Source organism: Diadema setosum, chromosome 9 (assembly GCF_964275005.1).
Source record: "Diadema setosum chromosome 9, eeDiaSeto1, whole genome shotgun sequence".
NCBI lineage: Eukaryota > Metazoa > Echinodermata > Echinoidea > Diadematoida > Diadematidae > Diadema > Diadema setosum.
Window position 1 is genome coordinate 6,061,433 of NC_092693.1, and position 144,179 is coordinate 6,205,611.

Below are 144,179 nucleotides of genomic sequence, written 5' to 3' on the forward strand. Positions count from 1 at the left end.
AAATGATAAGCGATGCGTACACCTTCATTACACTGCAGCGTGAGGCGCGCTACAGCAGGTTACCGATGGAGTGTTTCTTGCTGACACAATTTCTTATCACTCCGATGCAAAATTCCTGGACAAGTGTAGAGAATATAGGTACACATTGTAAATTACTTCAACACTTGAAAACATTGATGGAGTTTCAGGTTGACTGGGCCTCATACCAAGGCAAACAAAACCACCGACGTATCATTCAACTTCTATACAAGTTTAAGCGAATTTTACGTAAAAGTCACTGACATTTTCTTCTCTCAAATGTGGAAGGTTTAACATTGGTATATTCATATTTCTGACAGTTGTTCTTGTTGTTGTTGTTGATGATGTTGTGTTCTTACTGATACTGATTTTCATACCACAACTTCTGTTTAAACAATGGCACTTTTGCAATGGGTGCTGTTCGTTATTCCGAAGGTTTGATATTCCGAAGGTTTGTTATTCCAAACCGTTGTTAATCCGAAACACGCAAATTCCCTTTACCTAGAGGTCCATTAATCCGAAAATGAAAAAGGGTTCGTTAATCCGAATATTTGTGGCGTTATTCCGAAGGTTCGTTATTCCGAAGATTAAAATGTTCATCCGAAAATGAAATTCGGAAAAACGAACCTTCGGAATAACGAATCTTCTGACTGAAGAGCCTTCGGAATAACGAACCTTCGGAATAACGAGCTGTAATCTTTTGCAATATATACTCGACATACCTACTATGTTGTCCGTATTAGAATAAGCATTCTTCTACGTATATACATATTACTTTCACGAAGTCTTAACGCTGATGCATTAGAGCTGGAGAGATAGTACTGATACATGTAATATGAAAGGAAATATACTCCTTTCTGAACACAATGTAAAATATGGAACGATAGGTGACTGTGTCGATATTTCCATGAAATGTTTATTACATTACAGCTTGCCATGTCTTTCGTGGTTGAAAATCTGAAACTTCCTTTATGTAAAATTCGCCCTATATTTTGGACGACTAAATCACTGCTGTAGTAGCCATGGTGGAAATCTAAGAATACACTAGTATATACAAGGTATTTTAACTTCTTGTATTTCATAGAGGAAGTTGAAAAACAAAACAAAACAAACTATATTACACTTCGACTCAGGTTGTTGCTCATATATTACATTGTAGTCAATTTTTATCATTTTCGTAAGACAGCGGAAAAAAAAAACCCGCCTTCTCCTCATTGTGTTCTCATAACTTTGGCTGGATTCGATGGCAAGCGAGAATTGAGTGCTAACACATAAATTGACAAGTTCTGTGAGGTATACGGTATGACTAAACTATTCAAAAGTTATGCGATGTCAGTGTTGAAGTTTAGCTGAGGTTTGCTGGGCTCGCACCACAGTCCATCCACATTTAAATATCATTTCGTCTGTATTCCCGTCTCTTCTCCACCTTGTTGAACGGGTTATAGGGATAAGTTAGAGTAACGGTGCGTGAGAGCGGTGCTTTGTGAGTGAATTCGGGGCAAAGTCGGTGGCAGATCGTGCGAGGTCTGAGGAAAAGAAAAACACAGAAAAAAAAACCCAGCATGATGAGCTCCTGGCCTTAAAGTGATGGTGTAGTATTGATTGAGGTGAGGATTCAGCTTTTAACTTTTTGCGAGATACTTACCAAACGACTTCATGGATTAAGAGCATAGAAAGTGATCCTATAGGTGGGACTCATCTTTTATTAGGATCGCTTTGTTTCACTTTGTTTTTGAATATCTCTGTCATTTCAAAACAAGTTTTAATCAAATAAACTTTGAATTCCTCTTAAAATGACGTGCTCTGTCATATTTCATAAAAAGCATTCTCATTATCTGAAGAAAAAAAAATCATAATCGCAAAACGTTGGAAATCTGAAGCCCAACCTCAACCGAAACTGTACCATCCCTGTAAGGCCCTGGTCCGATAATAGTCACGCCTGATGTTGATGACTCCACACACCATTCAAGTTGAATCAATCAAGCAATATAATGAGACAAACAGTATGGTTAAAGTCTCATCAAGAAGCACGTTAAGAATATGAGTTGCGGCATTTTCTTGTTTCCTATGTTTTTAAAAATCGGTGGTACTGTATAGTTGCAACCACAAACTGAAATTGGCGAAGGTAATCGATGCCATCATCTCATACGTCTCCCTTTGAACCGTACAAAGAAAATAAAGTCAATATACTAAATCTTTCATTTTTTGACATAATAATCAACAGGAATAAGATAGGTCTTTCGCATCAAATTTGTGAAGACGTATAAAACCATGAACGATGATACTCAAGGGGGAAAGGTTGCAGTTGAACATTTTGTGAATTACACTTTAATGGTTGTTTTGAAATTGATGAGAACACTCACACTTGCATAACGGTTTTATTCCTTCATTTAACTACGTCAAGATAGCCTGAAACGAACAATAGTATATGGTGGTAATGATTCAGGAAGAGAAATTAGCCCCCCCCCCCTTTTAACCCACTGGATGTCCCCGGAAAATAAACTGAAGGGGGGGGGGGGGGGGCTGCAGAGGAGGGTGGACAGAACAAATCAAAGTGAAGAGCACAAGGGACAATGTCAGCATTGGTCTTAACATGACATAATTATACAGCTTTCATGTGCAAAGATTCTTTGCTCGTTTGTTTGTGTGTTTGTTTACAGGAACTTCACGTGGCGTGAACACACGCCTCCGCGTATAATAAAGATGTAGTTATAAACGGCTTCAGGTAATGTTTTATCTCCGTGTGAGACTTTTCCCCTTTTCAGTTCATGTTTGTGTTCTTTATGATTACGTCGTTTGTGATTATACAGTGTCAACAAGATTTAAATGAATTCTATAATACAAATGCATGTTGACTTGTGTCGATTCATTATACCATTAACGTATATGTGGTCAAATGATTATTTAGATTACTGCCATCTATTTCATAATAATCCTTTGTCTATTTTTCTTCAGTCTACTTGAATGCATCTGAAAAAAAAAACAAACAACACACACACACACACACACACACACACACTCATACACTTTAAAGGGATCGTATAGTTTTGGTTGAGACCTAATTTCAGGTTTCTAACATTATTTTTTTGGTGAGATAATGAGAAATCTCTTAAGAAATATGAAAGAGCATGTAATTCCATGGGGAATTCAACATTAATATTATTTGATGAAAATTGGTTTTGAAATGGCTCAGATATCTAAAAAAGAGCGATTCTGATAAAGTGTGGGACCCACACTTTATTACGTTCGCTTTGTTTTACTTTGTTTTTGGATATTTCAGTCATTCCAAACCCGATTTTCATCAAATAAACTTTGAATTCCTCTTAAAATGGTACGCTCTGAACTATATCATAAGTGTTTTTTTGGTTTCTCGCAAAAAGTTAAAGCCCAATTCTCATCTCCACCAATACTGTACCATGTCTTTAAAACCAACATTCTGTCAGCGACATCAAAAACTTGTCAATCATTGCTCAAGTACAGATAATGATTAACAAAAGACTTTGGGATGCAACTTCCCCTGTAGACCGAGCATAACCTGCATGTTTTCCTGCAATGTCTTTCGTTAATTATATTAATAATCATAGTAACATGAAAAAAACGCAAGATATGCTCAGTCTAGGGGACGGTGCATTCCATTGTGTTTTGTTAATTGTATTAGTACTGTAGCAATGATTGGCAGATGGTGTCACTTGCAGAATTGTCTGGATTTTTTGTTGTTGGCGTATCCAATTAATCTGAAGAAAAAGAGGAGAAATATTATCGTGCAATATGGCAGATATAGATATTATTTTGGCCACATAAGTGATGATCAGGGTTATCATGAATCAATACAATCCAACATTCATTTTTGCACTGCATAGTCCCTTTACACTTCATCGATTGGGTTAAAATATTGTCCTCCCGTCCGTGCATTGCGTGCATTGCGTGCATTGCGTGCCTCACGAAACATTCTTCATACTCGGCGATATGTTCACCTTTGATCTTTTCTTTTGTATCCATGTTTCCACCACACAATGGGAAGATTTTTCCTTTTTCAAAGAAATTTTTGTGAGCTTATCCAGATCTTTCTTTGATGACAAACAAGACTAACTACCTCATGCAGAGTACAATCAAATCTATATGGCGGAGGGAATGATGCGCAGAAGTAGGTACAGGTTTGGCATTATACACTTTAAATACTGGTTACACAAGACCATAAAAAAATTGCACGGAATAGGTACTGGAGGGGTTATTTACCAAGTAATTCCTGTGGTAATTTACTCTAACTACTGTACTCTTGTGGAAATGGAAGAAATGCGCAAAGTTTGACAGAGAGAAAGGAAAGAGAAGGACATGGGTAGAAAACAGGGTAGAAAAGTGGCGTGAAAGCCAGAGGAAGAGAGAGTGGTGAGGGACGAAATCTAATGAAAAAAAAAAGTACGAAGAGTCTATACACCTGTAACGGACAGGGGACCTCACCACTGGCACAACAGTCTAATCACAAAAACAAAACTACTTCTCAGTACTCTACACACCAACAGAAAGTGAGGACATAGTGGAACAGTGGTCGAGGCTTTGGTCTCTTTCTTAAAAGGCAGTTCCTAGAAAGTTTGGACCCTTTCCGGTGTAAAATACCTGGAATAAATGGATGATATTCGCTACATTCCTTTTGAACCCGAGAATATAGGCGCCTGGTACAATGGTGAGATAGATGAGAGTAACGGGGGACTCTAGGTGAGCAATGAAAGAAGTGAGGATAATACCCTGTGTAAACATGAATATTATGAAAGAGTAGTAATATCATAATTATCATCAATGTTATAGTCATTTTCATCGTCATTTTCTTCATCATTTACCTGTAGCTTGCTTTCATAGTCGTCATCATGCGCAGGTTAGGTTCGTGTCGGTTCTCAACGGGGATTCGAAGCGGTGACCTGGGCCGGTAGCCGGAGTAACCGGGACACTGCCGAACGCTTGTGAATAAAAAGCAGAAATGATTGACGTTCGTATTTCTTTTTGCTCTTGTTATTTTGTGTGTATGTCTGTGTATGTTGGGGGTGTCAAAATGTACTCGATCCCATACGGTGTCCTCTTATTTCAAATAATGCTTGTTACGCCTTAATTGATAATAATACGTTGCAATTTAACAATGGTCGAGCAGAAGACACATTGTGTCCAATAGTATAGCAGTCATGTTCATCTCAAAAGTATTGAGGACTTCCATTGATTACTTGTGAACTAGTCGTTCCGCAACCAAGAAGATACAAACTGGGAGACATCTCCACTTTCTTGCAGATCATTCACCCTATTTGTTACCTTTGGCAACCAGCTCATATAGATTGTCAGTGGCAGTTTGAGACGGCGGTACTGAGAGGCTTAAGAAGACGAGTTCCACCCATAAACTCCTATTACGAAAACGCGGACATTCATTGGTCACTCATTCAGGCGAGATTCGTTACATGTACTGACTTTAGATACGAAAGTGAATAACGTACTAGGTAGAAGTCAGCCTCCCGTGTTTGACGAGGTCGCAGATTCTGTTGTCCACAACACTTATCGTTCGCTGTTTCCTTTCTGTCACCCTGAGACGAAGACCGAGAAGAAGGAAAAGAAAAATTCACTCTGCAGAAGAACTATATGAGACATCAATGTAACCTCTCATCTGACGCGAGTTGCTTGAACAGTCATGCCAGTAAGTCACTTTCCAGTCCTTTGATGATTGAGATGACAATGTCAATGTTGATTTATTTTTCTTTTTTGAAAGCAGATTACAAATGTAGATTATCAATTTTGGTCAATTTTCGGACCAGTGTACTTATATGGATCATTGGAACTTGATTATTAGAAAAATGTTACACAAAAATGCTCTTCCACAAAATTTACCTTCTTAAAGTACGTCCTCGGATAATCAGAGGTTGCTGGTTAGAACATAACTGCCAGCCTTTTTAATCACTTTTAATGTCTAGTAAAGCACACATACTCATTAAAACACACACACACACACACACACACAGATGCACATGATATAATAATGATAATGATGATGATAATGATAATAATAATAATAATAATAATAATAATAATAATGATAATAATAATAATAATAATAATAATAATAATAATAATAATAATAATAACAATAATAATAATAACTAGAACCGGAATTTGTCAACACTGACAAATTAGGTGATCCGATCTCTTCGAAAATCAATGATTTGAGTCCTGATCCAAATATTCATGGCCATACAGGTTTCATCTGTGTTGACGGGACATTGGCCGTGTGATGTTTGGATTCTCTTTTAGAAAAGGGAGTGAGACCTGCCATCTTTGGTACCGAATTCCGTATACACTAACGGAAATACAGAATGAAGTATATTTGACCTTTGACCTAACTTTGCACACCCAAGATGGCGTCTAAGCAAAAAGTGATGATTTTATGAAATGATTCTTGTAACATGGTCTTTGCGTGTGCAAAATATGGGAAAGATAGGACATGTATTCACCAAGATACAGGATGAAACATTTATGACCTTTGACCCTAATTTACATACCCAAGATGGTGTCCGATCAAGTAGTTGTTATTTTATGAAATAATGTACGTGACATGTACTAAACATGTGCAAAATATGGGATTGATAGCCGTTGTTGTTGTTCATCTATTGCACAGAAAGTAGTAGAAAGAAAGAAAAATAAAGAAGAACTATGTTATTTTATAGAAATTTCAAGGAGAAGCATAAAAAAATCAGGAAAAGATAAAGTAAGGAAAGGGAGATTAAGATTAACTAAAGAAAAAGAAAGGAAAAAGTGTTTAAAAAAATTTAAAAAAAATATTGGCAGGGGTGAGCCTCGAACCAGGGACCTTAGGGTTACGAGTCGGATGCGCTATGCAATGACCTATTTCATTCTCCATAGGCCCTGTGTATTAAGCAAAATGACGCTGCATCAAAGCCTCGTGCCATTTTCAACCAAGTTTTTCGACGTGATGCCGACATCGTATGAAAAAATGGAGGGCACACTTACGATAGTACGATAGCCCAAAGTCTCAGCTACAACATATTAAAATCTGGGAGAAATTAACCGAAGCGTAAGTGAGCTAGTGCTCGAAAAAGAGAGTCATGTCAATTTTCACTGCCAGGAAAACTGCTCTCCCATAGAGATAACACGTAAACTGGTCAAATTTGACAATGTTACTTTCAATCCATTTTTACGAGGTGATGCCGTCATCCAATCAAAATGTTGTAATAATATTAATGAAAGATCATTTAATAAGCTACAACATACTGAAATCTGGGTGTAAATTGGCAAAGGATAAGCGAGATACGCTCGAGTGAACTTGAAATTTGATGACGTCATTTTGAAAATTTACTTTTTTTACTTTATTAAGAAATTTGATATCTTTTAATTATTTTGCCAGCATCGCCAACCCATGAAATGATATGTACAACTCATCAGCTTTCAGAATATGTAAAGAAAATGGGGGGTCACCGTCCATCCTGACGAGTAAAATCGGATTTAAAATTGGCGTTTTTTTGGCATTGTTGCACTGTATATCGCCATTGACGCGCGCGCGGAATTTCAACTTTGATTGGCCCGTATGACGTCATATTGAGTCGGATTGACTTGAAACTTGGTAGAAATATTCATTGACATTTTAGGCATCCGATAAGTCTAAAAAAACGGGAATTTTCCATTGCATATGAGCTGTGTGTGCGAATATGTGCGCGCGCGTACGCGTCCGTCCAATTTTTTCAATTTTTCAAAAAATGCTCCAAATGGTCTGAAACGTGTGCAAAAAAAAAATATGAGCTCGATTTGAGCATACAAATATTTCAACGCGCGCGTACGCGCACGTTTTAAGAGAATATATGAATTTTGAGAATATGAGTAAAATGCGCATAACTTGAAATGTATGTGACGTAAATTTCATTGCAAAATTCTATTCCATTAATGAGATATGAATGAAAATGTGTTTTCATATAATGACGTCATAGTGACGTCACGGTCGACTGATCACTACGATTTTACTTGACCCGTCGTCTTTGGGACATGATACATATATGGTATACGTTTGACATTGATAGGAAGAGGAATTTCTGAGCTAATCGATACACAAATTTTGTCCAGAAATAAAGAAGAAGAAGAAAAACAAAGAATCAGTACAGATACAGAAGGTGATCCGAGAGGATACTCGGATCACCTAACTAGACTCGGAATTTGTCAAGACTGACAAATTAGGTGATCCGATTTTTTTTTTTAAATCAATGATTCTAGTCCTGATCGCAATAGGCATGACCATATAGGTTTCATCTGTGTGTAGAGACATTGGCCGTGTGATATTTGGATTCTCATTTAGAAAAGAGAGTCAGGTCTGCCATCTTTGGTGCCAAATTCGGTATACACTATAACGAAGATACAGAATGAAGTATATTTGACCATTGACCCAACTTTGCACAGCCAAGATGGCATCTGAGCAAAAAGTGGTTATTTTGTGAAATAATTCTTGTAACATGGTCTTTACGTGTGCAAAATATGGGAAAGATAGAACATGTATTCACCAAGATACAGGATGAAACACTTATGACCTTTGACCCTAATTTACATACCGAAGATGGTGTCCGATCAAGTAGTTATTTTATGAAATAATGTACGTGACATGAACTAAACATGTGCAAAATATGGGGGTGATAGAGGCTGTTTTTCTTGAGTTATTGCAAAGAAAGTTGCAGAAAGAAAGAAATATCTCAATACATCGAAGATAAGTTTGATTTCAACCAAGTTTTTTTGACGTGATCTCGGCGTCGTATGAAAAAATAGAGGGTACATTCACGATAGCCCAAAGTCTCAGCTACAACATATTAAAATCTGGGAGAAATTCACCGAAGAGGAAGTGAGCTAGTGCTCCATAAAGACCGTCATGTCAATTTTCATTTCCAGAAAAATTCCCTCCCATAGAGATAACACGTAAACTGGTTAAATTTGACAAGGTTACATTATATCCATTTTCACGAGGTGAAGACATCATCCGATTAAAACTTTGATTGAACAAAACTTAAAGAGTATTAAATTGGCTACAACATACGAAAATCTGGAAGAAATTCACCAAAGGGTAAGTGAGCTAGTCGTCGATAAAGACAATCATGTCAATTTTCACATCTAGACAAATTCCCTCCCACAGAGATAACACGTCATAACGAAGATACAGGAAGAAGTACATATGACCTTTGACCCCACTTTGCACAGACATGATGGCCTCTGAGCCAAAAATGCTTAGTTCATGAAATGATCCTTGTAACATGGTCTTTACGTGTGCAAAAAATGGGAAAGATAGGACATGTATTCACCAAGATACAGGTTGAAACATTTATGACCTTTGACCCTAATTTACATACCCAAGATGGTGTCTGATCAAGTAGTTGTTATTTTGTGAAATAATGTACGTAACATGAACTAAACATGTGCAAAATTTTGGGGTGATAGGGGCTGTCTTTCTTGAGTTATTGCAAAGAAAGTTGCAGAAAGGAAGAAATATTACAATACATCGAAAATAAGCTTTAATTTCAACCAAGTTTTTGGACGTGATGCCGACTCCGAATGAGAAAACAAAGGGCACACTTGCGATAGCCCAAAGTCTCAGCTACAACATACTAAAATATGGGAGAAATTCACCGAAGCATAAGTGAGCTAGTGCTCGATAAAGATAGTCATGTCAGTTTTCATTTCCAGAAAAACTGCACTCCCATAGAGATAACACGTAAACTGGTCAAATTTGACAAGATTACTTTCAATCCATTTTTACGAGATGATGCCGTCATCCAATCAAAATGTTGTTATTATATTACTGAAAGAGCATTTAATAAGCTACAACATACTGAAATCTAGGTGAAAATTGGCAAAGGATTAGTGAGATACGCTCGAATGAACTTAAAATTTGATGACGTCATTTTGAAAATTTACTTTTTTTACTTTATTAAGAAATTTGATATCTTTTAATTATTTTTTCAGCATCGTCAACCCATGAAATGACATGTACAACTCATCAGCTTTCAGAATATGTAAAGAAAATGGAGGGTCACCGTCCATCCTGACGAGTAAAATCGGATTTGAAATTGGCGGTTTTTTGGCATTGTTGGACTGTATATCGCCATTGACGCGCGCGCGGAATTTCAACTTTGACGGGTCTGTATGACGTCATATTGAGTCGGATTGACTTGAAACTTGGTAGAAATATTCCTTGACATTTCAGGCATCCGATAAGTGTGAAAAAACGGGAAATTTCTATTGCATATGAGCTGTGCGTGCGTATATATGCGCGCGCGTACGCGTCCGTCCAATTTTTTCAATTTTTCAAAAAATGCTCCAAATGGTCTGAAACGTGTGCAAAAAAAATTTTGAGCTCGATTTGAGCATACAAATATTTCGACGCGCGCGTACGCGCACGTTTTAAGAGAAAATATGAATTTTGAGAATATGAGTAGAATTCGCATAACTTGAAATATATGTGACGTAAATTTCATTGAAAAACTCCATTCCATTAATGAGATATGAATGAAAATGTGTTTTCATATAATGACGTCATAGTGACGTCACGGTCGACTGATCACTATGATTTTATTTGACCCGTCGTCTTTGGGACATGATACATATATGGTATAAGTTTGAAGTTGATAGGAAGAATACTTTCTGAGCTAATCGATACACAAAATTTGTCCAGAAATAAAGAAAGAAGAAGAACCAACTAGAACCGGAATTTGTCAACACTGACAAATTAGGTGATCCGATCTCTTCGAAAATCAATGATTTGAGTCCTGATCCAAATATTCATGACCATACAGGTTTCATCTCTGTTGACGGGACATTGGTAGTGTGATGTTTGGATTCTCATTTAGAAAAGGGAGTGAGACCTGCCATCTTTGGTACCGAATTCCGTATACACTAACGGAAATACAGAATGAAGTATATTTGACCTTTGACCTCACTTTGTAGACCCAAGATGGCGTCAAAGTAAAAAGTGATTATTTCGTGAAATGATTCTTGTAACATGGTCTTTGCGTGTGCAAAATATGGGAAAGATAGGACAGGTATTCACCAAGATACAGGATGAAACATTTATGACCTTTGACCCTAATTTACATACCCAAGATGGTGTCCGATCAAGTAGTTGTTATTTTATGAAATAATGTACGTGACATGTACTAAACATGTGCAAAATATGGGATTGATAGCCATTGTTGTTGTTCATCTATTGCACAGAAAGTAGTAGAAAGAAAGAAAAATAAAGAAAAAAATATGTTATTTTATAGAAATTTGAAGGAGAAGCATAAAAAAATCAGAAAAAGATAAAGTAAGGAAAGGGAGATTAAGATTAACTAAAGAAAAAGAAGAAAAAACGTGTTTAAAAAAATTCAAAAAAAATATTGGCAGGGGTGAGCCTCGAACCAGGGACCTTAGGATTACGAGTCGGATGCGCTACGCAATGACCTATTTCATTCTCCATAGGCCCTGTGTATTAAGCAAAATGACGCTGCATCGAAGCCTCGTGCCATTTTCAACCAAGTTTTTCGACGTGATGCCGACATTGTATGAAAAAATGGAGGGCACACTTACGATAGCCCAAAGTCTCAGCTACAACATACTAAAATCTGGGAGAAATTCACCGAAGCATTAATGAGCTAGTGCTCGAAAAAGATAGTCATGTCAATTTTCACTGCCAGAAAAACTGCACTCCCATAGAGATAACACGTAAACTGGTCAAATTTGACAATATTACTTTCAATCCATTTTTACGAGGTGATGCCGTCATCCAATCAAAATGTTGTAATTATATTAATGAAAGATCATTCAATAAGCTACAACATACTGAAATCTAGATGTAAATTGGCAAAGGATAAGTGGGATACGCACGAGTGAACTTGAAATTTGATGACGTCATTTTGAAAATTTACTTTTTTTACTTTATTGAGAAATTTGATATCTTTTAATCATTTTGCCAGCATCGCCAACCCATGAAATAACATGTCCAACTCATCAGCTTTCAGAATATGTAAAGAAAATGGGGGGTTACCGTCCATCCTGACGAGTAAAATCGGATTTAAAATTGGCGTTTTTTTGGCATCGTTGCACTGTATATCGCCATTGACGCGTGCGCGGAATTTCAACTTTGACGGGCCCATATGACGTCATATTGAGTCGGATTGACTTGAAACTTGGTAGAAATATTCCTTGACATTTCAGACATCCGATCCAAGTGAAAAAACGGGAAATTTCTATTGCATATGAGCTGTGCATGCGTATATGTGCGCGCGCGTACGCGTCCGTCCAATTTTTTCAATTTTTCAAAAAATGCTCCAATTGGTCTGAAACGTATGCAAAAAAATTTTGAGCTCGATTGGAGCATACAAATATTTCAACGCGTGCGTACGTGCGCGTCTTAAGCGTTAATATGAATTTTGAGAATATGAGTAGAATGTGCTTGACTTGAAATATATGTGACGTGAATTTCATTGAAAAATTCCATTCCATTAATGAGATATGAATGAGAATGTGTTTTCATATAATGACGTCACAGTAACGTCACGGTTGACTGATTGCTATGATTTTATTAGATCTGTCGTCTTTGGGACATGATACATATATAGTATAATTCTGACATTGATAGGATGAGGACTTTCTGAGCTAACCTCTACACAACATTTGAGGAGAAAGAACTTTTTTTTGTGACAACGGGAAGTTTAACACTAGACTTGGAATTTGTCAACACTGACAAATTAGGTGATCCGATTTTTTTTAATCGATGATTCGAGTCCTGATCGCAATAGGCATGACCATACAGGTTTCATCTGTGTTTAATGACATTGACCGTGTGATGTTTTAATTCTCATTTAGAAAAGAGAGTCAGGTCTGCCATCTTTGGTACCAAATTCAGTATACACTATAACGAAGATACAGAATGAAACATTTATGACCTTTGACCATAATTTACCTACCCAAGATGGTGATCGATCAAGTAGTTGTTATCTTATAATAATGTACGTGACATGAACTAAACATGTGCAAAATATGGGGGTAATAGGGAATGTCTTTCTTGAGTTATTGCAAAGAAAGTTGCAGAAAGAAAGTAACATGAAAATACATCGAAGCTAAGCTTTAATTTTTGCGAAGTTTTTCGACGTGATTTCGATGTCGCATGAAAAAGAGTGGGCAAAGAAACGATAGCGCAAAGTCTCAGCTACAACATATTAAAATCTGGGAGAAATTCACAGAAGAGTAAGTGAGCTAGTGTTCGATAAAGACCGTCATGTCAATTTTCATTTCCAGAAAAATTCCCTCCCATAGAGATAACACGTAAACTGGTTAAATTTGACAAGGTTACATTATATCCATTTTCACGAGGTGAAGACATCATCCGATTAAAACTTTGATGAAGAAAACTTAAAGAGTATTACATTGGCTACAACATACTAAAATCTGGAAGAAATTCACCGAAGGGTAATTGAGCTAGTCGTCGATAAAGACAATCATGTCAATTTTCACATCTAGAAAAATTCCCTCCTATAGAGATAACACGTCATAATGAAGATAAAGAAAGAAGTACATATGACCTTTGACCCTACTTTGCACAGACAAGATGGCATCTGAGCAAAAAGTGGTTATTTTGTGAAATGATTCTTGTAACATGGTCTTTACGTATGCAAAATATGGGAAAGATAAGACATGTATTCACCAAGATACAGGATGAAACATTTTTGACCTTTGACCCTAATTTACATACCCAAGAAGGTGTCCGATCAAGTAGTTGTTATTTTATGAAATAATGTACGTGACATAAACTAAACATGTGTAAAATATTGGGCTATTAGAGCTTGTTTTTCTTGAGTTATTGCAAAGAAAGTTGCAGAAAGAAAGGAATATGAAAATACATGGAAGATAAGCTTTAATTTCAACCAAGTTTTTGGGCATGATGCCGACTCCGTATGAAAAAACGAAGGGCACACTTACGATAGCCCAAAGTCTCAGCTACAACATACTAAAATATGGGAGAAATTCACCGAAGCATAAGTGAGCTAGTGCTCGATAAAGATAGTCATGTCAGTTTTCATTTCCAGAAAAACTGCACTCCCATAGAGATAACACGTAAACTGGTCAAATTTAACAATGTTACTTTTAATCCATTTTTACGAGATGATGCCGTCATCCAATCAAAATGTTGTTATTATATTACCGAAAGACCATTTAATAAGCTACAACATACTGAAATCTAGGTGAAAATTGGCAAAGGATTAGTGAGATACGCTCGAATGAACTTAAAATTTGATGACGTCATTTTGAAAATTTACTTTTTTTACTTTATTAAGGAATTTGATATCTTTTAATCATTTTTTCAGCATCGTCAACCCATGAAATGACATGTACAACTCATCAGCTTTCAGAATATGTAAAGAAAATGGGGGGTCACCGTCCATCCTGACGAGTAAAATCGGATTTGAAATTGGCGGTTTTTTGGCATTGTTGGACTGTATATCGCCATTGACGCGCGCGCGGAATTTCAACTTTGACGGGTCTGTATGACGTCATATTGAGTCGGATTGACTTGAAACTTGGTAGAAATATTCCTTGACATTTCAGGCATCCGATAAGTGTGAAAAAACGGGAAATTTCTATTGCATATGAGCTGTGCGTGCGTATATATGCGCGCGCGTACGCGTCCGTCCAATTTTTTCAATTTTTCAAAAAATGCTCCAAATGGTCTGAAACGTGTGCAAAAAAATTTTGAGCTCGATTTGAGCATACAAATATTTCTACGCGCGCGTACGCGCACGTTTTAAGAGAAAATATGAATTTTGAGAATATGAGTAGAATCCGCATAACTTGAAATATATGTGACGTAAATTTCATTGAAAAACTCCATTCCATTAATGAGATATGAATGAAAATGTGTTTTCATATAATGACGTCATAGTGACGTCACGGTCGACTGATCACTATGATTTTATTTGACCCGTCGTCTTTGGGACATGATACATATATGGTATAATTTTGACATTGATAGGAAGAACACTTTCTGAGCTAATCGATACACAAATTTTGTCCAGAAATAAAGAAAGAAGAAGACCCAACAAAGAATCCGTACAGATACAGAAGGTGATCCGAGAGGATACTCGGATCACCTAACAAAGAATCCGTACAGATACAGAAGGTGATCCGAGAGGATACTCGGATCACCTAATGAAGCTAAGCTTTGATTACTTAAGCCGAGTTTTTCGACGTGCTTTTGACGTCGTATGAAAAAACGGAGGACACATTACGATAGCGCAAAGTCTCAGCTACAACATATTAAAATCTGGGAGAAATTCATCGAAGGGTGAGTGAGCTAGTGCTCGATAAAGACAATCATGTCAATTTTCACATCTAGAAAAAATCCCTCCCATAGAGATAACACGTCATAATGACGATAAAGAAAGAAGTACATATGACCTTTGACCCCACTTTGCAAAGACAAGATGTCATCTGAGCAAAAAGTGGTTATTTTGTGATATGATCCTTGTCACATGGTCTTTACGTGTGCAAAATATGGGAAAGATAGGAGATGTATTCACCAAGATACAGGATGAAACATTTATGACCTTTGACCCTACTTTACATAACCAAGATGGCGTCTGATCAAGTAGTTGTTATTTTATGAAATAATGAACGTGACATGAACTAAGCATGTACAAAATATGGTGTTGATAGGGTATGTTTTTCTTGAGTTATTGCAAAGAAAGTTGCAGAAAGAAAGAAATATTTCAATACAACGAATATAAGCTTTAATTTCAACCACGTTTATTGACGTGATCCCGACATCGTATGAAAAAACAAAATGCACATTCACGATAGTCCAAAGTCTCAGCTACAACATATTAAAATCTGGGAGAAATTCACCGAAGCATAAGTGAGCTAGTGCTCGAAAAAGACAGTCATGTCAATTTTCATTTCCAGAAAAACTGCACTCCCATAGAGATAACACGTAAACTGGTCAAATTCGACAAGGTTACTTTCAATTAATTTTTATGAGGTCATGCTGTCATTCAATCAAAATTGTGTTATTACATAACTGATAGAGTATTAAATAAGCTACAGCATACTGAAATCTGGGTGAAAATTGACTAAGGATAAGTGAGATACGCTCGAGTAAACTTGAAATTTGATGACGTCATTTTGAAAATTTACTTGTTTTGATTTATTAAGAAATTTGATATCTTTTCATCATTTTTCCAGCATTGCCAACCCATGAAATGACATGTACAACTCATCAGCTTTCAGAATATGTAAAGAAAATGGGGGGTCACCGTCCATCCTGACGAGTAAAATCGGATTTAAAATTGGCGGTTTTTTGGCATTGTTGTACTGTATATCGCCATTGACGCGCGCGCGGAATTTCAACTTTGACGGGCCCGTATGACGTCATTTTGAGTGGGATTGACTTGAAACTTGGTAGAAATATTCCTTGACATTTCAGACATCCGATCAAAGTGAAAAAACGGGAAATTTTCATTGCATATGAGCTGTGCGTGCGTATATGTGCGCGCGCGTACGCGTCCGTCCGATTTTTTCAATTTTTCAAAAAATGCTCCAAATGGTCTGAAACGTGTGCAAAAAAATTTTGAGCTCGATTTGAGGATACAAATATTTCAACGCGCGCGTACGCGCACGTTTTAAGAGAAAATATGAATTTTGAGAATATGAGTAGAATGCGCATAACTTGAAATATATGTGACGAAAATTTCATTGAAAAACTCTATTCCATTAGTGAGATATGATTGAGAATGTGTTTTCATATAATGACGTCACAGTGACGTCACGGTCGACTGATCACTATTATACATTAGATCTGTCGTCTTTGGGACATGATACATATATGGTATAATTTTGAAATTGATAGGAAGAGGACTTTCTGAGCTAACCTCTACACAAATTTTGTCCAGAAATAAAGAAGAAGAAGAAGAAGAAGAACCAACAAAGAATCCGTACAGATACAGAAGGTGATCCGAGAGGATACTCGGATCACCTAACTAGACTCGGAATTTGTCAACACTGACAAATTAGGTGATCCGATCTATTGGGAAATCAATGATTACAGTTCTGATCCCAATAGGCATGACCATACAGGTTTCATCTGTGTTGAGGATACATTGGCCATGTGATGTTTGGAGTCTCACTTAGAAAAGAGAGTCAGACCTGCCATCTTTGGTACCGAATTCCGTATGCACTAACGAAGATACAGAATGAAGTATATTTGACCTTTGACCCCATTTTGCACACCAAAGATGGCATCTGAGCAAAAAGTAGTTATTGTGTGAAATGATTCTTGTAAGATGGTCTTTGTGTGTGCAAAATATGGGAAAGATAGGACAAGTATTCACCAAGATACAGGATGAAACATTTATGACCTTTGACCCTAATTTACATACCCAAGATGGTGTCTGATCAAGTAGTTGTTATTTTATGAAATAATGTACGTGACATGAACTAAACATGTGCAAAATATGGCGGTAATAGGGCGTGTTTTTCTTGAGTTATTGCAAAGAAAGTTGCAAAAAGAGAGGAATATCTCAATACAACGAAGATAAGCTTTAATTTCAACCAAGTTTTTGGACGTGATCCCGACATCAAATGAAAAAATGGAGGGCACATTAACGATAGCCCAAAGTCTCAGCTACAACATATTAAAATCTGGGAGAAATTCACCGAAGCATAAGGGAGCTAGTGCTCGACAAAGATGGTCATGTCAATTTTCATTTCCAGAAAAACAGCACTCCCATAGAGATAACACGTAAACTGGTCAAATTTGACAAGATTACTTTCAATCCATTTTTACGAGGTGATGCCGTCATCTAATCAAAATGTTGTTATTATGTAACTGAAAGATTATTAAATAAGCTACAACATACTGAAATCTGGGTGAAAATTGGCAAAGGATAAGTGAGATACGCTCGAGTGAACTTGAAATTTGATGACGTCATTTTGAAAATTTACTTTTTTAATTTTATTAAGAAATTTGATATCTTTTCATCATTTTTCCAGCATCGCCAACCCATGAATTGACATGTACAACTCATTAGCTTTCAGAATATGTAAAGAAAATGGGGAGTCACCGTCCATCCTGACGAGTAAAATCGGATTCAAAATTGGCGGTTTTTTGGCATTGTTGCACTGTATATCGCCATTGACGCGCGCGCGGAATTTCAACTTTGACGGGCCCGTATGACGTCATATTGAGTCGGATTGACTTGAAACTTGGTAGAAATATTTCTTGACATTTCAGGCATCCGATAAGTGTAAAAAAACAGGAAATTTCAGTCGCATATAAGCTGTGCATGGTATATGTGCGCGCGCGTACGCGTCCGTCCGATTTTTTCAATTTTTCAAAAAATGCTCCAAATGGTCTGAAACGTGTGCAAAAAAAAATTGAGCTCGATTTGAGCATACAAATATTTCAACGCGCGCGTACGCGCGCGTTTTAAGAGAAAATATGAATTTTGAGAATATGAGTAAAATGCCCATAACTTGAAATGTATGTGACGTAAATTTCATTGAAAAATTCCATTCCATTAATGAGATATGAATGAAAATGTGTTTTCATAAAATGACGTCATAGTGACGTCACGGTCGAGTAATCACAATGATACATTAGATTTGTCGTCTTTGGGACATGATACATATATGGTATGAATTTGAAGTTGATACTCTGAGTACTTTCTGAGTACGTAGATACACAACTTTTGTCCAGAAATAAAGAAAGAAGAAGAAGAAGAAGAACAAAGAATCCGTACAGATACAGAAGGTGATCCGAGAGGATACTCGGATCACCTAATTATGGACACTCAACATCTCTCTCATTCACAAGCACTTACTTCCCAGACTTTGGGCGATGAATCGGAGACACGCCCGCGCTCTTGGCCTTGGAGTGTTCTTGTTTCAGGGACTTGAAGACCCCAGCCGTCCCGCTGTCGGCAGAGGAGGGCCCACTATTCGTCGGTCTCGGAAAGGAGACGTTGGGCTTGATTCGTGCTCGCTCCTGTAGCCGATCCCATACCGGTGGCAGAACCATCTGCCACTGAGCGGAGGCGCTGTCGTAGCGATGTGGTCGGAACTTCACGACGTCCGCATCAATTTCCAGCGTGGTATCGGGAGGCCGAATCTATGACATGCAGGTGTGACCGAACAAATAAAACAATTAAACAACAACAACAACAACAACAACAACAACACAACAACAATAAAGAAATGCCAAAACATAGCAGGAAAAAACAGAACATCCCATAACAAGTAGTTGATAATTGCACTCGTATTTTTCGGCATACAAATGCTCTGAGAAAAAAGCGGAGGGGGGGGGGGGGGCGTCTATAGTGTCGTGGCGTCGACATGGAAGATGTCAATGCGATGATACACACGTACATGACTCAGACTGTATTGTTAGCAATGACGGGCATTGTAGACCCTTATGTGTTCATACATCGGTCTGCAAAAAGGCCGAAAGTGTTGAATGTCATATCATCCACGATACCTGGACCACATTGCCCATTTCTATCGTCTGTCTGAGGAAAAGGTAGCGAACGAGATGGAGCAGAATAGAGGACATGAAACAGAGAGGGCCAACCATTGATGAGCATACAATAGAAAAGTGAGAAGTTCCTCGTGATCCGTGGTCGACGTCAACGCATTTGACGTGATACTGGTGGGGGAGGGGTATTACCTTAGGCACAGGTAGGCACGCTTCTTGGGTCATCCTCATCGTTGTGGATGTCCAGAATGCTCTGATTGCAAGTCGATTTATTTCTTCTCTCGTCAGTCCAGCAAGTGGATCCTGATCATCCTCTCCTCCGGCTTCCTTCTTTTCCTCCTCCTTCTCCTCCTCCTCCTCCTTTTCCTCTCCTTGTCTTTCGCCTTCCTTCTCGACGTCGTCTGACGCTGAGTCGACCTCGATTTCGTTCGCGGCGCTCTGATCGTTCGAGCTCTCCTTGAAAAGTCTAGGATCAGACTTGCGTAATAGACGTTCGTTCCCGACGTTAATTGAATTTTCCGCGGTTTTCTCTCTCCCGTTCGGAGCTAGCGACTCGCTCTGCCTCGGTGATGTTTTAGACAGTTGTGGTGGATCGGATCGTACAATTGGCTTGTCTACAAAAAACCTGACAAAAGAAAAAAAAAGACGAGAAGGTTGAGAATGAGAAACTTAAAATCATAAACCAGTCAAATGCATTAAGGTAATTATTCCACTCAGAGTACAGCAGGTAATATTGAAACATTGTGACTACTACAAATTTCATCAATTCTGGCGATACCGAGTTCGCCATAACGAAAATTATCACTTTCACCATGATAAAAGATCAAAAACATAATAGTCAGTTTGGTAATCATAAGATTTTATCATGACAGGCAAATATTTTCACTAACGTTTACAACATTGTTAATATTTCTTCAACATGTTAACTGTGTGTTAATTGCGACGTAACGTTACTACATGTACGTGCAGAGATTGGCAGGGAAGGTTTGGGTGAGAGAATTTCTGAAATTGATCCCTGATAGTTATAGTTAGAATCGCCTCAAAGTAACCGGGACGGGATCTGTTCATTTGGTACTATGATACTTGAATGATTCAATTTACTATAGATCTAGTTTGTGCTTTGAGAAGTTTGGGATGAATTAGTCATAAGAACCCAGACAAGAGTTTTCTAAAGCATGATTCTTCTGGAGTGAGAAATAAATTTGGAAGTCATGATAGTTATATCATTGACGAAAATTGTACAATAACTACAGAATCATTATTTCAGTAGACCTTATGGTATTGCAGTGCTTTGGCTGACAGTTCATAAATACATATGTGCAAGGTTTTGAAAAGCTCTAGACCTTACAAGCACTGAAGCTCTTCCCCATTCATGTGCTATGTTTAGGAAAAACAGGAGAAAAACAGTAAATCAGACAAATTCTTTCGCACCAGATATTTGGGCGCATTCCTTGATCCCAACCCGGCTCCCACAATCTGCGTGGTCCCTGGGGCTCGATGGGGAACTGACGTGGTGACAATTTTGCTTCCTTGTTCAAGTCTATGGACGGCAACTGATGAAAGTGATATTTTGGCAGGATCTGGTCTGGAAGGTGCCGAAAGCACAGACGATGAGTTGTGGTTACAGGGTGTGAGGGGCGCGGGGGTTCCATTCTCCAATAGGTCCAGTCATGTCTCCTGTGTGTGTTTCAGATTCCTTCTTGCTCTGCATTGAACTCAGTTTGTGGAAGTGCATTTATGGTGGTGTTTACCTCATCAAAGGCTGTGGGCGTGGTCTTTATGCCGTTGCGTTGGTCACCAGCAACTTGATTGTCATTTGCGCGCTTGCTTTTTATGACGTACACTGGAACGGTGCGCATCACCGAGATTACAATGGTGCGCGTACACTAGTACAACTCGTTATGCAAATGACGCCTGATGACGTAGAAGTGCGACTTGGGATCTCCCGAACTTTCTGTATTTTCCTTGTTTTTCCATAAAACTCTCTTTCTTTCTTTTTCTTTTAATTTTTTTTTTACTGCTCTAAGGTCATTGTCCTCTCAATTTGTGCTGCTATGCATAGTGTCTCTAAAACAATGGCATTTTGGTTTTCAATGTTTTATCGACGTCTAACCACCAACTTTTAGGACGATGCCGAGTCAAAGTTTGATATAAGGAATAATAGCTCAAAGTAATTGGCACAGCAGCAGGTTGATACCCAGTCCGCTTCATGCCTTTGGTTTATACTTGATAGTCTTTCGCTTTTGGAATGCAGAACGACGTTCATGATTATCGACTTTACGTTGATAAAGTATTGCTGTAGGCTTTCTGTGAAATGTGTTCAATTTTAGAAATCATATAAACACCTAGCAGTGGTAAAAGGGTACATAGGTGTTGATCATCTTGCTTTTAAATGAAAACGTGTGATTAGGTCTCAAACCAATCGATGTGTCATTGTGGATGTTGACTATCCCATTACGCTGTCAACGGTTCCAGCGCAATGCTCATTTGGCCACGTTGAACATGTTCATTGCTGTTAATTCGTATACATGTCTATGTTAACTGCTTACCATTCTGACTGTTTTTGTGCTGTTTTAGATTTAAAGGAAATGCACGTAACTACAAACTTCTTATATATGATTATATATATATATGATATATATACATATATATATATATATATATATATATATATATATATATACGTTGTATATCCAACTGTAGCAATCTTTAAATCATGACTCAAAACACATCTCTTCATTTTAACTACAGTTGTATTATCATCAAGTACATCAAAAGCTTTTGCAGCACAGAAGAATACATGTATAATATGTCTCTATAGGTTTTGCGCTTTATTATCATTATTATCAATTTATGTATTCATATCTCCATCATCATTCTCAATCACTCAATCAGTGCAGGATCAGCAATTCAATATTGTGCTATTTTTTTTTTTCTATTTGATATTTTAAAAAGTCTACTATCGTTAGCAGGCTGTGCAACATACATCTAGTATGCTTGTGTGACTCATCAATGATCTCTTAATCTTTACAATAGAGAGTAAATTCCTGATTTTTTCATGCAGTTAGTATTTTTTTTTTATGTTTTGTAAATCAGCACTGTAAATAATTGCAATGGTATTGGTATTTGCATGCTCACTATGGAACTCTAATGAAAGGCACTAGACTATATTGGAATTATGGGTGATCTGTTTGACAGAAGAACACATTACTTGTCTGCATGATTACACAAAGGTGCAATTGCTTTAGTGCAATGATAACCATTTCACAAATTTATGCTACTAGTAGGCCGATGTGTATTTTATGAACATGTTTGTAATTAATGCTGATGTTCACCCTCATTATACTAGATCATGTTACCAGTTTCACCGATGGTCTTTTTTTAAGTAGGTCCAAATGTTCACTACGGTATACTGGACCTGTATTGTGGAATGATTTGAACGTGAACCATGTTTTTAATCTACAGTATAATAATAATAATAAAAAAAAAACAGTATAAGAATATTCTTTTGAGTTCATACTGAAGTTCTGTGTGAAAGTATTGGCTTTAGATTTTGTGTGATATACACGTATGTATTTTGACTATGCCAATTTGTTTTTTTGTTTGTTTTTTTTTTCAGTTCAAATCTGTTTCTGTGCACTACTAGGTATGTACAGTCTTACAAGCCATTTAAAGGCTTTTTCATGTGCATTCCATTTTTCATCATTACAGTTATGTACAAATGTGTACTTCGTGCTGATTTGTATAGTACATGTATCAATACCTGTGTTATCGTTATTTGATTTGCATGTTATATATGTACATTGTATGTGTTTTTTTACCCTTGTTGAATGATGGAAATAAATGAAATGAAATGAAATGTTTGATTCATTTGGAGCTTTATTTATGTGAGCAAAATTTCACATTACATCACATCCACAGTTCATCATAAGTTATATGGTTGGAGAGAATAGATAAAAATAGAAAAAGTTTTTTTTTTTCACAAAATATAGACTTTGCACATATGTAAAAAGAACATAATAATTTCATTCAACAATCCAACTCACATTGTGACGATAAATGCACAGAAGGGAAAGAATTTTCTTACACCACAAAACACACACTATGGTTTAAAAAAGAAAAAGAAAAAAAAAATAGTACATATGTACCTGTAACTAGTTTGTTGAGGTTTAGTGCACGGCATCCTGGGATTTCTGTCCCGCATATTGAGTCCCTGAGCAAAAAAAATAAAAATAAAAAATAAAAATAACAAAATAAAGGCTTCATCTATGCTAGGAGTCTCCACCAAAGTGTAACTCGGAATGGGTACCCAGTAAGAAGGTCCATATTGCTGTGTCTGGATATACAGCATGTGTGCAAAGTCAAGAGACAATCACAGGCATAATTTACCATTTGCAGAAGAAACGAAAACCAAGCATTAGTGCTTTAAAATAGTTCTAAAATGTGAGTGGGGGATTAGAAACAACCACTGTAAAAATTTGAATCTGTATAATCAATGTTAAGTATTGTTAAATACATGTACACAGATGTGAACAATGGTTATAATGATGTTTCCAGATTAAACCATCTACAAATGCTGATATCTCCCTACATTTTAGGTTTCATTGCAAAACTTTTACATGGTAAGATGTTTTGTGATACAACAGACCTACACATATGCATCAAATGTGATATCGTGAACATTTTTTAAATCACTGTTCCCAAAGGTAAACCGGACCTGTAACTTTAACACTGACTGGCGTGGAGTGAAGACATTCTATGTTGCAGGGTTGATTCCAGTGACATGGGGTTGTGTCATGTTGTAAAGTGCTTTGGACACCATACATCATACTTCAAAGAAACAAGACATAAACACAGAAAACTCCACTGGACATATTTTATCATGAATACAGTGTACTACAAACTACATCCTTTAGCAACTGAATATTCTGTACATAATGGTCTACGGTTCCCTGGAAGATACAGCAATATTACTCTCATCTAGACAACTTTCTAAATGATATAAAAAAGCTCACTGCATGTTTATTTTTGTCTATTATTAGTCATGTCTGTTTGAAAGCCCATGAAGACTTTATTAAGAGAATGGTGTGTCACAGAAGCAATTCTGACATATTCTTGTTGACCTTTGACCTCTTTCAAATTACGTAATTATATATTCAATTCAAATGATTTTATTTCCATATAACGTAATACAAAGTAATATTCATAACGCTTACATGAGTACACAACATCAAAAGGAACTTTCAATCACGTAATTTTCAACAGAACATGAATACAATAAGCCAGTTTGGGGTTAGCTCATGGGGACATCGGTACAAATTACCTTTCTTCTTTCTCAGTTGATTAGGCACTCCACGAGTTTTCAAGCGAGAGAAGGTATTTCAGCTTACCCGACGTAACAATTTATGGAATTCATCAGTCATGCTCAAACAAAGAATGAACTTGCGTAGACCAAGTGACCAGAATGATCCATCAATTAGCACTTTTGAAAGCATCCATTTCATTATTTCTCATTGAATGTATTAACAATCTTTCTCTATTGATATTGTCAAATTCCGTTTTTGCTGTCAGGTGGATGTGCTGGCAAGCACCACTCATAATGATCACTTGAATAATCATTACATCACAGATGCTTATCTCAGTGAATAAAAAACCAACATGCTCTGCCGGTACTGATGACCTTTTTCTGCTCATGCTCAAAGTGGAACCCCGAACTGGCTTATTATCATAATGACATCAACTCTGATTTGGATAAATAAACAAGTAAGCAATACAATCTTAATTTACAACTTTACATGGAAAAGAGGATTCACAAGAAAGGCATAGCTTGTAAAATTTGTGAATTACTCTAGAAGGTGAGGGCATCTCAAGATCCGTCAAGGACTCCATGTATGAAATTTGACATCCTGATGTCTGGCAAAATAATCAGAAAATTAAAAAAAAAAAGACTATGACAAGGACAAGAACAAAAGCAGGGACGGAACAGACAGAAAATAAAACTAATTCTATATGAAAACTATTCTATATGAAACCAAAAAAAAAAAAGGTAAAACATTAACACTATTCTAAAAATGGATGGGCAGTTTCGGGCATTTTAGGGAGTATATTGTAATAAGATGGGCAGCTTTGGGCGTTTCAGTGACTCATGGGTTAAAGAGCTGCTGTGCAGAATCTGGTCAATATTGTCTATATCACTGGTCAGAGTCAAAAAATGGAGTACACATTCCTAGTAAAGATACACTAACAAGCAATGTAATGACAGGCAGGTCTAGATTTATCTTTTACTGTTCACACTTCACTACATGCATTAGTAGCAGTAACAGTAGAAAAAATGACGACAATCATAATGGTTATAATAATGTCAAAGTGAGAAATATATGAGTATAAAAAAAAATAACATGAATAATCATCTTTAAAAATATATATATATATCATTATTAACAATATTACAGTTGTATTTTTGTTGATGTTATGACATACCCTCAATGTTTTTAATTCCATTCATAAGATGTTGACCTGTAAAATTCATTAAATCACAATGAACCAAAAATCGCTGAGCCATTGCACTGTCAGACATATATCTAGCATGTTTTTGCCTCAAAATAGTTGCACCTATAAAAGTTGAATTAAAAACAAAAATTGTGCAATAAACATCACTGCAAAGCAACATTATTCTCGGCATCACAAACAAATACAACTGACTATGATATGGAAAGTCCCATAAGCTGTATCAAAGTATTGTGCGCTTTCAAGTTTGGGTAGTTTATCATCATACATACATGACACGTTTGTCAGCATATTGCATATCATACAGTCATACATATCATAGTACATACACAACCTGCAATGGGCTCTTAAAATATTGCATATCAGAGTGTTCTCAACACATGCACCATTCGCCCAGGGAGGTGTCATAGATGGAGTGGCAAATTTTCATAATACATGCAAACACATGTTTGTGTTCTACAGCATTAAAACGGGATATCTTACATTCCTCTGCTTTGAAGGCATGTTTGCCATGACTCCAGCTCAAAAAAAAAAAAAAGAGATGTGGAAAAAGGAAAAATTTCACATTTTCATTACATTACAAAATGTATTACAATTTCGAACAAAATATCATAATTTCTTCGAAACAGTTCAGGTATGAATTCAGAGTTATACACATGTATTTCTGTTCTCCTATAATGTTCTCCTATAATGTGCAAAGTGAAATTAAAATTAGGTTCTCTTCAAAATCTTATATTTTTCCATGATGCAAACATTTGCATAATTTAGTTTTCTATCTTTAAATCTGGTATATTTGCTCTTCCATATAAAGCACTCTGCTAAGTGTGTTCCAGCATGTAATTTTCACTTTTTGCTGTTAAAAGTGCAATGTATATTTTTTACACTGCACTGTGATTCTCCACTCCACTGCCAACACACACACACTCATTGTTACCATGACATCAAAAGAGAGATCATGAGATCGAACTACAGTGGAGGAAGCCTTGCTTGCTGCGAGAGCGCTAGTCCTAATTACTGATGCTCTCTTTTGTCAAAGCACCTGGTTAACACTTATAATGTCTCGGCAGTGCATTGCCAGACTTCAGCGAGCAACAGTTCCTTCTCCCATCTATAACACCTTCCTGATTCTAGCTGAAGTTTCCTATTCTACCACAGATCATATTGTGGAGCCAGCAATTTTCTTTCGTTAAAATGAAATTTCGCTCTAACCACACAAATAAAGTATAAACATGCAAGCCATTGGTCTATTGTTTGTTGTTTATTGAATACCTGTCATATGGTGAAAAGCTATGTTAAATAGGATTTATATCTCATTAATTTCATTTAAATGTTACATTTAAGAGAGAGCATTAGGTGGTAGCACTTTCAAGCTCACTTTGAAAACACATGTATAAGAAGTGATGGTTTAGGATTCAATTACAGTTACCTTATTCCAAAGCTTTCTTATGTACACTAAAATTTGTTATTCCAAAAGCTCCTTATTCTGAAGACTCCTTATTCTGAAGGTTCGCCATTCCCAGGATTCATTATCCCGAAGGTTCATTGATGCCAAAATGAAATAAGATTTGATATTCTGAAGCTTAGTTCTTCCAAATATTTGTTAGTCTGAAAGTTTGTAATTCCGGAAGTGAGGTAAGGTTCTTTGTTCCACAGGTGGGTTGATCCGAAATTTAAATAGGGTTCGTTATTAAAAAATGTTTTTGTTAGTGTACTCATCTCTTGTATTTTTTAACCTTTGGATTAACAAACCTATTTCATATTTTGATCAACGAACATTTGAAATAACGAAGATTTCTATTATTTTCGGATTAACAAACCTTCGTAGTAGGAACCTTTAATATTTCATTGTTGGATTAACAAAACCTTACAAAATTGTATGAATAATGAACCTTCAGAATCAACAAACATCAAAGTACGTAAAAATTTGTTTCGTAATAATGAACCTTCAAAAAAAGCGAACCTCATTTTATTTCAGATTAAGATTATATAATAATGCATGTTCTCCTTAGACACTGTGCGTGACACAGGGAGCAAACGCAAAGTGATGTGAAGTGTCCACCCACGTAGAGATGATCTGTAAATCCTTGTTCCAAGATGTATTTTCGTAAGCGATCCCCATTTGTTATAACGGAAGGTGGATGTTTTCCTTTTCTTTGTCAATGGTTCTTGGAAAAGACTGTTCTAATGAAAATTTTGCTATAACAATGTTTGTTATAAGTGTATCTTGTACCATAGACTTTAAAGGGAAGGTAAACCCAAAAAGCAATGTGGATTGAGTGAAAGCAGCAACATTAGTAGAACACATCAGTGAAAGTTTGAGGAAAATCGGACAATCGATGCAAAAGTTATGAATTTTTAAAGTTTTGGTGTTGGAACCGCTGGAAGAGGAGACTACTAGAGGATATGACGTATTAGTGGACAACAATACAAAGAAAATATAAAGGAAATTCAACAAAAATTCACTTTTCTAGAATTATGAAAGAGCAATGGACCAACCTCTTTCAGAAAGCAGGGGGAATAATTGCTACCCTTAACATATGTCAATATCAAGCTGATGGAATTTGTCATTTTCATGAAAAATGGATTTTTGTAGAATTTCTTTATATTTTCTTGGTATTGTTGTCCACTCATACGTCATAACCTCTAGTAGTCTCCTCGTCCAGCGGTTCCAACACCACAACTTTAAAAATTCATAACTTTTGCATCGATTGTCCGATTTTCTTCAAACTTTCACTGATGTGTTCTACTAATGGTGCTGCTTTCACTCAATCCACATTGCTCTTGGGGTTTATCTTCCCTTTAATGATGATGATATTGGAACATGAATTTTTAACCATGAATAAACGTGTTCATTGTAGCGGGAGTGCACTGCATACTACAATATCACTATACAGCTTTTCATTGCATCTTTCATAAATACTTCTGCAAATAACATTTACAATGATGGTAGCAAAATTTTGTAACTATTAACCCTAAAAAGGCTGGGGGGGGGGGGAGGGGGGCGGTTGAATCAACCCCCCTCGACATTTTTTGTGACTATTCCGCCGCGCGAAATTTTTTGACTGCGCCGTTCTCTGACTTTTTACTTTTACACGTCTTGCGCATCTTTTGACACCATTTTCACGAAAATTGCGCATACCGTTACGACGCTGCACGACCTTTTATATATGCCTGTCAGACCGAAAATGGCTCAAAAACGTGATTTTGTGTGTAGAGTCTATGCAAATGGAGTTTTCTCACCTTATTCATAAAGATATATATTCATAAAGATATAATCAATTAATTTTAGTATAATTATGCTTGAAGAAGGTTCTGTCATAAATTTCATGAAAAAAGACGATAAAACAAAAGGTCGAAAAGCAAAGAAATACATAAGAAATTTATAAAAGAATAAAATACATAAGAAATTACGTTTGATACCAGATTTTTTTTTTCAGGTACATTGTTAGGAATGCTACAAAGAATGCTATCACCAAAAATTAGGATTCTAGGAGCTTTACTTTCTGATTTAGAGCAAAATGTATGAGTTTATGCATATATTAGCATAATTAATTAATGTAATGAAAATTTCCATTTGTTTTCGGTATAATGTAGTAGATTTTTTCATGGCGATTGCGCGATCGACGGGGTTGAATCAACACGGCCACAGAACACCCCAAAAAGCCCGGCCTGGTTAGGGTTAAAAGCTCTCATAACAAATATAAAAAGAGGAAACATATGAACATTAAAGGCTTGTACACACGCATATTTTGTACTATTTGGACACACTTTGCATAGAATAATTGAGACTCCAACGTTACTGACAATTCATGCTCCCAATTCATTGTGTGGTTCATGCATGTGCATTTGAGCTAGGAGCACCATAAAAAAGGGTGCCTAAGAACACTAACTGTCATTTGCAAAACATTCTGGTGGAATGTGTAGCACTGGCTCATTGCAAATTCAAATGTTTGACTCCTTTCATAAGGACCACAAGGTCACGATGCATTATCAATTCCAAGACTTGCATTTGGTACAGCTGCTGTCCACTTTAGTCCAAGTGTGGCAATTTTTCTTGAGTCGCGAGAATTTGCCGGCAGTGTGAATGGCACCATCAGTGGCTGGTGCTCTTCCCCTTTCCCCGGCTGCTCAGAGATTTCTGCAACATCTTCTCCAGGTTGCCCACCGGGAATTCCAAAAACAATACGACGATGAGGGCCACGGCGTGGGAGAGCAGCAGAAATGAGGCGAACATGTAACTCTGGAAGAAAAGACAAGAAAGATACACGTCAGACTATGACTGTGGACAAAATGGTGTGAAACATGCATCCCTGAACATCTCTTTCTTTGGGAAGATACCCGGTACACATTCTACAAAGTGTCTTATGCGTAGGTATCATACTGGCACGATCCATAATATCTAGAACAGACAACCTTTTCTGGTGAAAGTGCTTGATTGAATTCCAAATGTACTAATTCACAGACTCTGTTGTATGTTGTTATTGCATTTAAGAAGAAACTGATATTTCACTATAGTCATTTGGATAAAAGTTGTCATTTTTTCAGTGAAAAAATTAGAAATGGGCTTACCTTTGCCATCACATGTATTTAAAAATTAAATAAGAAATATTTCAATCTCAGGAAGATGTCATTACATGATCATTCAGTTTCAACAAGCAGTATTTTTCTAAGGTTTTGCTCAAATCTTTACTAATTTGCACGTTTGTATTGCCCCTTATGTTAAAAAGTGCTCTTTCTGGTAGCACCGAATTTATCAGCTTTCAGCTCAGAGTATACAAACATGACATGTCTTACAAGTGTCAAGTCTGACCAATGGAAGGGTACGGTCAGACTGAGGGCATAGAGCTGAATGACCACTGGATGAAAGAGATACACGGAGTAGGTCAGTCTGCTCAGCGGAACCCAGAATGACCAGGAGAGAAAGCTGTCGATGACACCTGCAGTGGACACAATAAACACAAGACAACACTATTTGTATTGGACCCACAGTGCTTCTCCCAAAGTCTTCATAGCCAACCATACACACAGACATGGGTGAAATACACAATTGATCCCTTGGTGGAACCGCACTACCATAATTCTTCACCAGGCAATCTTGTTATGTAATTCAATCATTAGTTTCCTTAGTCATTCTTGAAATGCTCAAACAGATGTTAATTTTTGACCAAAAAAAAAAAAATTATAATAATGAAAGCATACACAAAAATATACGTCATGCATGACATCACTGGCACTATACAAGCTCTGATGAATAGAGAGTGACTGAATGCAAAATACAACTGTATGCACTCTCCTTGCCATATTTGGATCTAAAATGAATATTTTTGTCTCACCTCCATAACCATAATGACACGCAAACACCACCCAGCTGAGGGCTACAGCCCAGGCAAAAGTAGAAAGGCTAACGTAAGCTGCACTGGTCGTGGAGCTCGGTGTAACAGTGCCTCGACTGATGCCGTAGAGTCCATAGACCACAGCAATGCCCACGCCACTGGCCATAGCCCAGCCTGCAGCTGCCAATGACTGAAATAAAACAATAAAGTTGTGTGTGTTTCATTCTTAATAAAGAATGATATCTTTATATAATCAAAGACAATAGCACTCTTCAAATCCAAAATTACTGACATCCATGGTCGGTAGATTTGTGAAGATTTTGTGGGCTCCACATGCATAAATTGTACTTCCTAAACATTCCTCCCCCCTTCTTTTTTTTTTTTTTTTTTTTTTTTTTTGGGGGGGGGGGGTCTATTCAAGCAAGGGAGAACTGCTTAATCACAATTTTGCCAACAATACCATTATATTCAGTCAGAGCTGATTCAAAGCCCTACAATGCCATCAAAAGACAAATCAAACAAAATAAAAACAACTCCAGCCTCCATTCCCTTGAATTCACATAAGAAATGTATACTCCATGTAGCAAACTCATATTTTCTCCTCCTCGTAATAATAAATTTAAATCATTAAATAATATAATAATACTCAAATAGGCAGTGCAAAGAGTATGCAGCTGAAGAGATAAAAAACTAAGAGATCTGCAGATCCATAGTAACCAGCTCAAGATGACTGCATATCAGACACTTGTTTGTGCCATTGTGAATCATGTATGCCAGTGTGGGACCCGTACACTGCCAACAACAGGGCTGCCAACCTTGAGCGAGAGTTTGGAATGAGACACTGCAAGAGAGCAAAGCAATTGGGGGGGGGGGGATAGTGTGGAAGGGGAATGCTCCCATTGCATGTGTGGGAGCTTTGGCAATTATAACATTTTACATGGTGCATTCTGGTGTGCACTTTAGTCATGATTTCAACACATACATAGATAGGATGAAACCAGTAGGGAAAAGTCGAAACTTTGGGCTTGACCATATCAAATGTTCAGCATATCAGGGCTATTGGAGACAATTGTGTGTGTGTGTGTGTGTGTGTGTGTGTGTGTGTGGGTTCACCTTGACAATTTGTCATCACAGTGCAACAGTTAGAATTTGGTAAACTGTGCGAGAGTTGGCAGCCCTGCACATGCATGATACACAAATTTCAAAAGATCCCCAGACATGGTGCCAGGCACTGCCAGATATGTACTCCACAGATACCATAACACATCGAGTGTGTCAGAAGTGCTCCAGCAACTTGGTAGGTCATCTCTACAGCAGAAATGAGAAAACTACAGGCTGGCCATATCTGACAACATGTACAATTAATTCTCTATTAGACTTTGTCCTCCACCATCACATTCAAACCAACCACCAAACTGTCTCATACTGCCTACCATTTCCTCCCACTCACTGCAAAGTGCAATAATATCCAAGATTGAAGGAAACAGAGGAACAAGAAGAAGAAAAGGAGAAAGAGGGTAAATTGGTTTCAACACTGCAAATATTAACTCAAAATGCAGTGAATCCGATACTGAATAAATTACTCAGTAATTCCTCAAGCAGTGCAGCACATCTCCCATCGCCTCAGTTTTGAAAATGAGAAAAGTTATCGTAACTGGACAAGAACTTACAGGTGACATTCTAATTTTCCTTTTCCCAATCCGATAAATGATGTATCCCATCGCCATGCCAACCAGGTAAGGTGGGATGCGACAGTACGGCTTGATGTAGATTTTGTTCTGATATGCCACGCCGTCACTTGCCGACAGTCCATTTGCAGACGGCACAAATACACTGTAACCAAGAAATTAAAGAGATTTTTGATCAGTTTGAATGATAGTGCATCAACATTCCACAAACCTTGTCTAGGTGTACAAACATAGTGATTCAAAGGTATCATTTGCTTTGGCAGCTGATCACAGTCCAGAGTGCCAATAAATGAGTCAGAGAGGTTTTCCATTATTCCAGCATCCTTATCCCCATGGCTAGCTACAATTTCATAGATTGATGTAAAATTGTAATGGTCTTGTGCAATAAAAAAAAAAGGGCTTCTATAACCTACTGCATTGGATGGTAACAATTATGATCATGATGTGTTTTCCAGGATTATAGACTGTTCAATCTATGCTTTTCTTTTAGCTATCAGATGTATGGTCGATGCAAAGCCAATATCTTACCAAAATCTATTACACTCTACTACACAACATACACACAGGTACACAGATATCAGAAACAAAAATTTGTTACTATATAGGATCATGTTGAACACTGTGATGCATTAAATAAGTTAACAAGACCTGATCTGAAATATTTACTATAAAAGCAGAAATTTTTGTAGCGTGGAAATTTTTGCACATTTTGTACAAACAGAAAGTAGCACAAAAAATAAAAGCACATGCAATATTTTGGCTTGCCAAATGTTCCAGTGATTAATGTCTTGATTCTGCAGAATTAAAAGCATGTGAAATTCATTTTACCCAGCTGAGTACCAAAAAAAAAAAAAAAAAAAAAAAAAAAAAAAGTACTTATGCAAAAATATCCTCTTTTACAGTGATCAATGACAGCTATTTCAAAACACATTAGCAACTTTTTAAAAAGTAGAATGACACTAACATACAGGGCTTTGCTCAAAGACAGACAATAATATACTAGACTTTACTCTTCATAACTCAGTGTAGCTTTACACTCAGCATTTATGTAAAATAATACAGACCATTTTTGCAGTTCAGTTGCCAGTGGCATTGATAAGAGTTTGTATGTTCGTATTTGGTCAATAGTTGCCCTACATAGTGGCGCGTATAAATTCATTCCAGCTATTTTGGTATTTTTTTATGAACAGATAGTGTGGTTGATTGGACTGGGGTACCACTGTGTGGTTGCATTACCTTGTGGTGGCAGCAAATAATCCAGGTGGCAGGTCATACTTTGACATCAAGATGGCCGTTGTGATAAAACTAGCCAGGCAAGTAGTCACTAAACCTAAAACTCCTACAGCAGTAAACCTAAAAAGAGGTAAGAATAATAATTAGCACATAGGAAATCAACAAAAAAGAATCAACCATTAGAGATCAGTCTCCCTTTTGTCCTCCATCGCTACTTTCTACATCTTTATCAATTCTATGTCTTCATAATCATTACAAAGACACTATGTAAGAATATATTCATCATAATTATCTCCAAATCTATCTCAAATTAAATTACTCAAGTATATCATTCCCATCATTGTATCGTTGTCCATGTAACATTAAACAACATCACTTACACTTTTGACCATCCAAATCAGATCATAACTACTGGCAACATCATCAAATTGTATCCTCATCATCACCATCATCACTATTACCACCATCATCACGACCATCACCATTATCACCACTTTGACCATCATCATCATCATCACCAACATCATCATCACTATCATCAGCACCATTATCATCATGATCACCACTAACACCATCATCATTACCATCAAGATCACCATCATTACAATCACCATCACCAAAATCATCGCTATCACCACCACCATCACCATCATCACCGTCAGCATCATTACCATCACCATCAACATACCGTTACATCAACGTCATCATCATTACCATCACCATCACTACTATCATCAACATTACTATCATCATCACCATCACCATCACCATTGTCCTCGTCATCATCAACATCATCACCATCATCATCACCACAACCATCATCAAATACAATATCACCAAAATCATCATCATTAACCATCATTAGACCGCCAACTCAAAATGCTCTTCTCTTTGTGTACAGCTATCGGTAGGTTACTATTGGTAAAGACAAGGTTAAACCCCATATTTAAAAGTTGGTATATCTGTATACAGTAAACCTCGGATAAGTCGACGTCGAGTGAGTCGAAAATCACTTAACTCGAAGCAAAATAAAAAGTCCCGATTTTTCCCTATGTATTTTCTCTAAGAAATATTTGGATAAGCCGAAGTACGAGAGTCGAATTTCGGCTGTGTTGAAGTAAAAACATTCAGTCCCTTTTGTACAAAATACACGTAATTTACATCACTTGAGCCGAAGAAGATTTGTCTGGCATTCTCATTACATTTTCGAGGAGAACAAAAAAATCGGCATGTCGCAGAACCCCGTCCCTGACCTGCTGCAGGTAAGCATGCACACTCACCATACCGCTCCGCAAGCATGTCGAATACATACACATGTATACATGTATACACACAGCACATCGATCCATACTTTATCCATACACACAGCACATCCATACTTTATCCATGTCAAGCCAGACCTCCTTGGTCAACCAATAGCTGCTTTAATATTTAAGTGACAGGCCAAGTGGGCGGAGCTTGTTTGTGCGTGCCCGGCTGGCTGTATAGTTTTGTTCAATGGAGGTGGGATGGGCCTAGGAGAGTGTTTGTCTCAGGGTAGGTTGACAGAGATGGCTACCTTATTGCACCATAGACATAGCACATGCACATTGCCACATTAGCGCAGACATTCTCAGAACTACGTTTAACTACGAGTATTGATACAAATTCCATGTTCAATTTAGAACAAAATAAGAACATTATCTTCAAGAACAGACAAATTTGAATGCAAACACACACACGCACGCACTCACACACACACACACACACATGCATGCAAATGTACTATAATACATGTACATAACTGTAAGTCGAAAAAAAATCGACTCTCGCGAGAGTCGAAGTTCACTTAAGTCGACGCATTTTTGTCAGTCCCGAGAGCTTCGACTCATGCGAGGTTTACTGTACTTATGGATACAACTGTGTATCAGCGGTGTTCAGTTGCACATGAAGGGATACTCAGATATTCTGCACCGTCCTAAAATCTATGTAATGATATATATATAAACAGCACTGGGGTGGAATTCATGCACCCACCACCATCACCTTACCAGAACAGAGGTAGGAGTATCAGAGGGCTGAGTACGAAGAACTGCATGTCATTGGCCAGGTACCATCCCCACTCCACACACTGAAAACAATTCAGTTTAATTCAGTTTAATCCAATACATTTGAATAAAATTTGACTACCATCACTTAAATTCACTTACGATTATTGTAATTACTTCTCATTCAATCTAATTAGATGCACTTACTCCAATGTTCAATAAGATTCTGTTCAATACTTTCCATTTCCAGTCCATCTTATTCATCTCAGTGCTAAGCATTTCTATGAAATCTTATTCAATACAATTTATTATATTTAAGTTGGACCAGTTTTCATTTTTAGTTGAATGTTTCAATCCACCTAATTTAGCACTAATTTCAAGCATGGATTTGACTCATAAACAAAGGATAATTTGAAGCCATGAGATATGTCATGCAGTTGGGAATGAAGTGCTCAAACTAAAGAACAATGAAGCACAGGACAATGAATGACTAAGACACTTTGCAAAAAATATGAACAAAATGACAGAAATAGACAATATTGCATGCAACATTTTAGCAACATCCAATGACAGTGCATAGTAAAAAACAAAAACAACCTCCCCCCCCCCCCCAAAAAAAAAAAAACAGTGTCAAACTGAACATGGATTTCTGTGGCTGTTTGAATGCGGTCAACTTTACTTTGCCAACAGGGGGCGCTGTTCTCATTTTACACACCAACCTGCATGGGAGTGAGCCCACAACACAATGGCAAGCTTGTGCATTTTGTACTCACATCCTTTGTGATCCCAGGGTGGAAGTTGTTGATGTAGAGGATGTTGGTCCACCAGTAGGAGTGGCAGTTGTTGACTGTCCGCTGAACACCGAACCAGACCGGGCCCTGACCCAGGTTGGGGAGGACATATATCAGAACCAGGATCAAAGCGCCAAGGGTGGGAGTCAACCTGGAAAAAGGGAATATTTTAAGACAAAACATTTTAAAAATGGTTGCTAATTCAATTGGTAGCCACTGCTTCACCGCATGAGTACAAATACAAGCTGTTTCATACCTGATGTATCTGTGAAAATACAGCCACGCCCACGGTATCCTGCCGTCTTTCTCTTTCATCTTCCGAAGTGTAAGCAGGGTCAGCAAGAAACCACTGTAGGAAAGCAGAGAGGGAGAGGCAGGTGACTGTAAGAATGGGTCGTAAAATCAGATTGATTTGAACTATACTCTATAAACTACTATATAGGTGGAACTGTTCAAGCAAGTCATTTTTCAATTGAGCTATATATATTCTATGAATAACTGTGAAAGTGGAAATGTTCAAGCAAATATTTTTTAGATTGAACTACACTTGTATATTCTCTGAATTAGTGTGATAGTGGAATTGTTTGCACAAGTATTTTAATTTTTTTTTTTTTTGCGCTCAATCAGGTAAGATGAATTTCATATTTCTGATTCTGCAGAATCGAAATATAGAATAGTTTTACTTATAGAGAGCAAAAAACTCCTTCTTTTACTTTCGCACTAGTTAAAAAAGAAAATTGTGCAAAAAATGCTCGACATTGGGGTGCAGAATCTCTCTCTGTGTTCACACGGTGCATCATTAATTCTCACATTTATAATTTTAATTCTTTGTCAATACTTTCTCCCATCCAAAATTCACTTATCCATCTGGCACAGTCCAAACAGAACATCAAGATTTTCATTTATAAGGTTTGTTTGATAGATACTTTATTTTCTGCAAATCAATATACATAAGTTACATGATCATGAAGATGCAGGAAGTATACAAAGTAAATTCAACGCAGAGTCGTTTGACTTGCATAAACCGCGATACATATAAGTACATAATCATGAACATGTAGGAAATATATAAAATGAATTTAACACAGTCTTTTGACTTGCATAAACAACGATATGAAAGAAATATAATATACAATATGCATGTCTATGCAGCAGTGATAAGAATAGCATTTATAGTTAAGAAACGATTATGCAGAGGGCCGCCATTATAAGCATTGCTTGAAAAGATGGCCGGCCCGAGGAAAAGATAAGGACGTACTAGATTCGTAACGATATAAATTCTGCTGCGAAAGTAGCAGGGGAAAATAAACTCTAGTGTGTGATGGTGGTGGTGGTGAATGTGTGTGCAGGTGCTTGAAGGTGGATTAAGCTTGCATGGCGGACAACAAAGAATGTACCATAATATTATCACATTCCCTTTGAAGTGTAAGTTCACGCTGACGATACAGTAAAGACAGATAGCAGTATGTCTATTGCATGCATGACTGGTGACCTGCATACGTAGCAAAGTCTTCATGGTGGATTTATCAATCAATCCATTTATCCTTTAATCTTTCAGTCTTTTCATCTATCTATATACCTATTGATCAAGCTTCCCTCCTGACCATGCTCTGGACTGACTCACAAAGAACCTCAAAAGATGTAACATACAAAATGCCTTTACATGCTTGTGAATGTAACGAGGGAACTGCTACATTTCACACAAACTAAACCTCACCTGAGAAAGAAAAAGCTGTCGACAGCAAAGTTTGCATTCGCAATGGCTTGAAAGCCAAAGTCGTCCATCCAATTGGGGAGGGCTGTAAGAAGATTTTCTGTAAACAAGAAGAAAGTTGAAGACTTGCATAAATCAAGACTACACAAGGTCTCTTTGGACTAAAGAAAACAAAACAAGAAAGAGTTGGAGCCTTAACCTTTAGTATTCTTTTTCTGTAACATGTATATCCCACAATGAAGTTTACATTATACAATGTGCTGACAACTCAGTATGAAAGTCACACGATATTTTTTGGTAGTCCAGATAATCAGGACAAACACTCAACTAAAATAAACACAACACTCGTCTAATCCCATACCCTCTTCTTCCACTAACGCAAGATTATCAATATTTTTGATGCACCTTTTCCCATTAGATTAACTGTGTGGATGACATCAAATTCTCAACCCTCTGGACAGCAAACTTCATCTAAATTTTCAATCAAAAAATAGGCAGCACACTCAAAAGAGGGGCAAGAGAAGTTTGAAGAATATGATACACAAACTACACTAAATATCTTTACATTCTGACAGTTGCCAGATACCTTATGAGCTAAGCACACATTCACTATGACTTACTATCTTTAAATATGGCAGAATTTTTGTTTAAACCATCCTTTTTGTTTTGTTTTGTTGTTGCTTTTTGGTATAACCCTTAGAAATTCTGTTATGGCTCTGTCGGCTCATCATAATTTATTTTGGCTGGCGATCGCCTCATTGATACTCACCACTGGTCCCATTCTGCACAATCATGACGAGCGTATGACCCAAGATGACCCAGGATATGCTAATGACCCTGATGCCGTTCAGACAGCTTACGCCGCCCTCGCCCTGCTTGGTGCCGAGGATCTTGGGAAGGTTGCGGGAGATGGCAAAGCAGAGGAGCAGCCTGACGAGAATGTCTGCCGGAATGTATTGATAAAACAAGATTAACAATTGGGAATGTACTTGTGCATGCGAAATAGTCGGTTGATTTGGAGACCATGATATATATATATAATAAAAATATTACATGAAGACATATTTTGGTCACATCCATTGATTGGATGGTGGTGGAAGTTACTACATGATATCTGTAAATCTACATTTATGGTTTCACCAGTCCTCCACCACCACACTTAAGTTTTGATAAACTTGATATGCTTTTGGCAGTGAGTGAGAGAGATACATTTGATAACTTCATTGTCAACTGTGTTACTTTATGTGGGAGTTCCATTACAATTCTGCTTGCCATTAAAGAGGAAATTCCCCTACCTCAGAAAAAAAAAAAATCATGCTGTTACTCTATCATTCTCAAACTCTTCACTGCAAATAAATGATTGCAAAACAGATTGCTTCAAAGTGTTTGCAGCAAAAGTTGTGCCAACAAGATCGGAACAAAACAACTATGAAAAAACTGCTGTGCACGCATGTTTTAATTGAAAAGAAATTTAACAAATTTTTGTTCTCGATAGAGCTTTGGGTATAACAGCAACTAAACAAAGTATCCTCTTTCCGGATGCCCCTTGACATCCTGCAATCATTTGAAACATTCTGTATAATGCACTTGTCAATGTAATGACTCACCCCACTACCCCCGGACATGGGTGCGTCATTTCCTCGTTTGGTCCGTCAAATTTGTGACCCAGGTGTTCGTCATTTTACCAGCTTTGTCCGTCAAAATTTTGACCGAGGGGTGCGTCAAAATCCCATTATTGTCGGTCATATTTTTGACTGAGGGGTGCGTCATGGTACGTCACTTGGCTATGGAAAATAACACGCATTATTCTGAACCGAGGGGTGCGTCACTTGGCTATGGAAAACTGCACGCATTTTTGCACGCTACCAGTACCGTATACACGTACCGCGAGTGAAATTACAGTAAGCGTTTTCCCGCGGCAAGTGAAAATCAAAGTCGGGAAGCGTTTTGGAATAAGAGGGGAAAATGCTTGCCAGAATCTGGCAAGCAAATAATTTAAAAGCCACCCTTTCTCCTCACATTTTCTATCCAACAAACCCATGAAATCACGCACACTCAGGGACTGTTTAGCGATGTAACAATTTCAACCTTACTGTCGAACACTTAGTGCCTATTGCATATTGCGATGCAACACCAACACACATTGCTATCGAAGAAAGTTCGTTTATATTCCAATACAATGTGCGTCTAAATAATGTTCTGTGGTGACAAAGGCGAATTTTTGACAGTAAAAGAAGCAGCAGCAGAAGAAACTGCCTGCCGCATGCCATTTTCTGCTCGTGGGATTAGCCCGACGAGACGCGCGACGCTGTTAGTACGCTGTGCGAATCTCTACGTACAGCGACTGGGCTGTGTATACTCACGGGAATGCCGTGGCGTGGTGTGTACCTGCGCTGCAGTATGCATCCACCGGACTAGCAATGGCCGCGCACACACAGCGCATCTGCACACACGTGATTGTCATGTATGGATTGCATGCACAGAATACATACTATAAATGTACGGAATATCGTAGCACGCAGCAGCGTGATGTACGGTGAATGACGGTACGGTGCTTACAGGGCCAGGGTAAGGGAAACTTGCCGAAACTTTTACAAATTATGTTTACGAACCAAAAGAAAATGAAATTGCTTGAATAAAACGTATGCAAAAATCGTTTCAGTATTTTCGGGGGTGCGTCAAATGTACCGAGGATGTCCGTCAAAAAAGTGACCGCGGTGTGCGTCACTTTCAACGTGTTGTCCGTTAAAAAAGTGACTTGTGGTGTTCGTCACTTGCAGCGTTTTGTCCGTCAAAAAAGTGACTGTGGTGTCCGTCAAAAACCCCGTGTGGTCAGTCAAAAAATGACCATGACGCACCCATGTCCAGGGGGAATGGGGTGTGTCATTACATTGACAAGTGCATAAGCCAGTTCGGGGTTCCACTTTGAGCATGAGCAGAAAAAGGTCATCAGTACCGGCAGAGCATGTTGGTTTTTTATTCACTGAGATAAACATCTGTCATGTAATGATTATTCAAGTGATCATTATGAGTGGTGCTTGCCAGCACATCCACCTGACAGCAAAAGCGGTATTTGACAATATCAATAAAAAAAAGATTGTTAATACAAATGCGAAATAATGAAATGGATGCTTTCCAAAGTGCTAATTGATGGATCATTCTGGTCACCTGGTCTATGCAAGTTCATTCTTTGTTTGAACATGACTGATGAATTCCATAAATTGTTATGTCGGGTAAGCTGAAATACCTTCTCTCGTTTGAAAACCTGTGGAGTGCCTAATCAACTGAGAAAGAAGAAAGGTCCTTTGTACTGATGTGCCCATGAGCTAACCCCGAACTGGCTTATTGATAAACTTCATTGTTTATCACAAGTATGTCAGCTTTATAAAGAAAAATAATTCTAAAACAGCTGTAGCAATCATACTTGGCTCTGAGTGATGAGGAATGGTAACTGTCATGACATCTGCTTCTGAAGCTGGCCTTCCTGCTGTTAGCAAAGGGCTTTGCTCTGTTGGTGCTGCCTTCTCATTGTTAAGCTGCAAAATAAAGAAATAAAACATATACATAATACACAGCAAACAAGAACATACAGACATGAATAAAATTCATTCTCTTCATGACGCACCCTATGACAAAGACTTCACATTTTTGCAGTCTCTATTAATAGACAGTCATTCATGTGAGAAAGATAAATAATTCTATGCCAAAATAGCTCCTAAGGTTTACAAATGAGAGACAAAAACATGACTTCAATTTCCCATTTGAAATTTAGAATGCCCAAATATCTTTATACACAGTCCTTTACAAAAGAGAGTCTTATACTTATTATGTTAATGTCATGATGTGATGACATTGCAGTAGTACAATGCTATTTTCACTTCATGCAAAGTATGTGAATCTCTAGCCTTTAATCAGGGCTTCATGGTTTAGGATGACATTCCACACACCATCAACCCTCATAGTCCATGGGCCACGCCAGATATTGGTACCATCTGAGGTGGCAAAACCTTTTTGGTGTCATTTTGTTTGTCGGGCATAGATATGCTTATCAAGCTATGATAGCATTTCCAAATGAGTAGCTTAGTCCTAATAAATGAATTTTTAACCCGTTTGGTTTCGCTGTTATATCCCTTTACTTCTGAATCGAAACTAACCGCTATAGAAAGAAGAGCAGTGTCTTCTGTATGTCCACAGGTGTTCTGTTGTAAACGCGGGGCGCTTAGTCTTTATTCAAGGCAGCGAAGGGAATATCCAAGGGTTATGATGTTCACAGCGCTTAGTCTTTCTTCAAGACGGCGAAGGGAATATCCAAAGCTAATGATACAGTGTATATCCCTTTTTCTAAAAAGGAAAAAAAAAAAAAAAAAACAATTCCTAGTGGCTTTTGCCGTATTTTTCAATTATTCATCATTTTCCGGTGAAAACGCTACGGTGAAAACGCTAATGCCACGCCACTGTCGCTTTATTTCCATCCAACCATGAAAGATAATGCAGAAACAATGTACCGGTACACTACAATACATTATAATACATAATATTGTACATGAGAAGAGTGATTTTTGTTTAAAACTGATGTATTTGTTGAAAGGGTAGTATAAAATCAGTATAGATAATCCCTTTTATTAGGAACTTTAGATATGATAATATCCACGAGGAATTGCTTTTTTGTTTGTTTTTTAGATAAAGGGATATACACTGTATCATAGGCTTTGGATATTCCCTTCGCCGTCATGAATAAAGACTAAACGCACCGCGTTTAGCTCTGGACAGCATCACCCTTTGGATATTCCCTTCGCCGCCTTGAATAAATACTAAGCGCACCGCGTTTACAACAGAACACCTGTGGACATACCATGAACTCCATGGACATACAGAAGACCGTGCTGTTGTTTCTATAGCGGTTAGCCTCGATTCAGAAGTATAGGGATATAAAAACGAGACCAAATTGGTTAAAATTTCATTTATTAGGACTAAGCTACTCATTTGGAAATGCTATCATAGCTTGATAAGCATATCTATGCCCAACAAACAAAATGACACCAAAAAGGTATTGCCACCTGAGATGGTACCAATAACCAATTTTTCGCCTCTTGGCCCATGGACTATCAGTACAATGGAGTAGGCGCACAGTGTTTACAAATATTTGGGCCAGGTGCGAGCATGGTTTTGCAACAGTAGTGTTCATAGATTCATGTATTTGGGCCAGGTGCAAGCATAGTTGGCAACAATATAGTCTTCACAGATATTTGGGCCAGGTGCAAGCCTCATTGGCAACAATAGTGTCCACAGATACATCTATCTGGGCCAGGTGCAAGCATTGTTAACAACAATAGTGTTCACAGATATTCTGGTCAGGTGATGAGGTTGTTTAGCACCAGTTTCCATGGCGACAAATGGCTATAACATCACACACTGGTTCTTTACAGGGCAGATTATTGACCTGAACCTAATGAGACAAGGCCTGACAACAGGCTAGTGAATCTGTTTAAGGGCCAACTTTGTGCCTTGGAAAAGGAAGCAAAACAGTATGCTCTGAACACACAATATAAAGCCAGTTTGGGGTTCCACTTTGAGCATGAGCAGAAAAAGGTTATTTGTATCAGCAGAGCATGTTGGTTTTTAATTCACTGAAGTAAGCATCTGTGATGTAATGATCATTCAAGTTGTTCTTATAAGTGGTGCTTGCCAGCACATCCACCTTACAGCAAAAGCAGTATATGGCAATATCAAAAGAAAAAGATTGTTAGTACTGTACATTCAGTGCAAAATAATTGGATGCTTTCTGAAGTGCTAACTGATGGATCCTTCTGATCACCTGGTCTACGTAATTTCATCCTTTGTTTGAACACGACTGATGAATTCCATTAATTGTTATGTCGGGCAAGCTTATGCATTCTGTTGCCTTGACAATTAGTGGAGTGCCTAATCAAATGAGAAAGAAGAAAGGTCATTTGCACCCATCTGCATATAAGCTAACCCCAATTGGCTTATTATTGCTAACCTCATTTGAATCCGCATTTTCTCCACCCAGCTCCTCATAGATGTTCTCTTGCGGCCCGTGGTTACCATGCAACAGCCCATCATTTGACTCCGCATTTTTTCCACCCAGCTCCTCATAGATGTTCTCCTGCGGCCCGTGGTTGCCATGCAACAGCCCATCAAACTTCTGCTGTGTCTCAAGTAGGGAACTGCCATTTCTAAGGTTAGGAAGGTTCCCTTCCGACACGCCTCGGTCCTGGCAGTAATCTACGATGGATCCAAGCAGCCCCAGTGCAACCAGGACGGCAAATATGGTACTTGGGGCATAAAAGATGACAAACTTGCTTTTGATAGTTGTGGCATAGACCTACATAGGTCATAATTTGTAAAACAACTAAAATCTTAAACATGACAAATGCCCATACAAGATGCACTGTTAAATGTATTTCGATCAGAATTACTGAAATGTATTGGCAGCTTACAATGACTGTAATGCACAAGATAATTCAACTGTTACCATGACATGCACAAAAATCTCTTTTCAAACAGCCTTAGTTTTTCAAAGTCATTAGTTTTTAATTTGATCATGATGTTGTGAAGGCTAAATTTCCTGTCCTGCTAGCAATATTTCAGGTACGTTACCCAAGCTCATCAGAACAAAATCTTTGTTTATGCAATATCATCTCAAAATGAACAAGTCAGATAGGTAAACAGATGTTTTAACTGATTAAAGTATTCTCTAATACACAGTATGGTAGGCCTGTGCCATCTTTTTTTAAACAGCCAACAATACCTGATGAAAATGAATTCTATGGAATTGGATTAAAAAACACATGAGTAATATGGTTTCATGACATGAACGAAAACAAAACTAGTGTTAACAGTGAAAGTGTAACAACCAAATAAAGTCTCCTTTTTCCAAAATGATTCCTTTCATCGAATCTGATGAGGGATGTTCGGAGGAAGACCTCAAAGTCATCATCCGATTGAGGAACATTTTCCTAACAGTTATCAAAGGATCAGCTGACAGAGGTCAAAGTTCATTACCATGTCACAATGAAGCCTCCAGTAATGTTTGTGTTGGGTTTATCCGTGCAAAACGCAGCCGACTGTCGAATGTTCGTTGTGGTCAGCCAAGTGACATTCAAGTAATCTGGCAGATAATCAGGAGGAAATTGGTCATGTGAATTCAACAACCTCATTACTCTGTAAAACTCTCTCTGTAAACACTGACATGTATCCCTCTGACCAACACATACCACACTTATCGCAATCCCTGGACTGATACCAAGGATGTGAAAACGAGCGGAAGTGATTCAACCTATGATACTGACCTTATCACTGTCACTGCCATGAAATCTGGTATTCTGCAGCCAAAAAAACAATGCATCAACTTAAATGGAAGACATAGTTCTCAAATGCCTGCCAAAACTGTTGATTTTTGCTCTAAAATGTACACATTTGCATTTATAATATGTGAAATGATGCTGGTATAACACAATTTCAGTTGGATGAAGATGAAAATAATGTAAAATATCACACACACACACAAAAAGATACACAGGATATTGCAAAGTCAGATGATACAAGATCCTGGTTGCTACATGATGCTTTATAATTGTGATTTAAAACATTAAATGTTTGTTGGTCCATAGCCGCAGCGGTATCCATCACGTAAGAGACAGCCGTTTCCCTGTTTCCATTTTCCAACCTGGGAAGAAGCGTCGTCTTTATAAATAGTGTCCACGTTGCAGATCTAAAGCTTGCTATTACTGCTAGGGCACAATTTCATCATGACACACCAGTATCGTCTTACCAACAGCAACCCACTGCTGAGCAGAATAAAAGTTGTGTACTATGATCAAAAGCGTCTTAAATTTTTGATCTCGAAATACTCAAAAACAACTCTCTACCCTGGCAAATCACGTCCGCCAGACAACTTGTTTCTTTGTAGAATCTTCACCCCCTGTTAGGAAATTCCAAATGGTGAGGTGAAAATGAATTCTGAGCCCTTGTGAAAACTATATATTTAGCTTTAATGTCCATTCCACTGCCTGTCACAGCTAGTAAATTTTCTGACTTGGAAAATATAAACATATGACTGTCTCCATTTGAATTGCCTTGTCATTGTAAGCATTATACCAGACTGCCATTGTCAGGCATATACATGAAAAAAAAAAAAAAAATAGAGGTTAATGGACCACATCTTCTTGTTCTTTTAAATACAGACTTTATTCTAGTTGACGCTGCACAGTCTAAAAATTCCTTTCATACTCATTTATTTGTTTTGCTACAGGCAGGTATTCTGATCGCACAATAATGTAGGCATAGTCCATGGGCCAAGAGCCGAAAAATGGGTTGTTGGTACCACCCGAGGTGGCAAAACCTTTTTGGTGTCATTTTGTTTGTCGGACATAGATACGCTTATCAAGCTATGATAACATTTCCAAATGAGTAGTTTAGTCATAATAAATGAATTTTTAACCAATTTGGTCTCGTTTTTATATCTCTATACTTCTGAATCGAAACTAACCGCTATACAAATACGAGCACTGCCTTCTGTATGTCCACAGGTGTTCTGTTGTAAACGCAGTGCGCTTAGTCTTCATTCAAGGCAGCGAAGGGAATATCCAAAGGGTTATGATGTCCACAGCTCTCACGCGGTGCGCTTACAGTGTAGTCTTTATCTAGAACAATGTACCGTTATCATATCTAAAGTTCCTAATAAAAGGGATTATCTATACTGTTTTTATACCACCCTCTCAACAAATACATCAGTTTTAAACAAAAATCACTCTGTTCATTTACAACATTATTAATTACAAGGAAAAGTAGAAATTACGCGGTGCGTAATATATGTCCCCGCCGGAAGTAGCATTTAGTAGCACAATGTACAATATAGGTAAAAAGATCAAGGTCAAAGGTCAAAGAAGTCAAAGGTCAAAATTTTGAAGCCCTCACCTAGTGCCATCACATAAGGCAAACGGAATCGAAATCGGGTTAGAAATGGGGAAGGAGTAGCATTTTGTAGCCAATGTACAATGTAGGTAAAAACTCAAGGTCAAAGGTCAAAGAAGTCAAAGGTCATAATTCTGTGTAGAAGTTTTGAAGCCCTCACCTAGTGCCATCACATAAAGCAAACGGAATCGAAATCGGGTTAGAAATGGCGAAGGAGTAGCATTTGGTAGTAATATGTACAATACAGGTCAAAAATCAAGGTCAGAGGTCAAAGAAGTCAAAGGTCAAAATTCTGTGTAGAAGTTTTGAAGCCCTCACCTAGTGCCATCACTTAAAGCAAACGGAATTGAAATCGGGTTACAAATGGCGAAGGAGTAGCATTTTGTAGCAAAATGTACAATATAGGTCAAAAATCAAGGTCAAAGGTCAAAGAAGTCAAAGGTCAAAATTCTGTGTAGAAGTTTTGAAGCCCTCACCTAGTGCCATCACATAAAGCAAACGGAATCGAAATCGGGTTAGAAATGGCGAAGGAGTAGCATTTTGTAGGCAATGTACAATATAGGTCAAAAATCAAGGTCAAAGGTCAAAGAAGTCAAAGGTCAAAATTCTGTGTAGAAGTTTTGAAGCCCTCACCTAGTGCCATCATATAAAGCAAACGGAATCAAAATCGGGTTAGAAATGGCGAAGGAGTAGCATTTTGAACATTTTGATCACACACGGACGCACGGACGGACGCACGGACGGACGCACGGACGGACACACGGACACACAGACACACACACGTACGGAGCCCGTTTCATAGTCCCCTGCTCGAACTCGTTCGGCGAGGACAATAATGTATTGTAGTGTACCAGTACATTGTTTTTGCATAATCTTTCATTGTTGGATGGAAATAAAGCGACATTGGCGTGGTATTAGCGTTTTCAACACAGCGTTTTCACCGGAAAATGATAAATAATTGAAAAAGACGCTAAAATTCACGAGAAATTGCTTTTTTGTTATTGTTTTTAGATAAAGGGATATACACTGTATCATAAGCTTTGGATATTCCCTTCGCTGTCTTGAATATTAGACTAAGCGCTGTGGACATCATAACCCTTGGATATTCCCTTCGCTGCCTTGAATAAAGACTAAGCGCACCGCGTTTACAACAGAACACCTGTGAACATACAGAAGACAGTGCTCTTCTTTGTATAGCGGTTGGTCTCGATTCAGAAGTACAGGGATATAACAACGAAACCAAATTGGTTTAAAATTCATTTACTATGACTAAGCTACTCATTTGGAAATGCTATCATAGCTTGACAAGCATATCTATGCCCGACAAACAAAATGACATCAAAAAGGTATTGCCACCTCAGATGGTATCAATATCTGGCCTGGCCCATGGACTAGCAGGGGTGGCAGACCAAGAAGAATTTTCTGCGCTTGAATGCTTCACAGTTTTTTTTTTTTTTTTTTTTTTTTTTTTGATTTTTTTTTTGATTTTTTTTTTTAATGTACTCGACAATAGAAGTCTTTGACTTAATTTCACAATTCAACCTCAAGTAAACAGCTGTGTGTGTGGGTGTATGTGTATAAGTGGGTAGTGCACAAACACACATGCATGCACTAATAGTATCTGCAATCAGACCTCTTCCTTTTTCACAGCAAAAGGAAACTACTAAACGGATTTATCCTTGAACCAGTATACACAATTTCCATCGCCCTCTCATAAAAGGATACAGGGATTTACGTTGAACTTCCTGAAGTAAGTAGATGGCCACAAGAAGACCATAAATGCAAAAAACAAATAGAATGATTCAAGAGATTTAAAAAAAAAAAAAACCCACTAATATGTTGTCTATCAACATCTTTGGTATTTCAAAACAATACAGACTTATTCAAATTCATGAACTTCTTCTGTCAAGATGTTTTAATTGCAATTGATTGACAAATTGCCCTACATCGACGTAACAAGCACTGAACTGATTGATCAGTGTTTTAGTAGTAGCCCTGTGTTTTAGTAGTAGCCATGAGAGCAGGCACCAAGAAAACAGGAAGGAGACAGTTTGATGTTCAAAAGCTCAACGATCCCAAGACCAGATCTTCTTTCATTCTTCAGCTGAGGAACAGATTTCAAGCCTTAGCAGATCTTGACGACACCGATAGGGAAATTGATGAAATGTGGGAGAAAACTAAGACGACATTTGTTCAGACAAGCGAAGAGTGCATAGGCTACAAAGGAAAGGAAAAGAAAGAATGGATTTCAGCAGACACATGGGACACCATCAAGAAACGGAAAGAGGTAAAGAAACTTGTAATTAATACAAAGTCAGAACGGTTAAAGAAAAAGTATAATTGCAAGTATCAGGAAATGAATAGGACAGTCAAGAGAAAGGCAAGAGCAGATAAAAGGAGCTACTTAGATGGTCTAGCATCTCAAGCAGAAGATGCCGCGAAGAAAGGGGAGCAAGGTAAAGTTTACAAACTTACCAAGATAATTAGTGGAAAGTGCAGAGGAAAGACAGATGCACCAGTTTTTGATAAACAGGGCCAGACACTTACCACAGAAACGGAAAAAGAAGCTCGATGGGCAGAACATTTCAGCGAAGTACTGAATAGACCACCACCATCTGTAGAGGCAGACATTCAAGAAGCAGAAAAAGACCTTGACATAAACACTGACCCCCCATCCAAAGATGAAATTATCTTTGCCATCAAGTCCTTAAGAAATGGCAAATCTCCTGGACAGGACAACCTCAATGCAGAATTGTTTAAAGTAGAACCAGAGATTGCAGCTGGATATCTTGAACCACTCTTCAGAGCTGTGTGGGAAAGAAAGCAAATTCCAGGAGACTGGTCCGAAGGTGTGATTATTAGAATTCCAAAGAAAGGAAACCTGAGGAACTGTAATAACTGGCGTGGAATTACCCTGTTATCGATACCAAGCAAGATTTTTTCAAAGATCATTGTAAAACGTCTGACGGATGCAGTTGACCAAGAGCTTAGAGAGGAACAGGCAGGATTCCGCAGAGGAAGGGGGTGCATTGACCAAATATTTGTACTGCGTAATATCATCGAACAATGCACAGAATGGCAAAGACAGATCTACATAAATTTTGTTGATTTTGAGAAGGCATTTGATAGTATCCACAGAGAGAGCTTGTGGCAAATTCTACATATGTATGGAATACCACGCGATATAGTTCTTGTCATAAAGAGCTTTTACTCACATTTTTCATGCAGTGTTGGAAGCAGTGGTATAAAGTTTGAAGTGAAGTCTGGAGTAAGACAGGGTTGTGTCATGTCCGCACTTCTCTTCATAATTGCCATTGACTGGGTAATGAAGCGAACAACTGAAGACAAATCAAGAGGTATCAGATGGTCCATTTTCTCAACTTTAGAAGACCTTGATTTTGCTGACGATCTTGCATTACTTTCTCATACACACCAGCATATGCAAGCGAAAACATCACGCCTGAGTGAGTTTGCACAGCAAATTGGTCTAAAGATAAACGAAAGTAAAACAGAAGTGATGATATTGAATAACTCAGATCCATTACCGATACAAGTGAATGAAAAAAATGTCCCAACTGCAGAAGAATGTAGATATCTTGGAAGCATTGTGAGATGCGACGGAGGTGCAGGAAATGACATCAAACAACGCCTCAATAGAGCCAGCACGGCCTTCAGAATGTTGAACAACGTATGGAGGTCAAAACAGTATAGCACAAGAACAAAGCTGAGGCTATACCAAAGCTGTGTCCTCTCCACTTTGTTGTATGGATCAGAGTGCTGGAGAATGACAGAGAGAGACGTCAGAAAACTGTCAGTCTTCCATACACGAAGCCTCAGAAGAATCCTTCAAATTTTCTGGCCCAATAAGATATCTAATGAAGAACTGCTCTCCAAATGCAACCAAGAAGACATGAGTACTATTGTTCTGAGACGACGATGGAAATGGATTGGGCATGTACTCAGGATGGATGCTCAAAATATCACTCGTGTGGCACTTCACTGGACACCCGAAGGGAAGAGAAAGCGGGGACGTCCCAAGACCACCTGGAGAAGAACAGTGGAAGGAGAATTAAAGGCCCTAAAACATACTTGGGGATCTATCCAGAAAATTGCCCAGGACCGTCAGAAGTGGAGGATGTTCGTTGCTGCCCTACATGCCAATAGAGGCATAATGGGCAGTAAGTATGATAAAAATCATGGGCAGACATACTCGAGCAGGATTCAAACCTACGACCTCCTGATCTCTGGACAGGCGTCATCTCCACTAGACCACCGAGCTTCCGCCAGACAGAAAGTGTTGGTTCTAATCCTTATAGCATGCAGCGGGTACTGCGTAATTATTCAAATTCATAAAATTCTTCCGTCAAGATGTTTTCATTGCAACTGATTGACAAGTTGCCCTACATCGACGTAATGATCATTACTGCATTATCATGGCTACTACTAAAACACTGATCAATTCAGTGCTTATTACGTCGATGGAGGGCAATTTGTCAATCAGTTGCAAATACAGATTTAATCTGCACAGTTAGAGCAGTCTGCTGGATCTAGAGTTGAAATACCTTCACAAGAAGCCAGGCTTATAAAAAATCAGTTTCAAATTAAATGCTGTTTCTGGGAGGTTGCTACATGTACAAGTCCCAAAATGAAGTTTAGGGGGCTAATACCCTCCTGTAACAACATTTCAAACTTTGAAGACATATTACTCTATATGTTCCCTCCAAGGGGAAATATACAATACATAAAGTAATATCCCAACATGTAACTGTTGACTGAAGGCTATGATACCAGGTTGGATCGTCTCTCTTTACAGACATGCAATATTCTACTACAAGTCCCTTTTCTTTTGTCACATCTTCACACTGCAGTTTATTTGTATTTTTGAATAACTGAAGGTATACCCTTGTTCTGGGAAAGCAATTGCGTTCGGACATGAATGATTTCTTACAATATTTTTTTTTTTTTTGTGGATAATCTCAACTCAAATTCTGGTCACATGCGCAGTTACACAAAAATTTTCAAGCTACAATGTAGGCTAAAAACTTCATGTGCTGTGTCATTTCCTGTTATGAAAAAACCACTTTTCTTTCGCTATCACAACAGGGAAACTTTAAATATTGTCAGTTTCAAAAAGACATACCGGTAATAACTGACAAAGTCAGTGCGAACGTTTGAGGATATGTGCCTCATTCATGCAATCAAAGAGAAAAGTATCATGTTAAAACACAAAAACATACCCTCTTCCATTCTGCAATAATGTGACATCATTACAAAATTTTTCCGTAACGGAAGTTACCGGACACATTTTCACTTGTGATGTGATAAGAAATGCAGTTTGAGAGAAAAACTTTCCACTTATTTTCTTCACTCTCATGAACTCATTCATCGATGCTTATTACAAGCCCAAGGTGCTTTCATTCACAAAACTACAACGTAGACAATTTCATGAAAATCCTTCTTCGTAACGTCAGTTACCGTGGAATTGCCCATAAGGAGACTATCTAACCTTCACCTCCCTTGCCAAACGCAGTAAATCTCCTCCTTTTCATTATTTTACTTCCACTTAGAACTAGGCTCACTTGGTTGCATACAAATGTGGGTATGACAGCTTGCAATGTAAGCTATTAACTTTGACTCCTACTGTTCAAAATATACACAGTGGGTAAACAAACATCTTTTTTGAGGATCTACAGTATGCACGTGGACATGATTCAAACCCACAATTTCTTGTTTCAGTGTCTGGTGTCTGCAATACTACATAATATCACAATGCTCCCATCATGCAAAACACATAACACAACTAGAAATGTCACTATGGCGACTGGTATGCCTTCGCCATAATGCATGGTTCTCCGAATAGGTCTATAGCACAATGTCTTGACAATGTGTGATGAGAGTTTCACATATCTGGCAAAATATTACAATGACAGGTTTGTCACAAATGCATTGAGTGTTCACTTTCCTTGAACTAGGTTTATTTGGATGAATGGCTACACTGTCAAGAGAGCAGGTATTTGGGGATTTGAGGATTTGTACCCAACTTTTGACCCTTTTATAAGTTTAAAGAAGAAGTGAAATTTAGCACTTTCACTTGACCTTTGACCTTTTGACCTTTGGGCAAGAAACTTTCAAGAGAATCTGTATTGAGTAATACATGCATACACTAAGTTTCAACAAGAAATCCTGCAGGCATTGCATCGATAAGAGAGAAATAATGACACTTTGATGAGTTGACCTTGACCTTTAACCCATGACTTTTGACCCATGACCCCTAAATTCCCTACATGATCACTGCCAGTCAATACATGCATATGATACTAAGTTCCATGAAGATACCTTGAAATACTTGTGAGATATGGAGAAAAAAGTGAAATTTTAACATTTTCACTTGAGTTGACCTTTGACCTTATGACCAAAAGCTCTCTCTGGGGAATCTTTATTTGGTAGTTCATGTATACACCAAGTTTCAAGAAAATACCTCCAGGCATTGCGTAGATATAGGGGAAATAGTGAAATTTTGAACATTTAACCTTGACCTTTGACCTTGAGCATGTGGCCCAAAAGTTGATAGGTACAACTTCGCCCACTCATACATATACATGCCAAGTTTCATTAAGATATACCTCCAACAGTTTTTTAGATACACTGTCCACAAAATTGATTACGGATGGAAGGACGGACTGAAGGAAGGAAGGAAGGACGGACGGACGGACGGACGGACGGACAACCCGAAAACATAATGCCTCCAGCGACACTTTGTGGCGGAGGCATAAAAACAACAACCAAGACATAGATATATTATCAAATGGACTCGGCGTTCAATCAATCAGAAGCCTGGCCATTTGGCTCATGCTCACTGTTTTATGTGGAAATTCAAGCTATTCTGTAAACATGCAGCTTGATCCTGGGTAATCAAGACAGGAGAAAAGGACAATTTTACAACTGATATTCCAGGCAGTTAATTGTAACTTCATTTTGTCATCTGCAATTTGTCAATAAAAAGTCTAACCAACATACATCATGTAGGCCTACAGTGGACTCCCACTATATTCAACATGGTTCTACCAAAATTCTTGTCACAACTAAATAAAAATTCAGGTCCCCTGATTACCATATATTGTATATCTTTACACACTAGGACAGAATCCCGCAAGTTCTGACGACTTCATCATAACGAGAGCACACTGTATTGAGTTTATTTTGGTGTTTTCAGCACACAACACACACAAAGTTCCTCCACATCTGTAGATTCTGAAGTTACCGGTATATTTGACATTGTGCATACTGTGTTTCATCACCAACAATGACATAACCCACCCCCATACACACACACACACAAACACACACACACACACACACACACACAAACACACACTGCAGTACAGTGATGCATGTTCTGAACTATGGGTCCAGCCATGGATACAGTTTTTCAAACAATAGAATAACAATTGCCTTTATCAGGTGAATGGATCACTTTACTTTTGAAAACTAGAGTATTTGAATTGCAGCACAGTGGACAAGGACAGCTCCATAATTCTCACAAAACTAAACCACTACATTCTATCACAAGCACTATCCTTCATGCACAACCTGTAAGATTGACTAATCCCCCATTTTCTTGAAGGAAACATTTCTCATTGTGCTTCCAGTCTTCTTATATGTATACATACACATACACCTCACATAGCATACCTTAGCCAAATGTCAAGAAAATTCCTGAAATGATCTTTAATAAATCATGTTAACAAGATCTGGGAAACATTGTCAGATGGATTATAGACAATCTACGCAAGAGGAGTTTCTTTTTTTTTTTTTGCTTCTTCTTCTTTAAGGAAGTGTTAGAGACAGTAAAAGTGGAAGCGCACCTTATGGATTTACCGGAAAAACCTCTTTGCTCGAAGGGGGTGGGACGATACCATCCTAATCCTTATTGTGTGCCAATACAGTCACATGTGCCAAAATTTGTCCCAACAAATGATAGCCATTTCCAGAAGAAGAAGAAGAAAAGGGGGGGGGGGGACTGGTCAGAATGTAAGTAAAGAATAACCCACTCATGTGTACTAAGGGGGAAAATACCAAAGAAAAACAAGACTATTGAATACAAAAGGTAAAAGGATGATCATAAAAAAGATCCTTATTCTCTGTTGGGAATAGTTCCAATAAATCTGTGCAAAGAAGCTAATGAAGCAAAGGAAGAAAAGCACAGAGAAGAAGCAAATAAATGTTGCATTACTTATCGGTGCACTGACTTCAGGTGACTCACCTAACAGCAGATCGAGGCTGTTCCTTACATCTTCCTCGCTGCAGCTCACCGGAGTACACACTCCCCACTTGAAAGGAATTAACTGCGGATTGACAAGATTACAAGAAAAGTGATTAATCTGCACAACAAGAGATTGTGGGGGGGGGGGAGTGGGGGTGGGTCTTGCACTAACCTGAGTACCACAAATTTACCTTCCACGCATTCTTGCAGACTCTTACCTCAGAACATTGCCAACTTGGGGGAGGGGTGGGGTGCAGCTTTGAGAGTGGGGGGGGGGGGGGAGGCATGGTGTCCACTTGCATATTCCAGCACACTGGTAAAAATACCTGCCAAGTACACTGTACGTAAAAAGTTTGACTATGCAGATTGAAGAAACAAAGACTTAAGCTCTATCACATCTGATTCTAGAGGGTAATATTTTTTAATATTCCTTAATTTGGGAGGTTTGGGCTCCCTGGGGCCCCCAAGGGGAGCATGGTACCCATTTGAGCAAATTGAGATCCTAAACCCCTAGGAACACTACCTGCCAGGTTTTGTGAAAATCCATCAAGAAGATGAATATGTAGAATTTAAGTACCCATTTGGACCCTCTCCCGCCCCCCCCCTCCCCCCCGACAACAAACGGGAGACACCCATGATTCAGCCATGAACAACCTTGAATCAACAGTCATGTAAGTACTAACTCATAGTATTAGCTTTAATACATGCTCTATTACTTCGGGTTCTAGAGAAGAGGGGTGGGCCCTCATGGGGCCCCCCAGGTGGGGCATGGTATCCATTTAAGTGAATTGAGATCCTATCCCCCTAGGGATGCTACCTCCAAAGTTTGGTGAAAATTCATCCCGGGGTTTTCAAGAAGAAGATGAAAATGCACAATGTAGGCCCACATTTGGACCCCTCCCCTGGGTGCTAGGGGGGGGGGGGGCACCCCTGATTCCACCATGAACAAACTTGAAACTACAGTCATCAATGTACTAGCTTATAGTATTAAAGATAATAAAAAGTTCTGGTACCTCAAAAAGTGTCCTTGAATTTCCTTGTCTTAGTTTGTGTTTCAGGTTAAAGTACCTTTCATATAACTAACACTGTGAGACTTACTCGCCCCAAAGTGCTCTCATGTCTTAGTAATCATGCAATTAACTGCAACCAGCAGCCCCATACGCATAGCGACCAGCAGTCCCATACGCATAGCGTAATCGGGCTTCGCATTGTAGCATTCAGGATCATGACAGATTTAGTATCGCAGGGTAAATGTTAACTTAAAATCCCATAAATTCTTCAATTTGAAGACTTACCAATTAAGTTGAAGTATTGAAAACAGGCTTCGGGCAACGTTTGGTTCTGCCTATAGTCCCTTTCTGTTCGAATTGATGACTGAATGTGACTCGGTCGACAGGACCTGAGGAGAGCTACATACAGTACACTGAATACCACAGCCAGTGCATGCGAACACATCACATGCAGCCCGCACACAAATTTCAAATCCATGAACGGATAAGATGTTTGTGTGCGCATGCGCTGGCCATGGTATCCTGTGTATGTAGCTCTCCCAAGGTCCTCTCGACCGAGTCACATTCAGTCATCAATTCGAACAGAAAGGGACTATTGACAGAACCAAACGTTGTTCGAAGCCTGTTTTCAATACTTCAACTTAATTGGTAAGTCTTCAAATCGAAGAAATGTTTGGATTTTAAGTTGACATTTACCCGCGATACTAATTCTGTCATGATCCTGAATGCTACAATGCGAAGCCCCATTACGCTATGCGTATGGGGCTGCTGGTCGCAGTTAGCTATGCGTACAATGGGCTGCACCGGGCTGCACGCTACTGGTCGCAGTCAGTGGTTTCGTACAATATTTATCGACGCTGTACAGCGTTGGCTCTGGTACGAAACCATTATTGCATGATTACTAAGACATGAGAGCACTTTGGGGCGAGTAATTCTCACAGACAACGTACTTTAACCTGAAACACAAACCAAGACAAGGAAATTCAGGGAAGCTTTTGAGGTACCAAAACTTTTTATTATCTTTAACATAGCTCTATCACTTCTGGTTCTAGAGAAGAATATTTTGAAAGATTCCTGGGGGGGGGGGGGGCCTGGGGGCCCCCAGGTGGGGCATGGTGCCCATTTGAATAATTTGAGATCCCATATCCCATCCCTAGGCATGCTACCTGCCAAGTTTGGTGAAAATCAGTTGTGGGGATTTCAAGAAGAAGATGACGGATGACGCACGCCAGACGCTGGACAAAGAGTGATCGCAATAGCTCAGATGAGCTGAAAATCACATTTGAATCTAATATGATAACCCCAAGCAATTATAATACACTGTATTCATACTACCAAATCTCATACATTGGGCAGTATTGCTACTGAAATAATACAAAATATTTGATCACAAACCACAGAAATACCTTCTACAAATAGCTATCTACATTGTACTTGTTTCCTGGTATTTCCATTGTCCCATAAAGAAATTAACGCCTGAAGACATTTTCACATGGAATTCCTATTCAAATCTATTTTATTACCATTACAAGTGGCAACGAGGTTGTTGAAGAATGTGGACTACAGTAGCACTCAAGACTGGTAACCTTGAACAGCTCATGCAAACAACAGGGATTGCTAATAGGTACATATTGATACACGTTTGCATGAATGCAGGTATGCACACTACAGTTATGGTGCAGTTGTGATGAGGTTCTCATAAACATCCATGATACAATCACACAATTTAAAGGGACGGTATAGCTTTGGGTTGTGATGTGGCTTCAGGTTTCCAACTTTTTGTGAGATAAATAGAAATATTTTTAGAAATATGAAACAGCTCACAATTGTAAGAGGAATTCAAAGTTTACTTGATGAAAATTGGTTTGGAAATGGCTGAGATATCCTAAAACAAAAAGGCCCTATCTAAATAAAAGGTGGCACTCATCTTTTATTTGGTTCACTATGTTTTACATTGTATTTTGGTATCTCACCAATTTCAAAGGCAATTTTCATCAAATAAACTTTGAATTCCTATAGGAATTATATGCTCTTTTTATATCTAATAAGAGGTTCGCATGTTTTTCATTAGCTCACAAAAAAGTTAAAATCTTAATCTCCCATCTTAAAATCAAAACTATACCATCTCGTTAAGCAAACATGAAATTCACAACCTCACATTGAGTACAGTTGAACAGCTTTGTCCTATATCATAGCTGAGCAACAGAGGTGTACGACAATGCATCTATGCATGCATGAAATGTCTGATGTTTGTTTAAAGCCAGGCAGAAGGTTAATATTGTAAAGCTACTTCTATCTTGTTTTCATCTACAAAAGATATAATATAGCAGGGCTGGCACTACAAAGAAATAGACAGAAACCTTGAAGTGTGAGCGCGATAAGGCCTTTGTTTTTGCGCTGAAGATCTTTTTTTTTTTTTTTTTTTTTTTGCTTGTTAGCCACTGGCACCGGCCTTGTATAGAATGCCTTAGTGTGATGTATCCCTGGATGGGAGAGAGATATGGAGCCTTACCAATGTTGAATTTACAAGGTCGGTGAGATTTGCCTGCATGCCGACAAGGCAGTGACGAAAGTCTGAGATGGCCATACATTCATCAAAGTGGCCCATCCACACCACATTGCCCACAAGTATCCCTGCCGCCGGCTTGCCAAATGAATCCAAAGCTTTAAAAAAAAAAAAAGAAGAGATATCAAGGAATAATGTCTATACACAACTACAAAAATAACAATGCATAATGAATGGCATAAACACTTTTTGTTTGTTTTTTTTTTTGTACCAGATGTATCTACACAATGTAGCAAAATAATGATACAAAAGCTGCTAAAAACAAAACAAACAGAAACAGAAGCAAAGTGACAAACATACTGTACAGGGCAAGCAGACCTGTGTTTATAGACAGGAAGGTTTTGCGAGAAGTTTGTCAGAAGTTTGCAGTCACACTAGCAAAACTTCAAGATCTTTAACATCATGTTATCTGAAACTTTGCAAGCTTTTGCCAGTATGACCACAACTTTTGCCTCTTTTTGCATTCCTGCTTTGCTTTGCTTTGCTTCCTGCTTTGCTTCCTGCTTCCTGCTTTGCTTTGGGTGGGGTGGCATCTCTGGTTCGATTTCTAACTAAAATAATATCCATTATAAGATGCCAAGAGAGTACAAAATTTGAACACCTGACATATACATTACTACTTTGTGACACAGAGGACGAAAGTGCTGCTCACTTTAAAAATATAAATTTGTGAAATAGGTATTATTGTGTTAACTGGTGACCAAAGTTCTATGCAAGTCCAAACAAATTTCCTGCAGAAGAGAGTCACATTTTTCTATCTAAACCTCCACCTTTGAGGGTTCAACAAATTCTCATGGTCATGCTGCCAAATATGGGCAATGCTAGCCAGCCCTGCAGCCCGAATGCGCGAAGCTCCATTAGTCTTCCAGTAAAGGAGACAAGTGCCATGTACTACCATGCCACACAATACAATTAACCACATATTTGGAAAACAAAACAAAACAAAACAAATAAAAAACAGAACAAAATATACATATCAATAGCTTCGTCTCAGTTCAGACTTAAAGTACAACTTGTCCAGCGACAAACAGTTCAATTTGGATATGTATACAGCATATACAATTGTATGTTTTCCATTAAGAATTTTGCTGTCTGAAATGCAAAACTACACTCTTTCTTAATCAATATCACAGACTTTATTATTATTCTCAAGTACCTACAGGCAAAGCAATGTCACCAGATATAAAAGAAAAATTCAACAAGAGTACACATCCAAGATCCTATGAGGAGACACTGACATGAGCAGGGAATAATTTTCCTTCTCCAAATTGAACAGCAATTTTTGTCAATGAACATACATTTTCAACAAAATGGTATACAAGTCTATGTAATGAAACTGCTATGCAAATTACATTTTATATAGCAGTCATACCAAAATGCATAGCAAATTGCTATGCGATACCAGGAAAATTATTCCCTGATAAGGTACCATCAATTTTCAATATTTCCTAGTCATTACATTTAGCTCACAAGTCTTTTGAATGAGAACTACTTGTATTGCATATACACATTGTAATGTTTCATGTAATATACAGTTATGGTATTATTGTAGTGCAGCTTACAGCAGATTTAGTAGAGTCATTATCAAAATGACCCTTTTTATTCATTCAAGTGATTGTAAATACAATTGTATCAAGAAGTGGTTATACTTATGCAATTGGTTGAAACAATAAATAATCATATTACCACTGCATCAGGGACAATTTAGAATTGAGCAACATTTAAATATACTTGAACAAAATATTTTGTTGAAAATCCAACCACAAATACAAATTTGTTGAAACATATGGCCATAAAATTATTAGGCTATGTGACTGGATTAGCCTAGAGAGATTTTGCTTTTATTTTCAGATGGGACCAAGAAAAAAAAATGACAATAATGAAAGTGTGGTGAAGAGTAGCTTTGGCCTGACAATAAAGTTTTAAAGTGAAAGGACATATTAAAGCTCTAACCATTTTCCTTCCTTTCCTACTACACTGTATATCTATAAACTAATTCAATAAGGAACTGTGCCAGTTATATCCCATTTTGTGTGGTACACTACACATACAAGCATTTACTTGTATTCCTGTAATAATCTTTTTGAATTTGTGTCCACGTGTACTAATCAGATTTGGGCAAGCACTGTATGCACATCACTGGGGGGTTTACTTACAGCAACTTCCGGGAAGCAACTTTTCAATGAAACATTATCTACGAGCATCAAATCAGAATCATCTTGATTTTCATACTTTTTGATCCACAGGTCTTCGACACATAGTATAATGTATTTAGTGCAATAGTTCACATTGTATGGGCTAGATTAATATTTCAAATAGGTGGTAGGGCCTATCAAGGGGCTACAGAAACCCCAAAATTTCAAAATATAATCTGCCATACTGGATGGTAAAGGTGCACATTAGTACTGAGCAAGTTCATGGGTTTTGGTTGAAAGCTGATATATAATAAAACTATACCCCATACCTGGCGCATACAACATCTTACCTGCTGTACACTTTATACAACTAACCTGGTGTGAGGACTTTGTTATTTGAGAGCAGATTATGCAGATCCTCCAGACACCTGGGGGAAACTCTGCCAGGGTCTGGTGCATCAGGCACCCAGGCCATCCGCGGCCCGTGAAATTCTTCCAGTGCGGCTGCCAGAGAGTGAGCATCCCGAGAGGCAGGAAGAAGCTGTGCTCTTCCCAAGATGCACAAAGACGAGATGAAGACCACGCCTCTCAAATTGAAGAGCGCCATCATTGATGATCGATAGCAGTAGGTGAAGAGGACAGTCAACGACAGTCAATTTCAGCTACGGGTAGAAATCAGAGAAGGAGTCTTAGCCAACATTTAGTTCGAAGAATGTACACAAAAACTTTGAAATCAATAATACACAATGTGCAATACTACAAGGTGGGTAAAATACCATAACCCTGGGCCATTTGTACCGAGTCCCTATGGGCAAAAACATTTTGTGATGTTCCCCCGGGAGAATATGTGACCCGCTACAACAAAAAGGTCCTAAAGTCGCACACGGTGGAAGCCGTGAAAATCGAGTTTGAAGTCAGAGCATCAAAATTGGTCAAAACTTACGATTTTCTGATTTTGATATATTCTTGGAGTCTAACATGTCTTCTATCATCTATCGAAATTTTGAAGCAAAATGACCAAAGGAAAGATTAAAAAATAGTGTTTTTCTTAACCATGTATTTTTGGCGTTTTAACGAAGCAGAAACTGGTTCGAAAATTTGGATTGAGCGCCACAGATAGGTTCCGCCCCTAACAATGACCAGAGTGATCTCATTGGTCAGTTTGCTGCTTGCTGCTAACCAAAGCGTGAAGCTCGCACACTGCCCAGTCGACTGGTGCGTGCGGGCGGAGTGCGCTATGCTCAGCCGCTTCTCACATCCTGGTCGCTGATTGGTTGGTGAGGAGACCGCCGACGCTGATGTGCTTGAATGAACTCTTCGGGGGTTGCTAGGGCTTACCTTCTATTGTCCAGAGGTGAAAACTGACTTGCGTGTCCCTTGATCGCGATTGAGTCGAAAGGAAGACTTTTAGGGCGCTTTTCTCGAAACAGTGATTTTCCATACGTCTCGACATGCTCCCTTTTAAACATCGATATCTCCGCAGCCGATTATTTTTATAAAATGTGTTATATATCAATTCAAAGCAGAAAGATTAGGAGATTATATCATGCAATTTTCAAATAATCGACCTCGCCCGACTTTAGGATCATTTTGTTGTAGCGGGTCACATATGTTGGTATCAAAATTAATGTAAAGTGAGGGCAATTGATTGCTAATTTGCAATGCACAATACAAGTGTGGTTCTAACAGCACCTACAATGTATATATCGGCACATAGGTGGATTAAACAATTCTTGACAAATCTGGAAGAGCCCTCGTCAAATATGCCTACTAAAGCCATGGTGGCCACATTTCAAACTGGTTGCCATTTAATGTGAGTAGCAATTGCAATTACTGCTGCAATACAATGTATGCTTGACTCACAATTCAGATACATTTTCCTGTGTTTATATCACACATCAACTTCAAGATTTTGTCCGTTAAGTTTTCACCAAATCTGGATATCTGCCTGTAGTTTATGCCACCGGTTTGAATTTTTTTCCAGACCAAATGCCAATTCTATTTTGTTTCTTATTTGTGTCTTTAAAGCAAAATTAGCCCCCCCCCCCACCCCCCATCACAGGTTTTTGGAAGGGCAAAGTAGTGGGATGAACATGCATGCAGTGCCTATGGCGAATTGTCCTCATAAGAGAAGTATGGCCCAGCATATATCTCAACATGCACAGTAATCACATTCAGGAGAATCAGGCCGGGCAATGTCCAACACCAAATAGCCCCCTACCCCTTTCATAATTCATAATTTTTCTAGGGATTGAAACTAACTATATTCCTAACCCTATTTCAGGATTGTTTGGGAAAGATTTAAGAACTACTTTTTAGAGATATTTTTGGAAAAAAAAAAAATAAGATCCCCTACTTCAATGATTTGGGGGGATTTTTCCCCCGAACCGATTCCCTAAAATATATGCCCCTTTCTTTTCCTTTCTTTGACCCCCAAAATAGGGAATCTGCATGTGGCATTTACAATTGGGAAGCCCACAGTTGACCACCTGAGTGGGGGCTGGGGAATACACAGGATGCTCAGTCTCATGTATTTCGATCAGGGTTTTAATTTCCAACTGAGATTGTGCTGCAGCTAAAACCTCCTTCAACAGAAGCATTCAAAACAACCGAGTGATGGACTGTACATTTTCTCCCATACCATAGGCAAGGATACTGTATGACCATTTACTGTATTTATCTTATAAATTAGCAATCGAACAATTTGTTGTCCATGTAGGGCCTAACAGTCTTTATGGACCAAAGTTTCATTTGCGTGTGGTGAGGAAGAAGAACATTGCTTTTTTGCATTGTTTGAGGAATAACTGTCATGGAAGCATGCACTTAGCTAATCAACTTTATATCTTTTATTTGCCTTACACATTTCACAGTGCACATTCCCAGCTCATGATTCACTCGAAGGTTTGAATACTTCATGTGACTTTTGTTTTTAAAGTGCACCAAGGTGAAATGAACATTTTAAAAACTGCAAGTATACACACTGTATGTAGTGTGTATGTCTAACATGCATTTATACATAAAAAATTGGATGTTGCCATGTATATTTTCCTGTTTCGCTAGAAAACGCTTGGCTAAAAACTGAGCATAATGACCACAGTAGGTGCCCCAGTGATGTCTATAAATGCTCTATGACTTCTTCAGTACAAGACTACCGTACATTAAGATGATGACTATTGATTGTAACAACCAGCAACATAGATCAAGACCACTTTTTACATGAAGTACAAATGTATGTTTCAAGGCAACACAAGTAGGACCTTAGACATGTTTACTGTTTAATAGGCAATATGCCACCTAGAAGAAATTTGACTGACCCCAGATGAAATTGCAGTACCATTATCACCTCAGTGTATAGTACATACACGTAAGTCTACTACTAATTGACCACCTATAAGATCGTCCACCCTCATGCCATGGTTTTCTCGCGTATAAAATCAAAAGTACGCGTTGGATGGGGCGCAATATGCTGGCACATTTGAACATGAATAAGAATCAAGAGAAATTAGGGAAATTATGCGTACAGGTAAACAACCCAAGGAAACAGGAGGAAAAGAATCAACAAAAATCCTCAGTATTTAAAATACCATGGTAGGTGCCTTATACACATAAATGGTTAACACGTCTGTGCCATTCACTGGATTTACCTATCAGTGGGAGAACAGGCAGTCGATTAAAATGAGCTTGCGCAATTGCACAGTAAAAAATGTCACTTGTGTTTGTCACCGAAAATTCCGCGCGTACAGAACAGTCAACCATTTGAGCTTCGGGATATGAATCTGTGGTATTTCATGCGTCGAGTGAAATGAAATTAAGGTAAAACTGATGAGGGATATTTTCTAAGATAATAAAGGTATTTAATCAAAAAGTGGTCAATGACTGTAGTAGGTCAGGTCCAACACTAGCTAAAAAAAGCTAGTCCAACAGTAACACACATCTCAGACATATCAAGTAGACACACGGGCATGCGGCACCAGCATTGTATCCACCGTTACCAGCATGCAGCACATACCGACACCGAATCTTTTTTTTTTTTTTTAAACCATTAATTATTACTTACCTGGCTGCGGATAATACACAATGACACATAGAGTATACTTGCACTTGTTGGGTGACCCGCACCTCATCATACTCAATCGTGCTCAATAGTTAATGTTTGTGCATATTTGAATCACATTTCGTCACTGAAATTCTATGAAATCATAAATCCTGTGGCTGTGACAGAATGTACTCTAACGTTAGGCCTACATCACATGCAGATTTCAGTAGGAATTTTGGTGGCCGCAAGTAAGAAATAAGAGTCTGCCTATCAAATCTGATTATTGCATAGCCATAGGTTCAGTCCACGGCGTCACACACAGATAGCAGCATGGAATCGTTTAACCTCCCAGTCTATGTTCTATTGTATCCATGCCCTCCTCAAAATACATAGATCATACTAATATAGCACTGCACACATGACTCCAAGCTGCATCTCGCAGATCTCGTGCTACTGTCACAACACACAAGAATACAAGACGAGCAAACTTTAATCAGCCCTTACGTCAGTCAAGGAAGCTTCTCATACTCACAAGTACAACTTACACAAGTGTCAAGTTCCTCCCGCTACTGCGCTTAGATCTAGTTCCATCTATCAAAATGAATTATACCTGATCTATAAAGCGGTATCTTGTCACTCGGCGCAAAAAATATACAAGGTATACATTTACACAGAATCGACTGTTCGACAGCGGTTCTGACAATGGCCGGTAGACCGGTCTGGTCATCGGGTGGGGGGGGGGGGGGGGGGGTTGTATGTCAGCTGGACCCTTACCCAATAAAAACGATCGCAATAATGCCGTCCACGCGCACAAACGGTATAAACAAACAAATCAGTCACTTGTGATCGAGTCGAGGATGTCAGAGCTTGTTGAGAGACCTTGTGGATGCGGGATCATCCCACCGGTGTTTTATCAACGCGTTGGGGAAGCGGAAATAATGGCCCTGATAGCCACTGAAAGGTGAGAAATATGGACTGCATGCCAAACAGGACGTTATATTCCTGCTGTACTGGTGCATGAAAACTTTTGTGGTGCCCTCCCCTATATGTTTGGTGTGACACTGTCGATCTGTTGATAGTATCACATCTATCACGCGGCCACACTCCTACTCTCGCTCCAGCACTTCACCCAGCCAGCCGGGAACCGTCTAACGTTAGTTGCTACGTCGCGTACTATGGTACTTGCTTGACTGCGGTCGTGACTCTCGACTCAAAGCAACGCTACCGCGCTAAGTTATACGCTGAGAACTGACTTCCGGAATTCCATGATCATACCTATTAAAGGGCCTAAAAACATCGTTAGAGTTATTAGGTCAACGTCGATCCAACCATCTCGTACAGCAACTCCCTCTTGCTTTGCTGATATTTTGCGGAGATTTGAGAGCTCGAGAGGGAGTAATGTTCGTGGCTTTCACATGTCTCGTTTTTTTTAGCGCGATTTGTTTGGATCGAACTTATTGAAATCTGTCTGCACACCTCAGTGATTTAATACATAATATACAGGTGTATTGATATTGAGCGAGGAAGTTCAGAACTGATTTATACCAGCAACAGAAACCCATAATACCGGCCGATTCTGTCCCGTCGCCAATTTGTTCTGGGGAAAACCCACGAAGGTAAGACAGTACGTTTAACGTTAGACCCCGCGAGGAAAAAAAAAAAGAAAAAAAAAAAAAGAGAAAAACGTTGAACTTAAATTGAAGCAGCTATACAGTGCACAGTGTATCTTTTACATTATATTTCTACTAACGTTAGAAGTCTACTTACACTATGTATGATAGCTAGATTTAAATGTTAGGCACCTAACAGTTAAACCGGAAATTTTGATAATTTGGCCAAACTTTTTTTTTTTGGGGGGGGGGGGAGGGATGGCGATAGAGCTAGAAGGATCTATACGTAAATGCACATGTTATATGTAATGAGTTTAGTGTATTTGCTGTCAAGTTACTAAAAGATAATTGCCAAGTGATCACAATCTCGGACAAGTCCTGTATGGCTGTATACCTAACGTTAAATATTATGTTAGGCTGTAGAATCTACCTAATCTAGATTTGAGCCATCTCCTAATGACTATGTGTCACTGTGAGTCAGTGTCTATACTGAAGTATAACTTAGTACTGAGTCTTATGTTTTAAGGTCTATTAAATATTCTATGCATGAAATCATACTTCCTTTCCTGCAAGGTATTTTCTATACCTAACTGTTGGGCCATCAAATTCACAAGTATATCTAATTTACCAAGATACAGAACATTTCTGAAATCCATACTACAACCTTCATGCATGTATACATTTATAATAAGTGTCTTTCTCTCCCCCCCCCCCCCCAACACTTTCAATCTATATCTACCTCTCTCACTACAGAACTTCTCCTGTTTGGCTTTTGTTTATGAAGTAAAGGAATAATGGCGAAGGTGCTGTTGATCTATCCACACATCTGGACAGTGGTGCTCACTGTGCTATGTTTCAGCCCAGCAATATTATATGCTCGGGCAAATATGAGTCCACTGACCAAATCCATTATTGAGGATTTTGCTGGGCCCCAAGTTGCCTTTTCTGCTGCAGAGCCATCCCTGGATGATGTTTCACCGAATTGTCTCCTCGATCTTATTCACCTGCTGAGTAGTCCTGATGCACTGGTTCCAGGTCAGTTCATTGGACATTGAAGCATAAATGGCAGAGGATTAGATTACCGTACACAAAATTTCTACAGCAACACTACATCATTCAGTAAAAAGATTTTTATAGTAGCCTTTCAGTTGCACAACCTTCCAACACCGCCATTATTCATGTTTTGTTTTTTGTTTTGTTTTGTTTTTTACTTTTTCACTTCTTTTTTTACTTTGTTTTATGCATTGTGCTAGCTTCAGTTTTGTCTTAAGTGATTTTTTAACCTGTTGAAAACTAGTCCTATTAATAAAGTATACTCTAATGGGCTTTATGTCAGTGGGAAATATGTGTTATACTTTAAGCAAAATCAGCTTGTCCTCAGTGGGTTAATATTCTCACACACACAAACATGCACCTGTAGACACAAATATGGTATTCTTCATTTTCTCACAGCAGATGATATGAATCTGATTCTAAGATATTGTCAAATCCCACCAAGAGATCTATCCAGCCATATGTTACCAAAGAAGAGGAGGAATTAGGAGATGATGAAAAGATAGAGAAGGAGGAGGAGGAGGAGGAGGATGGAGGCAGAGAATTGAGGGAAAGAGAAAGAAGGGAGAGGGATAATATCTCAGACTAAACCTTATACAGCAGAGTGATGCCTAACCCTGAGTTCACCTGAATGGCAAACCGTAGGATCATAAAATTGTGCAAAATCATGTATGATAAAAAAAGCTCTTTATGCTAACTTTAGCCCATGATGTATTTTATCATTGCCCAACTTCACAAAATTTGGTGGGGAGGGGGAGGGGGTAGATAACGTAAAACAGGCACACCCTTTTAACATCTTTAACCTACAGTTTCCCTGAATGTCAAATAGAGTGATCAGCATGATCCTAAAATTTTGTAAAGATCATGTGATATTCAAGCACTTTTGCAGTACTTTGACCCATGGTGTGTTTCATCATCGCCCAACCTTCTGCACGGAATTTGGCCATTACTGTCCCTGACCCCTTGTACTCTGATGTATTACATCACGACAATCTTTAAACACACATTGTGAACGAGTCCTGGTCACTTCACCCATTTGATGATGCAGTGCCATTGCTGCAAACAAAATTTATAACCGCAGGAGTCGAAAATTAGAGCCATAAACATAATCTGTCAATATTGTCCGAGAGGAAACTTAATGGTGAAATTTTGGACATTACTAGCCAAGTTTCCATAATTTTGCATCGTGATACCCACATGTCCATATGACATTGAGGTCCAGTTAAACTCTGGAGATTTCATAGAAGTCGGACACAGGCTTTGTGAACGAATCCTGGCCACTTTTCCCACTTGATGATGTCATTCCATTGCTGCAAACCAAATTTGAGAACAGCAGGAGCTCAAAATTAGAACCATTTTCAAAACATAATCTGTCAGTATTGTTCAAGGAGAAACTAGTTATGAAATAGTGGACCTTATATGCCAAGTTTCCATAATTTTGCATCATGATACCAACATGTCTTTATATGACCTTGAGATCCCATGAAAGTCAGACATTCCATTATGATTTTAGTGCTCCTTTCTATTAGATTACGAAGGATATCTCAAAACAAACACGCTGGGAGCGACACTTGACTTTGAGACTATTAGTAAGATTACGATTCATAAATTGTAGACAACTGATGACTTAATTCAATGACCTTTGTGAAATATGTACCAACATATCCAGACTAGGAAGATGAGACTGGGTGTCTGCATACTGTGACTGACAGATCATTGCCCTAGTTAGTTTAATTAGATAATTATGAACGTGATAAATCATGCATTTAGTTTTGGATCTGCAGTGAATAGTGACTGTCTTTATCATTTATTAACGTATATAAGTTAATGTATACACATAGTGTATATGTTAACATACAAATATAAATGTATATTTGCCTGATTATATATATTATGTATTTTTTTTTTTAAAGAAATCTTTCTCGAGTGTTCTCAAGAACACTTGAAAAAGAGCGAATCGCTTGAAAATTTGTGTGCTTAAGCGTATTGTTGGTACACAGCATGAACTTGGTTTTAGTGTTCTTTTTGATGATATACAATATATTACTTTAATATATATTCTTAAATTATTGTTATTATTTTCTATGTCTGCTTGCCTCTTATGGATTGCCAGTCCAGAGAATGTCTGATTGCTGTCAAATTTAAAAGAGAAATTTGCATGTTTGTATTCACTTTAAAAGTAAAATCTTTAGTGTGGAGCAAGTAATCAAATCACAATCTGACTTGTTAGATGAAAATTGGTGGATTTAACAAATAACGAAAATCTAGTGGAAGGGGGCTGGGTACATTGTGGTGCCTTGCCAAGAAATGCCTAGTCATCGCATACTTCATTTTGCAAGAGAGTGTTGTGCTGGTTGAACATTTTTTTTTTTCCTTAGTATCCGTACTGACTGCCACTCCAAGCAAGCCTGTTGATGCCCTGCATATGAAGTCGCAGTGTTTGGGGCACAATGGGTAGTTTTTGGGACGGGGACTAAACTAATGGTTGAGCCAACTCATGAGTGGGTCTCACGGGTGCATGGTTCAAAGTCCTGTTTGATGAAATCACTCTGCTATTGTGTAATATTTGATGTTGGATGTGAGGAGCGAGAGAACTGTTTTCCTTCGCAAACATTATTTTGAGTACCTTCCCAGACATACATCATGGATATATATTTACATTTGGTCCTTCATAGAGACTCATTCAATGGTTGCTGCACCTCTTGCATGTACAAAAATATTGCCATAACAGCATGCAGGTACATCAATCGTCTTTTCAAGAGTGTTATGTCCTTAATTTTGTGCTCTCACAATTATATATTGTTCATAAAGGATGCATTAACAGTAATGTACAGAACAAGCATTCTCAGAATCTGTTAAACAACATGTATTTTGTGGCAAGGTATTTTGTACAAACAAATGGATGAAAGTTTGTTCAGAAGAAATGAATCTTTTAGTTGAGTTTTATGGGCACAGGAGAGTAAGTTTATCACATGTACAACAGGTCCCTCAGGCTCTGCCAGTCATATGATAGTTTTAACTAGATTACTTCTGTCTAATAATCAAGATAGCACATACCAGCCTTCCTCGACAAAGCATGAATTTAAAATTGCAATATATCATGCATATAACAAAACACAGTTCTCAGCTATTGGCTTCAAAGTCACATGATCAAACATACCTGGGCCTCATATAAACAGTAATATTGTATCAATATTCAGGTAGCCAGTGATTATGTTATACATATTGTCTGTATTTGAACTTCTTTGGATAAACTACTGTATATGCTGTTATTTTCGCGTACAGATATTTTTGTGAATACGAAAGTCTCGGACACTTTCGCGAGATGTTTTTTTCACGAATTGACATAGAGGCCTACATAAGCGCACTACTACCTTAGCGTCAGGTGACATTTTCGCGTGTTGTTAAATTCGCGGTCCAACTGAGATTCGCGAAATTCGCAAAAATTAAACCCTTGCAAAAATAACAGCTTATACAGTATAATGTTTTGAGGGTCATGCATGTATCTACAGTTGAACCTCTATTATCCGGCCTCCCTTTATCCGGATCTCTCTATTATCCGGACGCAATCTCGCCGTGATTTTTTTATCTTTTTTTTAATAATTACGGGAGGAAACACACATGAATTACATATACTTAATAATTATTTAGGTAAATCATCCCAAGAATTTATAAAAGAAAATGATTTCCGCTTGCAAACACGAACCTCTATTTTTGGGTCTGTTACTGTGTGTAACAATGAAAAGGTCGCAGTATACACATTACTACATGTGGTACTACAATGGGCTACATCAGTACATGTGTATGTGTATGTACCATAGAGCTCTATTATACGGTAAAGTACATGTATAAAGCATTGAGTCTCCCGTATCCGGCCAAATCCCTTATCCGGATGAGCCCCGGTCCCAACTTGTCCGGATACGAGAGGTTCAACTGTATATTCTTTTTTACAATTTGTTTCAGACTGCTACTTGAAGACTTTTCTTTTTTCATTGAATATATTTATGGAATGTGAAAAAGGTTGAAATTTCATTTTGAACAATAAAGGGAGAAACTATTCTGTTTTGTCAATTCCCTCTGAACAGTTCTGGACTCCTTTGGCAAGCCTTCTGCTGGAATACTTGTGGGCAATCTTGCTTGGCTGGGTCACTTTGATGAGTGCATGGGAGTCTCCCAGCACCGATACTGCCTCGTCCGTATCTCAGCTAACCTGTCAGCAGTGGTCAACGCCACCCTGGTGAGACAAGATGATTTCTCCAAACAATTCATTATTTTGTCTAAGTGTGTTGTGTCATACCTTGTATTGATCTTGTGCAAGTGAAATTTGTATACACTTCTTTTTTCTTGTTCTGATTTTAACATGCATATCAATGTTTGGGAGATGTTCAGATGTTAGGCTGATGTTCAGATGGTAGGCAGACTTAGAATGAAAGGCAGTAATATAAGGCAAAAGACCAACAGAAACAGACACTGAAGTGGTCACGTGATGGGGTTAAATCTCTCAAAATGTACCAGACATCTATGGGTATGTTATCTCAATGACGCTGGCATTTCTCTTTATGAAGCGTTGTGGTTGCCTGATGCATGCTGAACAAAAACTGTTTTTAAAAAAAAGTAGAGACTGCTCGCAATTTGCTTTCACTTTTCAGTGAGAATTGTGGCGAGTAGAAAAGTATGCTGTTTATGTACTCAATAATCCAACGCAATCTGTGATGAGTATCTGTGATGAGTTTTTATAGGATACTGTATACGCCAAATATTTCGCGAGGTTTTTATTTTCAGTCAGGTGCTATTCGCGAAATTAAAGACATGCGAAAATATTGACTCTGATCCCGATGTGAATGTGAAGTATGCGTGTACATTTCTCCATTCAGTACAGGACTCCATGATCGCAAATTTAACCACTTGTGAAATTGTCGGGAAGTTCCGATTTGCAAAAATTTAGACTCGCAAAATATGTGATGTAAACAGGAGGTAATTGTCTTTTATTTTTACTTTCTGCTATACATACATATCAATGCCTCAGCATCATTGTCGAAGTCTCTTGATCTGTGTAATTTGTGTGGTTGCCTGTGTGTGTGCACACATGTTTGTGTGTATGTGTGTGGGTATTTGTATGAATTACAATCAGCTTTTGTGCGTTGAAAAGTGCAATTTGTGCAGAGTACTAACAGTGGAATTTGATCCAGCCACCCATTAATCCGTCAATCATATCCAATCTTGGGAGATTTGTCAGTGCTGTGGTGGCCAGGTAATGGAAGGGTGGCCGCAAATGCAGAAACCTCGCAACAGAATCTGTGGCTGATGTGGTTATATGTACATTGTATCTGTTTGTGAAAAAGTGAGAGATGAATTACCGAAATAATCCCTGAATTACTGTATCCAAAGGGTTAAATGGACTCATTTCTGCTTTGGATACTACAGAGTCTGCCAGTGCTCAGCTCTAGAGAAGAAGAAGCAGTTGTCAAAGACCCTTTGATTGTTTGTTTATGAAACACTCAATGTATATTACAAATGTGGGATACTGGTGAAATAGAGCAATGGTGAAATAGAGCAATACTTATGGCATTGATAACCAACCCAGTAAAAATTATTGTTGATGGCTGAAATGGGTTAATCACCTGGTTCAGTGACTTGGAAGTGGTTATGATGAATTATCCTTGCATACAGTATCTTGGAAGGCCCTAGCAAAGGGCTTCAACTTGCTCTACATCAGAGGGACCTTGCATCTGATTGGCTGAAAGCAAATTTGTCCTACAAATTTGTCAATGAAAATGTTTCTTGAAGTGCCCTCCTCCCTCAGTTATCAGCACTAATGACAGAAGACCTGTGAAAAAGACTAGGCAGTAATGGAGGAAAAAAAGCCAAACAGTGAATGACATTTTTTTCTGGTGCAAAAGCGGATACAGTGGAAGTGTTTCTTCAAGTTTAAATTCTAGTCATGAGCTTTATCTCTCAACCCTCTTTTTTGAATGCCAAGTTTTTAGCAATTCAGAAAAAAAGGAGACACAAAATGAAATGATTGATATACACTTTTTAAGACACGATCCCCATGAAAATTTAAAAATAAAAAGATATCACATCTGCCTTTTCATGTTCTAGTGTAATTTAATTCCCTCATATGTTCGTTTGTTGAAAATGAAAAGCACATGTCAATAAATGTTTTACAAGGAACAACCATTCATATTTCCGCTGTACTCGGTTGATAAAATGTTCTGATTTTAGTATTTGATTTCTGTTTGTTACTAAGGTATGTTCATAAATGGATTATATTGTTTTTCAATTTTTTTTTAAGGACTTGCCCATACAGTGGGGAGTATGTGTTCCTGAGAGCTGCAGTGGGGTTGATGTCGAAAATGCCTTAGAACTTTTACTTGGTAAGCGATTTGTTTGCTTGTTTGTTTGTTTTTTAGTCCCATATTGGCCACAGCCTCCTTATCACATATCAAATTCTATCTATTGGGGAGAAAGATTTTTTTTTTTTTTTTTTTTAATAAACAAAATGAGTGACTGCATGGTATGTAAACCTCTGAGTTAAATATTATTTGTATTCTACATGTGTAACTTTATATGTTTATAATGCCTGTTGTACAACTGTTCAATATGTGTGAACAAATAAACTTTTTTTTTATCACTGTTTGTGCTGTGAATGAACTGAAAAAGTATGGAAATTGAAATAATGTACACTAATGATGTGATAAGACTGACATTGAAGACTCTTGGGACGTCTGCATTGCCTCACCATTCAATAGGTGTACCAATCACTCTCTTTGCTTTGAGCTATCAATCAAACCCTTGTGCATGTTTGTTTATTTGTATGTTTGTTTTTAATGGCAGAACATTAGCCTATAGCAGAATTATAGTAACAGGTACTACCACAACTTTGTAAACAGTTTCATACCATTACAAAGAGAAAGATTAATCAGATTTGTGCCAGGCAATGCTGACAGAAAATCTTTCCAGCCTATTTCCTTTTCTGTCAGTGAACTCACATGACTTCAAGCTGACCTCATTTAGAGATGAACTCATCAGACACACATTGGTAGTGCTTAAAGGGATTGTATAGTTTCGGTTGAGACCTAACTTAAATTTCTAAACATTTCTTTTTGTGTGTGTGTGTGAGAGATAATGAGAAACCTTGTATGAAATATGAAAGAGCATATCATGTAATTCCAACAGTGATTCAACATTTATTTGATAAAAATTGGTTTTGAAATGGCTGAAATATCCCAAACAGAGCAGTCCTAATAAGAAGTAAGACCCACTTTTTATTATTATTGCTTTGTTTTACTTTATTTTTGGATGTCTTAGCCATTCCAAAATGGATTGTCATCTAATGAACTTTGAATCCATATGCTCTGTATTATTTCATATAAGTGTTTTTTTGGTAGCTCACACATATTTAAAAGCTCATTCCTCATCTTCACCAATACTAAACCATCTCTTTAAACGGTATATAATCTCAGTGCTGTTTTGTGGTGCTTGTCATGATGTGTGTGTCTTGAGGGTATTGATAAATAAAACATAATGGTGCCTCTGACATTGATTATCTAATTATTGCTAGTATCATTTGGCACTTATTTGAAAGACAATGCAGAGCAAAAGCATCTCAGCACAATCCTCAAAATTTGCAGAAAACATAATGGTAGCACAATATTCTAAATCATTGTCATGGAAGAGAAGGAGATGACATATGATTCATGTATAATTTGAATGATGTCTGAGCAAGAAAATTGCAAAGACCATAGTTCTTTCAGTCCAGTCGCTGCCTCAATATTTTACGTACATTTGGAGATTTGCACCAATTCCACTGATCCACATGTGTTTTAAGTGCCAGAGCATGCATGGTTAGTGGAAAAGTTTATTAACAGTGAAGCAGCTATGTAATCATCCAAGTCGAGCAAGATTTTAACTGTGATCTTTTCTCATAAGTGTCAAGCCTTGACACTTCAAAGTTCTTCAATTCCTTGATGTGTGTTTATGTGTATCTGTCTGTCTGTCTGTCTGTCTCTCTGAGAGGGAGGCCTTGTAACTATACAGTTCAATTGCACAGTTTGACCTGAGTAGCAGAGATGTGTAGTTGGCAGTGGGTGGCATGGACAGATTAAAACTTTTTTTTTTTTTTTTTTTTGCGTAAAATCATCTCTGCAGAAATGCATTTGCATTCGTACTTCTTTTGGCATTTCAGAAATGTGTTTCTAACCCTTAAATCGAAATAGCCTTGCATTTTATCAATGACTGAAATCTCCCTGAAAGTTTTGAAATTGTTCCTTAATCCTATGCCGCAAGTGAGTTGATAAATGCATCCTGTGTTTAATCCTTTTATGTGCCCAGGCGCTATGCTCGACTTGTTAAGCTCTTTTTTGTCAGAATGCAGGAATCCATCCAAACTCTATTGACCGTGTTGAAAAGTTTCCAAGCCCACTCAGGCATATAGCAATACTTGTACTCAAACCTTAGTCCAACAGAAGAGCCATAAGTGACTTGATAGGGATTATGAGGATTATTCAGGGTAACTGCTGTTTATTCATTGATAAATGGTTTTCAGATGTCTGTGACAATTGACAAAGAAAGCACTCCACCATGTATGCCAATCAATGCATACAGGTGTAGCCTTTTCAGTAGCCTTTTCACTCTATTACTTCTTATCATCCAAAAACTCATAATACCCCACCCACACATAGTGTGTATAGGGGTATAGATAGGAATCACTCTGAGGTCGCATGGCCAGGTGCTCAGTCAGGCCGTTGGGCAGTTGGTTGGTTAGTCGGTTGCAAAACTTGTGGCTCAAACTACGCTGTCATTTTTTGAGCAATTGACATAAAATTTGGCATGTGTGACTGCTATCATAGTTAGATGTACAAGACACTTTTTTTTTCATCAGTATGGAGTAATGCATTACCACGTTAACGGCAAATCTTTATTAAAATCATGCGAAATGTGGCTCGAACTCTTCTCTCACTGTTTGAGCAATTGACCTGAAATTTTGCATGTGGGACAGCTATCTTAGGTAGATGTTTACATCACGATTGTTATCCCACTATTTTGTACATGTGAATATGACTACAGTGCTCACCGCTTAATGGCAAGGGGTTGGGAGACAAGTTTTTCTCCCGTTTAAGCGGTGCTCCCGCTTGAGCGATAGCCAGTATTGGCCCGTGCAAACCACACAACATGAAGCCAAGTATGTGGGCATTACATTAAACCATGCACAGTCATCACACCCGACGATAACCACAGCATCAAATACCCGTGTATGCTACGACTCTCACACCCAAAATGGGGATAAAAGAAAGGACATGGCACGGCAGTCTCACAATTTTGGCAAATGCATTATTGGAACAAACCTCCATTTATTTAATCCACAAAATAACCCTCTTTTAGAGTTGAAAATACATACTGTTCCGTGTTTAGATGCACCCATAAGACGCAACCCGACATTGGGACTGAAGGAAAACAAAATGATTAGCGATCGTAATGATAATTTGATGGTATGGTGCAAAGACAACTTGGCCTGAGCAGACTTCCTTCTTTTGATATCCCTCGCCCTGGCCCGATCCCATGAATGACAGAGAAAAACAAAAACACTGTCTGCGATTAAGCAACAAACCACTTGCTAGTAGCCATGCACATGTTTCATGTGAGGTGAAAATGAGAAGAAAAAAAAATGATGGTAGATAGAGGGAAACTGACAGTCTGACACCCAACAAGCATGCCAGCCACCTGGCCAGGCTGAAAGCCTGGTAAAAAGGAATTCGTGTACGTGCTTGTAGATTTACAGGGATGGGGCCCTGGGAAAGGGGTGATTAGAAGCAGACCTGCATACAGTGGACAACTGTGTGTGTAATCTCAAAGCTGAAGTTTCACACAGTGCACTGCATGTGTTGGTGTGATAGTACACACACAGTCACACATGAGTTGGTGAGAGCATGATATGCAGCATGCAGGAGGGCTAGGCGGGAAGAGAGCTCAGTCTCTCAGCTACATGTGTAAGCTGGCTGGCTGGTGAGATCAGTGGACTCGATTACAGTGTGAGTAGAAACTGACGATGAACGATAAGATGACGCTCAATAAGACTGCCACTACTGCGCTACGTCTCATTGGCTAATGGGAAATGTTTAGACTGCAGTGGGCATAATCTATTGGGAACTAGTTAGAAAATAATCCTTTTGGTAAGGAAATTAAGTCCCTGCTATTTTTTCTGAGGATTTACTTATTGTTTTTAGACATTAATACATGGACAATGGAGTGTGTTTCAGCCAGATGTGTCCCGATAAAGCATGGTTCATGGCTCTGATTAAGCGGTGGAAATAACGCATTAAAATTTTGTTGCATCAAGTTTTGTTGCACGTAAGCGGGTTCACGCTAAAGTGGTTCCTGATTAACGGGCGAGGACTGTACTAAGTATTTGTGGAGAGATCTTTTAATGACAGGATGTTCCTGAGATCAGAAAATCCTAAATTACTGACATACAAAACAACGAAGCATTAATGCGAGTAATGTCACAGTCTTCATACTATACACGGTACTGTGTGTGCTGAATATTTTGCGAGGTTTTTGTTTTTGTGAATTTTTGTGAAATATTGACTCTGATCCCAATATGAATGTGATGTACACGTACACACTTCTCCGTTTAGAACATGACTCCACGATCTTGAATTTAGCCACTTGCGAAATCGTCGGGAAGTCCTGATTCGCGAAAATTTAGACTCACTAAATATATGCCGTATAGAGTAAGCTGTTATTTTCGTGATGAAAACATAACCTCCTTCCTTGTCAGAGGTACATAATTGGATGCACTCACATTCAATGTATATATGTACACACTCAGATGCCATGAGATGAAGCTGTAATTGTATGCTGCTACACATAATATTTTCTTAGATTATGCAAGCTTTCCACAGTTAAATAACAGGTATATCAATGTGGTACGTAGTCAAAGCTTACTGGCAAGTGCACTGTCACATTTCCAATATGCAGTGTAAGAAACCAGACTTGTAAACACTCTGCGTATTTGGACAAGGCACACTTAATCTCTGAACCATTATCAAGAGAGTTTAATAATCAAAATGTAATCATAGCCTGCAATGTATTTCCTGTATCAAAATTGATAAGATTTTCAAACACTGTCTGGTAATGTATTTACTCTGTTAACAGCAAATTTGTGCCTCTCCCTTTTACGAGTACTTAATGGTTTTGTTTACCTTTGGGAACAGTGATTTAAAAAATTTTCATGACATGAGATTTAATGTATATAGTGTATGTCTGTTGTACTACAAAACATCCTATCTTTTAAGATTTTCATGATAAAGCCTAAAATATAAGGAAATATTTGTATTTGTCTTAATAAACTGTAACTGTAGGTGGTTTTGTCTGGAACTATTTTTATTAAAATTATTGTTCACAGTTTCTATATTTGACAATACTTGAAGGCATAATTTACCATTTGCAGAAGAAACAAAATCCCAGCATTAGTGCTTTAGAATAGTTCTAAAATGTGAGTTAGGGATAGAAACAACCACTGTAAAAATTTGAATTCATACAATCGATGTTAAGTATTGCTAAATACACAAAATGTGAATAATAGTTATAATAGAAATGTTTCCAGACTAAACCGTTTACAGTTACGGTTTAATGAGAAAATTACTGATATCTCCTTATAGTTTTAATAGGCTTTATTGCAAAACCTTTATATGGTAGGATGTTTTGTCATACAACAGACCTACACATATGCATCAAATGTAATATCTTGAACATTCTTTAAATCACTGCTCCCAAAGATAAACAGGACCTTAAACATCAATTTTACCAATTCAAATTTTTACAGTGGTTGTTTCTATCCCTAACTCACATTTTAGAACTATTTTAAAGCACTAATGCTGGGTTTTTGTTTCATCTGCAAATGGTAAATTATGCCTTTAAAATTTTATTAACAAAATACCAGAGGAATGACTTCATGAAGCTTGTTCAAACTGTAAATCCAGCAATGTCAATACACGTCAGAGCAGTGACATCACACCACTCTGTGTCAAAGGTCATTCATTCAACACTCATATTGAGTAATTCTGATTTCCTCTTTTCAGTTTGATTAAATGTGATTTTTTTTTATTTTGTTTGTTTGTTTGATGTGCATTTGAATTTGAATCCTTACAAAAAATTACCATGTCATAGATCCCACTTGACCAAACTCTGTGTAAAGTGAAATGCTACTCCTTTAGCCAGCAGTCAAATGAATTAAATTTTGCTCTAACTTCACTTTAATGGAGCAAAATCATGCATATACACAGAACAGTAAAAGTTTTTAAGATCTGACATAAATGAAACATTATTGAATTTCAAAGTTCCGCATGTCAGTGATATTGTCAAAATCACATGCAAATGTATGCACAAATTAAAAGTCTCCTTTTGACTGAATACAGAAAACTTCATTAGATTTCTATTTTTGAAGGGAAATGAAAATAATGACTTGCAATATTTGCAGCAAAAAGTAGAGAAGTGATAACATGGCCTTGCAAGATTGCTTTTTAAAAGGGGGGGGGGGGTGTTCTACAGACCACATAGTTTTTATGACTTCTTTGTACAAACATATCAGAGATCAGAGACTTGTGCAACAGTGACATTGCCTCACATAATTTGCATGTGGTTGTGACCAGCAGTGCCGTTTTCCTGAAAACTTGTGAAACTTTTGAATTTCAAAACTTTCCCCATATTCTGTTTCTTTGTAGTATCAACAAGTCACCTCTACCACTCTTTTACTTTGATATCACTCTATCTACCAGGTATAATCATGGAGTGGTTTTTGTAGTACCATGTTTTCATGTACTGGTATTTGTGCATAGTAAAACTTGTTTGCTATATTTTGATGTCTCAGCGGAAATGACTTGTAAATGTAACAGCTGGTGGCAATACCATTAGAAATCTCATACCGCCTCAGATTCACTTCTGTAGCAGAGTTGTACTGCCTATACACTATGTAAACCCTGTTTATTTCCCTAAAATTTCATCTTTTGAAAAAAGTACTCATTCCCTTGACTCGTTACTGACATATGTTATGGGTAATATTATTCCCGTTGCTGTTAGAAAGAGGCAAGTCAAGTGCTCTTTTATTATGTGAAAAAAAGTGAAAATATGTTGAATTTTCTTTATATTTTCTTTATACTGTTGTACTCATATGACATCACGAGCCTTAGTAGTCTCCTCATCCAGCGGTTCTAACACAAAAATTTTACAAATTCATAACTTTTGCATTGATTGTCCAATTTTCCTCAAACTTTCACTGATGTGTTCTACTAATATTGCTGCATTCTCTCAATCCTTATGCTAATGAAGGTGAACTTGTCCTTTAAAGTGTACAAGGAAGATGAGATCCTTGAGTGAGACACATAAGTAGCTTATGCTAGTGCTAGTCATATGGTGTCAAACACATCATGTGTAGTCCATATAACACATATTTACACATGGGGATAACACACATTTACACATAACACATATTTACCAAAAGTCATGCAACCGTCACAGGAGCATTACATAATGCTTTTGCAAGGAGGTTTACTTTGCATTTAATTTCAAGTGAAATTTTTAAATCCAAATTTCATCACTTTCAGCACTCCATGATGTCTAAAAGTTCATTGTTCATGTGGGCCTATGTGGGTCAAAAATTATGTGACATATGTACATGTCAGCTGAGCATGAGGAACTTGGGCTCATAGCCAAACATGAGCCTCTGGAACACAACAGGAAGGCTATGTTACCTTGGCTTTCCATGATTCTGTGGTAGCCTTCACATGATTGTTTTTGTGTGGTTTTGCCAGGAATCAGCTTATCTGACTATTTACTCAAGGATGCAAGATAAATGACTGGCAACTGTATACACAGACATTGGATGCACCCCTCAACATAGGTGTAGAGGGTCAATAAAACTGGGTTACAGTGATAGTATGCCTTGCTACCTTACATTTACCTTGGAAACAGTTTTGTTTTTTGGTTTTTTTTTAAAACCAATGCTGATGTACATCTTTACTTGTCAATATCAACAGTTTGCCTTTTTCCCCAATGCTGTATTATCAATGTAGTTCTAGCGTTTTACTGAGGACTTTGTTTACCTTTGACATTTTAATCTTCGATATTTGATTACATATTCTAAATTCATACATTCATGTCTGCTGACATTTGTGTACCATTGGTTCTGCCTTTTTCCGTTTTCACACCATGATGGTACCTGTCTAAGTGTCAATTTAAGTTGATTTTCATCTGATGTTGACCTGAGCACCCTTAGAACAATGTAAAACTTCAGACATAATATATTTAGCTGTCTTTTGAAGAAGTCTTCACAACATTCATCATTAGATCACCTCCGCCTTCTCTTAAAAAAAAAATGAGTAAATGTAAAGTAGGATAAGAATCTAGGTTTTGTGCGAGCATATTATTCCAGCAGCATTTCATGTATTTATTAACCCTTTCCATTACACAGGATATTTAAATGTATCTTGGCTCACTCTGGAGACAGTAAGGGGGTCCTCAGTTGACTGTGTAAACAAACCGGATGCTAACTTCAATGGAGGCTTCATCTCTGTTTGGTGAGAGTTCTCTTGATGAACATTTAAATCACTTTGGAGTGTTGTGTCGGGCTTTTGTTTGCATATTTACATGTTACAGTAATACCTCAAGGTTTTAGGGGATGATCTTTGTGGGCTCTTTCACAGGGTGATCTCTGATAGTGACCAACAAGATTTTCAATGCATGATGCAATGAAATTCTCACATCTTTCTCACAATTTTTTTTTTTTTTTTTTTTTTTTTTTTAGGAATTGGCAGAAAATACTTATATGTATTCAACAATCATTCATTCATTAATTTTAGCATGCTTTGATTTCTTGCGACTTATTAATCCTTAAAATTGCTTTAAGTCTATTTGTTTTTGTTAGTATTAAAGTGGTAAATGGGTTGTATGTTTCATGGTTTACCTACAATGACATGCACTGGTGTTACCAGTGATAGTTACTGAGATACAACATACCTCAACATATTTTATGCTCCCGTTGCAACCCTCACTTCACGGACAGCATGCTAGCATTGAGAGAAATATCATCAAGAACAGAGAAGATATGGAAGCTTATCAGTTGAATTGACCATGTTTAATGTCTAATTTTGCTCCCATTTCAACCCTCACTTTGCAGACAGCATGCTAGCATTGAGAGAAATATTGAGAACAGACAGATATGAAAGCATCAGTCCAATTGACCATGTTTAACGTCTATTTTTGCCTCTGAAGCATTGTGATAGGAGTTCTCTTCTTGCTCTGCGTTGCTGGTTCCATTGTGGACCATTGTTTGCAAGCCAAAGACAGAGAGGCTAGTGATGCGCCTCTTCCTCACAGAGTGGGACTGGAGAACGGGGGTCATACTGCCCAGCAGAACTTATATGGCAGCCTAGATAATGTGAGTAATTCCTTTTTTCATTTTTTACTTTATGTGTATTCATATATAACAGGTGTAAATATACTTTTGCCTTTAAAAGAAAGACTCAAAGACTAGTCCTCTTGCTCCTAATATATCCTAATGTTGCACCAGTTTCACTGGTCCTAATGTGAAATGTTCCACATAGCAAGTATTGATCTTGAAAGCCTCTGCCATTTTTTTTTTTATTGTTTGTTTGTGAGCATTATTATACAGAAGGTTTTGATGAAATTTGCACGCTAGGGCCATTATGGTAAAAGAACAAGTGCTTAGTATTTGGTGGTGGTCTGAATCATTTTCTGAATCCAGGATTATTTAAAATGATGTGTGCACAGCTCCAGGTGCTTCATGTTGTGATGATTAACTTTGTAAATCGTGACTGTTTATGCAACATAATGCTGCAAGTGTGATTTTATCATTAAGAGTCGGTTTGTTCTCAACAACATTGTTTTGCAGCCAAAGGGGGATCATGTCCTGCCGGAAAATCAATTCTCTGAAAAATCTCCATTACTGGATCACTCAAAGTCACCACATCATTCCATGGTTACCAGGGAAACAGTCACAGTCGTAACCAGCAGGCCACTAAGTGAGTGTGATTAATGCAGACTTCGATTCTCTCAGACCAACAAAAACGACATTTGTGTCAATTTTGTGATCAAAAGTTTCATCTGAATTTGTATTGAGGAATTGAAAGATTAATTTTTCTTTAACTGTTTAGATTAAATAATGACAAGCTTCTATGTATGTAGCTGTGTGATCTGAACAGAGCATTGTCCTATTATACAGGTATTGCCATGTTTCTGTTAGAGAAACTTTGATTTATTTTATGGTGTAGTATATGCTTGTTTTGATATCTTTATGTAATATGCTGGGCAAATTATTCATGACTGGAATTCCTTTGCATAATTAACTGGATACATACATTGTACAATATGAAATAGTGTACATTGTATTTCCAATGCACCTATAATATCTCATCAAACACAGTGGCCATGAACACAGACTTTTAATTTTGTTTGCACAAATATAACTTTCTCAAATAAACTATGTATATGTAGCAGATGAAGAAGGGGGTACAAAGTATATGTCAGATTCAAGCGATAAGACAATATCTACTGGTCAGCTGCACATCATGGACAAATTCATTGAAAACTTTTTTGTATATAATTATGGAAAAGAATGCCATTTACATGACATTACTGTATGACTTTAACACTCTGTACTTTGCTTTCAATTTGTCACGCTTTTCTCAATTCAGATTAACTTGTAATAACTGGATGTTGATGTTGTGATTGTTTTTCTGTTTTTGGTTTCTAAATCAGGTGTGTGGACAAGGCTTATCTTCTGCTTTGCTTTCTCTCGCAATATTCCCAAACTTCTTGGCACCAAGCAGGGCGAGGGCGGTATCACCTGCCTGAATGGAATCAGGGTCATTAGCATGTCGTGGGTCATCCTTGGTCACACCTTGGCCCTCGTGGCCCAAGCGGGCATTGGCGGTACGACACACCTCCTGACCTCTCACCTAGACCCCGTTTACAGTGCAGGGCTGGGCCGGCCTCAATTACGGTACTCGGCCCTGCAATTCTGTCCGTTTACAGTGCCGGCCTTAGCCTGGGCTTTTAATTCAAACCTTTCAATATTTTATTGTAGTGGCGCTCTGCTTGTAAACAAAGTTTACAAAGTTTGGTATGTGATGAAGGTAAAACACATGATTATTTCTGGGAGCGCGCTGGCCACAGTTTGGTACCGCATTTGGCCCAGTTTGCGTTTACAGTGAGAAGAGGCTCTGATTCCGGGCCGAGATTATCTCCAGAGCTTGGCCAAATGCGCGGCTGTTTTTGGTACCGCATTTGGTCTTTTGCACATTTACAGTGAAAGGAAGGCCAGGCTCGGCCCAGGCAAAAGCCCGGCCTCTTCTCTCATTGTAAACAGGGTCTTTGATGTCTCAATGCAATGTTTGTCTGAGGCATCACATGTTCATTTGATCTATCCATCCCTTTAAGAAGCATTACAGTCAGAATGTTGTCAAAGTTTGGTATATGATGAAGGTAAAGCACAAAAGTCACAGCTTGTATGGACGCTAGTTTTGATTCAGGGAAGCGTCACCAAAAGTTTAGCCCATAAAGGGCTGGGGCAAAATTGTTAGATTTCCATAGAAATGCAAGAAGTAATCAGTACAGTGTCATCAAACTTGTAGCTTTGATTGTAGTGATCAGTAAGACAATAGTAGACACCTTGAAATACCTGAGGTTAATACCACTTGAATGCATTGATGAGATTAGTCCATATAATAGGGTTAACATTTTCTGAGTGTCAAAGATACTACAAATTTCTCACTAAGTGTCATTTTTTTAATTTCTTTGAGAGTTTGTGCAACTTTAATGAAGTAAACCAGTTTTATCTAATTTTCTCTAGTATGAGGTAGCCGTCAATTCGGAGTTTCCATTTCAGTGCTGACAAAATAAAAATCTCCACAACAAATATCCCCCCACAGGCTTGATGGGACAAACAATCCAAACCACATGCCCATGACTCTCATTTTTTTTAAATCCTTTTTACCTTCCTGTTACAGAAAATCTTGGCACTGCATTTCCAGCATGGCTGCAGAGCTTTTCCTACCAAGCAATCCTGAATGCTTACTTCTCTGTGGATAGCTTCTTTTTTCTGAGGTATGGCACTGGAGCAAGACTACAGTTATCCTGTGGCGTAACTTATCAATTGAACTGTACTTTCAACAGATTACAAATCACACAAGAGCTCAGTAATTGTATGCCTCCCACTACAGTGGACTCCCGTTGTAACGAAGTCCTCGGGACCGGCAGTTTTTTTGTTATGTCAAAATTTCGTTATAACCGAACAAATCGACAATAAAAAACATAGAGCTGATAATGCTACGGCCTGAATTTTTATTTCATTGTAACAGGAATTTCGTTATAGCCGTGTTCGTTATAACGGGAGTGCACTGTATTAACTTCGGGTTGTACAGTTTTACATACCTGCACTGAGTTTACAAACCAGTCGCTATTTGGGAATAAATTGCAACTCAACATTTTAGAAATTAAATTATGCTTTAGCATTGTTTCCTTCTGCATGCATTAGTCATGAATTTTCAAGCCTGAATACAATGAAAACCCTCAAAATGTAGTTGTAGGTGTTAAGACTCCGACATGTTTTTTTTTTTTTTTTTTAAGTAGTGCAAATTTTGACAAAAACAGAACGATAAACATGTCAATATGATAATTTTTCTGAATAAATTTGTCATGACGCATGCTGTCTTCTCTGAAGAACTTAACTCCAAGAGGCATTAAGTACACTGGGAATATTTTTCTTGCGTACATGAGCACAATGGCATTCAAAGTTTCACTATATTTGAGACTTCCGTTGCTACAATAATTCACTGAACTTTATAGTTACTGTCATTGGTGACAAGTCAACTGACATTATTAATTCATCTTCGAGGAAAAATGATTTAGCATCATTATAAATTGTGCTTTTCATATACTGTATACGCCATATATTTCGCGAGTCTAAATTTTCACGAATCAGGAATTCCCAACGATTTTGCGAGTGGTTAAAATCGCGATTGTGGAGAAGTGCAGAAGTGTACGTGCGTACGTCACATTCACATCGGAATAAGACTCAATATTTTTGCATGTCTTTAATTTCGTGAATAGCTCCTAACTCGCGAAATATTTGGCGTATACAGTAGTACTCACATATTGATGCTGTTGTTACAGTGGTCTGCTCATAACCTACCTGACATTAAAGAAGATGAAGGAGAGTGCTGGAAAGATACCTTGGAAGTGGATTTATTTGCACCGATATCTCAGGTATGATTATTGGTACTGCTAACTTAAAATCAAAGTTCATGTGATGTCAGTGACAATGAGAATTAACAATTTAAGTGCTAACAATGATGTGAATACTTTTAATTCATCATTATGAGTGTAGCTACTGATACATCATATTTATGATTGTTACATGATATTCTATCAATATATTGTTATGGTACTGATGCTGATGCAACTAATACTACCAAAACATGTACATTTGCCAGTGTCTGCTACTGCATTAAAGGGATAGTACAGTATGGTGGAGATGAGGATTGAGCTTTTAACTTTTTGCAAGATGCTAAGAAACCACTTATGAAATGTTACAGAACCATTCTAAGAGGAATTCAAAGTTTATTTGGTGAAAATTGGTTTTAAAATGGCTGAGATATCTGAAGACAAAGTAAATAAAGCAATCCTAATAAAAGATGGGTCCTACCTTTTAATTAGTATCACTTTGTTTTGGATATCTCAGCCATTTCAAAACCAATTTTCATCAAATAATGTTGAAATCCTCTGGGAATTACATGCTCTTTCATATTTTCATGCGAGGTTTCTCATTGTCTCACCAACAAAGTTAGGAACCTGAAGCCAGGTCTCGACCAAAACTATACCATCCCTTTAAAGACTTTTTACAACCACAACTTGTGTCACTGTCATTTCTGATCCTCTGTGCTCTTTCATGATTGTAATCTTACCAGCATCATCACTTACGCTTCATGTGCTCCTTCGGTAGTCGTCATGGTGCCATGTATCATGCTGGCGACTCTTTCTCTTGATGCAATCTTTCGTCCCTGGTAACCCAACTTTTTCTTCACCTATCTCCTGGTGTTTGTGATGCAGACTAACCCCAGCACTGGCCATGCTAATCCTGGTCTTCACTTTCATCCTCCCCGACATGAGCCAGGGCCCCATCTGGCACAGCCTGGATCCGTGGGTGGACCCCTGTCGCTCCTGGTGGTGGACCAACATCCTCTACATCAACAATTTCTTCCCTCCAGCCATAGGCCAGAATGTACGTCTCAACACCATATGTGCTGGAATATCTCAGTTACTCATCTTGCTTTCCTTTTTCTTTACAAATCTAATTTCTATGTTAGACTGAGAAATATTAACCTAATTTGATGACAATGTATATATTCATATGTTAACAAAATTCAAAGTACAGATTTTCAGTCTTATATAATGTTAAATGTGTATGAGGTTAAATATTCCTGATGATGGCTTTACCAGAAATGTGACGACTCACGAGACTATATATCATGATTTTGTAGCTTTTCCATGTGATCTTGTTTTGCAAGCAATGTGTACAATTTTGATTACAGACATGTCATGTATTGATTGGTTGACAGATCTAAATTTTACAACTTTCAATAATTATTGGTATGTGAGTTTGCATTCATGACCTTGTATACGTATGTGAGCGAGTTGAGTAGCGTCTACAGGCTAATTAAAACCTATGCAAGATTTTAAGGATATGTCAAGGAAACAATAAGCAGATATGCCTGTGTATGGTACATACTTAACAAAAAAACACCAAATTGTGTGAAACCTAAGTCTCTTTTAGAAACATAAAAATCACTCTTTCATGATTGAGAATTGTAGCCTGACCAGACGTGTTATATATCTGAGCAGAAAGTAATCAAATTAAGCCTTCTTTTCAATCTCACTAGTGCGTGTTGTGGACGTGGTATTTGGCCAATGACATGCAGTTTTTCCTGATTAGTCCTCTCATCATTATTCCCCTGTTCTGGTAAGTTTATACAGGTTATATATATGTATTTGTGTATACACGTATGTACATATACATATAAATATGTATATGTGCATATGTATGTACACAAACACATATATATATACTGTTAACACTCTTGTGTAAAGCACACTCTGACTTTGGACACCGTGGGAAAAAAGAAAAAAACATGGATCCAGATACTTGCATTCCTGTATACGGTGCACCCCCAACTTCCAATATTTTTCAGGACAAAAAAAAGGTGTACCTTATACATGAGTGTTTACAGTATTTGATTCTTTTTCGGGGAGGGGGGAGGATGGGGGATGGGGGATGAAATATAAACACTATCAGACTACTCACAATGTTTTTATGTTTGTTTTGCTGTTGTTTTTCTTCCCAAGTGAACTTTGTAGAATATTCATCTTCAGGTTATGCTACAAATGTGAATAGTCTTTCTCGAGTACTGCATCATAACACATCTGGGCCCTGTTTCATAAACAACTGCCACATTTCTATGACAAATTTTGCTCTCAGCCAATCAGATGCAAGGATTTCAGTAGCTTATAACAACTATTGTAACTTGTTCATTGATAGCAAGTTTTATGAAATGGGACCCTGAAGTATGAATTTGTTCTCCATCCCCAATATTAGGTATCCAGCAGTGGGGGTTTCCATTCTGAGCACTCTCTGTGTTGCGAGCTTCATCACAACAGCTGTCTTGGTGGAGCAGCATGGTTTTCAGCCTGGTGTCCTTCTAAGGTGGGTGCTCCTGCAACATTTTTTAATTTGTTTTAAATCTATTTATCCATTTTTATTTATTTTTTTTTTTTTGGGGGGGGGGGAAGACTTACAAGAAAGCTAAGAAACAGAACAAAAAATTTCTATTCATTTGAGGGGATCCAAAATGCTATTTAACCTGTTGAAGACTAGTCTTGAGTATAATGGGGCTTGTGTCTATGGGAAATGCGTGCTATGGCAAAATCAGCCCGTCCTCAACAGGTTAAGGATGCTAGTAAGTCCTGAGAAATTATTGAGGAAACTTTACCCAGGATTACAGTGATTCCTGAGAATGTTGATATTTTCGTGCAATGAGTTTTAGGTGCTGAGCAACTCAGAAACAAATTTGCGGGTTCTTGATTTCATGCTGCGCAATTACCTTCTTGTTATGTTTTCATCCAATACACAGAAAAAAAAACCACCACAGAATTGGATTTGAAATTTCCCCACATGAAAATTTATGAGCTGCCTGACCCATTTGAATGTACAGGCTGCACATCGCAGACTCTACTGCATACACACATGCACTCAAAGGAATGCTATGGTACTAGGGCACATGCGCACACACACTGCTTTACGTTATGTCATACCATAAATCAAATGATTTCTAATTTTGTTTGTGATATACCATTATGTAGTTCGTGATATTATATGTTATGATACACTGCATCATGAATTATTCAATTTCTTAGTCCTGGTCTATCAAAGACAGCTATCTGTAATATCATAAAAAGCATGACATGTTAGTATGACTTATGATTATTAAAGACAATGCCTGTTTGCTCTGTCAGCTGATGAGAGAGCATATGTGTTTATTTGTTCATGAACTCCATTGAGACCTCCACACAGAAATTGCCACTGACATGCTGTACAAACAGGTTTCCAGCATTACTCAAAGTGTTTAAAGGGGTTGTCCACCCTGAAAATTATTTTCTATGTATAGATGCAAAAAAAAAAAGAATGTTAAGAGAACAGGATGCTGAAGTTTGAGCAAATTCTGATCAAAACCAAGAAAGTTATAATAGTTTTGGAAGTTATGATCTATCAAACATGAATTGTCAGTTTTGTGATGTGTGCGAGCATGCCCCCTGTTTGCTATGTATTATAAAGTAAGCAATTTTAATTTCCGATCAAGTTAATTTCCAATCGTTCATGCACCCTTTATGCTGTCACTGTAAATATTTTTCTGTACAATTCCTGAATGGAAGAAAAAATACATTCCATTTTTTTTTAAAAGAGAGAAAAGATAAGAGTTTATGTAATTTCATGCACATGGCAAATGGAAGGTGAGCTCACATGCTAAATCACAGAGTTGTCAGTTCTGTTTGATTGGTCACGCCTTCAAAATTTCATAGTTTTCTTATTTTTAATCAGCGTTAGGTCAAACTGTACTTTCCTGTTCCTGTCATTTTTCTTGTTGTATGCAAACTTTTTGTTAGAGGTGGACTGTCCCTTTAAATGGCACACATGCAATTACTTCTCTCTGTCTGTCTGTCTGTCTCTCTATCTGTGTGTGTGTCTTGCAGTAACAATGGGCACAGTATGTCTGCCTCAGAGCCAGAGGGAAGGTTTCTTCCAGCAGATTCCTACATGGACGTGATATACACCAAGCCATACTGCCGCATCCCACCCTATCTGGTTGGCATGGCAATGGGTTACATCATCTATCGCATTGGCACCAAGAAAATCAAGCTGTCCCCTGTAAGTGATGGGATAGACACTGTATGCTCAATTTTTAAATCTTTTTGCAAGATGAAACAATGACTTTATAGTTTTGTCAAAGAGATTAATTCTTCTTCATATACTGGAAAATTCAGTTCTGGAAAAGGAGGGGAAGGGGGTAACAGTCATTTCACAAAAAGGTCCCGAAATGGAACCCATTTTCTGTCTTTTATTTATCTTGTTTATTTTGTTTTAATTTATTTCTGTTGTATAAAATCTAAAACCTGGCAGTCTTGTTCTACTGATGTATGAATTTCCTGCATAAGGCTTCCAGTAGCAAGCATGAAACAATTAAACACATGACAGACTACACGTAACCATCTGGCAAATCATGTGATCAATTCTGAATTCAGATCTTGGGTTCAAATTACAGAACTGTCAGACATCATCATCAAAGTCCAGCTCACATGAATTTACTTCACTCTGGAAAATTATTTAAGAAACAGTTCTGAGAAAGGTGTGCTTGGTTTTGGATTTTTATTTTTCAATGCTGGGCACTATCTCTGTATATCCACCCTCACACTGCAGATCATGGCCGCTGCTGGTTGGGCCGTAGCTGCAGCTCTGGGTATGACAGTTGTCTACGGGCTCTACCCTATTTACAGTGGCTCGTCTGTGCCCACAACAGCCAGCAGCATGGCCTACACTAGCCTCTCCACCTTTACCTGGGGTGTGGCCCTCTGCTGGGTGGTCTTTGCCTGTCACTATGGATACGGAGGTACGCACCTGTCTGCTGGGAGGTTACTGTCCGTAAAGGTTAAAGCAGAATGCCACTCCGTAGTCAAGATATCTTTGATAGGCTGAGTAATAACAAACAAAATGGTACAATTTTCATGAGAATTCATCATCAAATAAGAGCATTCTGAATAATTTTAAAATTTCAAATGTTTCCTTAAAACAGTGACATAAGTGAGTACTCACAACTGCACAATAACAGTTGCAGATTGTGTATGTATCAGAGAGACTTGAGCTTTTGATCAAATGCTGGAAGGGAACTGTCAATTTTGGGCAGAACTTTTACTACTTTTTCAGAGCTATAACCTTCAAAGTGTCTTAAGGGAAGTGATATTGAAACAAGACATACATCTTGATGGGTACATGCATTCCAGAGAGAGGATTTATCACGTCCAGTAGTTTTCATCGCTACGATTCCATTTCAGTATGTTTACATCTACCTTAGATCATGTTGCACTTTGTTTGAGAAACATGTTTCGAACATGTATAATGTCAGATTGTCGAATATCCTGAGTGTGTTCTGACTCAATTTTCCTTTTTCTTTTCTCTGATACAACTGAAGGTGTTATCCATGATTTCCTGTCCTGGTCTCTTTGGGTGCCGTTGAGCCGGATGACCTACTCCGCCTATCTGCTGCACCCCCTGGTCATGTATCTCTACGCTTTTAGTCAGACTGTTCCCATTCATTGGTCTACAATCACAGTGGTAAAACTCCTATTCATTGGGATTGGAAATATGCAGTGAAACATTAAAGGCATTATTTACCATTTGCAGATGAAACAAAAACCCAGCTTTAGTTCTTCAAAATAGTTCTAAAAAAATCACTGCTCCCAATGGTAAATAGTGCATTTGAAGATGTTAGGATGAAAGTTGTGTTTATGTGTGTGTATGTGGTTGTGTGTGGTGGTGTGGGACGTGAAGATGAGTTGATACTAATTGGAGTTTTTACTAATTGAATTGATTTGTTCAATATCACCATCAAAGAAGCAATGAATGCCTACAAGCAATCAACCTTGAGACCAGTGGCTGTAAGTCCCCTCTGAAGGACTAAGGCAGTTGGGATAAAGTACCCTGCCTTTGGGTGCCTCTGCTGCAGCTAGGGGGACTAGACCCAGGGACCTTGTCATTGGTAGTCGCTGGTTGTAACCACTGAGCCGTTCATGTATGTGCTCAAAGTACATATATTTCATTAAATTAAATGAGATATATGTAAGATTTGTAACATTTGTAACATTTTCTGCAACAATCATCGCAAAACATTTTTGTTTGATGTTATTTGTAATTTGTCATGGATATGTTGTTCTTTGATACAAATATATACAAATATATCCTCACTAGGGATGGGTTTCATTTGATTGTGAGAGGAGTTTATTCAGAAATCTCATGGAGAGTTTGAGGAGTGCTCTTGTGGAAAAAAAAAAAAAAAAGCAGTGTCGGAAATATATTCTCATACCTCTCTCTCTTTGTGTGTTATTTTTGCCAGGCATACAACTTCTCAGCCTTCTTTACTCTGGCGTATGGGTGTTCCTTCCTGATGAATGTGCTGGTGGAATTCCCATTTGGGAATCTGGAGAAGATGTTGCAGCAGGGACTGGCAAAAAGGAAACCCTGAGGAGGTGGAGGAAGAGGAGGAAGAGGAGGAATGGAAGAGGATATCAGTCCATCAGCACCCTAAAATGCAATTCCACACCATGCTCTAAGTTGACTTTCTTAAATACGCAATATCAGAAGAACAGAATTAGAGAGCTTTGGGCCAAATTTGACATAGAAAAGTAAAGTTTTAGAATTTTACAAGTTTTAATGTTTTGATGATTAAAACTTCATCACATTGCTTTGTTTTGACATGAATAAGATAAAAAACCTTTAACCCTTGTGTAAAATTTTATTACGTTGAATAACCTAGCAACGATTACCAGTAATTTTTAGGGGAGAAAGCACAGAATTTTTTTGCTTATTAATAACAAAAAAGAATGTTTTTCTAAGTGATATATTTGTGCTTAAACCTTATGAAGGGTTGCAAGTTAATGCTATGACTTTGGCTAATTTGCGTATGTGGCTCCAAGTGTTATCACTATTATGTGATGAAGCTGTAAGAAAGATGGAAAATTTCAGTATTTCCTGTTTGATGTCTTATTTTTTGTTGTAGTCTAACTTTGTTTACTGAGGTTAACTTGCATATGTTAGGGAATTGCATTTTAAGGCTAATTCAGAGCCAAAAACATAGTTACCAGAAGGGCTCGAAATTCATCTTCCCCATTTTGGAATATCCTTGCTGTACATCAAAAGAGTCTACCAAGAAACTCGTCTGGCTTACGCCATTTGCCAGGATGCTGATTTGTTTTGGAGTATTTTGAGATCAACTGTGTCAAATAGATTCAATCATATGCATATGACTTTTGAAGTGCCCTCCCCATTCCGAAGTGCGTTTACCAAGTACAACATTATTTGATGATCGATCATGCCATAGCAATCATATTTTCCAAGAAGCTACATGTGAATCACTCTATCGCGAAAGACTGATTGATACTGTCAATTTGGAAATTTTCTTGTTATGTTAATTTTCTCGTATTTTGCACTACTTTTCATCGGCTAGCAGAAATTCTGATGTTCACAATTTTCCCTGTACAGTTTGAATGGGTTGACAATTGCACAGTGCGAATTCAAAAACCAGTGAATGTTTTTGAGTAGCTCAGCACAAAAAGTTAATCATGCAAAAATATCAATGTTTACAGTACTGCTGTAGCCCAATAAGTCAGTGTTTGATAATCAACATCATGATTGCTTATGTAGTACTTCTGATGAACTTTTTATGGAGGCTAATATTTGGCAGATTTGTCACATCCCAACTGAAATCTTGTTATCATGACGTCATTTCACACATTTCTTGATACATATGACTAAATGGATTGTGTACATTTTGGAACAAAAATCTACAGTTCTGCAGGCAAATGAGAACTATGTTTTCCATGTAAGTTGTGATGAAGAAATGTCTTTCAGGAGAGGTTTACTTTCTGAAATTTGCATTGAATGATTCACTAGGCAGTATAAGAATTAACCTGCAAGTAGAATGGTAGTTCAGGGACCAGTGTGTATGTCAAGGAAGCTAAACTAAATGACCATGCAATATACTGAAATATAAACATTCATGTATATTGCTTCTATTCTATCTCATACTGTAAAAAGCTGCTATCAGAAATGATCAAAATGAAATTATGTATTTACCTTGAGATGTTTTGTGACTATATCATAATTATAATGTCCATATCTGTGTTTATACAGTGCACTCCCGTTATAACAAACACAGTAATAATGAAATTTTGATATAACGAAAGAAAACTGCCAGTCCCCAGGACTTTGTTATAACGAGAGTCCACTGTAGTGCATTTGTGTTATAATATGCCTTTGATAGTGTAGCCTACATGTATGTGAGAATTTAAGCAAGTTAATGTACTCTTCTTTTTTTTTTTTAGTCTGCTGCATAAACTGAAATTGAATTGTGTGGACAAAACTCTGAAATATGAACGTTCATGTAAATTGCTGCTAGTTTGCCAATGCAGTCGACTATCATCATTCCTGTAGGCAAAGAGCATGGTTTCAGCATGAATCATTCATTATGTATGTGACTTGAATCAATTTGAAATGCTGCACATCAATTTTGAATGATATATGCAATTTGTTGAGCAGTCGCGAAAAATGTTTGGGCAGTGCTGATAGCCTTTAAAATGCATCATTGATACAATTATGTTCTTTATATATTCTGCTTTTAGAATTATTTCCATATTTCTGTATTTTTCACTGAAATAAGTGATGTGGATGACATATCAAAGATTTAAAAGAAAATCAAGAGATATATCTGCAGGGAGTCTCAAATTAACATTTCCATTCTTTGTAGTGAAGTTAAATCAATGTACCATTTGAATGTAAAATGTCTGCTAGCAAGTATTGTTGTGTAAACCATGTTTTACGCTGTAATGAATTCATTTTGAGACTTTCAGGAATTGTAAAGATAAATATGACAAAGCTGAATATATATATATCACACATGAAAAACTGAAATATTGCCTGTAAAAGCTGAAGTTTGGACATGAGTAAGACAATATATATCAGAATAAACGTAAATAGGTTGAGCATTCAAAAAATACAGTAAATTCTTATCGGTCAGAGACCTGTCAAGGCAAATTTGTGTTAATTGTGTTACTACAGTTATTTTTTTGATATAACCACATTTTGATACTGCAAAACAATTGTGTTGGTCCATGGGAGTTTGTTATAATGTCTTCTGCATGCATTAGTTGAAGATGAAAATGAACTTATGTTTTTCAGCATGTTTTATGAAGCCAGAATTATGAATCGTTTCCTTCTACTGCAATGACACCTCCTATATATGGCATCAGAATTTCTTACACAGTTTTTTACATTAAGATTTAGTATAAGAAGTATTGTAAAATGCCAAAGAGTAAGTAATTCCTCTCAAATGTGATGAAGGACAATTAATGAAAAAAAAAAGATTGTATTTGAAGATCATGCAGTTGATCACACTTTGCAAACAATACTTAAGGGTGCATTAATTGATCTTTAAATTATTGACGGGCCCGCTACTTACATGGAAAAAAAAAAGCATACATTGTACATCATGTAGACTACCTATGCCATTATATATTTCACACGTATATCTCCTGAGATGAGACTTGTAAGACAATTTTGCGAGTGAGTGAATTCGCCATCAGGAACCATAGTGACAGAATTAGAAATACACTGGTAAGTGTAATTTTATTTGCAGAAGAGTGCCAGTCTTGGAGATAATCTACAGTGCATTGGTTTTTATAGAATGCAATATTTTTATTATGCTATTTATAGTGCAGCCAGCATTCTCAAGAAAGTATAGATGTATAGTAGAGTAGATATATCCGAGCCTTTATTGCTGCTTTTTTTTCCCCTCTATGCTGCCTGAGTGTCCAATGGATAATGCAATATAAGAACAATTTATGATTGTTTAATAATGCAAACTTGCCTCATCAGAAATCATTATGCTGTGAATTGACCTTGTAAATGTTTTTTTTTTTCTTTCTTAGCCCAAATGAACAAAAGTGTTTACTTGAAATGTTTGAAATAAACACTGATGTTTATAAATTGACCAAAGATTTTGCAATTTTGCATTGGTGATTAGTTGGCATAGGTACTTGCAAAGTTTCACAAAATATTTATATTTTCATCCCAATTATTTAGTCTGCCTCATTTATATACATGTATTTGTATGTAGGTTCAAGTTAATGTTTGTACTCAATTTTATACTGCTTTGGATGTTGTAATGATAGAATATGAAATAAATACACAGCCAAGCTAAAGACCTACTTTGTACAGCTCCCTTAGTTTCCCCAAACTCTGCATTTTATTGAAGCGTGTTATTGGCATTTGTTCAATATTTTGCTGTCAATATTACACTTTTGAGATCATGGAACTTTAACAAGCTTAGTGGAGAATTGAAAAAAAAAAATTACACGTATGAAGTCAATGTTTGATAACTGAATCATGCATGTATAGAAATGAGCTCGATTGATAAACATGTGTCTCAAAGAATCATGTTTTGTTTTGTTTTTTGCTAATTTTATTTCTTATGGAATTCCTCATGTAAGTTACCTAGCATTTTTGCATCAATACCCAACAACGAAAGACAATGCTTCATCATCCACATACTGTACATCCATGAATCAAAATGTTCCAAGCAAGTACACTCAAAGTGTTAGATGTGTGATTGTGTCATGTGCTGTAATACAATGTATTATGAGTGTGTGTGTCTCCTGTTTGGCTGTTTCCAACTACTAGTATTCCATTTCAACTACATGTATTCCAACTAGTCAAATTGCAGTGTGTTTTTTTTTTTTCACTTGAATTGATAACAACAGTCGTGATAATGATGATTTTTTTTTTTTAAGAATAATTTGATTTGCTGCTGAAAAAAAAAAAAGAAAATCTTTTATCACTTGTATCCTGCACAAATGAAAATTTGTAACTGTATTAAAGCAAGATATTATCATCTTTAGTAATATCTTGCTCTCAATTAATAATGTGATTGTTAACCAAGAGAGAGAGAGAGTTTATGGTTGAAAGGATTTTATTAAATGTTCGTATCAAGGTTAGCTGTTTTATATATTTATTTCTTCTGCCAAGAGGTTATGTGGTTGGTTTTCGTCTGTCTGGTTGCAAGTACGGTTACTCAAAAATTTATTACAAGTAACTGTTGGTGGATTTTTTTTAAGAAAAAGATGACATAAGGAACATGATTAAATTGCGACAGTGATCTACCAATGAGAGTAAAACACACACACACAAACACACACACACACACAGGTATAATTCAACAATGACAATAATTACAGGTCTATGTACAGTTTAAAAGTAATGTACACATCTCCAAATGTCGTTATCTTGCATCATGTACCATATAAACTTTACACAAAACAAGATACATTGTACCTGCATGGAATATAGCGAGTGTAACGAAGTGAGTAGATATGATTAGGTAATCATGATCTATAACAGCCTTGAGTCAGCGAACGCAATAGAAATTGTTTGATATGACATTTAATTTTCATCCCATTAAAAATGCTCTAAATTCATTAATTTAAACTTTTTTTATGTGAATATTTAGCACAAACGCGCATCTTTGGGCATTCAAGAAAATTGAACTTCAAGGTCCCTGCTTGTTATGTTGTTTTTTGTGGGTTTTTTTTTTTTTTGTGCGTCATGACAGAGGGGAAAGTGAGGTTTTTAGCAAAATTTCTCCAGGCAGGAAGATGAATTATGGTGTAAACTTTTCTTCAACCATACTACATTTATCATCCCGAAAAGATTTACGGGTATGCCTACGTCGTTCTTACTGTCTTATTCTCTTCCCACATGCCGTAATTGATGGTGGTTATTGTAAACTTTTCGAGGTAAGACGTACGCTATCGATTATATTTCGCTCTGTAGAGCAGCGATAATATCATTGGCATAGGCCGGAGGTAGTCGGCCACGACCTTCTCCTACCACAGTAGCTCACAACATTAATAAGGAGGCCCCTTTCCACTTCTCTGGCAGCGCCTTTCTTTAAATTATATTAATTGAACAATTACAATCCTCGTTTTGAAGAAACGGAGAGTCATTCTGATCCATCTTCGGTAGATCCCGATGCCTGATCGGAGGATATCTTTTGAAAGTTTAAATATGGTGGTTAATTGCAAACTTGTTACGCCACCACCAACGTCAATAACTTTTCAAATAATCAATAGCGAAACCCGGCCATCTGGTAAAGAAGTCGTCGGTGAAGAGGATAAGCTCCGTACACCGGGCAGTGGTGAGTGTAGTGGTGCCCCATTATTAGCATGCAGTCCCTGCGGCAGCGCGCGTGTGTTTGCTTTCAGAGACGCCGTCATTCACATTGACTCTTCCTAATTTGCACCAGGACTCTCTAATCTACTTGGTAAGTTTAATTCAGTTCAGTTAAATTCATTTCATTTAATTTCAAACCCAATCATTCACATAAAACAGAAACTCCTCGTGAGGACATGTACATAGAATTATTTTGTATATAATTACAGTATTGAAGCAGGTTTATGTATACACAGGATGTTGTGTATAACAGTGGCGGATCCAGGCGGGGAGCAATGGGCGCGCGCCTCCTTTCATTTTTATAAAAACAAAAGAAATAAAAAAAGTGGGGGCGCCGGGAGGACCAGGGCGCGTGCAACCCCCCCCCCCCCTTTGATTTTGTAATGGCACCCCCTCCCCCTTTATGGAATTCCTGGCATGGATCCGCCCCAGAACAAGGTCCCCAAAATTACAGATCTTCGAAAGCTGTATAAATATATGCAGAAGAGAGAAAATACAGTACGGGGTATATATTATGTTGTCTTCAATTGGGCTGAACTCTATGCAATTTGACTTACACAGTGAAGTAGAAGAAGAAAATGGAGAAAATGAAGACTTTCATTTGGAGGAATATGGCATTGCATCTGCATGTTGAAAACACCGACTTGTTTTGTGTTTGTTTTTTTAATGATTTTATTACCAGACTTTGGCCGTCATTGATACAATAGCAGCCAAAACTGATATTTTGAAATGTGAATTTCACTGTTCATGAAGAGCCTATTAGTCTCACAATGTGTACCAGTATAATGTGTATATCTGGGTTCTTTGCACTGTATTTTGCTATCATTGCTTGATTCCTCAAAATGTATATCTCTCTTGAAATATATCATACTGGGGTTGTTGTTATAGCATTGCATCCACTTCTTCATGGAGGTGGCTCTTTGATTGTGTTGGCCCTTTTTTAGGTTGCCAGCTAAAAGTACCAAGTATTCAACAGCAAAAAAAAAACAAAAACACACATTTTACTCTGCTTTATTCCTCCAGTGAATTTTAACCAGCATGAGAAAGTCTTCTTGATTTCTTTGTGCCACAAATTTCTGAGCTTATTGAGCCAAATTGAATGTGTAGAATCTCCTCAGAGGGTTTATCTTCCTGTCAAGTTGTTGAGTTATGTTCCTTAAAAAAAAGAACAAAAAAAAAAGGTCTTGCTGCTTTCAGGTAAAAATGTATAGGATGAATAAAATGCTCAGGTTGAAAAATTTGACCACACTTAGTCACTGCATGTGCACACAGATAGTGTTATCTGTATCTAGAATGATAACCTTAGGATGAGATGCTTATACTGGGTAATGGCTTAAAATTTTTCATGTGAGACTTGTATCAACATTTTCACTGTATTCACACTCACATCATGAACAGATTTCTTATGAATGTATCCCTCATATCTTTTATCTGTTTTTTTCCTTCCCATTTTTAACACTCCATAAAAGTTTTCACAGAGTTTGATCACCTTGCACCACCTACAATGGCAGTAGACTCCACCAAGTTCTACACATTATTCAGCATGATGCTGATGGCAACCCATTGTCATGGCAACACCAACAGACGCCCCGTCATGGCACGAACACACGCTCAAGATGTGATCAAAGCATGGATCCCCTCACCACGGCTGTCCATGGAGCAGTCGTCTCCAAACAACGTATCCCAAAAATGTTTACAGGATCTGCAGGTACTGCTCACCCAGGGGGAAGTCTCGATGCTTGGTAGGTATAGAGTACCAAAGTGATGATGTCAAGGTCTTTAGATCAAGCATAAACTGCAATTCTGCAAGCGCCTTATTAATGCCCCGAAACAAGATTCTTTAACAGGGCAACAGAGAACTAACAGGTCCAATGGTTATCTACCTGTGTGAATGCAGTCAGGTGGTACATGTACCTCCGTTCTCCAGTCAAGTTGGCCTACATGTGCCATCAAACAATGAAAACATCAATGGGTGCAAGGTATGAATAGAACGTGCTCTGACATGCTAACAAACTCTTTTATTATACACAAAAGACACACCTACAGACCATGTAAATGGGGTCAGCTCAACCTAATTGATTACTACATATCTTTATACGAGTTTTACAGCAAAGCAAGCACACACTACACTGGAGTAAATGCAAATGATACTGCGACACAAATAATTTCCATACAGAAAGTAAACAGATATTGATGGAAGAAACTGTAACTTTCGTTATTTTTCGTGGGCATTTCGTTCATTTTCGGCTTTCGTTCATTTTCGTGGGCAGCATAACACAAATCATTATGAATTTAGGCCACGAATGCAGGCATTTTGGGTTGGGAACCTGGTATACCAGGTGCCCATACGGAATGTGTAAACAACCATTGTGTTCACAGATATTTTGAGCTTTAGATCTTTGCCTTGAATGCTAAGATTTCATTCATTTCATTTCATTTCATTTATTCGGCAAAATATAAAACAATATACAACTTGCAAGTCATTACAAAAAACAAAACAAAAAACACACAAATACATGCCAGGACTCCTAAGAAGCAATTTTGTGCTTGCGTGGCTGGAGCCCTCAAAGCAAAGAAGATAAAATACTTTACATACAATCAACCAACACTTATTGTGATATGGACCAATACATACAGAAGATAAGTCCAAATTGAAATAACACATATGTGTACTTAAATCATTTGTTATTTAACACAAAAAACATATTTTAGCTTAATTTGTTGGCAGATACACACATACATACACACACACACACACATCCATCCTTAGTATACAGAGAAAAAGAGATGAGAAAAAGAAAGGTAGAGGAAGAAAGGAATGCTAGTCAGTCATGGATACCATCTGTCTAAATACATACAAGATGATGGTAATTAGGTTAGAAATGGTGTTCTGCACATGAGCGAGATAGCTGTTCCCATTGTCCAACCTACGTCATCTTAGTGCTCGCGTCACGGATCGAAAGCTCACTAATTTTGGCCTATGCGAGGCTTTCCAATTAGAACCAGTTTCCATGGTAATGAATTACTATGATGTCACATTACAATAATCTCTAGTGTTTTTAATTCATATAAGGTTTGATGGCAATGAGTTCTAATTCCATTCTTGTCAATTTGAGATATTCTTTTTCATACATGTTTAGCTGGGAAACAGGAAATTATATAGGAAAATATGGAATATTTCTGTGGCTTGGTTCGGTATCTTTATATCATAATTTTGACTATTCTGACTGGTTAGTGTTGAAGAGTGAAAAAAAAAAGTTCCTGTATATAATTGGGCCTTTGGTCATAATAACCAGGTACATCTGTATGTAATTGTTTCAATGGCAGAATCTAAAAAAAAAAACAAAAAAAAAACATGTTTCATTTTCATTACTAAATATATTTGAAGCAATTTTTGATTGAAAACAAATTTTAAAAAAATTTAGTTCTTAATGTCTCTCTCTCTCTCTCTCTCTCTTTCATACATTGAAATATCAAATTTTTTTCTGATAAGTGTGATGCACCCATCTATAATTTTTCTTCAAAATAAGCTATGCAGTGAAAATCTTAGACACCAATCTAGTAATGATGAAATGGTCATCTTGGAACAATTCAAATTCCTTCCAGGGCTTGCTTGACGGGCTGATTAAGTCACAAGTACAGACGACTTCACTGCACTTTTTCCAAGTCCATAGTCAGGGAGGGCTTCCTATTCTTTCCCAGGACCATTCCTTGGTGTAGCCTGGGGATAAACTCTTTTCTTTGACATTCTTAGTGCCCTAAGAAGGCTCCATTTTATAGAAAGTGTAATGGTTGAAGGGAATACAGTTTGAATCATTGTGCCTCATCTTTTCTGCATTCAGAGCTAGGTAGGGCCTATAGATCTTCTTTTTTTTTTTTTGTCTATTTTGATTCGGTCAAAGAGGCTTGAGTGACTCTTTTCAGGCACTTAGGACCTAATCTCTCTCAAAGGCATTACGACTAGATCTAAATACTCCTTTATTCAATGACCAGCAATTCAACAGGTACGGTAGTAAGCTTTTAGTTGCCCAATTCTAAGCCAGTTGATATCTGTATTACTGGTGATCCTGAAAATAACAAAAGGCAACCAAATCTCCCTTGTTAAGGGGTTCACTGATGCATGCAGTTTCTGTGTCGAGGTGCTGTTACGAAAGCAGGTATACTGAAGTGATCAGGCGCAAAAAACTGGCTGGCTAAATCACAAAAGCATGACAGCAATTTCTCTGACACAGAAGGGGAAGAATTGAGGTTGAAAGAGGATTACATCTCATCCAATGGCATACCATTCAAGGCATGGTACTAATACCTTGCACTTGCCCAGAGGGGCTGAAATTCAGTGCCAAACAAGTGAAATGAATGGACACCTGTAGACCTGTTGAAAGTATGGGGCCTTTCCTCAAAAGCCCAATGTGCCACTGGGATAGATGCCTTTTACACTGTCCTGCTTTTTACAAGTAGTATACTCCTTTTCAGGGATTTTGTTTTGTTTTGTTTGTTTGTTTGTTTTTCAGGAAGGAGGAGGTGGGGTTGGGAGAAGAGAGAGAAAATGAGAGAATAATTTTCGTATATTCAATGTTCTACTATTTCGATATAGTGTTATCTAACATGATGGAAACAGCTGCAAATATGTTACTTTTCATTCATTTCTTTTATCAATTGCTCAGCTTTGGATGCCTTCGGGAAGCCAACCCCAGGAATGCTGGTTGGAAACACAGCATGGCTTGGCCATTTTGATGAGTGTATGAGTATCACAGACTTCAAACACTGCCTGGTAGATCTTGGCATCAATGTAACCTTGGGATCCAATTCATCGATGGTATGAAGCACCTAATACATTGTTTCATTGATTTCCAGATGATTATATGCAGGGCTCGACACTAACGGTGGCCCGGTGGCCAAGGGCCACCAAAAATGCACGTCGGGCCACCAAAATTTCAGAAATGAAGAATTTGATGGCCTGATCGGGCCACCAAAAATAAAAGTTAGTGTGGAGCCCTGTTATATGTATATATATATATATATATATTTGTGTAATCATCTGGAAATCAATGAAACAATTATATATATATATATATATATATATATGTATATATATATAATATATGTTATATTTTATATATTATATGACTTTTCAAACATTAACTTATTCATTCAAGCTTGTGTGTATCACAAAAGTGTGTAAATGGCACTAGCTTCCCCCATAATTAGACCATGTATGACATGATTACACTGTCAAACATACTGTGAAATTCAATCAGACTACCATCTTGTTTCTAGGATACAACAAATGATATTAGTGTGGTGTGTGATTTATCGGTGGATGTGATTGGAAGGTCAGCAAAGTCCACCTCCAAAATCATGTTCTAGGATTTAAGGTGTAAACACAAGAATCTGTACAGTGAGTTCAATGATTTTCTGTTTCAAGAATTCCCTCTCTGAGTAGAATTTGATATTTGTGATTGTAATTTAAATCTTGATTGTAGTTTAAGGACACATGACCTACAATCTTATAATTTGAGTGATTTTTTTTTTACTAGAATCATTCAAATGACATATTTTTTTCTCAAGTGTAAATTTGCCTGGGGCAACCAAAACTCATAGTTGGACAAGTACAGAAAGGGAAAATAAGTTTATGTTGACAGGACCTGCATTCAGAAGTTTACTGTCTTGAAGTATGAGCTCTTTGGACAGTGACGCATTCTTGAGGTTAAGGTACTTTACCAAATGAATATTTGTAAACCCCACATAGAAAGAAGGGGGGGGGGGGAGGAATTAAATTCTTGACTTCTTTGCATGTTGATGATTATGGGAATTTATGCAGGCACTGCCCATTAACTGGGGTGTATGCGTTCCAGTGAGCTGCAGTGAGTCAGATGTACAAAATGGACTGGAATTATTGCTTGGTAAGTAAAAGATCGTAATCACCTTCTCTGCCAGTAGAAAACTTGGTATATTGGTATATATTTGTATTATGAATATATGTGTGTATATATACATTGATATGTATGTATGAATGTGTGTGTATATATATACATATGTCTCAAGAGAATTGAAGGCTACCAAACAAGTAGTAACCACAATCCAAACTTCGTCTAAGCTACCGTGGTGTTTGAACCATTATCCTCTATTTATGTAGTATTTTTATGCTTATTTATTTACATTTAAGCAGTATCTAAACTATACATATTACTTATTCATGTTGAGATTTGATTTATTGTGACTTTGCTTGTTGTTAATCAAAACTGATAAAGAATGGCAGCTTCGCAAAATAAAATGTGCAGGAAATCCATGTAATTGGGTACATTTGCTCACTCACATAAGATGGTAATAATTTCCATACATACACAGGGAAGATGCTGATCGTTATTGTTATATATGAACATTTTTAATCTTGCAGGTAGTTAAAAAATATCCTTGTGTGTGGAACAATAATGGAATATGTTTTTTTTTTTTTTTTCTGTGTGACAGGCTACCTGAATGTGGACTGGATCAGTTTTAAGAATATGTATGGCTCAGCCGCTCACTGCACAACCAAGCCCAATACTGAATTCAGTGGAGGATTCATTGGCACCTGGTTAGTGATAATAATGTTTGTATATATATTATATTATATCATATATATGTTCGATTGCAAAGTGGGTTAAGCACCATTCTTTTAAGTATATACATAATCACAAAGCAAGTAAAATAAAACTTTTCCGGTGATACCTCATATGCTACATAACAGGGAATATTCTTGAAGTTCAGAGTCAGATTATACCATATTTCCCTTATTTAGCAGGTTAATCCCAATTACCTCACATTACAAGAGTGTCAACCATTTTTCGTTCAAACTCTTTTGTATTTATGGTGCACAGATCTGCCGAAAAGAAAACCAACAACATAAACAGAAACACATGAAAATATATTACTTGTCAGTATATGAATTGATACACTGAAGAAGGGTGGCAGCTAGGATTCAGTTTTGATATGTAGCCACAGATGATGAAGCTGAAGCTTAAAAGCTTAACGCATACTGTAAAGGAAGAACATTTTCACTGATTGTGCTCTACTTTTGGTTTGTGTGAATTGCATGTATATGTTTGTTACATGCAGTACTGAAGACCAATTCAGAAGATTGAATTGTGTGGTTTTAATACACTCAATCACCAGAGATGGCGCTATTCATTTAATGCTCAATGCATCAAGAACACTCGGATGAATGGCAGAGGGATAAACAGAAGATGTAGTCAGTTTTGACTGATGTTTTAGTGGTTTATTGATGCTGGATAAAGTTCTATTTCCGTAGGTCTAAAGAGTATTTTTGCTGTGTAGTTTTAGCAGACTGTAAAAAAAGAAGAAGAAAGAAACGTATTTAAATTGTTATTTATATAAGGCATGAGTAATATTGATTTCTACCCATTTTTCAAGCTAATGTTGCTGCGTTTTTTGTTTTTTTTTTCATTGAGGGAAGCGTAGGGCTTTATTGTGTGATGATGTAATATGTTAAATGCTTTGCATGTGTTCTGACTAGATATACATCTTTTATTTTCAACTATTCAGTGTCTTGATTGGGATGCTCTTGCTGCTGTCTATAATGGGAACCATTGCCGACAAATGCATGAAATATAAAGAATCTTCCAAAGCGCATCACAGCCCCACAGAATTCACTTCCAATGGGCCAACGACCAATGGGAAAAGGTCATCACAGGTCGTTCCAAATGGTATTGGCAGCAATGGCACGAGTGTCACACTGTCCAAGGAAGGTCGGGGGTCAAACATCGGGAGTGGGAACTCAGAGGGAGGTGATGGCAGGCATGACCGACTACTTGCCACCGTGGAAAATGGAAAAGCAACCCCTGAAAAGTATTGGAGAGTCCAGGGCTTGGTAAGTATTGCAAAAAGTGACACATGCCTTAGATCGACTTACAGTAATGTATGGTATCATTTATTTTAATGACTTGAGACTGTCCCACACTCACAAGGCAGAAGGGCGCCATACCATGCCAGCAAAGGAGTCAATATGCTGCGGCTTAGAAAGAAGATTAGTATTTCATGATTTTATCAACCTTCACTCTTAATATTGTGCTTGATTGGCACATTGCCATCAGCACTTACTTGATCAATAGGTACAGTTGCCTAGAAACTATCTATAGGACTGGTTTGAGGTCATGCTGGAAGGGGCAATTTATTTCGTTGGTTTACTTATGTCTGTTGATTTGTTCTGTCAGGAACATGCCACACCAACGGAGACACCACCACCCCAGTCTACAGCAGAAACAACTCCGTTATTGGATGTCTCCAGCAAGAATAACCAAGAGAAACAAAAACCTGGTTTGTGACAAATGTTAATGTGAATGATTAATGATGTATTAGTGACATATAAATCAGGAAGATGAGACTAATTTACTGTTAGCATTGCTAGTGACATTTTTGCTGTTTCTTGAGACCTTCATTGCAACCATCTAAATTAGTGTCGTAGGTATAGATGGGCTTACATCACGTACCTCTTGAAAAACAAAAATGACATTCAATTTCTAGATGTGAATATTGATACTTCTTAGAATACACACTTCCATCACTGGCTTTTAAACTGCTGAATTAGACTGTAATGAGCAACTAAATAGGTTTGTTAGCAGGACCAATTATTTTGCGATGCGTTTACAAGAAATAGAAAAAGAATATTGCTTGCTACGACGCCATGGTCTTTTCTTCTGTCTATCATGCAGGAATACTGGTGCGCCTTCTCCTCTGCTTTGCCATCTCCCGCAACCTTCCCAAGATTCTCAGCACAAGGCAGAGCGAGGGCAGCATATCATGTCTCAACGGGATCAGGGTCATCTCCATATCTTGGGTGATTTTGTCTCATGGCGTGACCATGGTGCTAAAATCGGGTCTAAGTGGTAAGCATCAAGTCCAAATTGATAGTCATGATTTTTTTTTCTCACCTGCATGTCTATTAATCAGTATTTTGCAAATCTTTTAGACAATCTGCCATTTAGAGGTACAGTCAAACCTGCCTTAACGGCCACCTGTTTATAGCGATCACCAGTCCTGTCTGAAAAATCCCCCCCCCAAAAAAAAAGAAAAGCCCTGTTAAAGACACTTTGTATAGCAGCCACCAGTCTAACGCCGCCAGTGGCCACACATTTTGTTTCCCGCGGTAGATTTTAACCTGTCTATGTGGCCAAAAACCCAATGGAGCCGTGGCCGAGCCGGTATTTCAGCGTGGTTTCTTTTTTCTGCTTTGTAGCCGTATGGGCAACGTTCAGTAATCGCCATTGCTGCATTCATCCCTCATTCAGTCATGATAATGCACTATTAAGCTTTCTTCATGACAATGCGCATACTACTGTGCAACAATTTCATGTACACCGGCATGGTTTAAATGCATGAAACACATGGCGTGTGCATACGTACACACATACATGTACATGTTAGGATATAACGATGATACATGTACATGTACGCAATGCACACAAAGTTGGATTACCTGTCTAGAGCGGCTATGTGCTTCAGAAAAATATAATAATCCTCGACAAAAATATAACTTCCCGTGAGGATCTCAGATGTTATATTCCACTTTTGGTAAGTCAATATCTGTATAATATATATATATATATATATATATATATATATATATATATATATATTCATGCCCTTTAGTTTAATTTATATGAACTAAAAGAGACTGCAGGTAAACATTGCTTGCTCACATCTAGCCATGGGATACTTCATTTCACCCTGAACCGTTCTCACAAGTTGAACATTTAGAGCTGACACACACAGTTCTGTAGTATTGCAGTGAGTCAAATTGTATGAACATGTTTGGTCTTATAAGGCAATCTTACTATAGTTTCGTCAGGGATGTTTGTAAATGCACAGCACACAAAGATGCTGTCAAAGATCGAATAGAAAGATTAGTTTCACATTTTGAAGAGCAGAAATAAGAATAAGAAAGCTGCACTTTTGGGACAAGTTTAAGAATACATTATCTTATTAATCCACTCAGCTCATGTTAATGTTCATTATTCGCAGAGAATACCTACAGTGCATTCTATGGGTTCCTCCATTTATTCATATACCAGCCGATGGTTCAAGGAACCGTTTCCGTGGATACATTCTTTGTACTGAGGTAAAAGTGACTCCCTACTATCAGACTTTTGCTTTTTTTTTTTCTCTTTGTAGTTTTCCATATGTGACATCCCAAAATGCATACTATAGTCTTTTTATATGGCGATGGTGACACTGAAACTTTGAAAATTCATAACTTTTCAATGAATTGTTTCAATGAACTGTCCAATTATCCTGAAATTTTCCTGATGTGTTCTGCTGATATTGCTGCATTCACTCAATCCACTCATATAGTTGGGTCTCATTCCCCATTAACCAATTGAAGACGAGTTGATTTGCTACAACACACATTTCCCTTAGACACCTACCTGAGTATACCGTGACTAGTCTTCAGCAAGTTTAAAAGTGACTATGTGCAAAGATGGAGGCATCTTGCCTGCTATTGCAGTAATGGTGCCTTTCACATGGAGAGCTAGTAGATCAATGGAAGTCCCATTTCCATCCACTATGCTAACTCTTTGTCTTCCATGGTGTATATCCCCTGTTTGCCACATTATTCTAAGACCACAACACATGAGCACTTTCAAAAAATCGAAAAGCATTTTGTCTTTCAAGCAACACTTTTACGAATGAATTTGTGCCAGAAATTCAGTTAGACAAAGTTAAGATAGAGAAAATTGCAAGCTGAATTGTTGTGACGTAAATCTTATGACAAAGATATGGCTAGGCAAGCTGTCGATTAAGTCTAATGTGTGAATATGGCACTCAAAGAATTAAATTGACTTTTGGTGCATAAGACATGTACCATTCAAACAATCCTCTGTCTTGATGCACTAATGGTATTATGTATATATGCTCTCTCTCCCTCCCATCCCTCTCAGTAAGTTTGTCTGTCTATCTATCTGTCTCACTTAAATATTCTTTCTCATTCTGTCACCATAGTGGCTGTCTCGTCACATACCTTACACTCAAGAAAATGAAGGCCAAAAATGGAAAGGTCGGATGGGGAATGTTCTACCTCCATAGATATCTCAGGTACTGCAGGTTGCGGGCAGAATCATCAATGTGTGCGCAATTCATAAAATATACTGTCTTGTGCTGCAAAAGTTCTCTCATTTCTTACTTTGATTTGCATGTCACGTCATTGTAGAGTTTTCAGGGATACATAAAATCTTCAGATATGGTTTCCTCTGTTATACATTAAAAGTAATGGACGAAGTGAAAAAAAAAAGGTATGGAAATCATTGGTAGATATGAAATGAGGAGTATATTGATGGTATAAAGATCCTGTCAAGCTAATAGTTTGAAAGGTATATATTTGTCCTTTCCTTCATTTTCCTATTCATCTGGTTGTTTATTCATCTATATGTCTGTGTATTTATCAATCTGTTTATTGCAACCAATCTAAGAATGTGACTGGATTATAAAGTCATAAAACTGTATTATGAAGTCATAAAAGTACAAGTACAGTCTACAACAACACAGACAAATAAACTTTTTAAAAGTATACCAATATACACAAATATGTGATATCAGTGATATATATAAAAGAAATGAAGCAAAGCAGAAAGGGGATGAAAAGTTATAAACCAGATGAAATGGCCCAAAATTTTCACATTTAAAAACTTCCAAGAATCTTATTGATGGTAAAGGAAGCCACTGTGGGAGACTAAAGAGTATTACAGTGCAGATGATGGGTGGGGGGGGGGGGCATGACCATACAATCACTCAATTTCTGCTATGTTAGTTTTTCTGAGGTATGGTGTCTGTTTTTGATTTGACAGGTTAACCCCAGTCCTTGCCATGCTTATCCTCATCTGGATGTTCATTTTTCCCGAGCTGAATCAAGGCCCAGTGTGGTACCGCACAGAGACCAAGTTTGACATTTGTCGTTACTACTGGTGGAGCGACCTTCTCTACATCAACAACTTTGTCCCTCCAGCTTTAGGAGATGATGTAATTACCAGCACTTGTCCCGTCAGCTACAGGGTTTCCTGCTGGCCTATACCACACCCTTTCTTACTTTTCCACCTTTGGCTATGCGATGAGCAGCATTGATAATGCTTGCATTTTGTGCCTTATTGCACAAGCTTGCTGTGTCTTTTTCAGCACTTGCTAGATGTTGGAGCTTCTGGAGTACCTCTGTTTTACGGATGAAAACTTGTTATCATAATTCACTATTAAATATTCCTTTAACTTCAAGCCAATTGACAACGACCAGTAGTACTGGAAAATAAAGTGTATGAGTGGGCATAGGCCCTGCATACTTGTATGTCAGACATTTAGATAAAAACAAAGAAACAGACTCAGGCATTGACCTACAAAGCATTCTTTGCTGTCTGTGTCTTGCAACTTAAATTTTCACCAGTTCAATCCGAGATTTGTCTTTTGATATATTTTCCTGCCTTGCATGATCCTGCTTTGCATGGGTATAAAAGGTACACTTGAAATATGATACTTCCTAATTGCTATATTCCAATACAGTTTAAATAGATCAGATTCTGAAACGTTTCAGGCCCAGGAGAAAGGCACCATGCTACTCCTTCTCTTCAAGTGTTTAGTGAATGTCACTTATTTTGATATGTTGTAAATTTCTGTCTCTGTATCTCTTTCTGTATAGTGCATATCCTGGGGGTGGTATCTTGCCTGTGACATGCAGTTCTACTTTATTAGTCCTTTGCTTCTAATACCTCTCTACAGGTATGTTAATTTCATGCCTTATCATCTCCTTCGTTATTCCTCAATTAAGGCCTACTGTTCAGATTAGTCAAATGCCAGTCAGTGATTGGATAAATGTGATCATGTGATAAGCATGCAGACCATTTGGAAACATTTTCTCGCAGGCCAAAACTTATGGGATGTTCACCAGTGAGAGATAATTTCTGTGTTTACGTATGGCAGACTGTACAGAATTGTAAAATGTACCGTGATGACTGCAGCACAATTTATGGGATATCATTTTCCTTTCATGCACAACTCTGAAGACCAAGCAAATGACTATTTGAGACAGGAATGGAAATGTGATGGAGGAAAACTACAGTTTGGGAACACACTGCATACGTGATGAATGAAAGCTGTGTTATGCATGCAGTGATTTTGGTGTGGATCAATGCTGTGAAAGTGCCAGCTATCACATAAAACTCACGTTGAAAATATCTGCATTCCTTTCAAAGAAAAATACTACAGATGATGACTCTTGACAGTAACATCAAGAATGCTATAATCTCCATAATAAAGAATAAGATAGTGTAAGATATAACATAAAATAATAAGGCAGTAGAATTGTAAAGACATTAGTATAACTTTTTAATGTTCCCTTCCATGAATTTCTGTGAAGAAAAACTTTAAAAGCTACAATGTTACATCTCTGGACATGTACAATGAAAAAAAAAAGAAGAAGGAAATTTATTCACTTGTTGACATTTTACAACATATGCTTCCTGTCATTTGCACAATTCAATGCAACAGACGGGATGAGGTAAGTACATAACTGTTTTGGTTATTTCTTTTGCCTTTTTGCCTTTTGACTCGATAGGTTTCCCAAGATTGGACTGAGCGCCATTGCAGCATTGTGTGTCGCCAGCTTTGTCACCACGGCTGTAATTGTTTACCAGAACAACTTTGGAATTGGACTACTAGCAGGAGGGTAAGTGAAATGAAAGCACATCAGTCAAATCAAGAGCTGTGTGGAATAGTTGCTACACCTGGGCTGCCAATCTAACCCTATGCAAAATATGTGCCTTTTTATCAAATATCCAGTAAAAACAAAAACAAAGATCTTTTGTCTCCTAGACTGTAAAACACAGAGCAATGCTAATAATGACATTAAAGTTGAGTATAAAGTAAGACCCCCCCCCCCCATCAGTTGTGTTCAGATCTTTGTGAGATAGCAATATGGCAGTGTTCTTAATGTGCTTTGGAAATTTGTATTTCAAAATTTTGAAAGTGAGGGGAGGTTGTGCATTAGAGCTCAGGGCCTGTGAAAACTACAAAATGCACCTAATGCAAGGATCATGCATGCAGTCAGGGAATGCATTCACTTTGTCTTCATCGATAGAGATACGGACGGTGCGTTTCAAACGTTGGACGTCGGTGCAGGATACCTACCAGCTGACGATTATGGCTCCATGGTGTACATTAAGCCGTATTGCCGCATCCCTCCTTACCTGGTTGGCATGGTGGTGGGTTACCTCATGCACCGCATTGGGAAGAAGACATCAAGCCTTAACCCTGTGAGTTTTGGTCCAATTTTGCTTGGAAAAATTTCCTGCTTGAGACATTCAAATGGGCAGGTATTATCAAGTACATTATTGAGAAGAGAACCATGACCTGGAAGTTTTGAAGCAATTATCAGTGAAGTATATAACGAAGTTAAGTTATGTTACCCTATAATATTGGAACTTTTGTTGTCATATATACACTTGGGGATAGAGTGTGTGTGTGTGTGTGTGTGTGTGTGTGTGTGTGTGTGTGTGTATCTGTGTGTGTGTTTGTAGATGTGTTTTCTATAACTTGTGTTTAGCTTCTGCAAATCTTTTCTTCTTGTCATGCAACACTGCTGTATCTAATTGCAATACTGCATGTATTTGATGTGAAAGATACCAGTTGTTTTGTCCTATTTCAGTTCAAAAAAGGAATTTTGAACTTATGAGATGATGACTTGTCTATATAATTTCCTTATATGATTGCAAGAATTATCACTGTTTTATGAAAAGAAAATTTAAGATGAAATTTCTGTGAAATATATTAACATTGAGTAGTTGGCCTATATAACATGATAAAAAAGTGGCACATGAAATCATAGAAATGTGTTTTCTGAGACTTGATCCGTAATGAACTAATGATTTCTTTGAGGATATTGTCATCAATCCTGACTACATGACTTGAATTGCATTTAATGCACAAAATTGCAATCAGTGTGAATCTCATCAGATTAAGAAAGGAGAGGGGCATGGAAATTCTTTTTTGGTCTGTCTCAGTCTCTGTGGTTTTGGTTTTAATACCTCCGCCATGAAGTGGTGCTGGAGGCATTATATGTTTTCGGGTTGTCCGTCCTTCAGTCCTTCTGTCCATCCATCCTTCCGTCCATCTGTCCGTAATCAATTTTGTGTACAGCATAACTAAAAAAACCTTTAGAGTTATCCTAATGAAACTTGGCGTGTATGTGTATAAGGGGTGAAGTTGTGCCTATCAACTTTTGAGTGCACATGCTCAAGGTCAAAGGTCAAAAGATCAAGGTCAAATGCTCAAAATTTCTCTATTTCCCCCATATCTATGCAATGCCTGAAGATACTTTCTTGAAACTTAGTGTATACATGTACTACCCAATTGAGATTCTCTGTTAAAAGTTTCAGCTCATGAGAGTTTCAGCTCAAGAGGTCAAGGTCAAAAGGTCAAAGGTCAAGCAAAAATGTTAAAATTGCACTTTTTTCTCCATATCTTTGAAATGGTTCAAGGTATCTTCGTGGAACATAGTATATATGCATGTACCGACTGGCAGTGATTATCTTGGGAATTTTGGGTTCAGGAGGTCAAAGGTCAGGGGGTCAAAGGTCATGGTCAACCCTTCAATATTTTACTATTTCCCTCACATTTAAGCTATGCCTGCAGGATTTTTTTTAAACTTGGGGTATAAATTACCCAATAGAGATTCTCTTGGAAACTTTTTGCCAAAAAGGTCAAGTGAAAGTGCTGAACTTTACTTCTTACAATCCATATCTTGGAAATGACTCAAGTTATCTTGAAACTTAGTACATAATTATGCATGCTCTGCCTGCCCCCAGTGATTCTCTTATGAATTTTAGGGTCAAAGCTCAAGGGTCAAAGGCCAGGTGAAATGGTAACAATTTACTGTTCAATACAGAAATTGTACCTTTTCTCCATACCTTGAAAAAACTCAACGCATAAACTTATAAAAGGGCCAAAGTCAAGTAAAAGTCCTAAAATCTCCAAATACATGCTCTCCTATTCTTCCAATTAAACCTATGTCAAGGGAGGTGAATATTCAACACATTTGTGACAAACGTATCATTTTGATATTTTACCCAATAATGTGAAACTGTCATCACACATTGTCCACATGTACTATAGACCTATTAGGAGAATAATGCATTATGGCGGAGGCATACCAGTCGCCATAGCGACATTACTAGTTTTACAGATATTCTGCAACTTTCACATCCGTGAAGTTATAGGAAGCTACACCATAGTCATGTTTATGTACAATGCACTCCCGTTATAACGAAATTCCGGTTACAACGAAATAAAAATGCAGGCCGCAACATTATTTGCTTCAGTTTTTTACTGTGTATTTATTCGTTAATAACCAAATTTTGATATTAGGAAAGAAAACTGCCCATCCTGAGGACTTTGTTATAATGGGAGTCACTATAAATCCTCATGAAAGAAATATATACATATGAGCAGTGACTTTGATGTGAAGCCTCCCTAAACCTATTTTCAGGTTGCAGTAGCTGGAGGTTGGGCCATTGCACTTACACTGGCAATGACGGTGGTATTTGGCATCTACGACGTAAACCGCGGCGTGACGATTCCGAGCGTAGCAGCAAATGTCATGTACAACACTTTCTCTCGCTTCGCCTGGGCCCTGGCAGTGGCGTGGGTCATCTTTGCTTGTCACTATGGATACGGTGGTGAGTTGACTGATGGATATCGAGAGATTACTTTTGTGCTTATAAGATGTGCCAGAGGTGTGGGGGAGGGGGTGTATCACAGACCGAGCTGCAGCTTGTGTATGTATTTCACTTATTGGTATGGTCTGTCAGTCTTGTGAATTTATTTTGCATTATAATGAATTTGTAGAGAGGTAAAGTTTGATGGGGCCAAACTTACATTTTAAAGTGTTTGATTGATGAAATCAGTTTAATTTTCATTCCTCTGATGTGGGGTATTGTATCTGACTGCAGTGCTATTGTATTTCTATTTTTCTTTTTTTCCGGAATTATTGATGGACTGCACAAACAGAAAAAGAAAGGTCAGGTTCTGTCAATTCCTTTCCAACTTCTACAAGTGAAGAGTTTTATCGCAAAACGAGCTAACTCCATTCTTGTTAAGTTGAGATATTTGTGATTAAAGCTGAAAAAAAGAAGAAAATGATAAGAAAATACAGGATGTTTTTCATCATAACTTTGAGAATATTCCTTATTAGGTGACAAGTGAGGTATTACTGGAAAGGTTTAATTTTGCTCTATCTGATGATGAAATTTGAAATGTTTAAAAATGGCACTTAGCTCACTTTGCAATATAACTCTTCAAGTTTATATACCCTATAACTTGAAACATTCTGTAACTATGGTGATGTCAGTCTGTAGTCCTCATGTGCAGGTGACCTTGAAAACAAAAGAAAATATGAAATGCTGCTTTTGAAAGTAAACAATTGATAAACCGCTGTCACGGTAATTGCTAATTTCACAGTTTGGAAGGATGGGGGGGGGGGGGGGGGAAGGAAACAGATGGAAAGGTATAGTTGTTGGGTCTGGAAGAAGACTTTCCCTGTACTTGATCACAATGCATTCAAGGACTGGTTCTTCCATAGTCACCAAAAACTGAAGTGATTAGTTCCAAGCTATTCTCATGCCAAATAAACTCTGAAAACAAAATTGTGATAACATATCAAATATTCACAACATTTTACTGCCTGTACCGGTAATTTTGTTCTTTTTATTTATTCATTCATTTTATTCATTTTTACTTATCTGTGCTTTCTTCTTTCTTTTTTTTTCTACAGGCATGGTCAATGACTTCCTGTCCTGGAATTTTTGGGTGCCTCTTGGCCGGCTGACGTACTCCACTTACCTCCTCCACCCGGTCATTCAAAATTTGTATGGTTTCAGCCAGGCCACCCCCATACACTGGTCATTTGTCACCATAGTAAGTACAGCTTATAGCTAGCATGCTAGTTTATGCTAAAAAAATATCACATTCACGATACATTCCCTCCTGGACAGGAAAGGGAATCAGGAAATCCTGTTGTATCCAGACGTGTTTAGAGTAGCAGAAGAAATATATGGGCTAGATGATATACTGGGGAGCTACAAATCAACCATTCAGTGTTTGGTTCAAGACCATGGGACAGACCCCACAGGACCTATTGTATATGGGCAGAGTCACATAATGATGACATCAGAAAATATAAACCTGTATGAAAATAAAATGGACTTTGATTAGTCATGCTGATATTCAGTGTAACAATTTGGTAGACAGAATCGCATATACCTCCAATAAGACATTCCCCCTATGCTATGTCATTTTGATGAAATCTTTAGAGCATTCATCACAGGATGGATTTCTGTGTCCTCTTTCATTCCCTTAGAGCATCCTGTTTGCGGGGTTCCTCCTTCTGGGCTACGTCTGTGGCCTCCTCATGTGCCTCCTGGTGGAGTTCCCATTTCTCAACCTGGAGAAGCTGCTCTTCACTGCCTCACACAGACCCCGTAGGAACTAGAAACACACTGAGTAGGACCCATCAAAACTCAGAAAGTGCATTTCTGTCGTTCACAATTGCCATTATTTCTATTTATCATAAGTTATAACTAATTGCAAGTCTTTCTTGAGTTATCATTCATGAATGGTCTTTCATGAGATATGATGAAAATTTGTCTTTCATGTAAGCTTTTTGTTGGTTTTATATATAAATTGTAAAACCAGCATGTAAACTTTCACAAATTAGAGCCGAAAGCCTTTTCACGGCATGAAACTTCACGGCCTTTAATGAATTGTATAGAAAAAAAAAAGGAACTTCTGTGTTTATTTTACCTTCGCGAATCTTGGCTCCTTGTAAAATCAAAAGTTTCATGCAAAGCTTTCTGGTTTTACATTACCATTGGTAATATCTGTTGCTGAAATATCAGAAGTCTCTCACTGATTATCTATTTAAAACTGACCCTTAAATTGTGCAGCCATAAAATATTTGTATGTTTGAGACAGAAACAATGGTACTTGATCTTCTAATATTATTTGATGTGTTGACTGTCTCAAAATTGCAATTTGTGTTGTGTGTGTGTGTGTGTGTTTGTCAGTAGACATGTTTGTGTGTGAATTGGCAAAGATTTAATGAATATGACCATTATCATCCAAGCTTTCTCCAATAATGAATATAGGATATGGATTAGATTTAGAGCTGGCTATTTATTGCAGACATAATGATCCCAGGACTTGATGCATATATAACTTTGTATACACATATCATGTAACAGATAAATCAAATTCAAATAAAGAATATGGCAGAGGTTTCAATATACAATTGGACATGGAAAAGGAAATGAACACACTTCCATGAAATAGCATTGTTGGACATAACTATATAATATGCAAATTAGATGGAATTGTTACCTGTTATTGTAATCTGACAATCAGACTCCTGAATAGCTCCAATTTCCCCACAAAAATGTTGAAAATCATCTCTAGGTGATAGCTGCAATGTAGTGTGCATATTGTGTACTTAAAGGGGAAATCCAGTCAAAATATAAGTTAGTCTGATAAAAAAGACTAGAATCTTACGAGTTCAACAGTAAAAATATGACTGAAATAGGATAAGAAAATAAGGAAGTTATGACATTTTGAAGTTTTGCAAATTTCTGCAAAAACAGATCTTGTGCAGTGGATATGAATATGCAAATGAGTGAGCTAACCATGTCATACCCTCACAATTTTCCGTTGATCGTGTACAAAAAAAAAAATAACAAGTTTTCTGTCATTGAAGTCTCAAACATGATAATATTCCTGGTTGAATAACTTCAGAATAGTGATCAATTAGATATACCAGGATTTGATCCTTGGGCATAATTGCGTTAGAATGAAAAACTGGAAATTTGAAAATTTTATGTACAAACTATATGGCAAGTTGTGAGGGAATGACATGTTTACTTTATCATTTGCATATTCATATTGACTGTTCAAGAACGGTTTCCCCCCAAAATAGCGAAACTTCAAAATGACATAACTTCCTTATTTTTCACCCAATTTCGATCAAAATTATACCATTGAACTTGCAATATTTTACTCTTTCTTATCAGACTAACCTATATTTGGATTGGATTTCCCCTTTAATCTAACTTTTGGTTTGCTCATGAATTGTAAGCAAATGGAAAGGTGCTTAAAATGCTCTCATCCTGGATGGATATGGAAAATTAGATAAGGGCAGTTGACTGCACCAGAGGACTTGTTAGCATGCAGGCAGGCAAGTGATGATATTGAGATGCTGCTTGAAAGAATTAATGACACACTTTTAACATGCAATCCACAAAGATCAATGCGCATTATAGACAATAACTGCATGCCAATTGAAAGAAAGTGTAAATTTGGCACTCCGCCATGTGCTACCAAATGTGAACATGAACTGTGATTCAAGGGATGTACAGCATGTAGTTGAGCGAATGAATGCTGCTCATTTTACGCTCCGAGACTCAAACGAGCATTATATATCTTTCCCATCATTCCCAGCATAGGTTGTACACTGTATAATAAAATTATGCTGCCTAATGATTCCACCTGCAGTTGTCTTGATTTCTATCGTTTTCCTTATCAATAGTTTGTACAGGTATCAATTATCAGTACTAGTTCATTGATGAATGTACTGTAAAAGTGGATATTTTTGCGCAACTAATTTTCCACGTTTGGCCGGGTATATAAGAAAAGTTTCATGGGTCTTTAATTTGGCGAAATCAAGACATCAACTACTTGATGAACATATGGCAAGCTAAAATGTTTGTGTGCTTTTATTTTTGCACTAGCTCCTGGTTGTGTGAAAAGTCCAAAAATTTCAACACTGCAAATTTAGTTTCAGCTAATTGCATTGCTGTAATCTATGAAGGATTGAGCATACATGTGTGATGTAGAAAGCTGTGCATGGTCATCATCTGTGCGAGTAGTAGAATAACAGGGTGCAATACACTTGTCTTTCAGCATATCCTTTTTATTCGTAAATAAAATGAATAAATGCATTGTTTCTGTGTCTATCATTTGTTTGCTTTGCATCAATCTGTATCAGACTGACATGATACCTTTTTTTTTTTTTTTTTGTTACACATATATCAGATCTCTTTCCTCAGGGGCTCGAACACTATGGCTTTAGTGGCAACTTAACACCCTTATCATTCCCAATCGATGTTCTACCAAGTTTCCACTGTATATATGTTCAAGCAGGTACAAAGAACTGAAGGCAGGTGGGGGGGGGGGGGGGGTTGGTGAGAATGCACACACACACACACACACACACACACACACACAAGCACATACAAAAGATGTGTGCAGCGCAGTGAGGGTTGGAGAGATGATGACTTTTAGTAGTGACACAAATGATGTGACTGAAAGCTATCAGTGGTAGAGATACTGTATGCACTGGACAGATATGATTAACCTGGTGGTACAAGATCCCACAGGAAAATGATCATGCAGCAACAGAAAGATGAGTTAGAGTAGGAAGCAGGACTACCTTAATTAAGTATGATAAATCATTAATTCATGAAGCATAATAATATAGTTGTCCCAATGCATGATAATAAAAACATGGCTGTTTACTTTTACTCTGCATTATAGTTAATGTAGTGTCATACATATCTACTGCTAGTACACAACTAATAACATGTCATTACAAAATCAAATTGTAAAACAAGAAACATTCACCGCATGAAGCTTTCGCAAATTATCAATGGCATTTGATGCATTGTTTAGACAACTTTCCACCTTCATTTTACTTTGGCAAATCTTTGCTCCTCGTTAAAGTTTCATGCACACAAAATTTGTTGGTTTTACAGTATATAATCAGTGTTTCTGCATACCAGTAATAATAATAATAATGATATTTTGATGTTGTGAAATGAAGAGGTACTATAAAAAAGAGATAACATACACACACACATGCACACACATGATACTACTCTCATTTCATAGCTATTTTATAAGATATCAAAATAATCTCAAATATTTTCATAATTTTCTTTGTTTTTCAGCAAATTCAATCTAAAATACATGTATCTTCAATTGATAAAAATGGATATATCTGGGTGTTTTTTTTTTGTTGCATTTAAACTGTTCATATTTTCCAATGCAAATATCTATGTCATTTGATTCATTGCTACTATGTTCACTGACTTTATGTTACAGAGTTGACATGTATAGTGTAAGTAAAAAAGAAAGAAAAAAATACACACACACACACACACTCTGTATATATACACACTGCACACCATGACGGTGGCTGAATGATATGCATATGATCAGTGATATATAAATAGTTCATCTTCCTTTACTTTGTAAAGAGTTGGGCATTTTCTGCTGACTTCATATCGTTTACTGCAGGCACACACTAAGCTCATACGACATTAAAAAAGCACCTTGAAATGCAGCCTTCCACAAAGCAAGTTTACTTGCAATAGGTAATATTTTATTTTGAAAAATATATACTTGATACAGTTTCAAACTGGTACTAAAATCCGACCAGGAGGCATACAAACGTATGATGTCTGGCATTACCACTGAAAAAAACACCGCTCTTGTAGTATGACCTTTTGCCTTGCAGAGAATCTGTAATAGTATCAAGAGGCATACATGTGTATACATGTATAAAGAGTTTGATTGCAAAAGGAGTCAACTCCATTCTTGTCCATTTGAAATATTTGCGAGTAAACTTGCTGAAAAACACAGAAAGTAAGAAAATCTGGAATATTCATAGCTTTCAAGAATATTCTTCATGCAAGAAGTGAGGTATCACTTGAAAAATTTTATTTTGCTCTATCTGATGATGGACTTACTTTAAAATGCTTAGAAATGGCACTCAATCTGTTTTGTAATCAAACTCCTTATGTAAAAATCAATGATCGATGACCTTAAAAAGGATTTGTTTCACAAATGTTCAACCTGGAAAGACAGAATGCTCTTTGGATTTTAAGACAAAACAATAACAACAAAAAACCCCACCTTGTACATGCATTCCCACACTGACCATATATCCCTACTCCTCATCTACCTTTGTATTTATCACATCATTCATCAAACACGTGGTTCTCTTCTACACCAAATATAGGTTTGAGGACCTATATAGTAAGCACCATACTTTGAATAATACATGTAAATACTCCCACATTTCAAATGAATAATTATGCAATGTATCTCTGTAAAAAATGAAAACTTTCTTCTGGGCCTATTTCAGTGAACTTTGCTTGTTCATACCTTCGTCACATGAAAGAATTTCTACATTCTAACATCTTCCTAAAATATTTGCATTTGCCTAATTCATGCACCAGCTCAGTGAAAACTTTCACTCTCCAAAACATTCCACATTTGCAATATCCTACATCATATTCAATATCAATACCCTCATGATTAACATTTGTGTCTCTCACATAATTACATCACATTTCTTTACACACGTACCAAAAACTACTCCCTCTACAGCATTATATCGTCGCTGGGGTGACAAGACCTCGTATCTCAAAAATGTCAAAATTTTTTTTTTTTAGCTTAAAGGCATAATTTACCATTTGCAGATGAAAGCATAAGTGCTTTAAAATAGTTCTAAAATGTGAGTTAGGGATAGAAACAACCACTGTCAAAATTTGAATCCGTATAATCGATGTTAAGTGTTGTTAAATACACAAAATGTGAACAATAGTTATAATAAAAATGTTTCCAGACTAAACCGTATACAGTTACGGTTTACTGAGAAAAACCCTGATATCTCCTTATATTTTAGGTTTTATTGCAAATATTTCATATGGTAGGATGTTGTATGATACAACAGACCCACACATATGCATCAAATGTGATATCTTGAACATTTTTGAAATCACTGCTCCCAAAGGTAAACTGGACCTTTAATGGTCAAATAATGGGTCAAGTGATGTCTTGGCCAAATCCTAACTGTCTTACTCCAAAAATGAAGCCACCATGACATGTCAAAGAGAAGGCTTTCCCATTCACTATAGTGCTTTGGCCGCCATGTTTTTTCGCTCTCCTGAACATTTGACAATTTTGAGATACGAGGTTTTGTCACCCCAGCGACGATATATATCTTTAAGAAGCTGCTCAGAAAATGTTAACTATCATAATCCCTTGCTAACCTTGCATAAAATATCTATCTGCAGCACATCAAAAATTCCAGTTGATCAGCATACATTTACAAGACAGCTCAAAATATGAAATTAGGTTTTACTAGCATGTAGATTATCATCGTTTAATTCAAAGACAGATGGAAAAGAAACAACTATTTGCTCATCCTAACAGTATGAATCAGCTCACTTGCACTTGTAACACTGCAACTGTACTGAAATGAAATGTCAGTTGTACAAAAGTTGTATTTGCTCATAGTATAATGATATGGAGCTTGAGTGTAGGGGGAAGGGGGGAGGGAAGGGTGAGAAAGTAGGCACTTATATTATGTTTATGTACACTTCTGGCCAGCCTCTATTCAGCATGGTCACTAGAGCAAGGAAAGGCATTAACAAGAACATTAACACTTTCCCCTTGTGCAAGTGACCCTGGATCACAAAACCACCAAAAAGTCACCAGACATACGGATTAGCCCTTAACTGAAGTTAACAGTAGATTCTGAAAGAGCACACTATCTACTTTAAAATGATGTATGGACTTTGCTAACCCATATACATAAGAGAAAAAAGGTTCACGCCTTGGAAAAGTTTTTGGAAAAGCTTTGAATTTGACTATAAGAAAAAATTAACTTCATCACAACCAATACCATCTTTCAATACTATTGGCATAACTTTATCAAAAGTTATTAGAGTTAAAAGAGAAGAACATGTGAATGGTTTCTTCACTCTCAAAATCTGTATATTCATGAAAGCATTCATCAAAAAGTGTTCAAAAAGATCTGCTAAAAATGCAATTTCGTATTTCTTTTGCTTTTGTTTAATGATCCAAAAGTTGAGAATAATATATTTAAAAAAAAAAGAATTTCTCTTTCAGAAAAGAAAACCACCTCAAAAATTGATGAGGTTGACCCATTTCTCCTGCCATTTTGAGTCATCACGGAGAGCCAGTTTGTGTGACATTTTGTTGGTTTCATGGTGCACGGTCACTTATGGAAAGAATACAGCTTCTCTGTGACATGATACACTCTCACTTGTGGTGTTAGAGTGTAGGCAACTTTCAAGTTTTAAGAGCGACTTAAAAACAAACAAAGAAACAAACTATTACCCTAGTGGATTAGATTGATGAATACCACAATAGCAATAGAACTTCATTATTATGGATTAAAAGATTTAAAAAAAAAGAAAATGCAAATTGCTATTACTCTTCATGATACACCTGATCTGACCCATTCATCTAAATGGTCAATAATGACCAATTTATACGTGACAAAGCACTGACCACAATGAACCTGATGAAGACTAGTCCCAAGTATACTCGGGCAGATGTCTATGGGAAATATGTGTTACAGCAATATCAGCAGGTCCTCAACAGGTGAAGGTACCTTAGATAACATGCCACAGATTTTCACTTGAAAATTAAAAATGGCAAGTAAGCTTGCATTACATTCAATCCCTTATGACTGATCAGAATAACAATCAGTGGACCCTAAAATTTGATCATTTTCATTCTGGATTGTTGTTTTTTGCATTTTGAACATAATATACTTCTAAAAGTGCCTTGGCTGTTTAGACATTGAGAATATGATCATAACCGTAGGACTTCAAGGACCCAATTACCCTGCAATTACCACTATAATTCCCCACAGTCGACTTTTACATTTAACAGACTCATATATTTTTTGCCACAGACCTCACACAAGAACATTCCTGAATAAATACCACACTTAACATCATCCACAAAGAGATTGCTAACTCACTAAAAATTTGAAACATTTGTGAAAAAGCCACACATTCTCTATCTTTACCTGGCACAACCCAAGAGCGTAAACAAAAATGCTCACACGAGCAAAATGAAAAGACAACATTTCTAACCATCATCAATTAGCCAAGCCAAACCCAACAATATAATTCATTACTCACAATTTACATGTTATTGACTGCTCCAAGGGTCAGAGTGCAAATCCATGACCTATGTTGATTGATCCTGTGATCCACGACAGAGTGGAAGGTGACAACATGTCTGACAGCATCAATGCAAGTCATTGATTTGCACAATGGCCCAGATGATAAAGCAGTCAATATTTGTTTTATAAAATAACTAAATTCTAGTAAAGTATTCACACAGTCGCACATTCAAGCCATAGCTATGTCTGAAATGGAGCTAGCTTGTTGTATTAAAGTGTTGTAGTGGCTGTAATGCTAGCATTTAAAACGATTGTATGATCTCTTATCCGTACTTTCTTTCCAGAGTCATAAGAGTTTTTTCCCACCTCGGAAACCAACCAATCACAGGCTACCATTCTGACTGAGAGGTATAAGAACTCACAGATACAATGTACTGGCTACATATGGATGAGATCCCTATCTGAACCAACAGCCAGTTTGCTTACACAGCATTGATGTCCACACACACAAAAAAAAGTTGCATATCAAAGATATAAATGGAATATATTTGTAATGTACATTGCTCCCAATCCATCATATAAATAATTTATACACATGAAATTTGCTTGCACCATTTTCAAATTGATAGTCTTGTTGATCTGCCATGATTTGAAGACATTAGCAATTATGCACTTATATATATATTTTTATTTTGCACTAATGCATTTGAGGTATCATTTACACACTGATGATAGTAAGCTTTGTGTATTGTTTCTTGCTTCATGCTAGTACTTGTGCGTAAAATAGCAACTTCCAAGATGGTGCAGAAATTCTATAAGAGAAATCGCCAACCTGCCACTTTGGAATGCAGAGTCTCAGGGCTCAATAAGTCACCGCAACATTCTATTTGTGGATCATCACTTGACTGGTACAGCTTGATGTTTAAAGAGAAACTGCAATCCATATTTGAGATGATATTGGTAGCACATATAGTTTTTAAACATGTGAAAGTTTGAGTTAGATTAAACAAGAAAGTGTTTTTCAAGTATCGTTCATTTTCACCAGTTGATTGATTACCAAATTATTCCATCATCCAAATTATGCAAGGAGATGAACTCATTGTCTTACAGGTCTCTCAGTGACTTGGAAAACAAATCTTCACTGCGCATTCTCTTTAGGAATCAATATGTAAGTTTTTACAAAGAAATTACAGCCTTTGCATTAAGTTATCCCACAGAAGTTAAAAATTCAAGTAATGATATATCATTGAAAGGCAAGGTAAAGTTCTTATATAAGTGTGAGTTATGGGGCTACGACAGTGTTTCACAAAGACATGTTGACTGCAGATTCTGTTTTTGTTTTTGTTTTTTCTTTGTCTCAGTTTTACAACATGGACTTTCTCTGTAGGTGATTCAACTCACATAGCACCTATGGTCTAACATCATATTATTTCATGTTATGATGTGAAAAATGGCTATAAAACAATGACTCATTCACTGAGGCTGTTGAGATTTCTGATTTTATCATATTATAACTGTCCTACTATTATCATCACTACAATTATCATCTTAATCATCATCATCATCATCATTACTAAAATAATTTGGAATTCATGATAACATTTTTTCTGACATTTGTGACAACTGATGATGTTTAAAAATGACAAATATGAAAAAGGGCTTAAAAACTTCTCATGTCCACCAGGATATTCAATATTACTGCAGCTCCAAGTGAAAACACTTAAAATATGACAAGAAAATGTGAGAAGAGATGAACACTTGAAATTAATGATCCATCACACAGTGTGGTCAGCCTTTCCATGTCATGATTTCTCATTACACCAGGGGAGGTTTTCTGCATTACTGAACTGTGGTAGAAAAGAAAAATAGCAATACTGAAATGATATAGGCCTACTAATGATGGTTGTAGACTTGCTCTGTCATGATTGATCATCAAACTTTGAATATTTTTCTACTCTTATTTGTGAAGGAAATATTTTCACCAACAAAAATTGATCAGTTATATGTTTTGATGGTGACAGAGGAAGTTGCTCATATTAATACAATGAGCACAAAAATCTCCAGTTATAAAAAAAACACAAACCCCAAAGTAATCAAGTGAGAATTACACTTGGCACAATCCTGTCATGAATGGCATCTGTAGACCCTGAATTTGTTAACCAGTTCCATACTGAATTCTGTCTGAAATGCCCACAGACTTAATACGCATGCCACCAGGTTCCCGTACAAAACAGGTTGATGAACATTGATAAGACAGAACCATGCAGATGCTTGGACTGCTGTCATCTTTGAATTCAAACCTGATTTGTGCTCACACACAGCAAACTACCCTCTTTTCCAAACATATACATCACATCACTGCTGATGCACTTGAAGAATTGACAATTGTTACCACATCTAGCACATTTACATCCAGGAATGTTGCCAAACAATTACTGTAATAGTGGAAATTTTTCGCGCATTTCGCACAACTAGAAATAAGCGCGAAAATAAAGACATGCACATATTTTTGCCTGTCATATGGTCAATTAACAGATGTCTTGATTCCATGGAATTAAAAACATGTGAAATTCATCTTACCCAGCCGAGCGCAAAAAAATTACTCGTGCAAAAATAACCATAATATCAGCCATGCCTAGTGTTGTGACATACCCATGAAAGGGAAAATTGTATGTCAGCTTTTATTGAGAGCAACCCTGGGAAAGTATTGTAGCATCTGCAGAGAATAAAAATATAAAAAATCCTCTATTGCCAATGAGATTGTAACCATGGTAATCGCGTGATGGCAGGTGTCACATGAGCAAAATGCGGTAGAAGCCGAGACCTAATGTAAGGCAGCCGAGGATTGTGCCTGAAATGGGAAGAAAATGAAACAAAAAAAAGCCCAGGCATTAATCTTCAGTCATGATCTATATACATTTTGCTATTAATACTAACTACAATGAACATGAATTGCCATAATCATCATCAATTACTTGAATTTTCATAACTATGACATTCTCATCATAATAATTTTCTTCATTGTTGTCATCCTCATAATGATCATTAGCATCAATACTATTTATCATCAATTCCCTAATTACCTCAGCTAAGAAGGTTATGTTTTTGTTGGCACTGGTTTAACCGATTTGGATGAAATTTGCTGGAAAAGTTCATAATGACACAAGAAACAGATTATCAAATTTTGGTACAAATATGTAGTATTCTGAACCACCGTCTGAATCCAGGATTTGGGGGATTTTTTTTTTTTTTTTTTTTTGGAAGGATTCTTTATCATTGGGAAAAAGGCCAACAAATGAGGGAATTCAAACTGCGCATATACATGATAAAACTGAGCGCTTGCTCAAGGCGCAGCAAGAAGCTAAGGTAGAGGCACTCATCAATCAAAGGATTCATTATAATTAGGAAACAGGGCCGTTTTTTTTTTTTTTTTTGCATACTTTGTATGTGTATAAAAATGGGTGGAAATGAGCTGCTTGGTGGAGGTTTGCCCTCTCAGAGTGCTTCTCTAGTTACAAGTGCAACTATTATTGCAAGAAAGTTGATCATAATTATCGGCAGCAGCAGTACCATCTTACCAACAGATCATAGCATTCATCATCATCATCACTTGACATCACAAGGTTCATCAGTTCAGGACATGACTTCTGGCAAAATGTGGCTCTTTTTCCTACATCATATTATCGTTTTCAAAACTACATTGGGGTCTGGTTTCTACGTATAACATATCAAGCCATTTGGCCTACGCCTAACTTTCAAGGAATCCTAAAGACAGTCTTTGCCCAAATAACATGCATTACCTGCAAAATACTTGAATGATTCTGTCTTGGTGGCTTCCAGCTTGGCGGTCATGTTGGCCACCTCTGTCCGAATCATCTGGTTCACCTTTTCGAGTTCTTGCTTTTGACCCGCAGCCTGCCGACAACAAACAAGCAAATGACAGTGTGTAGATATTGACTGGCAGTAGAGGCAATATCACAATATGTTCTCATGGTGGATATCATCTCATATCATATACACTACAACAAATTTACTGTCTCCCCAGGGTCAAATGGAAAATGTTAATGCCAAGACATGCTGTAGTGCGTACACATAGAAAAAGTGGATTGTGAAGCGAGATGCCAGTTTATGTCGCCGTTGATTTTTCACATGGTTGCACACAGCAGTCACATCGCTGAAGACCACAAATGCCAATGAAGTGAGGTAATAATTGCAAAATCTATTGTAGATGTCCTGTTTTTTGTTGACATGTTTGCTACTACAATGCTCTTCATTTTAGAGCCATCATCACCTACACTTGTACCACTTTCTTAAAATTTGGTATCAAGGATGCAATTTAATCTTATAAATTTCATTAAAAAAACACCACATTTTGTAAAGCTTTATGTGCAGGCTGTGGAGGACTTGTGATGGAAAGACATTGTCATTCTATCTGATTTGCATATATGTAGTTGTGACAAATATCATCATTAGATGAAAACAGCAACACTTTAAAATTCCTTCACACTCTTAATTCATGTCCAATCTTGGTGACACTTCTACTAGTCTGTTACTTTATTTATTCATGAAAGTCAACTTAAACATGAAGTTGCAAAAAACTTTTGCAACCTGTCCAAAACAGGATGCCGAATTTACATTGATCAATATGACACTCTACACATCTAGGATCATTTGAATTCAGACTGTGGCTTCTAATTACAGGATGCCATTTGCCTCTAACTTGTCAGGAGCAGGTTCATATATAATTTTGAAGCTATTTCCACAAAGTCAGATGTACAATCACAGAGTTCATAAAATAAATAGATTTGTATAAAACTCATTATTAAGTTGTCAATGTGCAAAGCTACTGTTGGGACCAGTCACACATCTTTGAAAGACACAAGTAACGCTACAGTTGCTGTTTGCCACTCACCATCTCAACTGACCGACTCTTCTCTAGATTGATGTCCAGCTTTACTGTGTTGGCAAGCTTTTGAATTTCATCCTGGGATTACAAAAGAAAGAAAAACAAATCATTCGACCTGTCTGTTGGACCAGTAGGTAGGACCTACCTAGTTTTTCTATTTTTTACTGGTCCATTCCTGAAAAAAGGTTACTAGTCCAACAGTGATTTTTACTGGTCAGGGACCATTGGACTAGTGCCAGTGTGCATCATTGCTTTTGGTAAAAAGTTCTGTTTTGAGAGAAAATCTGGGTTGATTTTTAGATTTTATTAAAACTCTGAGAAAGGGGTTTTGAATTATTCAAAGGGCAAGTTTTCAAGCCTATGTACTGGATTTCATCAAGAGTTTTATAGACAGAAAAAAAAAAAAACAGGAGAATTTTATTTGAATAGTGATGTACACTGAACTACATACCTAGACAAAAAAAAGAAAAAGAAAAGAATACACAAATATGCAAAGGTAGGAAGATTACAAGATTTTTGATAAAATTAATACATTGTAGTTTAGTAATTTGTGAAGTATTACTGAAAAATAATCTAAGAACACAGGAGTAACTGGAATAATGTTGAGTACTTTCCATTAAAATATGCCTTATACCATCAATTCTTTTTCCAACAAACTTTAGCTTAGTACATATGAGCATATAATAAACAACGAAAAGCTGTTTGAGTTATTTGGGAGCAGTGGTGAACAATATATGCATTACTCCTAAGTGAACACATTCATATACCATAAATGCACTGTACAAAATATTCATACTTCAACAAAAACTAGAAACCTACGGCAAGGTGTTGCTTGAGTTGCTTCATTTCAATCTCCAATTTCTGCAAGTACAGAAAGAACAAAAAGAGACATTAGATGCAAGATATATTCAAAATGACACTAATAACTTGGATAATAAAAGCCAAATACCAGTCATCAATATAGTAAAAAGAATGGAAGTTTTAAACAAAGTAAGGAAACTTGGGAAATTCAGTTTTATATGTTTTCATCAAAAAGTGATATTACAGTTAAACTCGCCTAAGTCGACATCGCATATGTCGAATAATCGCGCAAGTCGATAATTTTAAAAAGTCCCGATCTTTCCCCATTGACTTACGTGTATTAATTCACTCATAAGTCGAATTTTTTAAGTCGAATACTCGCTTAAGTCGATGAAATTCCAAGAACACTTTCACGGAAAAACCATTGAATTCACTGTGCCTAAGTCGAATAAGATTTTATTGTGTAATAAATCACTGTCAAAATCACGAGACGCCAGTTTTTGTTTACATACAGTATATACCAAAAGAAACTGCGTAAATAAACATTAACGTTTCATTAATGCAAGCGGTTTCACCTGAATCGTTAGTAACGCAAACTAACGATCGGGAAAATTAACGTTTGTAGCAACGATGAGTAACAATCCCTAGCGCAAATTAACGATGTTTCGTTAACATTAACGATAGGTAACGCAAGAACTCACGCGAGATTTTGGTTTTGTAACGAGACCTGGTGAAAGGACGACGTAGCCCCTGCCGAGTGTAGCGATCTATGCCTTATATTTAGCGGAGTCTTTTCGCGAATCGAATCACGATTTCGCGAATGGTTAATTTGCGACCGGGGTCACCAAAAACGCACGCCGGGCCACCAAAAAAGCCAAATGTTTGCCTTCAGTTTTGGAAATGAAGCGGTAACAATCGGTTCCATAAGATGCTGAATAAATGTCAGATGTTTGCTCTTTTAATTTTGGAAATGAATAACGGTAATATTCGATTCCGTATAATACTAAAATAAATGTCGGATGTTTGCTTATACTTTTGGAATGTCAGAGATTTGATTTTGCATTCGGAAATGAATAAGGATTTAAAAAAAAGTATCCGGAAGATGCTGAAATAAATGTCGAATGTTTGCTTTGACGTTCGGATATGAAAAATAATGATATTCAACTCCATACAATGATAAAATAAATGCCGGATGTTTACTTTTACGTTCGAAAGTAAATAACAATTATATTCAGCTCCGGAAGATGCTAAAGTAAATGCCGAATTATCCCTTTGACGTTCGGAAATGAATAACAATAATAATCAACTTCGTACGATGATGAAATAAATGTCGGATGTTTACTTTTACGTTCGAAAGTAAATAACATTAACATTCAGCTCCGGAAGATGCTAAAGTAAATGTCGAATTATCCCTTTAACGTTCGGAAATGAATAACAATAATAATCAACTTCGTACGACGATGAGATAAATGTCGGGTGTTTGCTTTTACTTTCGAAAGTAAATAGCAATAAAATTCGGCTCCACAAGATGCTAGAATAAATGTCAGATGATTGTTTTTACGTTCGGAAGTGAATAGCAGTAATATTCTTCTCCATACGATGCTAAATAACTGTCGGATGTTTGCTTTTAAATTTCGAAATGAATAACAGTAACATTTAGCTGCGTTTAATGGTAAAGTTAATGTTTGATATTTGCTTTAACGTTCGGAAATGAATAACAATAGTATTCAACTCCGTCCGATGATAAAATGAATGTCTTATGTTTGCTTTTATGTTCGAAAGTAAATAGCAATAACATTCAGCTCCGGAAGATGCTAAAATAAATGTTGAATGTTTGCTTTGGCGTTCGGAAATGAATAACTATAGTATTCAACTCAGTACGATGATGAAATAATTGCCGAAAGTTCGCTTTTACGTTCGAAAGTAAATAGCATGTAACATTCGACTCCTGAAGATGCCAAAATAAATGTCAGATGATTCATTTCACTTTCGGAAGTGGACAGCAGTAACATTCGGCTCCTTACGATCATAAAATAAATGTCGGGTGTTTGCTTTTGAATTTGGAGATCGAATAACGGTAATATTCTGCTCCGTATGATGCTAAAATAAGTAACAGACTGTTTCTTTTACATTTGGAAATGATTAACGGTATCAATCGGCTCATTTAGATGATGAAATAAAAAGCGGATGTTTGCTTTCACGTTCGGAAATGAATAAGGATGATATTCAGCTCCGTAAGATCCTAGAATGAATGTCGGTTGCTTGTTTTTACATTTGAAAATGATTAACGGCAACATTCGGCTCCGGAAGGTGTTAAAATACTTGTAAATGGTGGATGATTGCTTTTACAATCAGAAATAAATAACGGTAACTTTCGGACCGAACGTAGGACCGATTTAGTTTTGCTTGTTTTGTTTTGTTTTGTTTTGTTTTGTTTTTTTTGTTCGGGCCACCAAAAAATAAAAATCAATCATTTTGGGGCCACCAAAATAAAAGTTATAGTGTGGAGCCCTGGCCTGCATCAATGTGGATAAAGTGTCTTGCTGAAGGGCAAATATCGGGCACACTGCTCCAGCTCTCGGCTCCAGAGTAGACAACATACATGTACATTATACATATGTACGTGTGGTGTAACTCTAAGTCGATTTTTTTCGACTTACGTACAAGTCGAAACTCGCCTAAGTCGATGTGTTTTGCTCAGTCCCGAGAAGATCGACTTATGCGAGTTTAACTGTATTTGTAATTGTCTCACTAACAAATTATTCAAAGGTAAGTTTTGTTAATAATTCAGCAACTAAAGCCCCTCCCCCTCTCAGATTCATTATTGCTAGCTTCTATTTCTTTGACTTCAAATAAAGCACACAGTAGAGTGGAAGAAACCTGGCTTGCTCCTCCTAATAATAACTAGAGCACTCGCACTGGGGACCTGTTTGAGCACATGTATCCCCCGAACACATCCCCCATACCCATCTGATTGACTTTTTGGATGATGCATTTTAGGCCAAACTGTTGTATAATATGGCAACTGTTGCAGGATGCAATGAAATCCATTGAGAAATAAGGCTGGTGCAGCACATACCAGGAATATGACATGTCATCCTACAAAAGTCTAAACAATGAGGGCGCTGTCAATATATGTCAATGCAAACTTTTCTTCTAGAATAACTTCCCATAAACCTCAACAGCAAGTTTGAATAAAATAGAGAGACCAAACCATAGAAACCTCTGAACTCTGTTTGGGGGATACAATTAACTCTCACAGTGCTTTCTTCATTTATTGTAAATCTACTGAAGTTCTTTTCAACCGGCCCAGATGTCCAAAGACTTAACTGTCCATATCTCCTCACCCACTAATCCAATGGCCTTCCTTGGATTGAGTCATTGTTAGGCCAGAGCGGGTCATGCTTGAGTTAACTGGCTTTAATACTTTCTTCTATTATGGTCAAGTGTTTGGGGATTAACTATCCACTAAATGCTTGTGAAAAAGCTTGACAAGTCAGTCAAGTGTCTGTGCATATAGAGTTTAAAACAAGCATGGAATATATGATGAGGTGCCTGACACAGGTTAAGATATAAAACACATCAATTTGACTGATTTGATTGTTTTTTGAATCCATGCATTGATTATGGTTGCAAAGCATTTAGAAATGTACTTGTATGTGCACATTACTAAAGTGTGAAATATCATGTGCATGTATGTGTGTGTGTGTGTGTGCCTGTGTGATCAGTGGAAGACAGACACAGCAATTTCATTGGAGGCACTTTAAAAAGTAAGCGCTACATAGGGAAATGTCACTCATTTCTTGAGAGATTAAGTCACAGAAACTGTTTCTTGCCTAACCTCATTCTTGCTTCGTAACGCCGAAAATTCACTCTTCTCCAGGATCACCATGTCCTTCTTGACCGACGCTATGTGGGACATGACCTGCTGGATGACAATCTCCTAAGCAGTGACAGTGATTTCCATCATTGTGGGGAATACAACATGACAAACACACAGATTACAAACATGATCCAGGATATCTATGAGATATAATGTAGATCTGCATAGACACACAAATATCTAGGTAGGGCCTATCATAGTTCTGAAACAATATGTAGGTATGTACCATGAGTGTCTGTGATATTATGACAACACGATGAAAGGTCTGGCAAGTCAATTTTTTGTGCTAATAAAGATTTTGAAATGGTGTTACAACTTACGTAGCATGTACATGTCAATAATATGCAAGAAATGATAATTATGAATAACTTCCTTTTCCACACAAAAGAAAACATACAAATTTATGGATCTATCTGATCCCCTCTTGTTTTATCGCCAAACTCTGATTTTGGATTATACTTTCACACTGCTGAAGTGTGAAAATTGTGTGTGTGTGTGTGTGTGCGTGTGTGAACTTGAACTTGAACTTGAACAGTAAACTCTAGTGCTTATTTACTGTAAATCAACATCAGAAACCAAATGTATCTAGTTGTTATTGTGAGTGTTTACTATGTGCAGTTCTGATATGGCATAAACCAGAGAGCAAGCAGTCAGTTGAGTTTACACACAAAATGTTCAAAATTGAGCTCAGACAACACAATGCTAGCAGAGAATACAGACAGATTACAAACATCAAAGGGTGAATAAATCAGGAAACAGTCAACCAGTTCTCTGCACTCAGTTGAGCATAGAAGAATGAAGTATGGTAAAAGAAAAAGGTGCAAAGAGTGTAAAGGACATGTATCCCTACAACACCTGTAGAGATTAGGTTTGTAGCATGGAGCTACAAAAGTTGTAGCTCCACTGTTGTAGCGACAGAGGAAGCATTAGTTGGATGAAATTATTTCTCTCTGAGCTGTGAATTAAAAAAACAAAATCAACATAACATACTTGCTGCTCCTTCGTCACTAACTCCTTTTCATTCAGCTCAGCATTTTTCTGCATAACATCGACAAGAATCGCTACAAGGCACTCTGCTTCAGTTGTTTTTACTCCTGGGAAAAGTATAAAATATATGATAAGATAATAAGATGAAATAAAAAAGATAAATTAATAAGGTAATAAGTTGAAATTAGAAAAATAAATGAATTAAACAAAACTTTAGAAAAAGTTTAAAAACACTGATTGAACTAAACATTGACAAGATGTTACTCATTTACTTGCAAATCCACTTTACTATGTTAATATCAAATTCTCATGATTCAGCTATTTCACAGTGCCCAGGAGTTCTTGGTGAAAATTTTCATTTTTTTTTCAAAATGTAACATTTTCAAATAATATTGTTATTTGCTGTGGTAACCTTGTCACAGAATTAACATTATCTCATTTTTCAGTTTTCTTGATGAACTCCACTTTTGTTATCATACGAGATGTTGTTCTAATCCTTCAAAATGAAAGTGAATCAAGACTATGGGACTTGACAGTGAGTTAAATCAATTCGAGCACATGCAACAAAAATATTTAAGGCACACATAAACAAATAAAAAAACAAAAAACCCTTTGTTTACTCATTCATTTCTACTAGTGGGAGAGAAGAATAATGTAGATCACCAGTGGCTTGGCATACAAACATACATAAATAATATGTTCTAACTTATTAAGATTTGACAATATACTGTGACTACTGAAAAAAACAATTGATATATCCATCTATGAAGCAAAACTGGTAACAACACCACTGAGATTTCACATATCATCAGGTTCATACTTTGCTAATACCATATGGCACAAATCACAGACCGAGTTACAAGCTCAAAAGTCAAAACCAACAATAAGTTGCAGATAAGGATTCTCTTTAATTGATCAAAATATGTCATTAGGGTTGACCAACTCATATTTTTTTATTTTGGTCCTACCTGGTATAATTTCTGTTTTTTTACCCACTGTCAAAATTCAGCAGCATGCCCAAGTGAACTAAAACTTTAAATCCTCTTTTTTCATTTTTTCTATGAAACTGCACCATTAAATTCTGTCATATTTCAATAACTTTATGAATAGGTTAGAATGTTCTTATGTAAACAAGTTTTAGTTATATATATCATTTTCAAGTTTAGAGCTTACTTTATAAAATACAATTATATAGTAAACAATGTAATTCATCATGGCCTACTTTTGTGAGTTTTTCCCTGGGTGGATGCATACACGTATGACAGTAAAGATTTAATCACAAGGTTTTTGTTTGTTTTCTTTTCTCTCTCTACTTGTGGTTTCTGGTTGCTTCAATAGACAATCCTAATTTCCATTTTTAATTTTGGAAGGATAAACTCTCACAAGCACACAAACCATCAAACAGTAGGCATTTTACACACACACATAATTACAAACAAATCATTGTTGAGGGATTAAGATGTTCTACTTGTGACAACTTTGGTTGCCCCACCGAAAAGATTCATCTTAATCAGTTGTTCTATTATTGATATACTGTTTATCGTCGCTGGGGTAAAAAGACCTTGTATCTGCAATTTTGGTGAAAATGACTTTTTTGCATTTATGGTCAAATAATCGGTTAAGTGATGTCCTGTCCAAATCGTAGTTGTCTTACCCCAAAAATGATGCCACCATGGCACGTCAAAGGAACAGCTGTCCCATTTGGTATAGTGCCTTGGCCGCCATGTTTTTTGGCTCTCCTGAACATTTTGACATTTTGTAGATACGAGGTCTTGTTGCCCCAGTGACGATATACGTCATGAATGTTATACATCTATGCTGCTAAAGGATCCATTTTGAAATCCACATTCTAATGCACATTCACAACTACACTTCATGAGTTTTCACTTACCACTGTCTTCCATGGCCTTCACTGCACTGTGCGTATCGATAAATATTCTCTCTGGTGTAGTCACTGTAGTTATTTGACTCCTTGGCAGAAAAGAACCTGTCAATTGACAAGATGGTCATTCAAAACATTAAAAAGAAAAAAAATATATATATATAAAAGAATTACATCCACTGGAAACAGCCAACTGGTTAACATTCATCTAGGTATTTCATCTAGGTAAGTCACATAGGTACATCTAGGATGGGAATGAAGAAGATGAATATATAATTTGTATATATAATAGATACATAAATCCTGAAATTTTGTTTCAATCAATGAACTGCATTTATAGGTAAATTCCAAATTATTCTTGAGATGTATTCCAGTAAATAAATACAAATGATATCAAAAATTTGACTTAATAAAATATTATACAACACTTATTAAAAAAAAAAAACCAACACATACAAAATAACTTCTTTTGAATCAAAAAGTATAAGCACTGACATTGTGTTTGATATAGATGAGGGAAGATACACAAGCCTGTTAATCAATTGCCAAAGCTTCAGTCTTCAATCTATTTTAACATAAAGCTTTGTACTGTACCACATAAATTTAATTTCTTCTTTACCTACCAAAATAGACCAAGCTTCCCATAATTCTACCATAACACAGTCCAAGATTTGTCTGCTGGCTACATACTAGGAACCTATATTTTTGCATGCGGTCAAATTTTGGCATGGGAGATAACATTATTGGTGCAGAATTTACACACGTATGTAATTGACCTGTAGGCCCCCCCCCCCCCAATCTGTATATTTATGTACATTCTTAATGGGCCCCACTCACAAGCTCTCATGTCCATTTGCTTCATGTTCGTTCATCAACATTGATTAATAAGTTTATGTCAATTTACCCCCTCTCCTCTCAGACACCTCCAACTTCAACTACCCAAGCTGGAGAAGGCTGTGTCGTCGAGCTGTCCATGATCACCACATTGCACAGATTCGTTTTGCCATAGATACTAGGCACTCCCTTGCTCCATGGAAACAATGTAGAACCAAGGTCTTCAGACCCCTACTAGTCTGTTTCCAGCTTCCCTGACTCCACACCTCCATTATGCCTCAAGACTCCGCTCCCAGCTTGCAACTGGCACTTACCCAACACAGTACCGCCTGATGACCATAGGCAAATCTTCCTCCCCCCCCCCCCCCCCCCCCCCATCTGTAGACTCTGTGGAGCGCGAGCGGAGCGGCTGCGCCGTGCTCCCATTCATATCTTCATGTTGAACAAACGGGTGCCTTTGCGGCGCTATATTTCCTTAATTTTTCAACAGAAACTACTAGGAATACTTACATGGGTCGATGAAACCTAAATGACTATCATCGGCGACTGTTTGATGCATTTCATTGCTTGTGATGCACAAAATGATGTCTTATAGAGGTCTAAGCAGCTCACCGATGTTCACAGAATTCACAATCACTTGCACAAGCGCACAGAATACTTGAACGAACATAAGCGAAACTGCGGGGAAGCCGCCAGGACCGCGCCTGGCGGCGCGGTCTCCGGGGCTAAGTGACAGTGTAGTACAAATGTTGTATAGTCTGTACTAAGTGTGGCTAAGTTAGTAATTTAATTGCATCACAACTCTGATTCCTGTATTTGTAGATAGCTATAGGTAGTATTAGTAGAGTAGATCTATTAGATGATGATGGCTGGTGCTGTGTAGACTAACTGCGACCAGGCCTGCAGCCCCATTAGCATTACGCTATGCGTATGGGGCTGGTCGCAGTTATTCAATGACAATGTGTAGACTAGAGTCTCAGAGTCTAGACGTAGCTGAGTACGCAACACCCGGAAACACACGTATGGGACTATTACATTGAAAGACGCTGAAAGAGATCTGCCGCGATGACTGTTCAGTTACTACCACCCCATACGGAAACAATAAGTTTACCGAATTTACCTTGCAGTTGAAATACCGCGGTACTTTTCCTCACACATTTCGACAAAATATCTCGTTTATGCGCAAGAGACGATACGCTGATAACGTCTCTAAATATTCTCGATCTCGTCATGGAGGCTGCCATGTTGGATATCCCACAATGCTGATGGTAGATGATATCACGAGACCGCAGACAATAGAATAACGTTGATTGGACAATAATTCTACTTGTGTTTGTAAAGCCTGTATGATTGGTCAGATACCTCAGCGGCCATTTTTAAATAATCTTTTGCATAATCGACTTCCGTCTGCGTTGCAGACTGTATGAGCTGCCGCGCCGTAGCCGTGCCGTACACACCGTGGCTACATTGGCCGTACAGTTGTTCATTGATCGATTGAGTAGGCCTACTGAGCTGAGTATCTCTATCCGCCGTTCGTTCACAAGGTAGTAACGAATTTGACCGTGCAGAGACCTAATCACCCAGAAGCGGTAGCAAATTGTAGTTTTATTCTTCATCATCTGAGTCATACATACAAGTCCAACAAAAATCATGGCGTCTCAAAATGTTGATCCTGCTGTAGCTGCTGCAGCCACAAGGAGAAAGGAGAAGCACTGCGACTCGCCAAACAAAAAAGACGGACACTCAGTCAGCAAACGGTGAGTATACGATGCTGGTTACGATCACTAGTCAGTGCCAGTGGTCATAACGCCCTGCAACAAGGGAGGGGGGTGTTTCACGATTATGGCAAATTGTAAAAAGACTGTTGAGAAATGCATGTGTTGTGTGTGTGTGTGTGTGTTAACATGTAAACTTTATCACTAACGTTACACAGGTTCTAACGGTGTTAGGTCTATACGTGGTCGGTGCGGACTAAAAATTTTCTTCCACAAACACAATAAAATCCCATAAAATAAGCATAAAATTTAAATATTTTATACCAATTTTTTAGGTACCTTCTCTAAAGCAGAATTTGGCGAATTTGTTTCATGATTTGCCGACCAGAAGATAAAAGAAGCGGTACGCGGGTATAGAGCCTAGATAAGTTCTAGGCATTTCATGAACTTGATGAAGCATTTTGTCTGACAAAGTTGTCAGACAAATTTGCTCTCAGCCAATCAGATGCAAGGATTTCAGTTGACAGACAAGTAGACCCTATGTCTAATTCCGCGAAAAACTTCTCATTTATAGTACAGTAGGGTAAGGGCACCAGTATTCGGTCAGCCCCCGGTATTCGGTAACTTATCACTGGTCACCAGCCAGTAAGTTCAATTGTCACAACAAACGCAAATCACATACTTGCACACTCATTCACAACAGGAAACTCCCTTAGCCCCCTCCAAAAATCCAAAATCCCAAATTTTACCGTCAAAAGTGCAGAATCGGCGCTACTTTCCAAAAGCGTGCGCGGATAAGGCCCAGTTTTAAGAGTACGGGTCGCCGAAAAAGTGCTATTAAAAACGAGAAATACGCCGTTCTCTCGCGGGATTTTTCGCTTATCGCAAGCTTGGTTTTGGAGTGTAATGGTATCCTCAAAAACGCAAAAGAAAAACAAAATTTCCGTACGTGCCAATACAGTTTCCCAATGTACAAGGGTTGAATGCAAGTGCCGATGCCCCAGTATTCGGTCACCAACAGTCGCCGCAACGTCCCCGATGCAATTTTGCGCCAACAAGGTAGCGTGCGCGCGCATTTTTCAGCTGCCTTGAACACGCATTGACTTTGAACGCGCACATCGCGTGACCGAATACTGGTGCCGGTGACCGTATACTGGGGACTTTTCAAGGTGAAATATTTTGGGATTTTGTGCAATTCTGTGAGATATTTAACAAAATGAAAGTTGAGATTAAAGAAATTTGATATATTTCACATACATTGCTGTAGATATGATGTATGTATGTATTATTTTAGTTTGAAAAATATTGCAAAAAAGCTTAAGTGACCGAATACTGGGGATGTTACCCTAATAACATTTGCTGGGTCAGTTTTTCGCTTCTTTGACAGACACCATTGATACATACGCTATTGCGACGGTTTCAATCGTTTTGGTTGAACGCAACTTCGACCCAGTTCCCCCCGCATAAAGATAGTTATAGAATTTAATTATTATTTTTTCCAGCTTGGTTTTCAAACCAATCTGGAAAAAATATATACAGGATTAATCATTAAACATTTTGACTCACCTCTTCCACTGTTTCCTCCTGTTTTCTGGTGCACTTCTTTGCAGCGCTCCCCAATTCATCGCCGCCTTCGTTTAAAAAATGACCGCACAAACGTCTATGGCAAGCCAAATGCTCCATTCAATCACTATATCGGTACACTTACGTTTATTGACTAAAGTACTAGTAAGTTGTTCGAGCGCTAAATTTAACTTCGTAATATTGTGAATGATCATTTGACTTGCCATAGACGTTCGTGCGGTCATTTTTCAAACGATGAATTGGGGAGCGCCACCTGCCACCATGCCACCTAAAATCCGTTCGAAATCAAAAGTATTCTCGCATTAAAAATGGTTTTGTCTCCTGTTATATTAGCCTGACGAGACGCCGTGCGCTAGCGCTAGCACAGCGTCTGACGGTGTGTGATACACATGTATATCTACGAAACCCGATACACATATCTACTAAACCCCATGAACACGGCCACACAACAACAAAACTGTTGAAAATTTCTACATTGTTAATGTTATCACAAATTTTACGAATCACTCACGTGAATTGAGATGCTTGGACTATGAGCATGGTATTTCAGTCCATAGTGAGCCCTCACACAATATACACTGAGCAAAAAGTCCAATCTTAACCCGGAATGCTGTGATCATCGCTGGGCCATTCAAAATAAACCTTTCCCAGCTTTGAACAATGCAAATTGCGCTGCTAGAGTTTGTAAGCCCGCGAAGTCGACAGCGCCCTCTTTGCCCAGTGCTGCGCCAACATTTTGAATCATTTCTGCAATTTCTACGATTTCTGCGGCGTACAGGATTAAAAAAGGTGCAATTTTTGGTAAGTTGTGAAATGAGTATCAGTATCAATACTGATAGCTGGAAACGGTACCGGGTAGCTAAATAGATAAAGTTTTCACCTTATGTAGTCTTAGTAACAAATATGGTGCAGTAAATTCAAAATCGAGTTGGCGCCTCGGAATCCTGAGATTACATAGTGTCCACACCGTACAGCCCTGTCGCGACTTACACTTGTGTACAGTGACAGGGCTGTGTATAGTTACTGTTATGGTAAAATACATTTGGATTACAATTATTTGTGTTTATATGGAGGAAAAAGGTGAATTAGAAATTTTATGTCTTTTGAGAGTGATGGAAATCTGTTGCCCTAGCTGATCTCCAATCGCGTGCGGCGCGTGTTGACATTCGAAGACCACAAACTTGTAACCAAAGAGTGGAGAAGCCCACTGCGTACGTTTCTATCCTCTGCTCACGACGCCCTTTGTTTGCACCTTAGGCAAAATGGCGGATCGGGTCGTTAGGGAAATCACGTGACTGTGACGTCATGCCGACCCCGAGAATTCTTGCTATCGCCAATGAAGTAAAAAGTACCCGGATGTTGATTTAAGCGTCATTTACGGTGCATTATGGGATAGTTCGGGAGCCAAGTCACTTCCGTTTGTACGCACGTGATACACGACTAATGTTCTTTATACAACCGTTTGTATTCTTACGTGTACTTACTGTTTCCTTGACTTGA

General features: G+C 37.5%; 6 protein-coding genes across 6 annotated transcripts in view; 3 read left to right on the forward strand and 3 right to left on the reverse strand.

Moving 5' to 3' along the window:
* Nucleotides 1–916: 916 nt before the first annotated feature.
* LOC140233014 (uncharacterized) lies at nucleotides 917–21,254 on the reverse strand. The gene is made up of 6 exons (XM_072313121.1): nucleotides 20,969–21,254; nucleotides 19,730–20,162; nucleotides 18,888–19,174; nucleotides 5,493–5,579; nucleotides 4,854–4,970; nucleotides 917–1,544 (listed from the first exon to the last, which is right to left on the reverse strand). Exons 1-6 carry the CDS (start codon nucleotides 21,187–21,189, stop codon nucleotides 1,406–1,408), a joined length of 1,284 nt encoding a protein of 427 aa, XP_072169222.1. The 5' UTR covers nucleotides 21,190–21,254; the 3' UTR covers nucleotides 917–1,405.
* An 8,621-nt stretch (nucleotides 21,255–29,875) lies between these two features.
* LOC140232779 (nose resistant to fluoxetine protein 6-like) lies at nucleotides 29,876–62,348 on the reverse strand. Its single transcript, XM_072312893.1, has 16 exons — nucleotides 62,117–62,348; nucleotides 59,553–59,704; nucleotides 56,031–56,112; nucleotides 45,857–45,962; nucleotides 44,832–45,126; nucleotides 42,255–42,366; nucleotides 39,600–39,773; nucleotides 38,834–38,930; nucleotides 37,373–37,465; nucleotides 37,099–37,267; nucleotides 36,329–36,408; nucleotides 34,302–34,418; nucleotides 33,048–33,210; nucleotides 31,378–31,567; nucleotides 30,839–30,981; nucleotides 29,876–30,284 (listed from the first exon to the last, which is right to left on the reverse strand). The coding sequence occupies exons 1-16, from the start codon at nucleotides 62,346–62,348 to the stop codon at nucleotides 30,138–30,140; spliced, it is 2,352 nt and encodes a 783-aa protein (XP_072168994.1). The 3' UTR covers nucleotides 29,876–30,137.
* A 5,833-nt stretch (nucleotides 62,349–68,181) lies between these two features.
* LOC140232565 (O-acyltransferase like protein-like) lies at nucleotides 68,182–83,020 on the forward strand. The gene is made up of 4 exons (XM_072312657.1): nucleotides 68,182–68,422; nucleotides 72,526–72,677; nucleotides 74,736–74,817; nucleotides 82,911–83,020. The coding sequence occupies exons 1-4, from the start codon at nucleotides 68,182–68,184 to the stop codon at nucleotides 83,018–83,020; spliced, it is 585 nt and encodes a 194-aa protein (XP_072168758.1).
* Nucleotides 83,021–85,260: 2,240 nt separating this feature from the next.
* On the forward strand, nucleotides 85,261–118,712 carry LOC140232780 (O-acyltransferase like protein-like). Its single transcript, XM_072312895.1, has 26 exons — nucleotides 85,261–85,390; nucleotides 86,467–86,563; nucleotides 87,632–87,724; nucleotides 88,568–88,739; nucleotides 89,398–89,477; nucleotides 90,111–90,218; nucleotides 91,763–91,937; nucleotides 92,487–92,676; nucleotides 93,256–93,398; nucleotides 94,177–94,294; nucleotides 101,534–101,806; nucleotides 104,729–104,880; nucleotides 105,886–105,967; nucleotides 106,533–106,638; nucleotides 107,607–107,931; nucleotides 108,275–108,377; nucleotides 108,773–108,946; nucleotides 110,082–110,178; nucleotides 111,060–111,152; nucleotides 111,902–112,073; nucleotides 112,738–112,817; nucleotides 113,653–113,763; nucleotides 114,175–114,349; nucleotides 116,581–116,770; nucleotides 117,865–118,007; nucleotides 118,450–118,712. The coding sequence occupies exons 1-26, from the start codon at nucleotides 85,333–85,335 to the stop codon at nucleotides 118,579–118,581; spliced, it is 3,642 nt and encodes a 1,213-aa protein (XP_072168996.1). The 5' UTR covers nucleotides 85,261–85,332; the 3' UTR covers nucleotides 118,582–118,712.
* Nucleotides 118,713–128,657: 9,945 nt separating this feature from the next.
* LOC140232781 (mitochondrial calcium uniporter regulator 1-like) lies at nucleotides 128,658–139,408 on the reverse strand. The gene is made up of 8 exons (XM_072312896.1): nucleotides 139,384–139,408; nucleotides 138,556–138,651; nucleotides 136,668–136,771; nucleotides 135,636–135,737; nucleotides 131,813–131,854; nucleotides 131,000–131,071; nucleotides 129,888–130,002; nucleotides 128,658–128,938 (listed from the first exon to the last, which is right to left on the reverse strand). The coding sequence occupies exons 1-8, from the start codon at nucleotides 139,406–139,408 to the stop codon at nucleotides 128,880–128,882; spliced, it is 615 nt and encodes a 204-aa protein (XP_072168997.1). The 3' UTR covers nucleotides 128,658–128,879.
* Nucleotides 139,409–140,820: 1,412 nt separating this feature from the next.
* LOC140232648 (ubiquitin-conjugating enzyme E2 C-like) overlaps nucleotides 140,821–144,179 on the forward strand; it is a 13,660-nt gene continuing 10,301 nt past the window's right edge. The window contains exon 1 of the mRNA XM_072312749.1: nucleotides 140,821–141,137. Within this exon, the coding sequence (XP_072168850.1) occupies nucleotides 141,031–141,137 (107 nt within the window). The 5' untranslated portion in view covers nucleotides 140,821–141,030. The remainder of the gene's footprint in view (nucleotides 141,138–144,179) is intronic.

Excerpts from the sequence above, each read along its gene's own strand:
- LOC140233014 (XM_072313121.1), bottom strand. The coding sequence starts at position 21,189 with ATGGAACCCCCGCGCCCCTCACACCCTGTAACCACAACTCATCGTCTG. Across the intron at positions 19,175-19,729 it reads CGTGCCTACCTGTGCCTAAG|ATTCGGCCTCCCGATACCAC; the intron begins GTAATACCCCTC and ends TGCATGTCATAG. Across the intron at positions 5,580-18,887 it reads CATCGCCCAAAGTCTGGGAA|GGTGACAGAAAGGAAACAGC; the intron begins GTAAGTGCTTGT and ends TCTTCGTCTCAG.
- LOC140232779 (XM_072312893.1), bottom strand. The coding sequence starts at position 62,348 with ATGGCGCTCTTCAATTTGAGAGGCGTGGTCTTCATCTCGTCTTTGTGC. Across the intron at positions 39,774-42,254 it reads TCCTCATCACTCAGAGCCAA|ACATTCTCGTCAGGCTGCTC; the intron begins GTATGATTGCTA and ends ACATTCCGGCAG. Across the intron at positions 37,268-37,372 it reads TATTTTCACAGATACATCAG|GTTGACTCCCACCCTTGGCG; the intron begins GTATGAAACAGC and ends CCCTTTTTCCAG.
- LOC140232565 (XM_072312657.1), top strand. The coding sequence starts at position 68,182 with ATGGCGAAGGTGCTGTTGATCTATCCACACATCTGGACAGTGGTGCTC. Across the intron at positions 68,423-72,525 it reads TCCTGATGCACTGGTTCCAG|TTCTGGACTCCTTTGGCAAG; the intron begins GTCAGTTCATTG and ends CCCTCTGAACAG. Across the intron at positions 72,678-74,735 it reads CAGTGGTCAACGCCACCCTG|GACTTGCCCATACAGTGGGG; the intron begins GTGAGACAAGAT and ends TTTTTTTTTAAG.
- LOC140232780 (XM_072312895.1), top strand. The coding sequence starts at position 85,333 with ATGTCGTGGGTCATCCTTGGTCACACCTTGGCCCTCGTGGCCCAAGCG. Across the intron at positions 90,219-91,762 it reads CAGCCTGGTGTCCTTCTAAG|TAACAATGGGCACAGTATGT; the intron begins GTGGGTGCTCCT and ends TGTGTCTTGCAG. Across the intron at positions 105,968-106,532 it reads TGGACTGGAATTATTGCTTG|GCTACCTGAATGTGGACTGG; the intron begins GTAAGTAAAAGA and ends TCTGTGTGACAG.
- LOC140232781 (XM_072312896.1), bottom strand. The coding sequence starts at position 139,408 with ATGAAGCAAATGGACATGAGAGCTT. Across the intron at positions 138,652-139,383 it reads GCAAATGGACATGAGAGCTT|GTTCTTTTCTGCCAAGGAGT; the intron begins GTGAGTGGGGCC and ends GTCAATTGACAG. Across the intron at positions 136,772-138,555 it reads GAAGGCCATGGAAGACAGTG|GAGTAAAAACAACTGAAGCA; the intron begins GTAAGTGAAAAC and ends TACTTTTCCCAG.